This window comes from Podarcis vaucheri (assembly GCF_965113315.1).
Source record: "Podarcis vaucheri genome assembly, chromosome: 7".
Lineage (NCBI taxonomy): Eukaryota > Metazoa > Chordata > Lepidosauria > Squamata > Lacertidae > Podarcis > Podarcis vaucheri.
This window is the reverse complement of record NC_138765.1, coordinates 893,306-1,028,593: the sequence shown is the minus strand read 5'-3', so window position 1 is coordinate 1,028,593 and position 135,288 is coordinate 893,306. Positions and strand designations below refer to the sequence as shown.

Here is a 135,288-nt window from a genome sequence, read left to right as displayed (position 1 = left end):
GAAGCTGTACGCCGGCTCCCTCGGCCAATAAAGCGAGATGAGCGCCGCAACCCCAGAGTTGGCCATGACTGGACCTAACGGTCAGGGGTCCCTTTACCTAAGGGGAGTGGAAGGTGGGCTACCAAGTCCAAACTCTTCTTCTTCTGGAATGACTTTCTCTGCCTTCCCTCCCTGACAGCTGCCTCCAGATCCGGCCACCGCCATCTGCCAGGAGACGACCGAAAGGGCTTCCAAGGTAACCGGGTGGGGCGGGGGTGGCAGCTGAAGGGGGAGAGGGGGCTCCAGCCCCCCACCACTTCTGGCTTCTCTCCAAGGGCACCTCTGAGTCTCATTTTCTCTCCCCCCTCCAGAGTTTTGCGCTGCCCCCCCAGAGGTTGGGCGCTGCCGCGGAGCCTTCCCTCGCTGGCACTTTGACCTGGAGACCCGGACCTGCAAGATGTTCATCTTTGGCGGCTGCGGGGGCAACAAGAACAACTATGACTACGAGGAGCACTGTCTCCAGTGCGCCAGAGACGGGGGTAAGAAGGGGCAGGCTGGGTGCCCAGGCCAGACCCCCCCCCCAAGGGCTCGCATCCTTGCCCAGGGTGGGAGGGCAGGTTCCCCCCTCCCCCAAATCCAAGGAGATTTGGAAAAGTTCCAGAGACTCCTCACTCCCTTCTCTTTAAGACTTTTATTGATTTGTTAGCCAAGGGGAAAAGGGCAAACTTAACTAAAAGAGAAAAGGGAATCAAAAATTTAAACCACGGAAGCATCACACAAGGGCACAGATCCAGCGCTGCTCCAGAGTATGTTCCCTTAGCAAAGAATAAAGATTTATAGAAATAAGAGTGTTCTCCGCCTGGGAGTCTCATCCTAAAGGAGATTAGAGATTCTCCACTGTCTCAGGTGAGCCAGGTGTTTGTCCTGGTGGCTCTGAATGCGCCTCCGTGTTTGTCGAAGGCGTATCTTGTCCTGCCTTGTCACAGAGCAAGAAAACCGGTCGTTCGGGCTCTGCCCTTTCAATCCTATTAGTTCCAGGAGGGCCATTTGCCAATGCCTTGAATGTGGGCCGGCCGGTTTATTAAGACTCACGGTTTCCTGGATTTGGCAATGGGGGCCCCGGCTGCTGCTTCGAGGCGTTTTAGAAGTCAGCTCCTACATTTGCCTCTCCCCTCCAGAGACCTGCCAGGAAGGCCCCGATCCTGTCCTCACCAGGCCTCTATTTGGGCTGGGCTCTGAGGACTCACAACTCCCCGTGGCTTCTCCTGCTGGAGCATGGGGTGGTGGGTTGAATTTATATGCCGCTCTGTACCCGGAGGGCTCAGGGCAGCTCACGGAAAAGATCACAATATATAAAATCAAAATAAGAACAGTAACCCAATGATACCCCCCTCCAAAAGAGCCACATTTTAAAAGGATATCGGATGTCGATCAGGTCAACCAAAGGACTGGTTGAAAAGGAACATTTCTGCCGGGCCCCTAAAGGTGTATGATGAAGGCGCCAGGCGAACTTCCCTGGGGAGAGCATTCCACAGACGGGGAGCCACCTCAGAGAAGGCCCTGTTCTTGTGTTGCCACCCTCCACACCTCTCAAGGAGGAGGCACGCGAAGAAGGACCTCAGAAAATGTTCTCAGGGTCCGGGTGGGTCCATATGGAAAGAGGCGGTCCTGGAGGTATTGCGGTCCTGAGCCATTTAAGGCTTTAGAGGTCCAAACCAGCCCAGGACAGGGAGGCAGTGGGTGCTGCCCAGCCCCTTCTCACCCGCTGCCCTTTGTCCTGGAGGAGAGGGCTCTGGGGGGCTCCTGGGCACGAGGACCCTGCTCTGCCCCACAGCCAGAGGAAGGGATGCTTCTGAATGCTGGTCACGAGAAACCTCAGAAGGGGAGAGTGTTGCTCTGGTGCCCGGATCCTGCTTTGGGGTTCCCTATTGGAGCACCCAGGGCCTGATCCAGCCTCAGGGCTCCCCTTGCATTCTGACACGTCTCCCCACTTTTCAGAGTTAACGGAAGAGCCGCTGGAACCCAAACAGCACAGCCACCTCTTCCCGGACCCCATGATCCACTCCACCAGAGGTAGGTGCCTGGAGGGGGGAGTTGTGGGGGGCAGGGGGGGTCACAGCGCCAGGCCTCTGACTCTCCTGGAGGAGGCATGGGACTGGAGTGCTTGCCATTTAAACTCTACTCAGTATTGATCCAGAGCAGAACTCTGACATATAGTTAGCATATTAAAAACTTAAACACATTGCAAGATTCCAGAGGCAATTATATTTCAGCCAGCAGAGCTTTGCTGCTACTGAAGGCAAAGGAGCATAATGGTCACATATCCGATACATTCAAGATTTGCCCTGTCCAATTGCAGCAGACTTAACTTAAACTTACCATAACTTATAAGGGACGTGGGTGGTGCTGTGGTCTAAACCACAGAGCCTAGGGCTTGCCGATCAGAAGGTTGGCGGTTCGAATCCCCGCGACGGGGTGAGCTCCCGTTGCTCGGTCCCTGCTCCTGCCAACCTAGCAGTTCCAAAACACGTCAAAGTGCAAGTAGATAAATAGGTATCACTCTAGCAGGAAGGTACCGCTCTGGTGGGAAGGTAAACGGCGTTTCCGTGCGCTGCTCTGGTTCGCCAGAAGCGGCTTAGTCCTGCTGGCCACATGACCCGGAAGCTGTACGCCGGCTCCCTCAGCCAGTAAAGCGAGATGAGCACCACAACCCCAGAGTCAGCCACGACTGGACCTAATGGTCAGGGGTCCCTTTACCTTTACCATAACTTATGATAAGACTAAACCTTAAGCATACTATGTACAGAACCCCAGAAGGAAAAGAGATAGAATGAGAAAGTGAAATCCGGGCTCCTCCTGGCCTTACCATCATGGTTTGCATGCCCTTGACTGAAAGAGATAACAGGACCAGTTTAAACCGGCTGTATTCCTTTTCTGAAGGAATAGCCCAAACATCAGGAACCTTCTGCTTGCTTCTTTCAAACAGAGAAGCTTCCTGAACCCTCTTGAATTAATGAGAATAGGAAAGACCTCGACACATCAAGACTTTCTGTTCTAAGAAATGCAGAGGGACGGTGTTTGGGGGAGGCTCTGAAGTCCAGAGGAGATTTGCCAGGGGGGCTGGCGAAGCCTTTCCCCCCAGGGGTCTGTCGCTTGGGGGCATCTGCTCCTAGGCCGCCCCCCCCAGCTGGCAGGTTTCCTGGCTCCGCCTCCAGCCTCTCCCTGGGGCTTCCCATTTGGGGAAGGGGCCTCAAGAGCGGCAGTCAGAAGGGCCCCCCCAAAGGCAGAAATCGCCATGGAAGAGGCGACATCTCTTGGTTTCTCCTCCTGGGGGCCAAGAAGTCTCGGCTGCCACCAGTCATAGGTGTGTTCTCAGATCTCTTCAAATTCCTCGAGCTTTAATTTCCCTTCTGTTTCTGTTAATAGATCTCTTTATGTAGGCCATTTTCCTTCCCTATTTATTTGTTTCGTGGGGTTGCTTCTATTGGAGACAACCGCCATGGGTTTTTTTTGCTCTAATGAATCTTTATGTTTCTCCCACGCTTTGAAGAGTGATATCCTGATTATATGGTTATGAAATCCTTTGTGTTTTTTCCCTTTGTTATACCACAAATAAGCATGTCCTTCCAGATCTAACAGATCTGCATTTTCTAACTTAATCCAATCTCGGATCCGGGTAACGCAGGCAGCTTCATAATAACTTCCCCTGACGCTTTAACCCTTTCCCCTCCGCAGCGGTGGTGCTGGCGGTGCTTCTGGCCCTGATGGCGGCTGCCCTGCTGGGCTCCATGGTGCTCTTCCTGGTCAAGATCTGCCGGAGGAGCCCGCAGCTCAGCTTGGGGCCGGTCTGGAGCACCCTGGACGACAAGGAGTACCTGATGAGCAACGCCTACACCCTCTGAGCCCCAGGGGCAGGCAGGCTCCCTCTGGCCGGCTGGGGCTCCAGCTGCATGTAAATAATGGAGGCGAGGGGCTCTCCCCCCCCGCCCTACCCGCCCCCTCTCTGGGGCCAGCTTTGTAGAACACGCTTGGATCATAAATCTCTCCCAGGGAGAGGGCTCCTTTCTCATGATGTTGGTTGTCTCTCCAAGTTTGCTCGCCCCTTCTCTTCTAAGCACAGCCGCCGGGAGCAGGAACACGGTCGGGGGGCGGGGGGGGGCTCTATCTGGGAACCCACCTCCCCGGAAAGGTTACTTGGAGCATGGGGGAGGCCTGTGCCCCAAACATGGAAGGGAAGGGCGCCTGGCCAAATGCAAGAACCTAAGATACACGGCCTGCCCCTCTCCCCCCATTTATCACAGCCACCCTCCTCAATGCCAGTGCAAGTTGGGGGGGGCACCTCCCCACCCTTGGGATCCGCTGCTGTTCCCAGATTCCTGTGGGTCTGGTCTGTGGGAGATGCACAATGCAGGCGGTGAAGCCCATTCGTTACAGCGGGTGGTGGTTTTTTTTTGGGGGGGGGCACAACGCTGGAGTCCCTTACTCCATGAAGCTGTGACTCCTCACTGCAGGGTAGAGATGTGAAGGTAGAGAGGGAGAAATTGGCCAGGCGGGGGCCCTCTTCTCCCCCCCCCAGTGGTACGAAATTTTGCTTTGTAGGGCAGGGAGCGAAGCGTCTCCCCCTGAATATTCATTCCCCTGCCCCAGTCTTCACAGCACTGCTCCTGAGAGTTGGGGGGGGGCAGGTCAAAGTCTCTGTGGGGCCAGGAATGCCCTGCTTCTACCTGGGCGCAGTCTTTGCTGCAGGGAGCGGGCTGCGTTTTTGCGGACTTTGCCCTCTGTTTTATGGCCTCTTGCTGTGAGGGGGTGGGAAGGGACAGCGGCTGCTGTTTCTGCTTCCAGGGAGACTCCAGCCATTTCTCACACCCCAGACAGACCCCCCCCCGGGTGTCCCTGAGCCCCACAAGCCAAGTTTGGCCACAGGTGCTGTGCTCTGCCCAGAAGGGGTCTGGCCCTGGCCCTGCTCTCTGCAGAAAGACACTCCCCAGGCAGGCAGCATGACCCCCCCTTCAAGGCCTGCTTTGCTTTGGCCCCTTCCGCTCCCCCCTGAGCTGCTCCTGCCTTCTTCAAGGTTTCTGCTTTCTGTGTGTGTCCAACTCTGCTGGCTACGCCCTTTTGTTTTGGATCAGTTGAAGTGCGTTCTAGTTCCACATTTGCCGGAGAGGCCTTTCCTCTCTTTCTGAGCTGCTGCTGCTGCGGTCTTCCCCTCTTTCCACCTGCAGCTTTCCCATCCCTCCCTCCACCCTGGCCCCTTTCCTGGCCTTCACAGGTGTGCTTTCCAGGTGTCCCTGCCAGAGTCATTGCAGCAGGAGAAGCTTCAGGAGGGGGAAAAAATGGGAGGCAGCTTTTCAGTTTGGTCCCAAGTCCTCCTCTGTGGCCTTGAAATCCCCTTGTGCTTCTGGAAGTGGCTGCCCTGAACATGTCTGCATCTTCCAGATCTTTGGGGGACCATCAGGCTCCGGCGGGAGGAGCAGGCAGGCCACTTCCCTGAGAATGGTGGCTCCTCCCTGGGAGCTGAGGCTGCTGGCTCTCCTCCTTTGGAGAAAACGAGGAACGACTCCCCCTTATTCCCCCCCTCCCCTTGATGGGCAACCAGGGCGCCTCCCTCTGAGCAAAATCCGACTTGTGTGTAGCATTCAGTGGGTTTTTATACTTTTTTAAAAAATTGAAACTTGATTGCATCGAATCTTTTGGAATTGTTCTTTTAATTGCCTTTTTAAATCTGGAAGGTCTTTGAATAAAACAGATCAAACTCTTGCGGTGGTTGGAGTCGTCTTGTGCTGGACAGCCGGGGGGGGGGGGAGGTGTGTGTGCAGCTTTTTTTGGGGGGGGGAACCCCTGGCTCTTGAGAGGGAAGGGAAGGCAGAGAGGCGGCAACCCCTGCGCCCCACCTGGGGGAAAGCCTGAAAGCCTCGTCTCTCTCTCTGCATCCCCCCTAAGGACAAAGCCATTGGGGGGGGCAGCTGCCTGGGTGGCATTCCTGCTCCAGGCCTGTTCTGCGTGTTCCCCTGGGGTGACTCCTGTCGTGGAGAGGGGAGTCTAGCCCAGTAGACCTGAAGGAGCGTCTCCACCCCCATCGTTCAGCCCGGACACGGAGGTCCAGCTCCAAGGGCCTTCTGGCGGTTCCCTCCCTGCGGGAAGTGAGGTTACAGGGAATCAGGCAGAGGGCCTTCTCAGTGGTGGCACCCGCCCTGTGGAACACCCATCAGATGTCAATCAAACACACAACTATCTGACTTTTAGAAGACATCTGAAGGCAGCCCTGTTTAGGGAAGCTTTTAAGGTTTTACGTATTTATCGTGTTTTTAATATTCTATTCGGAGCCGCCCAGAGTGGCTGGGGAAACCTGGCCAGATGGGCGGGGAATAAAATTATTAATTAATTAATTAATTAATTAATTATTGCCAGGACAAGCCTCTCTGGCCTCTGACACATTACTCTGCCCAAAGGAGGGACTTGTGGGAACGCTAGCCTTCCCCTGCCCCACACCCACCAAAAGCCCCACTTTCTGGGAAGGCCACAATTCTGCCACATCCAAATCCAAGCTTCGCCCTGCAGCTGCTGCAAGGGAACATTTCCTGCTTGGAACAGAAAAGGACTGGCAGGTGCCCAGACCCACAGCTTAGGGGCGGTGGCTGTGTGTGTGTGTGTGTGTGTGTGTGTGTGTGTGTGTGTGTGTGTTGTGTTTAGCAAGCAGAGGGATCAACTATCTCCCTCTCTCCTCTGTATCAGAAAACACCCCCCAAAAGCAGCGCAGAGAACAAAGAGGGCCGGCATGCTTTCCTCCTGTGTCATGAATTAACCCCCTCCTGCCTAAGGCTGGGCCAAGCAGGAAGCAGCTGCTCTGCAAGTCAACCAGCTGGCCTGTTGCACCACTGGGGGGGCAGCCCTTAAAGATACAGGCACCCCAACCCCCCAATTAGCAGAGCACGGTAGCACGCAGGGCTGTGGCTGCCCCACTGCACGGAGCGAGACCGGTTTCTGCTGCACAGAGGGCAGGACCCTAAGCAAAGGATTCACCTCACAAGGAAAGATACTGCCTCACAACACAAGGAAGAACTTTCTGATGGTAAGAGCTGCTGGACAGGGCAGTGGGTTTTTAAACAGGTTGAATGGCCCTATGCCAGGGGTTCTTGGTTCCTGGGGTTAGACTAGATGACCCTGGGGTCTCTTCCAGTTCTCTAGTGCTGTCAGAGCATCCTATTGTCATAGAAATTCTAAGGTCTCATATATATATAGAATAAATGTTCATAAATGTACAAGGTAAACCACGTGTCTGTAATAGTACAGGAAAATAGTCCTGAAACCATTTTGACTCCCAAATGGACCTCAAATGTTTCTCTGCAAGGAGGGAGGAAATGGGAAAAACCTCCCCATTGTCTCTTTGCTCAGAAATCCTGTCTTAAGGGCCTATCTGTGTATGAATAGGGTGAGCCTGTGACCTGGATTCAGGAACTGAGTATTTACCATCACAAAAGAATGGCCAGGATGCCCAGGTAAAAGCCATCAGTGACCATTATCAGGTATCCTGGCAGACAGGTTTTCTGTTGTAGAGCGCCCATTCAGTGATGTATGTATGATGTTTTGGGGGGTGGTCTTGAGCTACAGGGGAGGCAATTTTCAAATGTCTATATAAGGCCTTGCACACCAATGTCCAATCCGTGCAACTGGGTGAGCTCCCGTTGCTCGGTCCCAGCTCCTGCCAACCGAGCCGTTTGAAAGCACATCAAAGTGCAAGTAGATAAATAGGTAGTGCTCTGGTGGGAAGGTAAACGGCATTTCCGTGCGCTCCTCTGGTTTGCCAGAAGCGGCTTAGTCCTGCTGGCCACGTGATACGGAACGGGGGGGGGGGGCAATGTCTTCTTCACTACAATATATTTGCTCAATTTCTCTAGGACTCCATCACCCCTCCCCTGTCCTCCATAATCTCTCAAGTAATACTGTCAAAATCCTGTTACAATGTATCCACTCTGTTTCTGCTTTTGCTCTATAGTACAGAGTGGCTTAGAAATCACTGAAATCTTCAAAAATTGATATAAAATCAACCGTAACTCCGATTTCTTCACTTTTGGTGTCATTCAACTCAGCTCCCCCTGGACTCCATAATGCTACCCCTACCTCCATAATCCCCGAAGCGGCAGGTCACGTACACAGGAATTTCTTAATCCTGTCAGATAGTCTTGCAAAATCCTTCCTTCGGGCAATATTAGGTGGCAGACGATGCATATCTCTGACCCATTGTCTTGCCACCACCGGTACTCAATAAATGTGTATCTATGTATATTTCCCGCTCCGCATATCCCCCCTCCCTCATCCGAAAATGCTAATTAATGTAATCCCACCTTTTCATAATGTATTCATGACGTGTAAAGTATATTCATGATGTAACTTGTGAAACCCAACCTTCCCATAATGTATTCGTGACGTTTCATGCACTGTATTCTGGGACATGGAGGGAAAACTCAAAAGTTCATGTCACCCCTTTCTCACTGTTCAATCTCGCCTTGAACCTGTTGCGCAATAAACTTGGATCTTCTGCAGTTTGCTCCTGCGTCCGGCTGAGCTCATTTTCTTCCGCAGGGACCCACGGACTTAGTCCGATGAGCTGGGTGGCAGAGTAACCCCGCACCCAGAATTTTTCCGTAACAGTTGGCTGCCCAACGTGGGGCTTGTGGTTCTCCCAAGCTGCTGACTGGGGGCCCCGAAATCTTCAGCCGGCTCCAGGCCATTTTGCCTGGGAAGATCCTTTTGGACCCCCAGCCATCTTCTGGGCGGTAATCGAAAGCCCTAGGAGTTCAGCCGGGGAGCAAAAGAGGGATCCAGCCGGCTTATTCATCGATCCCGGGATCATCATAGAAGACGCGTGAGTATAAGGAAAAAGGAAAATCCAGTGCACTGGTGGGAAGGGGGTGGAAGTCTCCTGGCAACTGAATTCTCTGCCCTCCTCTCTATCGCTCCTTCTTGCCTTTCTCTTGGTCCGGTTAGTGAGAGAGACCGTGGACCGCTGCTCAACCCGAAAGGGGGGTTCTGAGCTCTATCCCTTTTCCTTAAAATCTCCAGCCAGCCGCACCAATTGGGAGCCTGAAAGTAAGACGGAGAGACCCGACTTGAAAGATAGCCGACTCTCTGCAACGGGCATCCCAGTTGAAAGCAAGGGGTTGGAGCTCTCTTTCCGATCTTCCCGAGCGTCCTTTCTAGGGGGCAGGAAGTGGTCTTGCTTTCTATCCCAATCCCAGCCGCACCGGTCGAGCTACATACCACGTGTACTGTAAGCTCGCTTCCGAAAGCAAGGGGGATTTTCGACCCGAAATTCTATCCAGGGACCACCCGATCTGGCACTGCATGGCGCGGGCGTCCAGTAGGGCCCCTTTTCCTGAGATGTGACGATAGGTAGGAGGTTGCCAGGAGGGATAGCCCATGAGGAATTGGGCAGGACCGGCAGAGTGGAAAGAGACCCCAGGTTATAGGAAATAAGGAAATAAGGAAATAGGAAATGGAACGCAAGGAACCGGATAGCTAGAGCTCTCTAAAACCCACTAAGGAAGTTGCCAGGCAACTAGAAGCCCCTTCTCCTCTTTACTATACGTCCCTGTACTAAGCGTACCAAACCCCTAGACATACCAATCCTAATCAACCCCTCTTTTTTCCCCTTCTCTATCCCAGACACACCCCCCCCCAAAAAAAAGGAAAAAGCAAAAAAGCAACAACAGCAACGCATGCATCTATAAAGGGGTACCCAGTCAACCAAGTGTTGTGAGCCCTACCAGTCTGATTACCTGGTGGTGTGTTTGAAGAGGCAAGGAGGCTCATAAAACCATGTGGGACCTTCCTACTAATTTCACTTAATGAAGCCAAAGGTAGTGGCCCATCTCCTTGCAATAACCAACTAAAGGATGAGAATATATATGTTTACATGTTGTCTGTTATGTGTGTTGTCTGTTAATACATATATGAGAATATATATGTTTACATGTTGTCCGTTATGTGTGTTGTCTGTTCCTTCTGTCTCTGGCAGACTGCCTTTCTTAAGTGTGCATAGTTTAAACTGCAAGCTTGCTTCAAAATTTAAATCTAAGGAAGTCATGCTGGATCTTAGCAGTCCTAAATAAGACAAAAAAATGAGAATGAAGTGTGCAAATGTTTACCCCACCTCTTGCTTTGCCCCAACTTTTGAGATTGCGAGTCTACAGTCTTATTTTGGAAGGTGCTGATAACCTAATGTTTCTGCTGCAAAAGCCTAGTTGAGCCAACTGCTCTCAAGCTAAAATGCAGTGTATGTATTTCATTAAGCATATGCCTATGAAAGTATGGTGTTCCTTCTAAGAAAATATCTGAGTCCAGTTTTAACTTTGATTTGGTTGGACAGAAGAGTTATTGTAAGGCTCCTGATATCAGTCTCTATAAGACTTCCTGGCCTCTTTTCTTAGAAAATGCCCCCCCCCCCCGTTTCATTCTGTCTCTTTCAGGGTTTTTTTTCCCCCTCCTTCTTCTTATTCTGTGCCAGGTAAATTTACTCCTGAGTAAGCTTCCTTTAAAGGAAACTGCAAGGGGGGGCATAGATTAGGCTTACTATTGCTCTGCAAGTTCAACAAAATTGTCAAATCTCTGGCTGTTGTAATTATTTGTGAGTGGTTATATCAATTGAATTAACTTTGCTTTATAAAAGATCCTCTCCCTATCTTAGGAAAATGTTAACTTCAATCTTCCTTTAAAGATAATTTCTATAGGTATGTGTGTGTTTCTGGTAGTACAAATCTTGCTATGAACCCTGTATTTTAGGGTTGGACTAGATGACCCCAGGTCCCTTTCAACTTTCCCAATTTGTGGCTGATGAGTTGAAATTCAGCCCAGGTTGGCTCTTTGTTTTTTAAAAGGTGTGATGAGAGGTGAAAGCCATGATGTTTGAAGCAGAACTGGTGATATCAAGCATTTAAGTGATTACAGTGTTTATCATTTTGTCTATTATTTACAAAAATCAGACTTAAAAGTCTACTCAAAGTTTAAGCACATACAAATGGATAATCAAGTAGAATTAGCCTTGACCAATCCATTTGTCTGCAAATGGTAAGGCCGAAATGACTGAGAATGTTTAAAAAAAAAATAAAAAATTCCTATGAATTCTAACTCTCTGGCCATTTTTACTCATAAATAAGAGAGCGGTTGATTGTTCCGCGAATGGCCAGAGGGATATTAGCCCTTTCCTGTACATAAAGGAAGCAGTCTCGTTTGCTTGGGCCGAAATCGCTAGCTTTGGTAAATACTTAAATTGCTGAGTTTCTCTTTTTTGTTTAAAATCAAACCCTGTTTTCAAAATCTACTCCATACCCTTCCCTTCCCTTATTCAAATGTTAATTTAGCCAAAGGATGCAACATTTTCAATAGTACAAAAGGTTTGCTGAGACATGAACTCTGCACATGCACAGAGGCTAGATCAGCTAAAGAAGAGAGAGAGAGAGGACGGGGGGGGGGGGGACTGTAAGGAGGGAGAGGAGGTTTCTTCCAAATGTAAAAGAAAAGTCAGAACCATTGAGGGAAATCACCCTTAATCTGTCTTTGCCCCAGGGGCTACTTAAGACAAAAGGCTACCAAAAAAAAAAAAAAAAATAGCCCATCAAAAGTCAAGAGCTTTCCAGGTTCCAAATCTTAACATGCAAAATTCTTTTCACAGGTAAATATCAAAGCATTCCCCCCTGATTGGGAATTTTAGGAACAGCATTTCCTGACAGGCTTTTCACATGAAATAATTTTCCCTTTTAACAGGATATGTGAACCCTGATAACAAAGTGTTTGTCCCTTTTCCTCCCACAGCAACTTTCTTTCTGTTCTGTGAAACAAGTCTGAATCCCTGCTGTATTAGTGACCTCTATCTCTTTGTGCCTTTGACATTTTTTTAAGTTACAAATAATCTGTTTTCATTTATTTAATAAGTTTCTCCATGATGTCTATGAAGTTAATTGAAGCACAACCAAACATTGTTTGTGGAATGGTACTTGTTTACCTTTGGCCTGAGCATTTCTTACTAATTCTGTCATTTTGGCTAGTGCAAGGTACCTGCACAACTTTAAATTGCCATTCATTTTATTGGTATTAACTCATTTCCCAGTATTCCGCTATTAACATTACAGCTGATGTCACATCAAGAAACACTTTTATTTTCATTTGGGATGTTAGAATGCCAAAACAGATTACTTCAGGTTACTTATTAATTGTGTGTCTTAGCATTTATTTATTTTTGGTTCCTCATAGCTCATTTTTGTGTGTTTGTGTTTTACTTTGGGGGACATGTTCATCACATGTTGAAAGTCAGTCTCACGAAGTTCTTTTATTGAATAGCACATGGTGAATTTTAAGTTTTCCTCATTGTTTTTCCATTTTTTCCAGTCCAGTAGTAATATGTGTGGTTTTGATAATATCTTTGTACTATTTAATAATAGTTATTTTCTGAATCTGATGTCTTTGTGTCAAGTCCATTTTCATCTAACTGGTAATCTAATTTTTTGCTTTCTTTTTTATTTTTTAACCTTTGTATTTTTTACAGTTCTCTTTCTATACATGTGGAGTAATTTTTTATTTTATAATATGAAAAGAACAACAACAACAAAAATTAAGTGAAGGAAAGCAAACAAACTTAGCAGATAATCACAGTAATTATATGGAAATGTGATAATGAATAAAATGTTTAATCCACTAAGATTTTATTATTTGCAACTTCCAACAGAAACCGAAGGACATCCTTTTCGCCTTTTGCCCCCTCCCTTTTCTAACTGTCTTTAAGCCCCAAAACCCTGCCCCTTACAGGATATCACTTCTACAGATGTGCAAGGATGAAAAGCAGCAACAACCCCTCATGGCTAAGGGGAGGAGTTGAATTGCAAGGACATTTTCTCACTTTTGAACCTTAAGACTGTGCTCCAGGATTCAAAAGATACATGCATAAAAGATCACAATTGTGTCAAGATATGTAACTGATATTTAATTAGTTTGTTTTGTATTATGTGTTATTATGTGAGAATGTTGAAATGTGTCTGACAGTGTGATTTCCACAAAGGGGGGCAATTTTTGTGTGTAATTGTTTTTATGTTAATGTCTTATTGCTTACACACCAATGGAGAATTCTCATGCATTTTATACTTTCTAATAGCTCACACTATTCTGGAGTCCAATGTTTAGATCAATTTATAACCACATTTAATTGTTCCACCTGGCACCCTGCCAACTTTCCATATCCATTTTAAAATGTGTTAAACCTCGTTTTTCCAAGGACAAGCTTCTGGATCCATAAAACACCAGGTACATGAAGGTGCATATGCTTTGGTTTAGCAGGAATGATCCCTTATAGAGTTAAATTGACTTATTTGGACAACTGCCCTTGTTAAGAATGGTTTTCATTTAACAGATTGGTTTGAAGAGTTGAGAACCATGGGGCAAGATAAATTCAAATTGGACTCAGTTTGAATTGGGCAAGTGTATCCAGGCTGCAATTAGCTTTTTGGTCCTTTAAGTGCAAGTGAGCAACTCTCCATGCGTGCAAAACCACAGCCTATAATGGAATCCCATAGCTAAAGGCCAAGGCCAAGGCATCTCCCTCACGAGATGCCCAACCTATGTGCCAGCTATGGTGAATGCCAGGCAACATGGTTAAATGAAAGCCCCGAGGGGATTCAACAGACAGGATGTGTTGCTGTAGCACTATGTCAGTGTGAGACCACAGAAGAGCTAGCTTCACACCTGAGAAACACACAAAAATGGCAAAGGACAAAACACCAACTGCATTTTTCAGTCAATTAGACCTTCCTGCTAGGTGTAAAGCATAAAACACTATTGAGAATGCCACAAGTAATTTAGCAACAAAATACAAGACGTGTTCTTTATATAATACCCTATATGCAGCTACCTGCACTGATATACTTGCAAATGACCGTAAGAGGCATGGCTTGCAAGTCCCTTTCAGGTTTGCATAAAGCCACACATCCCATTCACCGAGATTTAGGGTGCGGAGAAAAGATTTGCAAGTTCTTACAGAACTTTAATGCAAATCTATCTCCGAATGGGGGACTGATACGGAACGGGGGGGGGGCAATGTCTTCTTCACTACAATATATTTGCTCAATTTCTCTAGGACTCCATCACCCCTCCCCTGTCCTCCATAATCTCTCAAGTAATACTGTCAAAATCCTGTTACAATGTATCCACTCTGTTTCTGCTTTTGCTCTATAGTACAGAGTGGCTTAGAAATCACTGAAATCTTCAAAAATTGATATAAAATCAACCGTAACTCCGATTTCACCACTTTTGGTGTCATTCAACTCAGCTCCCCCTGGACTCCATAATGCTACCCCTACCTCCATAATCCCCGAAGCGGCAGGTCACGTACACAGGAATTTCTTAATCCTGTCAGATAGTCTTGCAAAATCCTTCCTTCGGGCAATATTAGGTGGCAGACGATGCATATCTCTGACCCATTGTCTTGCCACCACCGGTACTCAATAAATGTGTATCTATGTATATTTCCCGCTCCGCATATCCCCCCTCCCTCATCCGAAAATGCTAATTAATGTAATCCCACCTTTTCATAATGTATTCATGACGTGTAAAGTATATTCATGATGTAACTTGTGAAACCCAACCTTCCCATAATGTATTCGTGACGTTTCATGCACTGTATTCTGGGACATGGAGGGAAAACTCAAAAGTTCATGTCACCCCTTTCTCACTGTTCAATCTCGCCTTGAACCTGTTGCGCAATAAACTTGGATCTTCTGCAGTTTGCTCCTGCGTCCGGCTGAGCTCATTTTCTTCCGCAGGGACCCACGGACTTAGTCCGATGAGCTGGGTGGCAGAGTAACCCCGCACCCAGAATTTTTCCGTAACACCACGTGACCCAGATGCTGTACGCCGGCTCCCTCGGCCAATAAAGCGAGATGAGCGCTGCAACCCCAGAGTGGGGTCCCTTGACCTTTTTTATACCAATGTTATGGGTGTTACTGGAAAAATCCGAGGGCTCCCTTGGACAAAATAAAGACACCAACCAGGATAACTTGGAGCAAAACAGCAGCCTGTAGGCTTGGCCTTTATTGAACTGTTGCAACAGGGTGTTCCCCTCACTTGCAGGAGAGAGGAAAGACCCAGGAAAATGGTGTGCCAGACCTTATAAAAACTTTTGAAATTGCCACCCTGCAGATCAAGACCACCCCCAGAAACATCACACATACATCACAGAAAGGAGGGGTTGAGGGAGGAGTTGTGGTGGTAACCTGTGTGTCCTGTCCCCTGGCTGGTTCCCCCTTGAGTACTTTTCAGGTGACAGAGGGGAGCTTGCAGTTTCCTGCCCCCAGAGGGAAGATCTGATCATTGTCCTTTGTTTCAGTCCGTGCTGAATCCACTCCCATATGCAAGTTCTCTGTGATCTTGATGGTCTTCTGTCTGGGACCATCAGGGTTGGCATAGCAACTGGGCAGGGCTCCTGTGGATGTGCTGGGATGGTGAAGGGATTATGTCTGGCCTGTATCAAACCTTCCCCATTTTGTAGTCCTTCCTTCATGGAGTAAAATAAAAGTGGAACAGTGCAAATCCGATGTATGGTTGATTTTTCTATGAATTTATAACAGAAGTGTGGCGTATGTAGTGTGTGAGTGTGAGTGTGTGAAGTCTTTACAAACTGAATGATTGGCGGGGGGGAGGTTCCTGCTACATGGGTTCCCGTCCTCCCTCCTGCCTGGGCTGAGTGAGGACCCTGCTGCAACAGTTCAATAAAGATCAAGCTTACGAGCTGCTTTGCTTCTCAATATACTCCATCTGCCCTCTGTTATTTTCTCCTCCCGATAGAGAGCCTACATAAGGACTCTAGGGGGGGCTCTTGCGTCTCCCATAAGGGGAAAAGGAGGTGTTTTTTTCTTCTAACACTGTCTAAGCTCGGGACCTCTGGCCAGGCGGGCAGGGGGTGTGCGCGCCCTCTGCCCCCCAAGCTCCGGCCTCCAGAGACCCCCCTCCCCGTCTCTTGGCCCCTTCGGTGCTTCTGCGCCCGGAGGAGCCCCTGGCGCCCCCGACGGGGCGGACGCAGCTCCGCCCGCCCAGGATGACGCTCCGGGGCGGCTCCCTCCCGATCCAGCGCGCCGGATCCCTCCTCTCCGGGCGGCGCCTCGCCTCGCCTCGCCTCTCCGCGGAAGCGCCCCGCCGTCGCAAGGGCGCACCTGGCGCGATGGACTTCGACCTGGCGGCAGGTGAGTCGGGGCGCTGGGTTCTCCCCCTTTTTTGTCGGGGGGGGGGCGGGGTGTCCCCAAGGCCAGGACGCCTGGGTCCCCCCCAGGTGAGGCCCCCTGCCACGCCTCTTTCCCTCTCTCATCCGCCTGCAGCGCTGGGGCCCGACCCCCCGAAGCCCGACCCCGTCGCGGAGATGAAGCCGGGCCCGCGCAGCGGCGGCGCGCCTGCCCAGCCGTCGGGGGCGCCTCCTGCGGCCGAGGGCGCAGCAAGGAGCCTCGCGGTGAGTTGGGGGGTCCCTCCTCTCCCCTTCCCCGCTCCCAAGGGCCGCCGTCTCGCTGGAGCAACTGGCGGAGACCCCCTTCTCACTCCCGCTTCCCCCTTGCAGGAAGGCGGGCCCCGATCCGCGTCCGACTCCAGCAGCAGCAGCTCCTCCTCCTCCAGCGACAGCGACCAGGAGCGCAAGGCAAGAGGCGGGGGCGCGCAGAGGGACCCCCATCCAGGAGAAAGAGGCCTGACCCCTCCTCTCGCAGACCTTGGTTGCCTTTGTCCCCCCCCCCCTCCTTCCCAGGAGCCGAGAAGTGCAGCTGGAGACCAGACTGGGAGAGGGGCTCCAGCCCCGGGTCTCCCATCATGGCCACCTGGCTGGCCTTCTAAGGAGGGGGGCGGGATGGACGAGGCGGCCACGGGTCTCTTCTTGACTTCCAGCCCAGGTTAAGAGGTGCCTCTTTGGCCAGGTTTTGAGTGTTTGTGAGGGTCAGGCTTCCAGCTACTTCTGCCTGCCTTTGGGAGTGGAGATGCTTGGTTGCAAGTCATTCGGTCTTTGGTGACAAGCAATAGCTTCCTCCATGTTAGGACTGTGGGCAATGCCTGGCTCCACCCCCCAAGCTGGGTGCTTTGACCCCTTCCCAAAGCTCACGTGGGGCAAAAGATTCCTGCCGCCAGGACCCCTTCCAACTCTACCCTTCTAGGGCTCCACTCTCTGGGCAATGTAGAAACCTCCTGCCTGGATGCCCACTGGCCTTTGACAGTCAGTGGCCGAGTCTCCACAGGCTCTCTTCTCTTCCGTGTCCCCCTCCCCATTTCCTGGCCAGCCCTATCCATTCCCCCCCCCCACTGCACCAGGCCTGGGAGGGGACACAGCCTGCCTCCACACACCCGGCCCTGGATTGAGGGCTGGCTCCTGGTCGAAAGGCAAACTTCCCTTGCCTGCTGCTGCAGCTGGTGGGAAATGTAAGTTCTTCTGCCCCCCCCCCGCAGGAACCTGGCACTGGCCGCCCGAAGAAGCCCAAGAAAGAAAAAAAGCCCCATAAGGAGAAGAAGAAGAAGAAGGAGCGACGCCACTGAGTCTGCACACCTGCCTGAGCCCCACCGGAGCCCAGCACACGCTGCTCCTCCCAGTCCTTTGGCTCAGGACTAACGAAAGGCGCTGCTTTCAGATTGTCAAGCATGTTCTGCTCCCTGGCGACGGTTCAGCAGGGGAAGGGCTTTGCCTGTTGAAGGTTGGAGCATCAGGCCTTGCATTGTATGTGGATATGCTTTGCTTTCTTCTGCCAGCAGCAAGAGCACCAACTTGGGGAGGGGGCTTCCAAAGACTGGACCAATTCACAGAGGAGGAGGAGGGGAGGGCCAGCGAGGGCTCCTGGCCACAGAGGCCGTCAATGCGTCTGAATGGCAGGCGCTGGAAACCGCAGGAAGGGCAAAGGCGCTTGCGCTCACATCCTGCTTGCTGGCTTCTCAAAAGAGGCACCTGAGAACAGGATGCTGCACTCAGATGGACCCCCTCTGGTCTGATCCAGCGAGCTCGGCTTGTGTTTTTCCTTGCTTTTTGCACTATTGGGACAAATAAAGGGAGCTGTCTTTTCTGTTACACTGGAATGTCTATGGAAGAAAATGGGAGGTGAAACTTCAGCGGAGTAAAAGAATTCAGTCCTTTTGGAGGCAAGAAGCTGTGAGGGTGTGTTAGTTGGCGGACCTGGAGGGCATCCATCCGGGCCCCAGGAGAGGCGTGAGGCTGGAGGGGGTGGCTGAGCTGGAGGGGGCCACAGGGGGGCAAATGCCGTGGGCAAAGGAGGATGTTGCTCTGAGCAGATTCAGCCTCGCCTTCTCTCCATGCCAGAGGAGCCACACTTCAGCCCCAGGCCCCACTGGTAGACCAGGGGCTGTGGGGCAGGGGGGGAGGAGTTAGTTACAAGGAAGAGGGCGGAAAGGACTGCCGTTCTTCTGCCAGGGCCAAGCCCCAGTGCTGCGCCCCCCATGCCCCCCAACCTCTCCTCCCCACTTTGCACCCAGTAAGCAGTGGCACGGTGTTGCAGGCTGAGCGAGCGACGTGAGCTGCATGCTCTGCCGAGAGGAACCACCGCAGCCTGCAAGAGCCTTCTTGCTCCAGAAAGAAAGCCCCACTTTCTCCCCCCCCCCACGCAGCAGAGAGCGACCCCCGGTGCAGGTTTCATTCTTTATTGGGCTGGTGTTGTGTGCACAGCACCAAAGGCTGTGAAGTTGAACAGAGAAGCAAGCAGCTTGTGGCTGGGGGGGGGGGCAGGCGGGTGTCAGGCAGCTGCTCCATGACCCCCCCCGGCAGCCTCCCCCTGCCCCCCCCCCGTAGTAATACTGAGTTGCTCGCAAGCAGCAAAACCTGGCGCACGGGTGGAGAACGCCATGCGCTCTCCAGTGGTGTGCAGTGATCACAAGGGCTATGGCATGCAAAGGGGGGTGGGAAAAGGATGCTGCCCCCCCAGGCAGAGGGAACTGAGCGGAAGCCTGCCTGGGACCCCTGCCGGAGCCTCCCCCCCCCATCTATAAACAGGCTCCTGCTGCCCACCCCGAGGTCACTGAAGCCAGAGCCACAGTGGTCTGTGTCCAGCCTGCCACACAGACCCCCCACCAGGAGTGAGGACCCCTGCCCTGCCCCTTTGGCCGACCCGCCCGTCAGTAGATGAGGTGAAAGGTGAGCCAGTACATGATGAGCGGCTGCAGGCCGGCCACAGCCATGGTCAGGTACATGCGCAGCTGGTTCTTGGCTCCCCGCACCAGCACCCCCTCGGCCGCTGCCTCCGACAGGATCTTCAGGCGCAGGGTCCTGATCTGGAAAAGACAGAGGAAAAGGCGAATCAGGGGCGGGGTGCAGGGAGGGACACGGAGGCGCGGCCTGCCTGGGGCTTCGCCAAGCAGGAGGGAGGGTTCTTGCAACAGGCGCCGTTTTCTTTAAAGGCCATCTGCATTCTGCTTTTTCACCTCGGAGGGGTTTGCAGCAATAAAGCCATGCAGTAAAACCCACCCAAAAAGTTACAAACTGACAGAATTTTGTTATTCTGGAAGGAAGTATTCTTAGTTGCTGGCATACGACTGGCGGAACAGAAAAGGTTTCTGCGGGTGTTTAAAAGCTGGCACAGAAGGTGCCTCTTGCCTCTCCAGTGGCAGAGCGTTCCACAGGACCAGACGCTAAAGGCCCAGCTCCTTGTTGTCAAGTGAGGATCTCCTACTTGGGGAATGGCCAGCGACACTCCTGCAGGTGGTCTCAGTGGCTGAGCTGGGCCCGAAGGCTTCAGGGCTCTGCTCAGTGTGTGGCAGAACCAGCCTCCCTGCCCTAAACCCTTCAAGCAAGCTGGTAAAAGGCTGCTGTTACTGGCAGTGGCGTAGCGTGGGGGGGTACAGGGGGGGCCGGCCGCAACATCTGGGGGTTAGGGGGCGCAAATTACTTGCCTTGCCCCGGGTGCTGACAACCCACGCTACGCCACTGGTTACTGGAGGCCAACACAGAGCCCGAGACCAGCCCTGCTCCTGCTGTGCAAAATGCTCAAGAAGCGCAGAAGAATTTGGGAAACGACCCCCCACCACACACTTCCTGGGAGTTCTTACCATGAAGACAAAGATTGTGACGCAGCACCAGCTCAGCAGCAGGTAATAACCCGTCTTCCCAAAGAGCAGCCCGGCCAGAAGGCCGACAATCATCCTGTCACAGGAGGGGAGACGCGTCAGGCCAAGAGCCCGGCTCTTCCCCAGCCCAGAGGGAACGAATGAATAAATAATAATAATAATAATAATAATACCCCCCCCCCCCATTGAGCCTCCCCAGCCACTCTGGCCGGCTTCCAACAGGATGTTAAAAACAATAAAACACCAAACATGAAGAGGGGCTCAGTCTCGCCCCCCCCCCGGCTGGATCAGTCTGCCCTCGCCTCCTGGTTACTCACCCCACGTACTTGTACCCTGAGAAGGCCACCAGGTCAATGGTGGAGAGGTCTGTGTTGACGGTGACCAGGTAGAGGCTGAGGAGAATGGCCAGCACCTCGACAATGAGCCAGGCCAGGGCTGAGCTCGCCTGCAAGCCCAGCAGGTCGGGGGAGAATCTGCAAGGGGGGGGTGAGGGACAGTATTGAGCGGGGGGGGGGGCTCCCTGGCCACCCAAAACTGCCCAGGCCTCCTGGGCCACAGGAGGGCGCTCACAGCCCCACACCCTCTCACGCCTCTTCCGTGATTCCAACTGCACTTTCGGAAAATATTCCTGACAGTAAGAGCCTGTCCACAGCGGAAGGGATTCCTTCAGAAGGTGGCAGGCTCTCCTTCCTTAGAGGTTTTTAAGCAGAGGTTGGGGGGCCACCTGTCAGGGACTCTGTGATTCCTGGACTGCAGGGGGCTGGACTAGATAGAGGACTATTGTAAGGGAGCTGTTAGGAGACCCCTGATCCCCTCCCAGAGCTACGGGGTTCCTAACAACTCTCTTTTTAGATATTTATATATACATATACATATACATATATATATTATCGGTTTTTTCCACACAACAACACAAAAAATAACAAAAAATAACGATACACAAAACATAAAAACCAACATTCAAAACAAGAACAAAACCCAAATCCATATCTTACAAGTTAATAATATAAACACTAAAAAGAAAAACAAACGTTGACAACACTCAGCATGCTTCACAAGCTACACATCCTGGGATTTTTTGCAGGATGCTATGCCTGTTTGGGCTGAACCGGCCAGGAAATGAGGATGGGGTCCAGGTCTTCCTGGGAAGTTCAGCAGCGTTTGGGGGAGCTGCCTTGCCCCGCCTTCCCTAGGAATGCCAGCAGAAAGGTGATCCCTAAAACCTCTCACCTGTTCTGGGTCCCCAGCGCCAGCCCTGCCACCAGGATGTAGGTGATGAACGCCATGACTGCGGAGGGAAAGGGCTCCTTAGCCACAGGAGAGACCGGCGCTCAGCCCTGTCACCATTTCCCTCCCCGGGGCATCTCCCCCCCCCCAGCCACCTCAGGGCTGGTGCCACCCCAGGGACCCCCAGAGACCAGCCGTACCTGGAATGTAGAGGTCAGGAGCGTTGACGTCAAAGCGGGGGGCCACGGGGGTGTCCTGCTGGTACTGCACCTGCCAGTCCTGCCAAAGACAGCCAAGAACCCCCACAGGCTACCAACGGGCTCCCTGCCCCCAAGGGACCAGGGTGGGCAAAGGGGCCGGGGTGGCACAGGGAAAGGCACCCCGGCCATAGCAGGGGGCAGCTTGGAGCAGGGCGATGCCCCGCAGTTCCCGGCGGCCCCCCATCCCGCCAAAGCCGGGGCCCTTGGCAGCTCACCTGGTGCAGGAAGGGGAAGAGGAGCAGCCCCAGCTTCTTGCCCACATAGACGGTGTCCACAGCAAAGTAGTACTTCAGCTTGGTCACGGGGACAAAGCGGTCGATCTGGGAGGGCGGCAGAAGCGGCAGAAGCAGAGCGTGAGCAGAGAGGAAAGAGGAGCCGCTGATGGAGCGTCTCCACCCCCATCGTTCTGCCAGGACACTGAGGTCCAGCTCCGAGGGCCTTCTGGCGGTTCCCTCACTGCGAGAAGCCAAGTTACAGGGAACCAGGCAGAGGGCCTTCTCGGTGGTGGCGCCCGCCCTGTGGAACACCCTCCCACCAGATGTCAAAGAGAACAACAACTCCCAGACTTTTAGAAGACATCTGAAGGCAGCCAAGTTTAGGGAAGCTTTTAATATTTCACGCACTATTGCATTTTAATATTCTGTTGGGAGCCGCCCAGAGTGGCTGGGGAAACCCAGCCAGATGGGCGGGGTATGAATAATATATTATTATTATTATTATTATTATTATTATTATTACTACTTCCTCAAGTGTCCCAAGGGGATTTCCTTTGCTGTATACCACTGCCTCTCTCTGCCCAGCGAGGATTTAAGTGAGGAGGCCGGCAGAACCACAGTTGCCCCCCTGCGCTCCTCAGAGTAAATGCCATGCAATCAATAATATGGATGCATTGAACTGGGATTCCTGCCTGGCAGGGGGCTGGACTAGATGGCCCCCGGGGGCCCCTTCCGACTGTATGATTCTTGGGTTTTAAGAAAAGGGGCCAAGCTTGTTTCCTGCCACTTCAGAGGGGGAGGACCTGAACCGGTTATGATCTGGGGTTATTTATGGGAGCAGGGCCAGATGGAGGTTTGATGCGGCCCTCAGCTCCTGAAGGGAATGGGGCCCTTGATATGTCCAGCTGTCCTTTGTCCACAACAAATGGTTGCTGTTTTTGGTGTTGAATATATGCTAGATGAAATAAAAAAAATTCCTTCCAGTAGCACCTTAAAGACCAACTAAGTTAGTTCTTGGTATGAGCTTTCGTGTTGTAGCAGGAACCCCCCCCCCACCCCAATCATTCTGTTTGCACAAACTTCACACACACTCACACTCACACACTACATACGCCACATTTCTCTTCTGAATTCATAGAAAATCAACCATACATCGGATTTGCACTGTTCCATTTTTATTTTACTATCAAAGGGGTGTGTGGCTTGGTTTCTGGTCAGCCATAATCCCTTCACCATCCCAGCACATCCACAGGAGCCCTGCCCAGTTGCTATGTCAACCCTGATAATCCCAGACAGAAGACAATCAAAATCACAAAGAACTTGCATATGGGAGTGGATTCAGAACAGACTGAAACAAAGGACAATGATCAGATCTTCCCTCTGGGGGCAGGAAACTGGAAACTCCCCTTTGTCTCCTGGAAGTGACTCATGGGCAGGGGGAAAGGAGGAACCAGCCGGGTGACAGGACACTCAGGTTACCACCACAACTCCTCCCTCAACCCCTCCTTTCTGTAATGTATGCATGATGTCAACCCCTCCTTTCTGTAATGTATGCATGATGTTTCTGGGGGTGGGCTTGACCTGGAGGATGGGAATTTCAAAAGTTTTTATAAGGTCTTGCAGCCCATTGTTCTGGGTCTTTTCCTCTCTCCTGCAAGTGAAGGGAATACCCTGTTGCAACAGTTCAATCAAGGCCAAGCCTACAGGCTGCTGTTTTGCTCCAAGCTATCCTGGTTGGTGTCTTTGTTTTGTCCAAGGGAGCCCTCGGATTTTTCCGTTAACAGTGTGCATGCACACTTCTTCAGATACCTGCACACGAAAGCTCATACCAAGAACTAACTTAGTTGGTCTTTAAGGTGCTACTGGAAGGAATTTTTTTATTTTGACTATGGCAGACCAACACGGCTACCTATCTGTATATGCTAGATGGTCATTGATGGACCTCATAGGTATCTCAAGCCCTTTGCACATCACAAATAGGAGCCTACACCACACTGTTGCTGCAGGATGCAGGCTTTATCTTATTGGTTTTTTCTCTTATATTTTGGAAATGTAGGTTTTTCCCCTTGAGGGGCTGCCTCTTGGGGCCCTAAGATGTAGCTTGTTGAGCAAATCCGGCTTGTACGTGAACCCATGATGGGAGGCTTTTCAGGAGAGCTCCGGGGCTGGACTCGAGGGCCCCTGGGGGTCCCCTCCCGCCCCCCCCCGTGTCCCCGGGGTCCCCGCTCTGCTTCCGCCCGGAGCGCCACTCACGTTCCTGCCCACGATCTCCTTGCCCTGGCTGGCCAGGCTGCTCCCGTAGGCGGCGGCGAAGCTGGAGACGGGCTGGGCCAGGAGGGCGCCGGCGCTGGTGTCCTCGAAGAGCCGCGTCCGGAGGGCCGGGCTGGAGGCCGAGGGGCCGGGCGGCGGGGCGGGCGAGGCGGGCGGGCGGCGCTTGGGGGCTGCCGGGGGGAGAGAGAGAGAGAGACAGGGGGGGCGTCAGGGGGGGGCGGGGGCGGCCCACCTGGCGGGGCTGTTGTGTCTCCCGGGGGGGGGCGCCCCCTCCCCTCCCCCCACGTGACACCCACGCAGCAGGCGGCCGGGCGGGGCTCCTCCTCCCGGCGCGGCGCCGGCGCGCTCCATGTCGGCGAGGGAAGGAGGAAGAGAAGGCGGGCCGCGCGGCGCAGGCGCACTCCCGGACCGACCCGAGGCCAATCAGCGTGCCCCGCCGCCGCCGGCAAGAGCCAATCGCCGGACGCGTCGCCGAGGCGCCTCTCCGTCGGAACCGCGGGAGGGAGGGAGGAGAGCGCGCCGTTGCCATGGGGACGAGAGGAAGAGCCAGCGGCTCACATGACCCGAAAACAAGCCGTTTCCGTGAGGGGGAAGCGCATGCGCGGAGGGGGGGGGCAAGGCGCGGAAAGAGGGCCTGGCGATCCCAGCAGCCTTTGCGTCTTCCGTCCCAGAAGCCTTTGCTGCGACTGTGGAGTCCTGAGGGGAGTTGGAGGGAGGGAGGCTCTGCCGAGGCAGGCGAGGCCCGCGCGGGCCCGGGACCCCCCTGGCGGGAGAAGGAAGGCCCCGACCCCGGGGCTCCAGGGCAGGAGCGCCACGGCATCCCCCGGCCCGCTTCAGGCGAGGGGGAGCGCCAGGCCGCGTCAGGCGGAAGAGCGTGGTGTGAAGGGGGAAATCCCGGCGGGGGGGGGGGAGAACCTGCTCCAGAGCCCAGCTCGTCGGGGTGCGAGTCCCCCGAGGGTCCATGAGGTCAGTAAAGGAAGGAAGTTTGGAGCAAAAGAGCAGTCAGTAGACCAGGATCTTGATTGCTGCGCAACAGATTCCCACACGGAGTAAGAACCCCCAGCATGGGGTGACCTCCTCTTTAAACCTTCCCTCTTTCCCCCAGAACACACTTCGAGGGGCATCACTGATACAGCATCACTTGCATGTCACAAAGGGCGAGGGGTACACAAGGGTTAGGGACGCGGGTGGCGCTGTGGTCTAAACCACTGAGCCTCTTGGGCTTGCCAATCAGAAGGTCGGCGGTTCGAATCCCCGTGACGGGGTGAGCTCCCGTTGCTCGGTCCCAGCTCCTGCCAACCTAGCAGTTCGAAAGCATGTCAAAGTGCAAGTAGATAAATAGGTACCACTCCGGCGGGAAGGTAAACGGCGTTTCCGTACGCTGCTCTGGTTCTCCAGAAGCGGCTTAGTCATGCTGGCCACATGACTCGTAAGGAAGCTGTACGCCGGCTCCCTCGGCCAGTAAAGCGAGATGAGCGCCACAACTCCAGAGTCGGCCACGACTGGACTTAACAGTCAGGGGTCCTTTACCTTTTTACACAAGGGTTACACAAGTTCAACACTAGGTTACTTTATCAGACACCTTTCCCAACACCTCTTAAGTCCCCATCACAGAAGTAACAATGAAACTCTTGACATCTCCTTGCCCTCAGGACTTGTCTGGAGATGGGTTTTCAGAACACCTGAGTTACTCAACTGTCTAGTGTTGCCCCCTTGGTCACTCCCTGGGTGGGGGGCCCTGTCTGTGCTCTCACGCTTGCGGAATAATGACGGGATGCCGTGCTCCTGCTGCCCATGTGACTTCCTGCTTCTTGGCTCATGGAGGGAGGTGGAGCCCAAATTCACCTTTCAGGGTTCAAATGGCATTGGAATGGAGGAAATTGGCAAAGGGGCTGATTTTATATAATTTATAAAGCTAGGTATCTTCCCTGAGCTGTCAAGTCAAAAGGATACATTTGGGCATAATATTTGTAGCATTGTAACAACTTGAGAGTCCCATGGACTGCAAGAAGATCAAACGTATCCATTCTTGAGGAAATCAGCCCAGAGTGCTCACGGAAGGACAGATCGTGAAGCTGAGGCTCCAATACTTTGGCCACCTCATGAGAAGAGAAGACTCCCTGGAAAAGACCCTGATGTTGGGAAAGATGGAGGGCACAAGGAGAAGGGGAAGACGGAGGACAAGATGGTGGGACAGTGTTCTCGAAGCTACCAGCATGAGTTTGACCAAACTGCGGGAGGCAGTGGAAGACAGGAGTGCCTGGCATGCTCCGGTCCACGGGGTCACAAAGACATAACTGAATGACTAAACAACAACAAAAACAACTTTAAAGATGTGCCCCCCCATGTCATTTCTGTAACAATGGGAATTCGCAGGCACAGAAGTGTCCCCTGGCTGGATGAAGAGGCTATCGCATGCAGCAGTGGGCATTGTGCAGGGCGCGGTGTGCCTTTCAGAGGAAGTCTTTGACACAGGCGAGACACGCCTTTCCAGAAGAAGAGGCCTGACCGGACCTACGTGGCCAGAGCACAGGAAGCAGCCCCTGGATTCAGAGCAGTGAAGGATCGGGTGACTGCTGCTCTGTGGCAAGGCGGCTGGGCACTTGATCAAGCTGTGCTTGCAGCATAGGTCTGAAAACCGCCATGCCCTCAAAGGCAAGAAGAAGGATGAGAGAGCTGAAAACAATGCCAATATATTTCACATCTGGCAAACCAATAGGCCCCTTTGGTTTCAGATAGTACGTGGGTAAAGGTACCCCGACCGTTAGGTCCAGTTGTGGACGACTCTGGTTGTGGCGCTCATGTTGCTTTACTGGCCGAGGGAGCCGGAGTACAGTTTCCGGGTCATGTGGCCAGCATGACTAAGCCGCTTCTGGCAAACCAGAGTAGCGCACGGAAACACTGTTTACCTTCCCGCCGGAGCGGTACCTATTTACCTACTTGCACTTTGACGTGCTTTCAAACTGCTAGGTTGGCAGGCGCTGGGACCGAGCAACGGGAGCTCACCCTGTCACGGGGATTCGAACTGCCGACCTTCTGATCGGCAAGTCCTAGGCTCTGTGGTTTAACCCACAGCGCCACCCATGTCCTTCTGGTGGGTAGACGAGTCTAAAAAGCCCAGGACACCAATTTCCATGGCCCTCTAGTGCCTATGGTGGCTAAGTTACCAGAAGTAATGTATTTAGTGTTAACTCTGGAAGTGTATACTCAATTCTGATCCAACTAAGCCTCCTGATGTATATTGTGCTCTAGGAAGACAACAAGCTTCCCATGCTCTGCAGAAAGGAGGCTCTGGCTGGGGCCAGCTAGAAGTGGACTTGTTTGCAGGCAAAGCCACTCATCAGTTACCACGTTACTTCAAGATTTCAAGACCCTCAAGCAGAGGCATGACATGCCCTTGTGCCCCCGTGGCCTCAAGGCCTCCTCTACGCATTCCCACCTCAATCCATCCTTCCATGGTCCTTCACAAGATCAGAGAGGAAAAGACAGAGGTGGTTCTGCGGGCTTCTTTTTGGCCCTGCCGACTGTGGATGCCAGAGCTTCAGGCCCTCTCAGCTTCTCCTGTCCGGCTGACCGCCTGAAAAAGGTTCAGCGGAAAGGTTTACTTTAGAGGCAGCATCAGCGTTCCAGGGCTTTAGCCACAGGGTGTGCCTAGCAGCTACCTAGGATGCCATTGCTCTAGCTGCAAACAGCATGGAGTCCATGGAGGCATCTGCCATAAAAGCTCGAGCTTTAAGGAGTTTGGTCAGAATCTGGTGCTGTCGAGTTGGATCTTGGAGAGGAGATTGCAACAAATCCTCAAGCTTGAGCACGTGAGGATGCTACGCAGGCAGCTCTCCTAGAGAGGGCCGTTGCATCATAGGTGTTACGTAAGGCAAATTCAATTCTCCTATCAGTAGTGTCCAGAAGTTGAGCATTTCCTTCCTTGGGGACCAGATGTCACAATGACAGATTTAAAATTGGTCTGTCTATAGTAGGAGTCTTAATATATGCCATGATTCAGGATCCAAGTCATATAATTTGTTAGCTAAGGCAGGTGTTTTTTTAGAGTGCATAGGCACATCAAGCTCAGATTTAACGACTGCTTTAAGCACTGAGGGAACCAACATGAAGTTGGCTGGGGTACGGCTATTAGTTAACAAATACAGATCCTTGGATAAGAGCTAGCACAGTGTTTCCCAACCTTTTTTGGGCAAAGGCACACTTGTTTGATGAAAAAAATCTCGAGGCACACCACCATTACAGCCCCGTGACGTCAGCGCGCAGCGTCGCGCCGGGAGGGACGCACGAAAGTGCAAGTTTCAATTTTTTCCCCTCCCCTCCTGTGTAAAGGGGAATGCACTCTGCTAAGTAAAGGCACTTGCCACAGCAGCGTCAACGTCACAGCACCCACCGGCACCCAAGAGAGAAGGGGTCTCAGCAGCCCTTTTGCCAGGAAGAGGAGCAAGAACGAGAGGAGGAGGAGGAAGAGAGTCCCCCCCAAAAAAACATTCTCCTTTTGATCTTCCTTATTTGCAATTCCTCATTGCAAAACAGCGGTTGATATACAGCTGATTTTTTTGTTATTACAGTCCCCACCTCCTCACCTAGAAAAACACCACCTGTCAATTTTATTATTATTATTATTATTATTATTATTATTATTATTATTATTATTATTATTATTCCCCGCCACTCTGGGAGGCTGAAGCCCTTTAAGGCTTCCTTCTGTCCACTCTCTGTGAATTACCTGCCCAGAGCGGGTTTCTGGGGGGGGGGGGCGCTGCTGCCGGTGTCCTCCCCGTCGAGTCTCGCCTTTCCCGGTGCATGGCGGCCGCCCTTTCCCACACTCTGCCGGCTGCGCTGCCAAGCCCCGCGGCTCGGCCTGTCAGCGTTACCGGGCTCGGCGGGCGGTAATTCCCAAAGAAAGCCGGCGGCGCTTGAAGAGCTGGCAAGCCCCCATTTGCATGTCTGTTTTCCGCAGCCCTTGGAGAGGATTAAGTTCCCTCCTTCCTGCCGGGGAACCTCCAAGCTTTGGGGGTGGGGGGGAGGAGGCAGCAAAGCGAGGCAGGAAGGAGAGCGCGGCTTGGCTGGGTGAGCTTTGGCAGGGGCAATGAGAGCCGCAAGGCGGGCGCTGCGGACGGAAGCGCTGCCCGCCGAGCTCACAGGCAGCCAGGCAGGCAGACAGCAAGAGCCCCGCGCTGGGCGGCCTCTCCTCGCCGCTGCCACCCCGCCTCTCGCCGCCCGACTCACCCGCCTCCCTCCCACGGAGGTAGGCTGGTGTGCCGTGGGAGGGAGGCGGGCGAGTCGGGCGGCGAGCACACGCGGGGCGGCGAGCGAGCTCCCTCCCACATCCCATCGCCGCTCGCTTCGGCCGGCCTACTGGGCTGTCGCAGGCGGAAGGCCTGCGCATGCGCGAGGTTTTTGCGCCTTCCTCCAGTAGGCCGGCCGAAGCGAGCGGCGATGGGATGTGGGAGGGAGCTCGCTCGCCGCCCCGCGTGTGCTCGCCGCTGCCGCCCCGCCTCTCGCCGCCCGACTCGCCCGCCTCCCTCCCACGGAACACAAGGCAACGTTCCACGGCACACTAGTGTGCCGCGGAACACCGGTTGGGAAACACTGAGCTAGCACACCATTGTTCTAGGTTCTTCTCCCGGGTGAGTGGGGGACCCTGTTGCAACAGTTTAGAAAGATCAAGCTTACTAGCTGCTTTGCTTCTCAGTATTCTCTGGTTGGCCTCTGTTATTTTCTCCTACTGATAGGGAACCCAATAAAGGACTCTATACGGGCTCTTGGATACCCCATAAGGGAAAAGGAACAGTTTTTTTCTTATAGCAGTTAATTTATGTAAAGTTTCTGTTTGAGGTTGCCCCTCCAGCAGACATCATACACCCCCCCGACTACCAAACTCAACACAATCACTCCTGCAAATGTCCCCACAAAACACTTCATCACACAATTTTTTCCTATCTCTATTCAAAGGGCCTCTGCTGCACATTAACAAATGCAACAATTCACTGATAAATGTATCTATGTACTGGCTCAATTGGAAAACTTTAGAAAGTCATATAAAATTGCTCCAGTGTCGTATTTGCACCTTTCCAACTTCGTTCTGTTCAGGAAAGGAATGTCTCCCAAGAGGGGGGGGGGGAGCCTGGGATGTGAGCAGCCATAGTCCCCCAAGCCTGAGACCAGGTACTCAGCAGCCTCCTTGCCTGGGTGATAACCGCTGGCATCCTGGCCCCTGAGTGCCAGACAGGTAGCCATTCCAGAAACAATAATAAACCCAGCCTAAGTTTATTAGGATCTTGGTCAAGACAAAGGGGTATGATTAACTTGACCAGGAGAACAGGAACATGTACATACCTTTCCTTTTACTTAAAGGGTATGAGGTGGAGGTCAAGGGAAGGATGGGGGAAACCCTGATACTCATGTCTTCCAGGAGACTCCTCCCAGATTATGACATGGCTGTGATGTATATATGATGTCTGTATGATTCTTCACTAAGGGTGTGATGGGTAAAAGGGGAAACTTATAGAAAAGGGAGCCATCCTTTCTTTGGAGCTTCTTTCTGCTTCTTCAGTGCAGTAGTTGGAAGTCCTGTTGCAGCAGTTCCTTGAATAAAGACCAGGCCTACAGGCTGCTGTTTTGCTCCAATATTCTTGGCTGATATCTTTGTTTGGCAAATCCAAGTGAGCCAGGAATTTTCCTTTAACAATACCAGTGGCCATGGTATCCTTCTGGAGCGGCTGTCTGAGCTAGGGGTGGGTGGCCCTGCTTTGTGGTGGCTCCAGTCCTACTTGGATGGGCGTTTTTAAGGAAGGTGTTTCAGTCCTGTGGAGCAACCCCCAATCAGGGTTTGATTTTATCCCCTGTCTACACAAACTCGCTGTGTGGGGTCATCTGGAGTTTGCTGTCAGCAATTTGCTGACAACTCACAACTCTCCTTCTCCCTTACACTTGCAGGTCGGACCAGTGTCTTGCCTCAGTAACGGCCTGGATGAGAGACAACAAACTGAAACTCAATCCAGATAAGATAGAGGCAGTTAGTTATACGTAGGGCTGCTTCTGAAGGTGGTGCAGAAACTTCAGCTGGTGCAGAATTTGGTGGCCAGGTTGCTCACTGGGGCAAGATGGTTGGAAGATATTTCACCATTCATGGCCCAACTTCCCTGGCTGCCAATTAGTCTCCAGGCCCAATTCAAAGTGCTGTTTTTGGCCTATAAAGCCTTAAATGGCTCAAGACCTCAAGGGCCACTTCTCCCCATAGGAAGAGACAGGGTTCTGTCTTGGGCCTGGTCTTATTCAACATCTTTATCAACGACTTGGATGATGGACTCAAGGGCATCCTGATCAAATTTGCAGATGACACCAAACTGGGAGGGGTGGCTAACACCCCAGAGGACAGGATCACACTTCAAAACGACCTTGACAGATTAAAGAACTGGGCCAAAACAAACAAGATGAATTTTAACAGGGAGAAATGTAAAGTATTGCACTTGGGCAAAAAAAATGAGAGGCACAAATACAAGATGGGTGACACCTGGCTTGAGAGCAGTACATGTGAAAAGGATCTAGGAGTCTTGGTTGACCACAAACTTGACATGAGCCAACAGTGTGACGCGGCAGCTAAAAAAGCCAATGCAATTCTGGGCTGCATCAGTAGGAGTATAGCATCTAGATCAAGGGAAGTAATAGTGCCACTGTATTCTGCTCTGGTCAGACCTCACCTGGAGTACTGTGTCCAGTTCTGGGCACCACAGTTCAAGAAGGACACTGACAAACTGGAACGTGTCCAGAGGAGGGCAACCAAAATGGTCAAAGGCCTGGAAACGATGCCTTATGAGGAACGGCTAAGGGAGCTGGGCATGTTTAGCCTGGAGAAGAGGAGGTTAAGGGGTGATATGATAGCCATGTTCAAATATAGAAAAGGATGTCACATAGAGGAGGGAGAAAGGTTGTTTTCTGCTGCTCCAGAGAAGCGGACACGGAGCAATGGATCCAAACTACAAGAAAGAAGATTCCACCTAAACATTAGGAAGAACTTCCTGACAGTAAGAGCTGTTCGACAGTGGAATTTGCTGCCCAGGAGTGTGGTGGAGTCTCCTACTTTGGAGGTCTTTAAGCAGAGGCTTGACAACCATATGTCAGGAGTGCTCTGATGGTGTTTCCTGCTTGGCAGGGGGTTGGACTCGATGGCCCTTGTGGTCTCTTCCAACTCTATGATTCTATGAATTGACCCAGATCCTCCAATTATCACCTGTGCCTCCTCCACGAGAGGTCTGGAGGGTGGCAACACGAGAATGGGCCTTTTCTGCAGTGACTCTCCATTTATAGGATGTTCTCCCCAGGAAGGTTCAACTGGCACCTTCAGGCAGAGGGCCTTCTTGGTGGTGGTGCCCGCCCTGTGGAACGCCCTCCCATCAGATGTCAAGGAAATAAACAACTATCTGACTTTTAGAAGACATCTGAAGGCAGCCCTGTTTAGGGAAGTTTTTAATGTTTGATCTTTTATCGCTATTATTGTTGTTGTTAATAATAATAATAATAATAATAATAATAATAATAATAATAATAATAGACACCATTAGGAGCCAGGCGAAAATGTTCTTCAACAGGCCTTTGTCTGATTTACATCTTACACCCCTTTTAAATGTGTTTGGGGGAGGTGGGAGAGCCAGTGTGGTGTAGTAGTTAAGAGTGGTAGTCTTGTAATCTGGGGAACCGGGTTCGCGTCTCCGCTCCTCCACCTGCAGCTGCTGGGTGACCTTGGGCCAGTCACACTTCTCTGAAGTCTCTCAGCCCCACTCACCTCACAGAGTGTTTGTTGTGGGGGAGGAAGGGAAAGGAGAATGTTAGCCGCTTTGAGACTCCTTAAAAGGGAGTGAAAGGCGGGATATCAAATCCAAACTCTTTTTTATATGTGTGTGTTCTTGTTTATATTATTTATTTTGTTTTATTATGTATTTATGTTTTTATCTTGTATTTTTATGTGGTGCCCTGCCCCGAGATCTACAGATGAAGTTTGGTATATGTCGCCGGAAACCCCCCCCCCCAACTCACTGACACGTGTTACACAAGCACCACACTCACACACGCACGCAACTCCCCTCCCTGACCCTGGGGATGTCTCTTCTAGAGGGCCATCCCCTAAAGCCTTCCGTAAATAAGGAAGCGCTGGCTTGACAGCTTCCCACCATAGCGCTCCACATAGCCCTATTTTTATTACGAGTAGACCGGCCGACCGAGCTCTGCTGTCAATCGGCGGCCGCCTCAGCCAATCAGTGCTACCGAACAGCGCCCCTTGCGGCGGCCACGCAGGTACTGCAGGCTACTGCCGCTCTCTTCCCTACCTTTGACAGCTCTTGATACAAAGTTTCCGGGTTCAATTGACCGTGACTGATTTAATCAAAATGTAGCAAGCCACTTCCTGGAGGCGAAAGTGCTTTGAACTTCAAGGACAATATTCTTTATAAATCCACAAAAAATCAACCGTACTTCGGATTTTCACCGGACCACTTTTATTCTACTACATACTACAAGGACTATCAAAGGGGGGTGGCCTGATATCAAGCGGCCATAATCCCTTCACCGAGCAGTCACGTACTCTGTGTTCTTTCCTAGTGTACGTGACAACCTTGATAGCCATCGGTGATGGGCTCAGACAGAAGGCCATCAGGGACATAATGAACTGCATATCATAGTGTATTCCGCGCGGACTCTTACAAAGGACTGTGACCGGATTCCCCTCAGGGGGCAGGAAACTTCGCCCTTTCCCTTTGTTCTTGAATATGACTCATGTAGGGAGGGGGAAGGAGGCTCCGGCCAGGTGTCAGGACACTCGAGTTACCTGTGCAGCTCCTCCCCAACTCCTCCTATTTTTAATATAATCATGATGTAAATATGATGTAATTCTGAGGGTGTAGCTAAGGGGATTAGCAACTAATAAAAGTTAGGGTCTCCCTTTGTTCGGGGCTTCCATCTTGCTTCACATCGTGGGCGGTGGGAGTCCTGTCGCGACAGTCTTTCTTGAATAAAGACCGAGCCTACTGGCTGCTGTTTTGCTCTGACTTGCTCTGGTCGGTGTCTTCATTTGCCCAAGAGGACCCTTGATTTTCCGATAACAGTTGGCGACCACGAAGGGACACTTGGTTCTCCTGTAAAGGTGAGAGGGGAGATAGAGGGGATCGGGCGCCACCGGCTACTTTAGCCCGGGGATCCTTTTCTTCCTCTCCCTGCCTCCTCTTTGCGGGCGGTAATCAACCGTCACCAGAAGCCCAACCAGAGAGAGCAAAGGCGAGGTAAAGCCGGCTAAGGAAAGATCCCGGGATCTGCGAGGGACATCAACGGACGTGAGTATGGTTCTGAAGAAAGTACATTGGGAGGAGGGTGGAAAATAACGTCTCCACAACAGCCAAATCTTTCTCCTTTATTTCCAACGTTGCATCTGCAAAATCTTGAACCTCCTTTCCCTTTTCTCCCCGTTTTCCCTTTCGGAAGTATGGCCAGGAAAACGTGGTGCTTATTGTTTCTCTGACGTCCTTTTTCGGAGTCGGCCAAAGGCGTCCCTTACAAATCTCTCTCTCTCCTTTTCTCCCCCGTTTTCCCTTTCGGAAGTGTGGCCAGGGAAGCGCGGTGCCTGTTATTTCTCTGACACCCCTTTCGGAGTCGTCCAGGGGTGTCCTTACAAATCTCTCTCCACCTTATCTGCCTGTGCAAATGAAGCCGCCCCTCCTGCCCGGCGACCTTTGTTAGGGATGACCCGGGTACGTGAGAACGCAAGGTCATTTGCTTCCTTTCAAACCTTTGTTTTTCTCGGAACCCGATCTGGCACTGCACTGCGCAGGCGTCCAGTAGGGAAGCCGAATTTAGTTTAAAGGCTAGGCAGGGGGCTGTTGTGGAGGATAGAGGGGAGGTTCACAACTGGGGCCCCACACTAGGATTAGCATTGAAGCAGTACTGTGGTTTAGGTTTCCGGGCAGAGACCCGTGGTTTAGGTTTCCGGGCAGAGACCCGTGGTTTAGGTTTCCGGGCAGAGACCCGTGGTTTAGGTTTCCGGGCAGAGACCCGTGGTTTAGGTTTCCGGGCAGAGACCCGTGGTTTAGGTTTCCGGGCAGAGACCCGTGGTTTAGGTTTCCGGGCAGAGACCCGTGGTTTAGGTTTCCAGGCAGCGACCCGTGGTTTAGATTTCCGTTCAGGCTCAAGGTTTTAAGCAAATAGTTCGTGGCTCAGAAATAAGTAGAGATTCCACTAAGATAAGGACATTCCAAAATACTGAAAGGATCTCTTTCTACCCCTTTCTTCCCAAACCCTCTTCCCTCTTCCCTTGTGTGTGTACGTTCATCCCTTTCTGCCTTTAGCATTCTTCGCTAGCGAAACAACAACCTGATAGAGAAGAGAGGATGGGAGCCCAAGCTTCCAAACACTCAGACTGGACTCCTCCCGGCGACAAGGCTTCCGCGGAGCCTTTCCGCCACAGGGAGGACTCTGATACCCCTCTTCAATTCGTCCTCTTAAACTGGAAGGAACTGAAAGGGAGAAAGGGGCTCTCAAAGTCCAAGCTGAGGGACCTTTGTAACATCTCGTGGGTTGCCTTTACCCACCACCTAGAGCCAGCTTCTAGATGGCCATGCCACGGCTCTTTCAATCTTCAAAAAATGCAAGCACTTAAAACTTACCTGGCTGACGAGAGGCCCCGACAATTGTACTACCTAAACGCCTTTGCCGAAGCCCGCGAATTATTTCAACGGCAGCAAGCCCAAATTGTCCGCCAAATGGCTGTTTTAAAAACAAATGGACCCCCCCCATACGATGAGATTAGAGCTCAGGAGGAACAATTGGATCGAACCCTCGTCCCCTTCTACTACCCTGAACCCGAAGCACCCCGACAGCCAGGGCCCGGTGTAGGAGGCAGGACAGGAGCCGGAGGGGGAGGCGCAGCAAACCCACCAGGCGCAGGACCAAGGGGAGGCGCAGCAAACCCACCAGGCGCAGGACCAATGGAGAATGTAACGAACCCACCAGCCACAGCCACTGCCCCTCCCCAAAGCACACCTAATACACTGCCGTCCGATCCTTCCTCAAGCGCATCGAACTCGGCAGAGAACCAGGCAAACTTGGACCTTGGGCCTTTGCTCAGTGGGCAGCTCCTAACTGAAGGAAGAGAGGGACCTGTTTCCAGTAGGACCAGAAACAGGGACAATCTGCTAAACGGAGAAATAGAAGGTGCCTTTCCACTGCGTGCATTACCTATACCTCCCGTCAGAGCAGGAGACCCTCCCCGTATGGTTTTTACCCACCAGCCCTTCCTTACCTCTGACCTAATGAACTGGTCCGATAAGATGCCCTCTCTACGAGACGACCCAGACAAATGCCACCGCCAAGTGGCTACCATCTTCTCCACTCACAACCCCACATGGGCGGATGTGCACATGTTGTTGGGAGCCCTCTTTAATGAGGCAGAGAAGAGGGAGATCCTAGCAAAGGCGGGAGAAGCCCTTAGCCGGGAAGGATACCAGCCAAACTGTCCCACCTCAATGACCCCACTGACCACTCAGACGTTACTTAACGACCCTGACTGGAACTATAACACTACCGATGGCCAATGGGGTCTAAAAATTTTCAAGAAGGCCATCCTAGATGGCATTAAAGCTGCAGGACAGCGAACTGTAAACTGGACCAAAGTCCAAGCGGTCCTTCAGGGACCTGACGAACATCCCTCTGACTACTATTCACGGCTAGTCTCCGCTATTAAGACCTGGGGTGGAATAGACCCGGAGAGCCCACAGCACGAAGTGATAGTCAAAGGTTTTTTCAAAGATCAAGCCACCGCCGACATCCGAAAGGCACTAAATTCACATCTCGGATACGATGGTAAAACCATAAACGAAATTCTTTCCATCGCAAAGTCCGTTTTTAACTCGAGGGATGAGAGGAAGAAGAAAGACCAGAAACCAGACACTCCCCGAGTATTAGCTTATGCGGCCGCCGTTCCCACCTTGAAAGAAAAATTTAAATCAGGCGTACCGGAATTACAGGACGAACGCGTCTGTTTCCACTGCGAGGAAGTTGGACACATAAAAAGATACTGTCCCCTTCTGACCAAGAGGTCTGAATATAAAAATACTAAACCATACAGGCCAGAATACAAAGAAGGTGCATATCCTAGGAGTAGGGAACCTATCTCTTCCTACGATGCGAACCGACCCCCAACCCAAATGCAACCCCGTGCGGTACCTCCGCAACCGCGGCCCCGAAACCTACCCTACGGCGCCACCAACCCCTTTAGCCAAGGGAACCATCCTACAAACCCAACCCACGAAATGGTGATGGAAGAATATCAAGAACATTGACAATTAAAAGCAGATCCCGCCTCTTTCTCATTTCTCTGCCCAGTTTTGCAATTATCCTCAACAGACCCCATATGCACTATGCAAATCGATGGACAGTCCTATGACTGTCTCTTGGACACTGGGGCCACTTACTCCACCCTCACTAACAGCCATTTAACCCCAGGAGAGGAAACCAATACCGTAATGGGGCTCGATGGGATCCCCCGAAATTGCCCTTTATCCAAACCTGCAAAGGTCTCCGTCGGACCGTTATCAGTTAAACATACTTTCCTATTGACCTCCAGCCCGGTCAACCTTCTCGGTAGGGATCTGCTATGTAAACTAAATGCTACTATTCAATGCGGCCAGGAAGGAATTTACTTACATATGCCAAATGATTCCATATTCAACTTCCAAGGAGTCCTGCAAGAAGCTAACAACACACCCATTGATCTTCCTCCTGAACTTCTGAATAGTGTTCCTTCTTGGCTATGGGGAACTGAATCGACCTCCGTTGGACTTCTAAAGTCTGCAACCCCAGTAAAAGTAAACTATAGGAAAGACCTGCCCTTTCCCTGTACTAAACAATATCCCCTACCTCCCGAAGCAATCGACGGTCTCACTCCGATGATCGATGAATTTCTAAAAATGGGAGTTCTAGTTCCCTGTGCCTCACCATGTAATACCCCCCTACTTCCAGTCAAGAAGCCGAATACCAATCCCGTAAAATGGCGCTTGGTGCAAGACCTTCGATTGATTAATTCCTTCGTTATTCCCAGGCACGCCGTGGTGGCGAACCCACACCACCTTTTAAGCACCATCCCGGAGGGAACTGTAGTTTATTCCGTAATAGACCTGTGCTCCGCTTTCTTCAGTATCCCCGTGGATCCAGAAAGTCAGTTTCTCTTCGCTTTTACCTGGCAAACAGGCCAATTAACGTGGACCCGGTTACCCCAAGGATATGTAGAGTCCCCAGCGATTTTCTCCTCCATATTACACCAAGATCTCCTTGATGTGAACCTTCCGGGTGGCTCCGCCATCAGACTTTACGTAGATGATATCTTACTCTGCGGGCGAGATTTGGAATCCTGTAAATCAGATACTATAACTCTCCTGACAATATTAGCACATAAAGGCCACAAAGTATCCCCGAAGAAGATACAATACTGCCAAAAGGAGGTAAAATATCTTGGTCACATCCTCGGACAAGGTACCCGTGCCCTCACCACCGATAGGATCGAGGCCATAACAAGATTGCCACTTCCAAAAACCAAGAGACAACTCAGGGGTTTCATTGGAATGAGTGGATTTTGCCGAGCATGGATCCCCCGTTATGGCGAGTTCACTCGGCCCCTCACTGCAATGACGCATGATAGCGCCCCAGATCAATTGCAATGGACTGCAGAGGCACTCGAAGCCTTTGAATGCATCAAACGGGAATTAAGGTCTTCGCCCGCTCTTGGACTCCCAGACTATAGGCTGCCCTTCTCTTTATTTGTCCACGAAAATAAAGGGGTAGCCTCAGGCGTCCTTACACAACCTTTTCAGGGAAGGAATAGACCCGTGGCGTACTACAGCCTTCAACTAGACACCACCATCATGGGGACTGTTGGATGCCTTAGAGCAGTAGCAGCTGCAGCACTCCTCCTAGAAAAGGCTCAAGAAACTGTACTTGGACATGAGCTAACCTTAAACGTCCCCCACGCTGTCGCTACCCTTCTCAGCTTGCAAGGGTGCCAACGCTTCACGATACAAAGACTCAACAAATACGAAGCCATCCTCCTCAGTCCGTCTAATGTTACCATAAAGAGGGTGAATTCCTTAAATCCCGCAACCCTCCTTCCCCTCCCTGATGACGGCACCCCACACCATGACTGTAGCCAAGTAGTACGACATGCAGAGAAACCACGAGAAGACCTCGACTATGTCCCTTTAGATAACCCCCACTTAGTACTGTACACGGACGGAAGTTCAAAAATAGTAGGAGGAGAGCGAAAGAGCGGATATGCAGTTGTTAGTGACACAGATATCTTGGAAGCGCGTCCTGTTCACGCCAAGTATAGTGCACAAGCAGCCGAACTCATCGCTTTAATTCGAGCATGCGAGTTAGCGGCAGGAAAAAGAGTCACAATCTACACAGACTCCAAATACTGCTTCGGTTTAGTTCATGCCACGGGACAAATCTGGCTGCAGAGAGGCTTTCTAACTGCTGCGGGCACTAAGATCGCCCATGCACCCCTAGTACAGCGCCTAATGGACTCCATACACCTCCCTGAGGAAATAGCGGTAGTCCACTGTAAAGCTCACACCAAGGGGAAAGACCCAATATCCACAGGGAACCGATGCGCAGATCGCATGGCACAGGAAGCAGCCCTCCAACCACTGTCTTCAGATAATGAATTCCAGGGGCCCCAAGTTCCATCTGACGTAGATTTTGACCTGATGTATAAAACCGCCACCCCTGAAGAAAGGAAAGGGTGGGAAGAGCACGGAGCCGTCCTTGAGAATGGCATCTGGTACCTTCCCGACAAGAGACTTATAATGCCCAGATTATGGGTGCCCAAACACGTAAGAATTTTGCACCGGTGTACCCACTGGGGAAGGGACAAGCTTATAGACTCAGTACAGCGCTGCTGGTATGCCCCTGGACTAGCCCTTGCCGCGAAGACGGCAGTTAAGAACTGTCACACTTGTCAAACATTTAATCCCAAGCATACTGCCAGAAGCCCACCCGGGGCCAGACCATGGGCTTTTGTACCTTTTGAAAGTCTTCAAGTGGATTTCATAGACTTGCCCCCCTGTCAAGGTTACAAGTATGCCCTTGTCATCATTGATCAATTGACCGGATGGGTAGAATGCCTCCCAGCTCGCCGAGCTAATGCCCAAACAGTTGCAAAGACTCTATTGCACGAAATAATACCACGCTTCGGGGTACCGAGACATATAGACAGCGACAGGGGCTCCCACTTCACCTCAGAGATAGTTCAGCAAGTCGCCAAAGCCCTAGGGATCAAATGGAAACTGCACACCCCATACCACCCCCCATCCTCAGGCCAGGTTGAAAGAATGAATCAACAGCTGAAGTCACAACTAGGGAAGCTCTGTAAAGACACCGGAATCAAGTGGATTAACGCTCTCCCCTTAGTTCTACATAATCTCAGGGCTTGTCCCCGGGGAAACTTAAACCTATCCCCCTATGAAATACTCTTTGGTAGACCCTCCCCGGTATATAATACCCAATTTCCAACTTCCGAGTTAGAGGTAGGCGAATCAGAATTGACACAATATGTGATACACCTACAGAGGCAACTCATTCATCTCCACAGATATGCTGCCTCAAGCCAAAACATCCCTCTAGATGAAAACATTCACTCGTACCAACCAGGGGACTGGATATTAGCAAAAACTTATCACAAGGTACCCCTGCAGCCCACCTGGGAGGGCCCCTACCAAGTACTTTTAACCACTCCAACTTCTGTTAAGGTAGCGGAAAAGACTGCCTGGTTGCATCATACCCGCTGCAAGCCGGCTTTACCACCCGAACCCACACCAGACGAGTCACCCTACCACGTCCCACGCCAACCAGCAGACGACGACAGCTACGACGACCAGAAACAACAGACCGGACCAGATCGGGGCACGAATCGAGCCCAACAGACCGGACCAGATCGGGGCACGAATCGAGCCCAACAGACCGGACCAGATCGGGGCACGAATCGGGCCCAACAGACCGGACCAGATCGGGGCACGAATCGAGCCCAACAGACCGGACCAGATCGGGGCACGAATCGGGCCCAACAGACCGGACCGGACTCACCTCACACGTCAACGCTTTGGTCCTCCGAACTCATCACTGCAACAAATCCAAAAGGTCAACCCCCCATCCGTCTGAAACTCCGGAAAGCAACACCATCTCATCGCTCCCCATCTGACAGCTCTGCGACTTGACAGCTCCACACCATCTCATCGCTCCCCATCTGACAGCTCTGCAGTTTGACAGCTCCACACCATCTCATCGCTCCCCATTTGACAGCTCTGCAGTTTGACAGCTCCACACCACCTCATCACTCCCCATTGAACGATGGCCACCGCCGTACCGACCCTGCTCCTCCTTCAACTCACCGCCGTATTTTCCCAGAACGCTACGATCACACATTCCTATTGCCCTGGATTACAAACTGAATACAAACACCTAGACTATGGGATTGTCGACATGGTGAAACAAGGAACATTAGACCGCCTTGGAGATTTTGAATTCTGCCTGCCAGAGACCCGCGTGCTCCTTCGACACTCCATCTCGCCTATCCTCGCCACACACCAAACCTGGGAACTTTTTGTTCGCTCACCATCTTTCACACCTCTAGGGAAACTCGTCCTCACCAGAGACGGCCCCTGGAACCGTGCTCATTGCCTCAATGGCTCTTACGTGCTTTTTTCTGACGGTACACCTCAACAAGCACTGAACTGGACTGTCCTCGACAACGGTGGCGGAGAGTCAGTTTATACTGACCAGAACCACCCCACGGATCGGTTGATCCACGGATTTTACTGCCAAAGGGTAGATTCCACCCCCCGCCAAACCATTTTACAAGGCATCTGCCTCCGAAGGTACTGCTGCGTCTGGGATATTGGATTAGCCTCCAATTGGGACGGCAAGGCATACCTAGAAGGATGGCATTATTCCGTACCTCCAACAACAAAATGGGACACCACCGGCCCCCAGAGATGTGGAGGCCTTGCCACAAACTTAACCTACCTGTTGCGCCAAGACCCCCTTCATCCGGCGGGCACTGCACCTAGACAAAGGGGGGAACTGTCAACGTCCCAAGACCCCAACAACAACTACCTCTTGTCCACCTGGCATTCCAACACCTATGTAAAACTGATCTCCCAAATTGCAAAACGAACAACCGCCAACGAATGCTGGATCTGCGCCAACGCTCCTTCACACCTCCACAGTGGCATACCATTCCTTGGAGTGCCCCTCACTTTAGAACAACACCTTTCCGCTGATGTACGGTCCTGGAACCTGACCGCTGTGAACTTAACCCACCAGTACATCTACCTGACCGGACCCACAACAGGCGACCTCTGCCGGAAATTCAGTGGCAACGACAAAGTTATCGGCGAGAGCACCTGTAAGTACACCCTTGATATTACCTTAAGCGGCAGGATTACCCTATGGCACCAAGGCAAACCCTCCACCCACCCTACCCTATTGTCCGCATGGAAACGTGTGATGAACTTGCCTGACCCCTGGGACCCTTCCCCGATTTCCCAGTGTTTCTTCCGCACCTTCCATACTGGGCGCATAGACTCGTGCCTGCAGGGGCTGTTCTGGATTTGCGGCCACCGCGGCTATACATGGGCCAGCCCCCACTCCCGTGGCACCTGTTACCTTGGACTAATTTTACCTGGGGTCCGCGTTACCCAAGAACTCCCCCCCGGAAAGAGGCGCAACAAGAGAGCGAAAAGTTTGGCAGAACTCTCCGATGTTGCAGCCAACGGGGAAACCTACGGCCGGGCCCTCTTTCCCGCATATGGGGCCGGCTCCAACCACGTCGATATCCTCAAGCTGACCGACATACTGCTAAACTTTATGGAAGAATCCAACGCAGCTACCCAATCCATCTTAACTGAATTAACGGAGGTCAGGCAGAATTCGATCCAGAACCGCCTTGCTTTGGACTACGTACTCGCCTCAACTGGAGGGGTTTGTGCCCTCATAGGAACCGAATGCTGCACGCACGTCACTGACCAGACCTTGAACATCACAGGACACCTTAATAACATCTACAAACTGACCGATAAACTTAGGGATATCCAACATGAAGGTCTGTCGGACACTCAATTCTGGAACTGGCTGCCTGGATCGACTTGGATAAAACAACTTCTGGGGAACGGCCTCTTAATATTGATCACTGTTGCCATCTGCGTTGTTTTCTTCTGCTGCATGATCCACTGTTTCCCGATGTGCTGTCAAACCTGCGGCTCTTGTCTCCCTATCCTACGTCCGCGATCGACCACCATCTACCGACCACCGACATCAGAAATCCAGTCAACCCCCATCGAGATGGGACCCTTGCACCACCTCCGGACCCTGGACTCTAGGTATGACATGTCAAGCCTCTATTGATTATGCGGAGAAAAGGATTGCGCGGTTTCCCTACCTTCGCAATCTTATCTCCGAAGGGGGGAACTGTCGCCGGAAAACCCCCCCCCAACTCACTGACACGTGTTACACAAGCACCACACTCACACACGCACGCAACTCCCCTCCCTGACCCTGGGGATGTCTCTTCTAGAGGGCCATCCCCTAAAGCCTTCAGTAAATAAGGAAGCGCTGGCTTGACAGCTTCCCACCATAGCGCTCCACATAGCCCTATTTTTATTACGAGTAGACCGGCCGACCGAGCTCTGCTGTCAATCGGCGGCCGCCTCAGCCAATCAGTGCTACCGAACAGCGCCCCTTGCGGCGGCCACGCAGGTACTGCAGGCTACTGCCGCTCTCTTCCCTACCTTTGACAGCTCTTGATACAAAGTTTCCGGGTTCAATTGACCGTGACTGATTTAATCAAAATGTAGCAAGCCACTTCCTGGAGGCGAAAGTGCTTTGAACTTCAAGGACAATATTCTTTATAAATCCACAAAAAATCAACCGTACTTCGGATTTTCACCGGACCACTTTTATTCTACTACATACTACAAGGACTATCAAAGGGGGGTGGCCTGATATCAAGCGGCCATAATCCCTTCACCGAGCAGTCACGTACTCTGTGTTCTTTCCTAGTGTACGTGACAACCTTGATAGCCATCGGTGATGGGCTCAGACAGAAGGCCATCAGGGACATAATGAACTGCATATCATAGTGTATTCCGCGCGGACTCTTACAAAGGACTGTGACCGGATTCCCCTCAGGGGGCAGGAAACTTCGCCCTTTCCCTTTGTTCTTGAATATGACTCATGTAGGGAGGGGGAAGGAGGCTCCGGCCAGGTGTCAGGACACTCGAGTTACCTGTGCAGCTCCTCCCCAACTCCTCCTATTTTTAATATAATCATGATGTAAATATGATGTAATTCTGAGGGTGTAGCTAAGGGGATTAGCAACTAATAAAAGTTAGGGTCTCCCTTTGTTCGGGGCTTCCATCTTGCTTCACATCGTGGGCGGTGGGAGTCCTGTCGCGACAGTCTTTCTTGAATAAAGACCGAGCCTACTGGCTGCTGTTTTGCTCTGACTTGCTCTGGTCGGTGTCTTCATTTGCCCAAGAGGACCCTTGATTTTTCGATAACATATACAAATGAAATGTATGTATGTATGTACGTTTATAAGCAAACTGCAAAATATCAAAACTCATTTATTTCTAGACGAGAGTCGATGTGAGGACGGACCCCTCTCAGAAAGTGTTGGGCCTAGTTATTATTATTATTTATTGAATTTATATACCACCCTATACCCAGGGGTCTATATATTTACCGGTATATACTGCCCTATACCCTGCCTGCCCAGGGCAAGTGTGATGCTTTTAAGCCAAAGTGCATGACTTGGTCAGAAATCCGGACGCAACTGCTCCCTGAGCCGCCCGCCAGCAGCCTTTGGCCGCCCTTGAGTTCTGCCTGGCTTTGCTGAGCCCTCCCCACCAAGCCTTTCCCCGAGAGCAAGGCTGCTGGAACAAGCCACTCACCTCTTCCCCACTTCCCCCTCTTGTTTACCCAGAAGCTGTTTCCTACCAGGAAAGGCAGGACGGGAAACCCACTTGCTCCGAGAGCCATGAAGAGGCGGGGATTTGGGAGCAGCAGGCAGTTCTCTGTGTCAAGCAAGAGACACTCGTGACATCCCATCATCGCAGGTGAAATCCAGTTCACGTGCCAGAGGGGAGAGAGGAGGAGACGGGATACCAGGTCCTTCCAGGGGGGGCACGGAGCGTGTCTCATCTGTTGCTCTCTGGGCCTGAGTGACATGCCCAAGGCAGCCTCCCGCTCCTGCTGCTGTCACCTGCGGGTGCCTCCTCCTCAGTCCGCCGCCAGAATGGGGTGCAAGCCTTTTGCCAGCTCCAGCTGGTGCCCCTGCGGCACTCTTCCCCAGGGAGAGGTTGGCCCCAGCTACAACCGTCCAGGTTTTCATACCCTCCAGACTTGACTACCGTGACGCACTCAGTGTGGGGCTGCCCTTGAAAAGGGTTCAGGAACTAAAACGCTCCTTCAGCTATACAGGACCAAGGCCGTTTATGTATGTCTCCCTCCCGCCCCAGCTCGCCTGTGCAGTCTGTTCAATATCTGAAGTCTTGCCACAGTGCCCTGATGATTGGATGGTGCATCAGAGACATCCCCGTTGTTGAGCAACTCCCCTGCCACCCAGATGCCCACCCAATGCCCAGCAGATGCCATGCTGCCCTACAGCTCCCTCCCCCGCCCCTGCCTAGTTACACTACTGGATGGGCATCTCCTAAGGAGGGGGGGGTCTTCTCTGTTGTGGCACCAGCCTTACGCAGTGGAGCCTGGCAGGCAGCCCCCAAACATTTGGGTTTTCAGGTGCCAGGTCCAGCCCAGCTCTTCAGAAAGGTTTGTTAGGGTTGACTGCTGAGGCTTCCATATGATGATGATGATGGCGATGATTTGGGGTTTTGCATTATTTGTTTTTCTTCCCTTGCTTGGTTTTATGAGTTCCTGCTGGGATCGAAGCCGATATAATTTTTGCTTTATTTTGATGTTTTCTATAATCCACCTTGGATATGGCAGAGGTTGCCAGGGGTATGGAGACTGTGGATGGAGGGAAGTGTTTCTCCCTCATTCAGAATACATCATTAAGATGTGCCGAGCACACATTTTAAAAGGAAAATAAAAATATTCTCCTTGGCTGCCCTTCCTCAGAAAGCCAAGCAGCTCAAGCATCTCTGGAAAGCGACCAAAGAGCCGTGTATCGAAGCTGAATCTTGTAGCACCATCAAAGACAGGTAACTAATTGATTATGGTATGAGCTTTCATGGACTGGAGCATGCCATAGAAGGTTGGTTAGCGCTGAAGGCGTCACAAGGCTCATTTTTGCCGCGACAGATGTAAAACAGCTCCCCTTTTGAAAGGTGAAGTGGTTAAGCGGGTCTTTCACAACAGTGTTCATTTATTAGATTTTTATTCTACCATCTTCCACTGAACTGTACATGCTTCTCCCCTTCTTAACTTCTACCTCTCCACAACAGCCCTGTGAGGAGGGTTAGGCAGAAAGATGGTGACGCTCTCAAGGTCTCAGCTTCCTGGCTGAGTGGCAGTTTGAACCCAGGCCTCTTAGGAGGAACATTTTACCCCTGCACCTTCCTGTCTCTCCACCCCAATGCCAGAATTGGGGCCAGCCTGTTTTAATCTGGCCAGCCTGTTTCTAAACAAGCTCCCTCTTGCTTCCACCCAGCAACAGATTCACAGACAGAGTGCAAATGCCCCCGCAGCCCCGATCCCTTTATTCTGGCCCCAGCCTCTGGCCAAAGGCAGAGGGCCCAGACTGGCCCCGATCTGCGTGACTTGCAGGACGGTGCCAGAGCTGGCTGTGACCCAGTTCAGGGCCCAGAGAAGAACAGGCTGTGCTTGCGTTCCTCCGTCAGCTGCCCTCTGTGCCCCCTTGTTGAGCAGTCAGGCTAAGTCCTCTCTGTCAATAGACCATGGACTGTCGGACTCATTTCGACCAGAATGGGCTTTGTGCGCTGGAAACGGTTCTTGCCCTGCTGTCCCAGCAAAAGAGGACCCTGGCCCTGTCTGGCGGCTGAATTATCTGTTCTGGCCTCTCCTGCGTGGCCAAGGGGCCAGTCACCCCACTCTGCAGGGCCGGCTTATCTCCTGGCTCCCAGGTCCAGTGCTGCTACCCCCCCCCCCACCTCCCTGCTCTGTGCTGCAGTTCAAATGGGACTTTTCCTTCTTGCAGGGTGGGGCTCCTGAGCTCAGCAATGTTATAAGGAAAATACTGCTCCCTTTCCCTTATGGGGCATCTAAGAGCCCATACAGAGTCCTTTTGTAGGTTCTCTATGGGCAGGAGAAAAGTAGCAGAGGCCAACCAGAGAATATTGAGAAGCAAAGCAGCTACAGTGAGGGGGGAAAGTATTTGATCCCCTGCTAAATTTGCCCGTTTGCCCTCTGACAAAGAAATGACCAGTCCATCATTTTAATGGTAGGTTTATTGTAGCTGCGAGAGACAGAATAACAACAGGGAAACCCCCAGAAACCCAGAAGACAAAAGTCAGAGATTGATGTGCATTATAATGGGTGAAATAAGTATTTGATCCCCTGTCAACCAGCCAGGTGTCAGGCTACCTGGTATCTTCACTGTATGTAATGAGCTGAAATTAGAAGCACCAGCAGTAAGACAGAGGTCTTACCTGTAATCCCAGCTCCTTACAGTACCTGTACAAAAGACACCTGTCAACAGAAGCAATCAATCCAGCAGATTCCAAAGTAGCCACCATGACCAAGACCAAAGAGCTGCCCAAGGATGTCAGGGACAAGATTGTAGACCTGGACAAGGCTGGACTGGGCTACAAGACTATTGCCAAGCAGCTTGGTGAGAAGGTGACGACAGCTGGTGCAATAATTCGCAAATGGAAGAAACACAAAATAACTGTCAACCTCTGGGGCTGCATGCAAGATCTCATCTCATGGAGTTGCAGTGACCAGGAGAATGGTGATGAAGCAGCCCAGAACTACAACGGGGGCGGGGGGTGGTGGTCTTGTCAATGATCTCAGGGCAGCTGGGGCCACAGTCACCATGAAAAGAGTTGGTAACACACTACGCCATGAAGGACTGAGATCTTGCAGAACCTGAAAGGTCCCCTTGCTCAAGACAGGCATGTACAGGCCCATCTGCAGTTTGCCAATGCACATCTGAATGACCCAGAGGAGAACTGGGTGAAAGTGTTGTGGTCAGATGAGACCAAAATCGAGCTCTTTGGCATTGACTCAACTCACCATGTTTGGAGGATGAGGAATGCTGCCTCCAACCCCAAGAACACCATCCCCACCGTCAAACATGGAGGGGGACAGGACACCTTCACCGCATCGAAGGGACGATGGACAGGACCATGTATCGTCAAATCTTGGGTGAGCACCTCCTTCCCTCAGCCAGGGCAGTGAAAATGGGTCGAGGATGGGTATTTCAGCATGACAATGACCCAAAACACATGGCCAAGGCAACAAAGGAGTGGCTCAAGAAGAAGCACATTCAGGTCCTGGAGTGGCCTAGCCAGTCTCCAGACCTTAATCCCATAGAAAATCTGTGCAGGGAGCTGAAGGTTCGAGTAGCTACACATCAGCCTCGAAATCGTACTGACTTGGAGAGGATCTGCAAAGAGGAGTGGGACAAAGTACCTCCTGAGATGTGTGCAAACCTGGTGGCCACCGACAAGATACAGACGTGTTAGATCTTGAAGGTACGGATGGCACACCTATTTAATATACAAAAAAGTGAAGGCCCACAAGGGGTTTTTGAGCCATGTAATAAGAAGATCACTTTATAAGATTTGGATTAAATATAAAGGACTACAGGAGCCAAAAATACCATTGTGGACTTCACCTGCAGAAGCAATAGCAGTTAAAAGGAGGAATATGAAGAGACTGATGTGCCACTCCACTTTCAAATGTTTAGGGCAGGCACTTGACCTGTTTCCCTATCAGTGCTACTTCTGCAGCCCTGTAACCTTCTGTACCACAAATGTGGGTCTGGTATATATCTGACACTAAGGCCCCATTAGGGCATCAGTGACATGCCTCAGAAGACACCCCATTCCCCAAGTCTGGAGGGGCCACCAGTGTTACCAGGAAATTGAAAGGAGGGTGAGAGACCTCCCCCCCCCCCAGCCTTGCCTCTCCACACGGCCAGGCAAAGACATTACCAAATGTAGCAGTTCACTGATAAATGTATCTCTGTACTGGCTCAGTGGGAAAACTTTAGAAATTCATAAGAAATCACATCATTGTACACGTGGTACCTTGGATTAAGAACAGCTTAGTTTATGAACAACTTGGATTAAGAATGCTGCAAACCTGGAAGTAGGTGTTTTGGTTTGTGATCTTTGCCTTGGAAGCAGAACAGGTTCTGCTTCCCGTTGAGTGTATTCCATTTGTAAACTGAGTCCCCCACTGCTATGGAAAGCATGCCTTGGTTTAAGAACGCTTTGGTTTAAGAATGCACTTCCGGAACGGATTAAGTTCATAAACCACTGTATCAATCTTTTCAGTTCCAATGGCATTTAGGACCCAGGGAAGTCAGATACAGTGGTACAGTACCTTGGTTGTCAAACTTAATCTGTTCCAGGAGTCTGTTCGACTGCCGGAACTGTTCGAAAACCAAGGTGCGGTTTCTGATTGATCAATCAGAAGCTGCACTCAATCAGAAGCTGCATCGGACGTTTGGCTTCCAAAAAATGTTTGCAAACTGCAACACTCACTTCCGGGTTTGTGGCGTTTGGGAGCTGATTTGTTTGGGAGCCAAGCCATTTGACAACCAAGGTATAAGGTGAGGGATGAGTGAGCCCTCCATCACCCCTGAGATGTACAGTCACTTCTGTCTGCAGGGCCTTCCCAAGGAGTCATTATATCCTGCCCCAAGAGCAACATTTTTCAGCCATGGGCCGGTCCACCATCCCTGGCTGGACTATATTTTGGGGGGGAAATATGAACGAATTCCTATGCCCCACAAATAACCCAGAGTTCCGTTTTAAATAAAAGCACACATTCTACTCATGTAAAAGCACGCTGATTCCCCAACTGTCGGCTGGCTGGATTGAGAAGGCGACTGGGCCGCATCTGGCCCATGGGCCTTCGGTTTCCTACCCCTGCCCAAGAGTGTCAGACAGATAACCATCTCAATCACAATGCCTATCCACCCCATAGTGGGATGAAGCCTGGACAAGACAAAGGAGTGTATTTGACTTGACTCGGGTACAGTGGTACCTCAGGTTACAGACGCTTCAGGTTACAGAACTTTGCTTCAGGATGAGAACAGAAATCGTGCTCTGGCGGCGCGACAGCAGCAGGAGGCCCCATTAGCTAAAGTGGTGCTTCAGGTTAAGAACAGTTTCAGGTTAAGTACGGACCTCCAGAACGAATAAAGTACTTAACCCGAGGTACCACTGTACCAGGGAACTGTAAATACTTTTCTTTGTACTGTGATGGAGTATGCATGAAAGACTATATTTGAGTGACGGGCATGCCTGGATCTCAGGTTCTACCTGTGACCACACCTTTTCTGTGATGCTTCTGGAAATGTATTATGGGAAACTCTTAAAAACTGATGTAACTGGGCTTTTGCCTGCTTCGTCTTTGGTAGTGGGAAGTCTTGTTGCAGCAATAAAGATCAGGCCTACGGGCCGCTGTTTTGCTTCTGTCTCCTGGCTCAAGTCTCCAAGGTTAGGCAATTGTGGGGGGCTCCAATGACTCCAGGGAGAGGCAGTAGCCCCAAGGGGAAAATCCCTCCCCACACCAGTGAAAGACACCAGAAAAACCCTCCCTGCAGGAATATCAGCCCTGCTGGGAAGACCGGCCTGCTGCCCACGCCAAGCCTCCTATTGAGCTCATTCTTCTCCTGAAAAGGCGCTTCATTTGGGGTGGGATGTGAAAAAGGAAACTGCACGCCAGAATCTCAAGGCGATCTCTCAACGCCATTCGCTGCTGTACTTGCGCGCGGGGGACGCCGTCGCTGGGGACGGAGCAGCTGTTTGGAAGCAGAAGGCGGGTAGGGCTGAGAAAGGCGCTGTCCCCCCTGGGTGCTCCGGGGCAAAGAAGCAGCGTCCCTGAGCATGGGCAGAGCGCCTCCCGACTCGGCTTGGGCTGGCAGGGGCGCTTCCGCGTGGCGATCCGGGGCGCTCGCTCGCTCCCTCCCCTGGGCGGCGCCGGCTGCCAGGTGCGACGGGAGGCGGGCGCGGCTCCGCCCGACGGGAGGGGCCTGGCCGGGCCGCCTAAGAGGCTGGCTCGCCGCGTCGCCGGGACAGGCGAGGCGGAGTGGGGCGCGTGGCGGCCTCCCCCCGCTCCCAGAGCCGCTCGTCGGGGCGGCCATGCGCCGCTGCGCCCTGCTGGCCGCCTTCGCGCTGGGCTACGTGGGCTACCTGCTGCTGGGCGCGCTGATCATCTCGGCGGTGGAGCGGCCCTACGAGAGCCGGCTGCGCGCCGAGCTGCGCGCCCTCAAGGCCGCCTTCCTGCGCGAGAGCCCCTGCCTGCCCGAGCCCGCCCTCGAAAGCTTCCTGGCCGCCGTCCTGAGGGCCAACCGCCACGGCGCGGCTCTGCTCCGCAACGGCTCGGCCGCCCCGTCCAACTGGGACTTCGCCTCCGCCTTCTTCTTCTCCAGCACCTTGATCACCACCGTCGGTGAGTCGCCGGGCGAGACGGGGTGGAGGCGCCTCCTGCGGAGCCGTCCCTTTGCGCCCCGGGGACTCCAGCCCTCCCCGCGGGGCCCCGACGCCAGTCCCCGCTAGGGCGGCCGGTGCGCAGAGCCGCTTTCCCTGCTCTCTTCCAAGGGGAAAGTTCTCTCTACGCTTATCGCGCCGCGCAGCCGTCGGCTTGTTTGCTCAGCTTGCGCAGAGTTCAGTGTGACTTACTCCCGAGTAAGCACGCGCTGGACTAATGCATCCTGAAGTGAGTCCTCCTTCCAGCTCAAGGAACCTGACAGTTTGGGGAGTGGGCGTCCATGCAAGTGCGAGGGCCAGCAGGGGGCGGCAGGATAAGGCAGGCTGTGGTCCTGGGCACAGAGTTGTAAAGTTGGAAGGGGCTCCAAAGAGGCATCTAGTCGAACCCTCTGCACTCCAGGAATCGCAGCTAAAGGAGGGGGGACCGGGGGAGGGCTGAGAGGTTTGGGACGGGTCACCTTTAGGATGGTGATGTGGCTTCCTGGTTTCCAGGCGGAAGTTTGTATGCGGGGTTTCTGACATGAAATAGAGGAACTGCAGCCCTGCGGGGGTGGGGAACCCCCCCCCCAGCACCTTGACACCCAGACCCACATCCTGCTCCTAGGAACTCGGTCCCAGGAGTAGCACCAGCTGTTCCTCCAAGATGTGGCATCTTGGTAGCCCTTACAACAGCCCTGTGGTGCTGGTCTTACCAAGCCAGCCAATGCCAGGATTATAGCCATGCTGGGGCAGTTGTGGGGCTCAACGTGTGGCTTAAGACATGACCCCCCCCCGCCGCCAGCCTCTGCAGCTCAGCTTCCTTGTTCCTGCTTCCTCCCAGAGGCTCTGGTGGCCAGCCTTGGTGGCTCGCTGGTTTCTTCTTTTCCAGTGTTTCCTGCAAGCGAGCAACGGAGGAGGGTGGGGGTTGCAGAGGTTAACTGCAGCCAGCTGTGAGTGTTTGCCTGGCTGCGCTCTGCCCAGGACTCGCCTGCCAGCGCAGCTTTCTGATCCAAGTTCCCTACATCCTGTTTTTATCCTGGTGGGTGTGGACACAACAAGGACTGAGTCACTCCCCAGCTGTACAGAAGTCCTGGACTGCAGAGTTTCTAGAGGGAGGGGGCTGGGGTGACATTTGGGAGGAGAAGCGCCCATCTCTTCCAGCACTCTGGGGAAGAAGCCCGCAATCACACTTCAAAACGACCTTGACAGATTAGAGAACTGGGCAAAAACAAACAGGATGAATTTTAACAGGGAGAAATGTAAAGTATTGCACTTGGGCAAAAAAAATGAGAGGCACAAATACAAGATGGGTGACACCTGGCTTGAGAGCAGTACATGTGAAAAGGATCTAGGAGTCTTGGTTGACCACAAACTTGACATGAGCCAACACTGTGACGCGGCAGCTAAAAAAGCCAATGCAATTCTGGGCTGCATCAATAGGAGTATAGCATCTAGATCAAGGGAAGTAATAGTGCCACTGTATTCTGCTCTGGTCAGACCACACCTGGAGTACTGTGTCCAGTTCTGGGCACCACAATTCAAGAAGGACACTGACAAACTGGAACGTGTCCAGAAGAGGGCAACCAAAATGGTCAAAGGCCTGGAAACGATGCCTTATGAGGAACGGCTAAGGGAGCTGGGCATGTTTAGCCTGGAGAAGAGGAGGTTAAGGGGTGATATGATAGCCATGTTCAAATATATAAAAGGATGTCACATAGAGGAGGGAGAAAGGTTGTTTTCTACTGCTCCAGAGAAGCGGACACGGAGCAATGGATCCAAACTACAAGAAAGAAGATTCCACCTAAACATTAGGAAGAACTTCCTGACAGTAAGAGCTGTTCGACAGTGGAATTTGCTGCCAAGGAGTGTGGTGGAGTTTCCTACTTTGGAGGTCTTTAAGCAGAGGCTTGACAACCATATGTCAGGAGTGCTCTGATGGTGTTTCCTGCTTGGCAGGGGGTTGGACTCGATGGCCCTTGTGGTCTCTTCCAACTCTATGATTCTATGATTCTATGATTCTAAGCTGGACCTCGCAGAGCGCAGCGGAACTGGGGAACTCCCTCCTGCAGGCCCTTCACTTGGATGACCTTAAAAGAGACAAAAGAGGCCTCTTGATGGCTCCACAGCTGGAGGCACGGATAATGCCTCAGAATCCTAGTTGCTGGAAGCCACAGGAGGGGGGAGAGAGGGCTGCTCTCGCACTCGGATCTCATAACCGGCCTCCATCTGCTCAGCCACTGCCAGAGCTGGAGGCTGGACTAGATGGGGACCCCTTTGGCCGGACCCAGCAGGCTCTCCTTGCCTCCTTCTGACCAGCAGTGGCCCCACCTGGTTCCCCCAGGCAGCTGGCACTGGGGGCCCTTTCCTGCCTCTGACTGCGGAGGGAGAGGAGCCATCGGTGTCGCCTCTCACTTGGGGCAGTTGAGTTGGAATCCCTGCCTTGCAGGGGATGAGACTAGATGACCCAGTGGCGTAGCGTGGGTTGTCAGCACCCGGGGCAAGGCAAGTAATTTGTGCCCCTAACCCGTGGATTTGCGCCCCCTAACCCTAACCCCCAGATGTTGCGCCCGGTGCGGCCGGCCCCCCTGCCCCCCACGCTACGCCACTGAGATGACCCTCGACAGCCTTCAGCATCTCAGAGGCCAGGGGGGAAGCTGCGGCCTGCCCTTGGTTCCTGGAGGAGGAAACGCTGCGCATCATGGAAAGTGGCAGGCAGCATGTGCTCTGCAGGAAGTTGGGCTCCCTCCCCACTCTCAGCACATGTGGTGGCCTCCCTTTGCTCTGCTCAACCGCAACCCTCCGGAGACGTTGCCCCATCTCTGTGGGGATGCTGTAGAGCTGGGAAATGGGGAACCTCTCCCGGGCCTTGAGCAACTCCCCTGGGAGAGAACTGGCCTCATTTTGGCCCCCAAGTGGCTTTAAAAGGTAAAGGTAAAGGGACCCCTGACCATTAGGTCCAGTCGTGACCAACTCTGGGGTTGCGGTGCTCATCTTGCTTTATTGGCTGAGGGAACTGGCGTACAGCTTCCGGGTCATGTGGCCAGCAGGACTAAGCCGCCTCTGGCAAACCAGAGCAGTGCACGGAAACGCCGTTTACCTTCCCGCCGGAGCGGGACCTATTGATCTACTTGCACTTTGAGGTGCTTTTGAACTGCTAGGTTGGCAGGAGCAGGGACTGAGCAACGGGAGCTCACCCCGTCACGGGGATTCGAACCGCCAACCTTTTGAATGGCAAGCCCTAGGCTCTGTGGTTTAACCCACAGTGCCACCCGCGTCCCATTGGCTTTAAAAGAGGATCAGACAAATTCATGGAGGAGGAGGAGGAGGACTGTCAATGGCCAAGATGGCCATTGTCTCTTGGTCTCCCTTGCTGGAAAGCGCTGGAGGGGAAAGGGCTTCTCTTGTGCTCAAATTCTGCTTTGCGGCTTCCCATGAGGGGCATCTGGTCAGCCTCTGGGAGAGCAGGACGGGCCCTGGGTCTGATCCAGCAGCCAGGCTCTTCTTATAGTCTTACACAACCTCCAGGTCCAGAGGCAGTCTACAGTGGCACCTCAGTTACAGACGCTTCAGGTTACATACGCTTCAGGTTACAGACTCCGCTAACCCAGAAATAGTGCTTCAGGTTAAGAACTTTGCTTCAGGATGAGAACAGAAATCGTGCTCCGGCGGCACAGCAGCAGCAGGAGGCCCCATTAGCTAAAGTGGTGCTTCAGGTTAAGAGCAGTTTCAGGTTAAGAGTGGACCTACGGAACGAATTAAGTCCTTAACCCGAGGTACCACTGTATCTGGATTCCTGGGTTCTTCAAGGTATTTGGCCTCTGCGAAAAGATGGGCCATGGGTCTGATCCAGCAGCCAGCCTGCCTCTCCTTAGCTTCTTATTTTTTTGGATCCCTTTAATTTAGGGGGAAAGGCAAGGAAGGGGAGCAGACATGACAGAAATGATGCCTGAAGTGGAGAATGTGGGTCATCCTCCAACCCCACATGGGGTTCCCAAAGTCCAACCCTCTGTGGTGCAGGAATTACAGTTAGAGAATATCTGACAGGTGGCCATCCACCCTCTGCTTTGAAACCTCCAGAGAAGGAGAGCCACCGCTTTCCCCAGAAAACGGCCCTTTTTGTGCCTTGTCAGGGTGAGAAAATTCCTGGCCTTGAAATCCCTGCCATTGAGCTTCTCTTAAGGGCCCCTTGCGATGGGAGTCTCCTTGGAGAAACTCTTCCAGGGGAAGAGGGAGCTGGACAAGGAGGCCGGCCAGATGTGCTGGTGCAGCTGCTGCCCCTGCTTAGCCCACGGAAGTAGACTGGCACCCTGCCAGCCCTGTCTGGGCTCATGGCTCTCCTCTCTCCCCATCTCTCTCTCTCTCCCCATGGCTGACTGACCGAACCCAAAGGGTGCTCATCAATGGTTCCTCTTCATTCTGGAGAAGAGTGACTAGTGGGGTGCCACAGGGTTCTGTCTTGGGCCCGGTCTTATTCAACATCTTTATCAACGACTTGGATGATGGACTCAAGGGCATCCTGATCAAATTTGCAGATGACACCAAACTGGGAGGGGTGGCTAACACCCCAGAGGACAGGATCACACTTCAAAACGACCTTGACAGATTAGAGAACTGGGCCAAAACAAACAAGATGAACTTTAACAGGGAGAAATGTAAAGTATTGCACTTGGGCAAAAAAAATGAGAGGCACAAATACATGATGGGGGACACCTGGCTTGAGAGCAGTACATGTGAAAAAGATCTAGGAGTCTTGGTTGACCACAAACTTGACATGAGCCAACAGTGTGACGCGGCAGCTAAAAAAGCCAATGCAATTCTGGGCTGCATCAATAGGAGTATAGCATCTAGATCAAGGGAAGTAATAGTGCCACTGTATTCTGCTCTGGTCAGACCACACCTGGAGTACTGTGTCCAGTTCTGGGCACCACAATTCAAGAAGGACACTGACAAACTGGAACGTGTCCAGAAGAGGGCAACCAAAATGGTCAAAGGCCTGGAAACGATGCCTTATGAGGAACGGCTAAGGGAGCTGGGCATGTTTAGCCTGGAGAAGAGGAGGTTAAGGGGTGATATGATAGCCATGTTCAAATATATAAAAGGATGTCACATAGAGGAGGGAGAAAGGTTGTTTTCTGCTGCTCCGGAGAAGCGGACACGGAGCAATGGATCCAAACTACAAGAAAGAAGATTCCACCTAAACATTAGGAAGAACTTCCTGACAGTAAGAGCTGTTCGACAGTGGAATTTGCTGCCGAGGAGTGTGGTGGAGTCTCCTCCTTTGGAGGTCTTTAAGCAGAGGCTTGACAACCATATGTCAGGAGTGCTCTGATGGTGTTTCCTGCTTGGCAGGGGGTTGGACTCGATGGCCCTTGGGGTCTCTTCCAACTCTAGGATTCTAGGATTCATCTGAGGTGAGGCTGCACCACGTCTTGCCTTGAAGAGGTGGGGCATTAAAGGAGGGCCATTGCCCAGCCAGGGCATCTCCCCAGTGCGGCTCATCAGGTGGAACTGGCTGCCCATTCACAGGGCAGGGGCTTCCCAGTTGGCACAATGTGTGAATTGCTGTGATTGTGCTGTTCTAATAACTGGGTTTCCCCAGCCACTCTGGGCAGCACCCAACAGAATAAAACATCAAACATTAAAAACTTTCCTAAACAGGGCTGCCTTCAGATGTCTTCTAAAAGTCAGATAGTTCTTTATCTCCTTGACATCTGGTGGGAGGGCATTCCATAGGGCAGGCGCCACCACCGAGAAGGCCCTCTGCCTGGTTCCCTGTAACCTCACTTCTCACAATGAGGGAACTGCTAGAAGGCACTTGGAGCTGGACCTCAGGGTCCGGGCTGGACAATGGGGGTGGAGATGCTCCTTCAGGTATACTGAGGCCGTTTAGGGCTTTCAAGGTCAGCACCAACACTTTGAATTGTGCTCAGAGACGTACTGGGGGTGTTATGTGGTCTCTGCAGCCGCTCCCAGTCACCAGTCTGGCTGCTGCATTCTGGATTAGTTGTAGTTTCCGAGTCACCTTCAAAGGGAGCCCCACGTAGAGCGCATTGCAGTAGTCCAAGCGGGAGATAACCAGAGCATGCATCACTCTGGCCAGACAGTCCGCTGGCAGGGAGGGTCTCATCCTGTGTACCAGATGGAGCTGGGAGACAGCTGCCCTGGACACAGAATTAACCTGCACCTCCACGTACAGCTGTGTGTCCAAAATGTCTCCGCGCACCTGCTCCTTCAGGGGCACAGTTGCCCCATTCAGGACCAGGGAACCCCCCACACCTGTTGCTGGAAGCTGCCTGTCTTCATCATCCTTGGTCAGAAGGATGGGTCACAGGTTTGACTTAAAAGCTAATAAATTAAGGTGTAGCCCCATTGCAGGTATTTCTTGTGTGATGTGTGTGTTTGTGTGCATTTCAGTGAACTGAACAGAATGAAAGTTTATGAGTCATTTGGGGCAGGGAGGCAAGAGAGAGAGAGAGAGAGAGAGTGTATGAACTTTTAAAAGTTGTTGTTTTCACATTATGGTTTTATAGATTATAAATGCCTTATTGATTTAATCGTGTAATATGACTTATGCGGTCATTGTGACATTTAGCTTGCTTTTTTTAATTGGTTAGTTAAACAGTGTTTCGTTTATTCATTGATTCCATTTGCATGCTGCCCTTCACCCATGGATCTCGGTGGTTCACAACAGAACAGTACAAGATAAAAAAATACACCATAAAAACAAGAGCCCAAAATCCTGCCACAAGCCCCCTCCTAAAAAGACAGAAGTGGAGTCTAGGCAAGTTCATATGGGAAGAGGCGGTGCTTTACGTTTTCTGGTTTTGTAGATTGTAAGTGTTTTACTGATGATTTGCTAATTATAGGATTTATGCTGTAGTTTGAATCATATAATTGTAGAAGTGGAAGGGAACCTCAGGGTCATCTAGTCCAACCCCCTTTCAATGCAGGAACCTCAGTTTTTCTCTGCTTGAAAAACCTCCAAGGAAGGAGAGTCGGCCACCTTCCCAGTCCAACGGCTCTTTCTGTCAGTTGCCTAGAGCCTGGTGCTGAGAATGCCTTGTTTGCAGGTTCAATCCCCCTCTGGGACAGCTGCATATTCCTGCGTTGCTGCGGGTTGGGCTGGATGACCGCTGGGGGTCCCCCTTCCAACTCTACAAATTCTGTGATTCTAACCGGTTTCTTTTTGAGGGCCTCCTGGATGCCAGCAAACCTTTGGCTCTTCTCCCCCTGGCAGCCTTGGCTCTATTTTCTTTGGCTAAAAATAGCCTCCTGCTTCAGCCGTTTGTTCCTCATTTGTTCCTCATATGATCGGCCTTTATCTTGCACATGTCAGCATCCTTTGTGCGCTGCTGGGAGGGGCAGCGCTTTGCCAAAGCCCCCGAGCTTTTCCCCTGCTTGTTGCTCTGAGAAGAAGCCTCCTCTGGAGGAGAAACAGGATCATGTGGCCGACCCAAGTCTGGAGGGCAGCTCAGCCTCCCTTGCCCCAAAGTTCTTGTTTATTGCATTTCTAGCTCCCAGTGACATACATGTGTCTCCCCCCATCTCATTTAAACTGCACCACGGCCCTGTGAGTTGGTCACGCTAAGAGGCAGGGACTGGCCCCCAGGGTCACCCAGTGAGCTTCAGGGCTGAGGGCGGCGGGATTTGAACCCAGGTCTTTCCAAGGTCCTAGCTTGGCAGACACTCGATAATTACTGCCCCATACTGGGAGGACCCATCGTTCTCTGGCTGCCTTCCTTCCTTCCTCCATTCATATTTAACAACAACAACCTAGTTTTGCAAGTCAAAGGGGCAGCAGATGCTTTTGCTGAGGTGACTACACTGAGGTCCAGCTCCGAGGGCCTTCTGGCGGTTCCCTGCCTGCGAGAAGCCAAGTTACAGGGAACCAGGCAGAGGGCCTTCTCGGTGGTGGCACCTGCCCTGTGGAACGCCCTCCCACCAGATGTCAAAGAGAAAAACAACTACCAATCTTTTAGAAGAAATCTGAAGGCAGCCCTGTTTAGGGAAGCTTTTAATGTTTAATGTTTAATAGGTTATTGTATTTTAGTGTTTTGCTGGAAGCCGCCCAGAGTGGCTGGGGAGACCCAGCCAGATGGGCGGGGTATAAATAATAAATTATTTATTTATTTATTTATTTATTTATTTATTTATTTATTATGCATGCCTAATGCCTATCTGCCTTCTGTGGGGTGGCAAAGATCTGATCTGCCCAGGTCCTCCCCCAGGACCCCTGGAAGCCGCCCTCAGCCCCGCTCTGCCCTTTGGACGATCCTGTTCAAGGTCAGATATCCAAAGCGCCCTGTTCCCTTTAAATCAGGTCTTCCCGAAGTGGGCAGTGGGGTGACCTGGAGGTGGGGTTGCGAAGAGACAAGGGGGCGGCTGAAAGCTGTTTGTTGAATTAATTCAACCGAAGAATGTCAGTTTTCCCTTGCCTGGGTTGGAAGTCTTTAAGCAGAGGCTGGAGGGCTTCTTTTGAGCTGGGACTCCTGCCTTGCAGGGGGGCTGGACTAGAAGGCCTTTGGGGGTCCCTGTGCCCCTCCTTGCCCCCTCTGGGACTCCTCCTGCCAGCCCTTGCCCTTCTCCTCCCTCCCTCCCTGCAGGCTATGGCTACACCACGCCTCTCTCGGACGCGGGCAAGGCCTTCTGCATCTTCTACGCGCTGCTGGGCGTCCCCTTCACCATGCTGGTGCTCACGGCCACCGCCCAGCGCCTGCTGGGCACCTTCACCTCCGGCCCCCTGGAGTACCTGGCGCTGCGCTGGGGCCACAGCGGGCGGGCGCTCTCCTGCGGGCACCTCGTCTTCCTGGCGCTGGCGGTGCTGGTGGCCTTCTTCCTGATCCCGGCCACCATCTTCAGTGCCCTGGAGGAGTCCTGGAGCTTCCTGGACGCCTTCTACTTCTGCTTCATCTCCCTCTGCACCATCGGCCTGGGCGACTACGTCCCTGGGGAGAAGCCCGGCCAGCGCCTCCGCTCCCTCTACAAGGTCTCCATCACTGGTGAGCATCTCTGCGCCAGCCGAGGGAGGGCAAGGCGGGCAGCGGGGGTGAGCAGGGCCGGGTTGAGGTTTGATGAGGCCCTCAGCTCCTGAAGGGAATGGGGCCCTTTCTATGTCCAGCTGTCCTTTGCCAGCAACAAATCATCACTGGGTTTTATTGGTGTTGAATACAGTCATACCTCGGGTTACAGACGCTTCTGGTTGTGTGTTTTTGGGTTGGGCACCGCTCCGAACCTGGAAGTATCAGAACGGGTTACTTCTAGGCTTCAGCGCTCACGCATGCACATGCGCAAAAACACTAAATAATGCTTTGTGCATGCACAGAAGCACCTAATTGCGACCAGCCCGTGTGCAGACCCGGCGCTGCGGGTCACAAACGTGCCTCCCGCATGGATCACGTTTGCAAACCGAGCATCCACTGTATATGGTAATTTATGGACCTCATAGGTATCTCAAGCCATTTGCCCATGTTGCCCTGCAAGCAGTCCATGCAGAATATCGGCACCCTATATATAGAAAGGAGCAAACCAGGGATATTTGAGGGGGCAGACGAGAAGGCGGGGGCCATGACTTGCATCATAGGAGCCGACACAACACAAAACACAGTTGCTGTACGTAGGTTTTATTTTACAGTGGTTCTGATCCAGTGATCCTGGTTGCGAACAGGATCCGTTCCGGAGGCCCGTTCGCAACGTGAAAAGAGTGCAACCTGCAGTGGCGTGTCTGCTCATGCGCATGACGTTATTTTGTGCTTCTGTGCATGCGTGAGCATTGAAACCCGGAAGTAACCCTTTCTGGTACTTCCGGCTCGCTGTGGGACGTAACCTGAAAGAACGTACAGTGGTGCCTCGCAAGACGAAAAGAATCCGTTCTGTGATTCTCTTCGTCTAGCGGTTTTTTCGTCTTGCGAAGCAAGCCCATTGAAGGATTAGCGGATTAGCGCTATTAGCGGCTTTTAGCGGCTTATCTGCTGATCGGATCAGCTGATAAGCGGCTTAGCGGCTTAGAAAAAGGGGGGGGAGGAAAAAACCCCCGCAGGAACTCGCAAGACATTGTCGTCTTGCGAAGCAAGCCCATAGGAGATTTGTTTTGCGAAGCACCTCCAAAACGGAAAACTCTTTCGTCTAGCAAGTTTTCTGTCTTGCAAGGCATTCGTCTTGTGGGGCAACACTGTAACATGAAGCGGACATAACCAGAGATATGACTGTATTTGTTTTTTCTCTTATATTTTGGAAATGTACGTCCAGTTGTTTTTTCCCTTTAAATTTTTTTGAGGCCCCCAAGAGAGCAGAGCCCTAAGCTAGAGCTTGTTGAGCTTATACATAAATCCGGCACTGGGGGGGAGGATAGTTATAACTGCGGGCCTCCCTGCTGCCGATCCATGGGGCAGAGCTGGCTCCCAGTCAGGATGGCTTTGCTCTGCCCTCCACCATTGGAGACAGCCGTGCTTTTGAATATCAGGCGCTGGAAACGGCAGGAGGGGAGAGGGGCTCACGTTCTGCTTTCCCCACGGAGGCACCTGGATTCTGGGACAGGTGGGTCCTTGGGCCTGATCAGGCAGCTTCTTCTTGCGGAGCCTCCATGCCCAGGGACAGTCTACCTGCAGGGGCAGAGTCCTCTTGCGCTTCCCTCCGGGGCAAGTGATTTGCCGCAGCATCCAGAAGCTGGCAGTGGTCTTTTTGGGGGAAGGCGAGGGTCCTCTGTGCCGCAGCCTTGGCTGGAGGAAGCCCCAAAGCGGTGGGTGGGCCGACGGGCGCTTCTGCCTTGCGCCAGCCCTTGTGAGGAGGTGGGGGTCTGGTTCCGCCTGCCCCGCCCTGCTACCCCCTCTTTCTTCCCCCCCAGTTTACCTCCTGCTGGGGCTGATGGCCATGCTGCTCCTCCTGCAGACCTTCCACCGGCTGGCTGAGCTGCACGGCCTCTCCGACCTGCTCTTGCCCCCCCGGGAGCAGCCCTGCCAGGAAGACCACCAGCGCATCCTGGACGAGCCCCCGCCTCCCCCGGAGCCCCGCCAGGCGGAGAAGACCCCTGTGCAGCCCAGCCCGGGGGGGCAGGCCAACTACTCCTCCATCAACAGATGATCAAGCTGCGGGGATTCCCCGCAGTGCCCCCTTTCCTGGGGGGTGTGTGTGCCTGTTTTACTCCCCTGCCACCCTGTATGCTGAGCCTCTGCCCATGTACAAACCTTCCTTCTCCTTGGCCCTGTGCTCTTGGTGGGGGGGGGGGAGAGAAAGCCCCTCTCTGTGGGCAGGGCCTGAGCAAGACCCCAGCTGCTTCTTTTGGGCTTCCAGATTCACATTTCTCGGGTAGTGGTTTTATTTGAAAAAGAACAAAGAATGACGTTGGAACTCACGGACACTTGATTCCACACAGGGATATGAGATTCTGCTGTTGGGGGTGGGCTTCTCTCACGTCCCCCACCCAAATGGCACAGGCTTTATTGCTGCCCCTCCCCCCGCTGAGGCTGCCTAGATTTGCCCCTGAGCAGATTTAACAAGGCAATGGGTGACCCCTCGCCCTGTTCCCCTCTCTATGGGCGGGGCGGGTTTGCTTTCCACCCTTGCCCCCCACAACTTGCAGAGAGCAGCTGCTGGGTTTTAATTTGAACTACAAAACGGGGGCTTCCACCTTGCAGAACCTCATTTTCAGCCAGGACCAGCTTTGCAAGAGCTGAGCTGCTGCAGCCACAGCCCTGCTGCTGTCGGAGGGGAAATTGGCCACAAACAAGCGGGGGGGGGGGAGCAAGTTTTGGGGTGGGAGGGAGATGGGAGTCGACTCACCAATATGAAGTGCCTTTTTGTCCTTTTGCTTCTAATGTACACTTTAATACTTTGTGGAATGAATGGAGAATATTTAAACGGATGGGTCTGGCTTCTGTGCCCTTCAGGGCAGTTTGTGGACGGAGGGGGGGGGGCAGGTTGGTGTCACACACACAAGTCCCCAAAGCACACACAAACACAACCCCCCTGGCTGATTTGAGAGCAGGAGACCTCGCAGGTGGCGAAGGGAGAAAGGGCACCCCACAAGTTCACAAGTTGCTCCGCAGGCCCTCGTCGCCCCCCAGCCCGGGAATGTGGCTCTTTTCTGCCCCCCAACCCTGCCCCACCTCCCTTCCCAAGAGACGCCCACTCCATCGCCTTTTGTAGAAAACCTTTATTGTTCTAGTAACAGCAGTGAGGGGGTGGCGATGCCCCGGGAGCCCCCATCTTGGGGCGGGCGAGGGGGGCGGCCTAAGCCAGGCAAGCGGGGGACTGGCCCTTGTTGCCTCGGGGGGGGGATGTCTTAATCTCCTAGGAAGGATGTGGGGCTGGGGGGGGGGTCTGCTGGAGCCAAGGGAGGGGGTTGAAACCATTCTCTGCCAGTTCTGGAAGACCAGAGGGGCATTCACCCAGTTGGGAATGTATTTTTCCAAAACCAACCCTGGGGGGGGTTTCTTCTCCCCACCCTCATTACAGCTTTGGGATAGGGTGGGGGGGCACTTACCCCACATCGCAGCGGGGGTGGCGGCCCCCCCAGCAAGGCATCCTGGTTTTCTTTGGCAAACAGACTGCGTTGCCCGGGGGGCACCAGAGAATTTGGCCCAGGCGGACTCTGGGGCGAGAGGCACGAGGCTTCAGCATCTAAAGGCCCAGGAGGCGGGGGATGTGTGCGGAAAAGAGGGCGCAGGGCCTCGTGCAGAGTGCCTCTCCCTCCCTGAGGCGGTGCAGAAATAGCCTCTGTGCCCCCCCCCCCCAGCTGGCGAGGAAAGTGGCCTGGCCTTTACAAAAGCATCTTCCAAAGGGATAAAAGCAATGGGGCAAATCCAGTGGGGCAGAGTGGAGGCTGTTTAAATGGGGGGGGGGGAACGACAAGCTCAGTTTGCTGAATGCCACCCCCCCTTCCCAAGGCAGGTTCTTTTTTGATACAAGTATTTCCTCAACGATGGGTGATTAAATCCTATTTTGCGACTTCTGCGCTGATGCAGCAGGCCAGGTTGGGAGTGGACAAGAGCTGCTTCCGCCCCCCCCCCCAAAAAAAATATATAAGTGCATTTCCAGGCCGCCTCCTCTGGGTCTCCCTGGGTGAGGAGCCTCCATTTGCTGGTGGGGGGGAGAGAGGAATTTAGTCCCGGGCCGCCCCTCCCCTCCCAGTCTATACAGGTAAATAAATACTTTCCCCCAGCCTCTTCCTCCCCGCTTGCTCAGGCTCGACTGCGGGGGGCAGGGACGCAGCGGGGGGGCTGCCCAGCGGGCACGGTGCCGCGGGGGCACAGGCAGCGGTAGGAGCCCTCCATGTTGAGGCAGCGCCCCCCCGGGCAGAGGTGCTCCGACTCGCCACACTCGTCGACATCTGCGGAAGAGGGAGAGAGAGACGAAACCTTGGCATGGGCAAAGGGGCAGAGGCAGGTGGGGAGGAGCAATAGGGGGTTGGCCTGGGTGGCACTTGGGGGTCCCGCCCCCAGGCGTGCCAGGATGGCGGGGCAGGGGGCAGACTCACCCAGGCAGGCCATGCGGGCAGGGTCCAGGCGGTAGCCCTCGTGGCAGTCGCAGGTGAATCCGTCGCCAACGCGGACGCAGCGCCCGTTCTCGCAGCCGCTCAGGATCCCACACTCCTCGGCCAGGAGACCCCCAAATCCCTCAAAGGGGCCTGGGAGGAGGGCAAGAGAGATGGGCAAGCGGAAGAGGAAACGTGGCCAGTTCTGGTCTCCTCCCCGCAGGAAGGATTTTGTAGAGTTAGGAAAGGGCCGCGCAAAGGATCCAGGGGGAAAGAGCGACGCCCCTGCGAGGAAGGGGGCAGCCCATGGCGCTTTCCAGCTTAGGAAAAAGCAGTGCTTTTTTCTGGGGGTACGCAGACCCCAAAACATTTTGTGAATCTTTGTACTTTTGTCCATTTACTGTACAGTGGTACCTCTGGATACGAACGGGATCCGTTCCGGAGCCCTGTTCGCATCCAGAAGCAAACGTAACTAACGATGGCACGTCTGCGCACACGCACGTCGCTTTTCGCCACTTCTGCGCATGTGCGTGACGTCATTTTGAGCATTGCGCGTGCACGAGCGGGAAAACCTGGAGGTAACACACTCCGTTACTTCCGGGTTGCTGCGGAGCGCAATCTGAACGTGCTCAAGATGAAGCATATTCAACCCGAGGTATGACTGTACAGTCACACCTCATGTTACATTTGCTTCAGGTTGAGCGTTTTCAGGTTGCGTCCCGTGGCAACCCGGAAGTACCGGAAAGGGTTACTTCCGGGTTTCGCCGCTCGTGCATGCGCAGACGCGCAAAATGACGTCACATGCATGTGCAGAAGCAGCAAATCGTTGAATGTGCAGACACGGGTTGCGTTCTGCTCATGTTGCGAACGGGCCTCTGGAATGGATCCTGTTCGCAATCGGAGGTACCACTGTATTTATTTATTTTTCCTGATTTGGACTATAAAACGGTGGTTTTCTCGAGTCAAAATGAGAGTGCCCCTGAGCATTTTTTAAGCAAAAAAAAAAAAAAAAAAAGCACTGGAAAAAGCCAAGGGAGTCGTAGATGAACTTAACGCCCAGCCTGGAGAAAGATTTCCTCTCTCCTAACACTAGAACTTGCGGATGTCCAATGGACAGTTCCAGGGCAGATTTAGAAAAAAGGGCCGATTCCTTTGGCACAAAGTTAAACTGTGGAACTCCCTCCCACCGGAGGCAGCTGCGGCCACAGGTCTGGATGGCTTTCAGATAGGGTTAGACCACATCCACGGTGACAGCTGGCTCTTAGCCATGAGGGCTCTGCTCTGCCTCCATGGGTCAGAAACCACAGGAGGGAAGAGGGATCTTGGGTGCAGATCCTGATTGCGGAGGCTTCCCACTGGGACATCCGGTTGCCTGCGGTGTGAAGAGGACCCTGGACTATACGAGCCCCAGACCTGATCTACTAGCCAGGCCCTTTTGATGGAACCTCCAGGTGCAGAGGTAGTCTACCTGGGTTCTGTGGGGTACCTGGCCCCTGTGAGAACAGGAGGTTGGACTAGATGGGCCAATGGTCTCATCCACAGCAGGGTCACCCCCACTTCCCACCAGAGCCCCCCCATCAGTCACTGACAGTTGGCCCCATATGCCAGCTTGGGGGAGACCCCTCCACTCACCATAGTCCTCGCTGGCCCTTCCTGGCCGTTCCAGGTAGGAGCTGGAGCCGCTGCGGGGCGGGGGGAGGTGCCATTCGGGCTCGGGGGGGCTGCGGGGCCGGTACACCCCCCGGGGGGTCTCTCCGGGGCCCTCCCGCCGGGCCTCGCCATAGGGCAGGTCCTCAAAGTCGGTGGCCTCGTAGGGCGAGGGGCCGTACAGGGAGTCGCGGGGGAAGAGGTCGTAGTCCGGCAGGCGGGGGGGTCCGGGGCGCGGCGGGGGGGCAAAGATCTCTGGGCCGTAGGGCAGGCCGCCGTACTCAAAGGGCGGCCCCACACCTCCCGGGCGTGGCCCCGCTCCGTAGCCAGTGGGGGGGCGGAGGACGTTGCAGAGGGTCTCAAAGTCATCTGGTTGGGGGGAGAAGGACATTGTTGGTCAGGGAGGAGGGTCACAAGGCCTCTTCTCTCCCCCCTTCCCAAGGGTCGGGGGGGCATCTTCAAGTGGGCCTGGGAGTGCCGTTACATGGGATTGGGTCCCAGGCAGGGCCGGGTTGAGGTTTGATGCGGCCCTCAGCTCCTGAAGGCAATGGGGCCCTTTCTATGTCCAGCTGTCCTTTGTCAGCAACAAATTGTCACTGTTTTTGGTGTTGAATATATGCTAGATGGACCTCATAGGTATCTCAAGCCCTTTGCACATGTTTCCCTGCAAGCAGTCCATGCAGAATGCAGGCACCCTATATATAGAAAGGAGCAAACCAGGGATATTTGGGGGAGCAGGCTAGCAGGCAGGGCCCATGACTTACACCATATGAGCCGACACAACACTAAACACGGATGCTGGATGTAGGTTTTATTTGATTAGTTTTTTATCTTATATTTTGGAACTGCACATCCAGGTTTTCTCCCCATAATTTCTTGGGGGGCCCCAAGAGAGTGGGGCCCTAAGCTGGAGCTTGTTTTGCTTCTATGTAAATCTGGCCCTGGTCTCAGCCCCCCCCCTTGTAGCGCAAGGGACTCAAAGGCGGAAAGAGGAAGCCCAAGACTCGGCAAGGTTGGAACTGCAACTAAATCAGCATTCAAACTCATGACTTTGGACTAAACATTAGGGGTGCAGTGGTACCTTGGTTGTCAAACGGCTTGGCTCCCGAACAAATTGGCTCCTGAACGCCGCAAACCCAGAAGTGAGTGTTGCGGTTTGTGAACGCTTCTCGAAGCTGAACGTCTGAGCCGCCTTGGTTTTCAAATGGATTAAGTTTGACAGCCAAGGTACCCCTGCCTTTGGCCCCTGGGAGGCCAGGACGCTGGGCTCGATGGGCCTGATCCAGCAGGACCTCAGCTGCAGCGCCTTCCCTGCAGCCCAGCGTGGGTCTTACCTGAGTCCGGGGCGGGGCACAGCGCGCAGTCCATGCTCCAGGCCTCGCCATAGAGGCAGCAGCACTCGGTGTAGGTGACCTGGCGGTCCAGGAGGGGGCGGCTGCAGACCAAGTCGGGCCCCACCTCTTGCCAGCACACGGCCAGGTTGTCGTCTGGAAGGCGGGGAGAGCAGGAGAAATGGAGAAACCGCCCCAAGGCGCATCTAGGGGGGCCAGGTTTCTTCCTGCCCCCTCCCCCCAGGGCCCAAACCTGCACGGATCCTGTTCACACGGATCCGGCAGAGTGGTGGAGAAGTAAACACGGAGAGCCCAAATGACCAGATCTGGATCTGGGGCTGAGTTTACGGAACCAAGGAGGCAGATCCTGGAAAAAGTTTGGGATCCGCTGAGCAGGAGCATCAGCCCTCCGTAGGAATCTCACACGGAGCGATCCCTTCCAAAATCCTGAGGGATCAAACCGCAAAAGAACTGGTGAGGCTGAAGATGGCCAAAAAAAATTAGCCTCTGGAACCTACCGCCACAAGATTTTGCAACTGCTGGCTCATAGCTTTGGGGAAAGAGGTGAGCCCAGAAGGGTTCAGAACTGCTTCCCCCAGGTCCACGGACTTAGCACCCAGAGTTAAGTATGAGAAAGGGGGGCGCAGCACACTCTGCCCACCCCCCCAGGTGCCCCCCACCCATGAATGGGATGCCGAGGGCCCCCAGGGCCTTGACTGCCTTAGCCACAAAGTGGGGAGGGAAGGGGGGGTTCTGTGTTGCATTAAGGACACCCCTAAATTGCCCCCCACACTTGATCCCTGGGTTTCTCCAAAAACCAGGATGAGGAGCTGGGTTGGGCCAAATGCTCCGGATGAAGGAATCTGGGATCTCGGGAGAAGGATCACAGAAGAGCAGATTTGGAAGCATATCTGAGGCGGGCAGCGGCTGGAGGGCGGCTCCTCCGGCGGGGAAGAGGCGGGGGCTGGATGTGGCGCCTCCTGGCTCAGCGGGCCGCTTTGTGCCGGGGGGCCACGGCAGGCAGCCCGAGCGAGTGAGGGCGCATGTGCTGCTCCTGCCCAAGCCGAGGTGCGGTGGCCTGGACTTTGGACTCTGATGCTGAACCTGAGGGATCCCAGCCTGCGCAGGAGTCCCCGCCTCCCGAACCAGCTGGGTCCGCTCTGGCTCCGGAGGTGAGGGAGGACCCATTGCCTGCAGGTGCCCCACTCTCAGCCCCGTCAGGGGATGCTGAGGTTGCCTCTGGGTCCGGGAACCCTCCAGCCTCTCCGGAGCTGCAGAGGCTCAGGGCAGAGAGGCGGAGGGAACTGAGTTCCCGCAGGAGGAGGACTTGCCTCCAGGCCAGGAGAGGCGAGTCACCAGAAGATTGGGGCCGCCCTATGCCTCGGGGCAGATAAAAGCCGGCCAGCCCCAGTCCCAAGTTGTGGGAGCAATATTGTTGGTTGCTAGTTCCTGCCTGAACCCTGTCCTGCTCTCCTGCCTGAGCTCCTGACCCGCCCTGGCTCCCCGCTTGCAAGCCTGTCCCTGACTTCACCCGACTCCCTGCCCTGCACCCACGGACTGCCTCCACGTTGCACCTTTGACCACGGACCGGACGTGGACCACGCCTCTCGGGTAACGCATGGGACCCACACACGAGCCCACACTCTGCAGGAGTGGCACACGCACCCTCCCTCCCTCACTCAGAGCGCTCGTTCGGTGTTCCCTGGACTCTCGCCTGGTGCCCTCCAGAACTTGCCGCCCTGTGCCACTGGTCTCTGTGGGTAAGAGGGGCCTGGTTGGCAGGGAGCCCATGCAGGAATCGGAGGGAGGAAGGGAGTCAGAGGGAGGGCAGGAGGGGTCAAGGAGAGGGAAACTGGGAAGTGGGTGGGTGTGGGGAGGGGAGGGGTCTGCCCCATACCTGCGCTTTGACTGTCGTTGGTCACACAGCGGCGATGCGAAGCGTCCAGCACCAGAGGGGCGGCGCAGGAGCAGTAGTAGGAGCCAATGGTGTTGATGCAGCGCCCCCCCACGCAAGGCTCCGCCTCCTCGTCAAGGCACTCGTCGTTATCTGGGGAGGGACAAGGGGGGTCAGAGGAGCGGGGGGGCCTTCGTTTTGCAAAATCAGAGAATTGCAGAGTTGGGAAAAGACGCCAAGGATCACGCAACCCTCTGCAATTTAGCTGGTTCCTAAAGTTTGTACGCCGCTTGATTGCAAAAACAACAGCTAAGCTTCTTCCAGAAAAATATAATATAGCTATCAATAATAGTTTAAGACGTTCAGAAATTTAATAGGCTTAAAACAGATTGAAACCTATCTGGGTTAGGCTCAGTGCTTTTTTTTTCTGGGGGAGATGCGTACCCCTAAACGTTTGGCGAATCTTTCTACTTTTGTCCATTTACTGTCAAAATGAGAGTACCCCTAAACAGTTATTTTTAAGGGGGAAAGCACTGGTTCGGCTTCTCTCAATGGGAACGTTTCAAGCACAGCGAAGGTGGTGCGGCCTGATTTCAAGAGGCAGGGAGTTCCAAAGGGTCCGGGTTAATTGATTTCTTGCCCATGTGGGCAGCCTGCGGCACCTGCAGGAGTGCCCGGTCTGCTGATGCAGCTGGTCAAGTGGGCACGTTTGGGTGCGAGGAGGGACCTGTTTACCTGTGGGGTCCCTCAGGGGCATAATTGGGGCAACGGGGTTTGGAGGCGGACAGAAGCTCTCACCAATGCACTCCAAGTGCTGCGTCTCGTAGTAGTAGCCGTTGGGGCAGTAGCAGGCGTAGCCGGGGATCTTGTTGACGCAGACGCCCCCCTTGCACACCTGGGCGTTGAAGAGGGCGCACTCGTCCACATCTGCCCAGGACAAGAAGAGGGTCAGCGAGAGAGAGCCCCCCAGGACCAAGAAACCCCACTGCTTCCCGGGCGCCAAGGACAGACCCGGGAGGGTGGGCAGGGCACAGGTTCCCCCCGACAAAAGCCCCCCAAGAGACCAAATCTCACCTGCGAGGGCAGAGAGGCTTCCGGTGGTGGGGGCAGCGAAGCCGTTGCCGTGAGGACACAGGGCCTGGTACTCAGCTAGGGGGCGGAAGGAGGAGAGGACCCGTCAGCAGCGCCCAAGGGCCCCCCCGCTCCTGCCCTGCTTGCAGAACCCTGCAGAAGCTCACCCCCCCCCAGCATAACAGGCAGTGTGGCCTAGTGGTTGGAGTGTCAGACTAGGACATGGGTGGGCAAACTAAGGCCTGTGGGCCGGATCAGGCCCATTTGCCTTCTAAATCCACTGCTACTCCTCCGGTCAAGCCTTTGGAATCTCCGAAGATGATTAACGACCTAAGCCTTTGATGAGGCTTCAGGCACGTTCACGCATTACACAGAGTATCCAAGCAGCAGCAGGACGAGAAATATGAGCTACATTGCTAGGAGTTTTATTTCTAACTACACAGACAGAAAAGAATATACAGCCTCTCTCTGTGAAAGGCAGAGAACAACTGGTACAAAGAAAGGGGAAACCAGTAACATCAACACCCGTCTCCCGTGAGACTTCCAACAGTCTGGAATATAAACAGAGTCTTGTGACTCCAAGCGCTGCGCAGGGCGGACGGTCCAGGAATCGCCGCCCGGATTGCCAGCACACGTGTTCTTTCCCTCTCCCTCCCAGGGTGGCGGCGCTGGTGCCTCCTCCCTCCCTCCCTCCTCCTGGCTTCTCCCCGCCCTGCCTAGAGGAGGAAGGGGGCTGGGCTTGGCTGGTGCCAGCCCCTCTCCGGAGCCCTTTTGTGTGCCGCTCATCGTCCCTCCGCCACCACTGCCATCAGCCCTGACCACTTGCAAGACACAGGAGCCGTGGTTGGCTGAGCGCCCCCTTGAGCGGCCGCCATTTAAAGCAGCCCCCATGTGGAGCCCTTTCGCGCGCTGCTCATCGTCCCTCCATCGCCATTCATGCCCCCCCAAAATAGTCCAGCCCCCGACAAAGTCAGCCTAGCCTACCTCACAAGGTGGTTGTTGCGGGAATGAAATGATACGAGGGCTCGAATCCCCCCTCAGGCTCTGGGCTCAGTGGACCCTTCCTGGCCTGAGTGGGGTCCTTACCTGTCCCTGGGGCGGGGCAGGCCTGGATGTGGCAGTCGACCCCCCAGCCGTGGCCCAGGCTGCAGCAGCACTCCTGGCGCGTGGCGTTCCAGGCCAAGACGTTCTCGCAAGCCTGCGCTGCGTTGGGGTCATAGTAGCATTCCCGCCGGACGCCCTCGCTGGTCCCAGAGGGCCAGGTCTCGGGGCGCGGAGCCTCGGGGCGCCGAGGGAAGGCAGGAGGCCGCGCTGGAAAAGGCGGAAGGGGGGAGAGTTGGAGGAGGTCCGGGAAAGAGCAGCCGGGATGTCCAGGGGTGAAGCGACTCCCCAATGGTGAAAGGACCCCCCCCCCAGCCCCAGCTCCAAGCCTCTCACCGGCTCCTGGCACAGCCACACAGTGCCCGATCATGGGGTCAAATTCTTCGCCCGCCCGGGGGCAGATGCAGAGGAAGGAGCCCTCCACATTCTCACAGGGAGCAGTGCCACACACCCCTTGCAGCATCTCACACTCGTTCATGTCTGTGGGGGGCAGCAAAGGCGGGGGTGATGGCGGAGGGGCTCACCAGGGACCTGCCCCCACCTGCCCCGTCCCCTCTGCACCCACCAACCTCCCTCGCTCGCCCCGGCCACGTACCCAGGCAATGGCGCCCGTCCCTGGCGCTCTCATAGCCCTGGTCACAGATGCACTGGAAGGAGCCGGGCAGGTTGTGGCACACAGCGTGGGCACCACAGAGGGAGCTGTTCTGGCACTCATCCACATCTGGAAGACACCAGGGCAACCCACTCAGCACTCGCTCTCTCCCTCCACCCACCGCAGGCTTGTGTGGGATGTGTTATGTAAGTAGCAGTCAAGTACAACATTCCTTGTTTTCCTAGAGTGGACATGCAGGAATGTTTGGACCAGCCAGTCGAAAACTTCTTGTTTCCTCCTGGCCTGGAGCATCCTTCCTCTTGCATGTGACTAGAGGCGGCCGTGACCTTACCTGTCCAGGTAACAAAAGGACAAGGCACACAGCACACTCTCTCTCTTTGACTTCCTCCCTCATTGGAGCAGCTTTTTAGCTAGAGATGCTCTGCTGGCTTTCAGACAACAAAGTACATTGGGATTAACTCCATATGGGATAGATCCACATGAATATCCTTTGTAACTAAGTCTGCCTTCAGGGATCCAACTGTGAACTGATGATGTGAGTAAACTTGTTTTATATACTTTACACAAGACTGCCGTGTGTTTATTCTTTTAAGAGGGATAAAAGGGAACTTACCAGGAATATACAATTCAATAGTGAATTGTATATAATAGTGAGAGGCTCACACAAGCCTGCAACCAACTATCTGCTGTGCATTTAAAAGGGGAATGTGAAACTCTGCTAAGTTAAGGATCTTGCTAGCACAAATTAGGAAGGATATGAATAAACAATATATCCTCTCCTGCCTCCCTGAACATTCCCACAGCTTGCACCCCTTTGCCAGCCTGGCCCGGGGGCAGGAGGCGCCCCCTCCCACCTGATGGGTTTGCCCCTTTGTCCCCCTCCGCCCCATGACTCACCCACACAGTCCCCGGTGGCTGTGGCCTGGTAACCCGTCTGGCAGCTGGCGACGCAGTGGTAGGACCCCGGGGTGTTTTCGCAGCGCTTCTCCCCACAGAGGCTCACGCCGTACTCCTGGCATTCGTTGATGTCTGAAGGAAGGCCCCATAAGTACATGTTGTGGGGCAGGGGAGGAAAGAGAGGAAGGACCACGAGACGTGATGTCAAACATAAGAGCGTCCACAGAGCTTGCTGCATCAGGACAGCAGAGCAGAGCGTCCAGCGTCCGGATCTCAAGGGGTCACACGACTTGAGAGCAATGGGGACTCTCCCCTCTTGCGGTTTGCAGCAACCGGGACTCAGAAAAAATGGGAGGCAGAGCCATTGCGGCTGAGAGCCATCCATAGCCGTCTCTCCTCCTCCATGGATTGGACTAATCCTTTCTAAAAGCCATCCAGGGCGGTGGCCGACACTGTGGGAGGGAGTTCCACAGTTCAACTTGGCGAAGAAGGACTTTCTTTCACCTGCCCTGAACCTTCCAGCATTCAGCTTCATCAGAGTCAAGAGCCTCTCAAGTCTGGAGGGATCTCTTGAGGAAAGAGCTTTTGCTCCAATGATGATGATGATGATGATGATGATGATGATGATGATGAATATAATGCCCTATACCCGGAGGTCTCAGGGTGGTTCACTTATTATTATTATTATTATTATTATTATTATTATTATTATTATTATTATTATACCGCCCTATACCCAGAGGTCTCAGCACGGTTTAATAATAATAATAATAATAATAATAATAATAATAATAATAATTTATACCTTGCCCTCCCAGGCCAGAGCAGGGCTCAGGGTGGCTAACACCAGTAAAATTACAATAAAAACATAATAGGAAAAAAACCAATTTAAAATACAGGTTAAAATTCAATTTAAAATGCAGCCTCATTTTAAAGTAGCCGATAAATCAAGACCATAAGGGGAGGGAAACATAAGGGTCAGACTGAGTCCGAACCGAAGGCCAGGCGGAACAGCTCCGTCTTGCAGGCCCTGCGGAAAAATGTCAAGTCCCGCAGGGTCCTGGTCTCTTGGGACAGAGCGCTCCACCACGTCGGGGCCAGTACTGAAAAGGCCCTGGCCCTGGCTGAGACCAACCTAACCACCTTGTGACTTGGGACCTCCAAAATGTTGTCATTTGTGGACCTTAAGCTCCTCCACGGGGCAGACCAGAGGAGGCGGTCCTGTAGGGACATGGGTCCTAGATCACAATATATAAAATCAAAATAAAAACAGTGACCCAAAAATACCGCCCCCCCAGGCAATAAAGGAGGTGGGGACTCCTTGGCAGCCTCAGAAATCACAGAATCATAGTTGGAGGGGACCCCAAAGGTCCTGTAGTCCACCCCCGGCATCCCAGACAGATGTCCACCCAGTGAAGCCCCAGAGCAAAACAGAGGCTTCCAGACCCCCCCAGACCCTCCGCTTGGGCCCTGCAGCAACACTCACCAACGCAGTCTCCCGTGGTGCCTGCCTGGTAGCCAGCCTGGCAATCTGCCACGCAGCGGTAGGAGCCGGGCGTGTTCTCACAGCGCTGCGTCCCACAGAGGGCCGCCCCATACTCCTGGCACTCGTCGATATCTAGGGGAGCGGGAGGTCAGGCCCAGGCCAGGGGTTCCTTGGTCCCCCCCCGTCTACCTCTTTCCGCCCCCCCGGTGCCCCTCACCTTCGCAGGAGGCCTTGTTGGCGCTGCTGCGGGTGCCCGGCGGGCAGTAGCAGTCGAAAGAGCCCTCGGTGTTGGCGCAGTGGCCTCCAGCACACGCCGTGCCCGGCTGGCATTCGTCAATATCTGTGGGGAGGGATGGAAGGAGGGGGTCAGTGTGGCAGGGAGATGCCCAGCCCCCCTGCCCAGCCCCCCAGGAAGAGATCCAAGACATGAAATTAGCTAAAATTCATAAAATAAGTAATAAATGTTGGAAATGTAAAGGAAAAGGAAGGAACACGTTATCACATGTGGTGGGAATGTAAAAAAGTGAAAAACATCTGGGAAATGATCTATAATGAGATAATAAATGTTATTAAGAAACCAGAAGCATTTTTACTTGGCACTGTAGGAGGTGATATAAATAGACAGGACTGTAAGTTGTTTTTGTACGCCGTGACGGCAGCAAGACTATTATGGGCACAAAATTGGAAACAGGAAGAATTACCGACGAAAGAAGAATGGAGGATGAAATCGATGGACTATGCAGAATTAAAGAAATTAACAGGAAGGATTCGAAACCTGCGGGACCAGAGATTCTCAGAAGAACTATTTGAAAAGTAATTGTACTGAACAGATTACGCTAGTAGGATTGCAAGAAGTTTTGTTAAGGAGGATTATTTGAAATCTTGCAAAAAACACTATGAGGGATATGACTAGTTAATGATCATTAAGGGTAATAGAAAAATTAGGAAATGCAGAATAAGTGATAAAAACGGAAAATCACCAGAGGAGCTGACGGAAGTCAAAAATATTGTATAAGATAAGAAATTATGTTATATGAATGTTGTAAATGATATGTTATAAAAGCTAATATATATATATAAAAGGAAGAGATCCAAGATGGCCGCCTCCCTCCGTCTGCCAGGCTGCATCCCGCGCCAGGCGGCCCTCGTGTGGCCCTCGGGGTCCGGGGCCCCTTACCGATGCAGGAGGCCCCGCTGGGGGCGATGGTGAAGCCCTGGGCACACAGGCAAGTGTAGGATCCCTCGGTGTTGAGGCACTCGCCCCGCGGGAAGCAGAAGTCGCCCTCCAGGCACTCGTTGACGTCTGGGGGGCAGAGAAAGAGGCGGGGAGAGTTGGGGGTGCTCAGCCGGGGGATGGAGGCTCAGAGGGGGCCAGGGGGCCACCTTCAAACTCCAGAAGGGCTGCCCCACTGAAGTTTGTTTTTGAAAGGGCCCCCTAAGGGTCATCCAGCCCAACCCTGTGCCCTGGCAGAGCACACCAGAACACGCTGCCAAGGGAATCAGCGGAGGTGGGCAGGGTCTGCCCCCAGGGGTGCCCAGTGCCAAATCCCCCGCCCCACCCCAGTCGCCCGCCCCCTGCCCCCCTCACCCACGCAGGACGTCCCCGTGCCCTCTGCGCGGTACCCTCGTCCACACTGGCAGCGGAAGGAGCCCTCCGTGTTGATGCAGTGCCCTTGAGGCCCGCAGGGCGTTCCCGTGGCGCACTCGTCCATGTCTGGAAAGGGGCAGACGGGGAGAGTCAGGGGGGCTGAGCCCAACCCCAAAGCCGCCCCCCAAGCAAGGCGCCTCCACTCTCCGCCTCTCACCCAGGCACTGGTTTTCCGTCAGGCTGGCGCGGAATCCCGCAGGGCAGAGGCAGCGGTACCCGCCGGGCACGTTCTCACAGCGCCCAGACCCACAGGGCGGGGGGCTCTGCTGGCATTCATCCACATCTGTTTGGGGGGGGGAGGAGAGAGAAGAGACACACACCAGAATTTCACCATGACCAATTTTTTCCCTTTATATCTCACTTACCCACCCAGGTGCTCAGTGTGAGTTCTCCCAGGCCCTTCCTTATTCTCCCAACCCCCCTGTGAGGTGGGCCACGCTGAGCGGCAGCAAGTGGCCTGAGACCCCCCCCCAGCGGGCTTTGTGGCCGAGTGGGAGGATTCGAACCCTGGTCTCCCAGGTCCCGAGCCAACGCTCAAACCGCTGCCTGCGCCGCACCAAACACCTCCAGATTCGCGTTTTGAAATCGAGAGCTCTGCGCATGGTCAGGGGCGCTCTCGTCTTCCCGTCCCCCTGCCCAGCCCTGGAAGCAGTCACCTGGGAAGTGGGGGGGGACGTGAACCCCCAAGGCAGCAGTAGTGTCTCTGCGCTCTCCTTGGCCCTCTTACCTACGCACTGGGTGCCCAGCGGGTGGGGCTGGTAGCCGATGGGGCAGCTGCAGCGGTAGCCCCCAGGGACGTTTTCGCAGCGGCCGGGTTGGCAGATGGTGGGGGTCTCCCGGCACTCGTCCACGTCTGCAAAAGAACAGCAATGGAGGTCACTCCCTCCCTCCCAAGGGATTGGGGCCAGGGTGGCCTGGAAGCCCCACACTGGGCATGTGGAGAGGGGGCGGGCTGGCTGGGACCAGGGTGGATAAAAATCAATGATTTTTTTTAAAAAATAAAAATCGGATTCTTTTTATTTAAATCAGATTTTTAAAAAATTAAATCAGATTTTTAAAAAATTTAATCAAATTTTTTAAAATAAACTCCTTTTGGAGGGAAAATCTTTCTAAAGATAGTTTTCTATTTAAGTGACATTATAGTCCAAAGGCTATTCATCGGGAAATAAGGATTTGTTTTAAGTTTTTCATGTGTGCTAGAACTCAGTCTTAATTTGTTGTTGTTTTTTAAAAAACTGCTTAACCACATCAGTTAACAAACAGGGATACATATGCTATAATGTTATTGTTTTAGTTAAATAAATGGTTGAAATGGTTATTAAGGAAATGATTATCTTTCTCCTTCCAATCAAGTACAGCAGAAAAGTTGTCCAGATATAAACAGTTAACTTATGACACCTCACCAGAATTTCATAATTACCTGTCTAGGTATTTCTAATAGTTTAACCAAATCAGGAATTGTTGATATAACTGTAAAAAATTACTCTGGAAATTTATGATTCCAAAAAGGAAACCTTCCTCTGGTTGTAAATATTAAGATGATACCAGCAAGAATGAGTCTTTCTGTATATATATATATATAAATGATTTAAATCAAGCCTTATTGACTAGTGATTTAAATTGTGATTTAAATCAAACCCACCCTGTCTGGGACCCCCGACTTGCTCTGCTCTGGGTCCCAGGAGGAGGCAGGTTGGGGGAACGTTCTGCAAAAGGGCTCTGTGTCGAGAGCAGTTGCTTGGCATGTAGAAGGCGCCTGGGCTCCCTCTCTTGTGGCAGCATCTACAGGGAGGGCTGGGAGGGCGGCTGCTGCTGCTGCCAGCCTGTGTAAGCAGTACTGAGGCAGGTGGGCCCAGTGGTCTGAGCCAGGGCAAGGCAGCTTCCCCCGGGAGGTGGTCTTCGGGGGCCGAGGGCGTGGCCCCCAAGCTGGCAGCCGCGGGAAGGGGGGCAAGGGGGTGCCCTCTCTCACCCAGGCATTCGGTGCCCGTGGGGCTGGGCTGGAAGCCGGAGGGGCAGCTGCACTGGTAGGAACCGGGCATGTTCTGGCAGCGGCCGCGGGCGCAGGGTGGGGGGCTCTGGGAGCATTCGTCGACGTCTGGGGGGAGAGAAAGGGGTCACATTCAACTTTTGGCTTGGGAAAGGCTGCGGGAAACTGATTTGAATTTTTCTTTCTTTTTTCTTTTTAACTTCCATGCAAAACAATTGACATAGAACAACACAGAAAGACAAAGACCTTGAGGACAACTAAACATTAACTAACGACACATCGCCTAACACAGGTTTACCAGACGTCCCCGTTTCCTGGGGACAGTCCCCGGATTTGCGAATAAGTCCCTGGACAAATTCCATCCTCGGAATGTCCCCGGATTTCATCTAATGTCTCCGGGAAACGCAGCAGCGGCAGCCGTCTCAGCAGCCCGGAGCAGGTGGCTCTGGCTGGCTGCAGGAGCTGCTCGGAGGTCCCCGTATGATGGGGGTGCAGGGGCTCCAAGACGCAGCTTCCGGGCTGCCTCCCCCTTCCCTGACCCCAGCAACTCAGCTGTGGAGGGAGGCTTCATGCTGCCTATTGGAGCAGCCTCCCAACTCCTACTTGGGTGCAAGCAGGAGCAGGGCAGGGGTCTCTCAGTTAGGCAATGGGAAGCCTCACTTCCCAGCTGAGAGATCCCTGCGCCCTCCTGCTTGCACGCAAGTAGGAATGGGATTGGGGCTGCTCCGATGGGAAGGGAGGCATCGCGCTGCCCAAGCCTCTCTGCTGCCGCTGCTCTCGGCCCTCCTTCTCCACCTTCCATGCCTGACCCACTGCGCACTGTTTCCCCACCACAAGCACCACTGAAGAACCAACAACTCAGGGGCTGGCCAGGCTCATGGAGAAAGGAGATAGAAGCCTCAGAGGAAAGGGAAACAGGGTGATTGAGTTCAAGGCGGCAGCTGTCCTTCTGCCACCGCCATCGCTGCTGCATCAACATCCCGAACGTGTAGTAATTAATTAAATAAAGTTAAATTAATTAAACCCGGATTCATTGAAAATGATCTGGTAACCTTAGCCTAACATCACACACACTTTCAACTTCCGAGTCCCCTCATTATGCTTTCTACATATTCTTAACCTTGAAGTATTTCCTATTAAATCTGTTACATATCCAGAAATTTTCCTACATTGATAGTTTCCCTTAATAGTCAAGATTCAGTCTTGACCTGTCAGGAGATTTTCATTTTCACAATACTGTTTTAGATATACTTTGTGGGGATTACAGCACCTTCCTAATTTTTTGGCTATTAAAATCCTCACCGCTGTGGTTGCGTACATGAAAAGGGTTCTGTGGGGGTTTTTTGTATATCAATGCACTAACAAAAATACTTCATCAACAGATAGAGTTGGGTGTCATCGGCATACTGATGGCAACCCAGCCCAAAACTCCGGACAAGCTGGGCGAGGGGGCGCATAAAGATGTTGAAAAGCATCGGGGAGAGTATCAGGACCCCCAAAAGCTGCCCCCTCCACCTGTCCCCCCACCCTCCCTTGCTCGGAGGGGCCTCAGTTCCCCCTCCAGCCTCTCCCTTCCTCCCCCCCTCCCAGTTACCTCTGCATTCGAAGCCGGTGGGGCTGGGAACGTAGCCAGGGGGGCAGGAGCAGCGGAAGGAGCCGGGGGTGTTTTGGCAGCGCCCGTTGGCACACGGCGGGGGGGTCTTGGCACATTCGTCAATGTCTGGGGAGGAGGAGGAGGAAGAGAGTGTTGCTTTGAGTCTGAGGGGGGGGGGAGCAGTCCATCCCAGCCCCCTCCCCCCTTTGCCCCACACCCACCCTGGCACTCGGAGCCAGAGGGGTCCGCCTGGTAGCCGGCCCGGCACCTGCAGCTGAAGCTGCCCACTGAGTTCTCGCAGCGCCCGTTGGCACAGGGGCGGGGGCTCCTTCGGCACTCGTCCACGTCTGGGGAGGGGAGGGAGAGAAGGGGGGGTCAGGGGGAAGGAAAGAAGTTGTGCCAGGAGACACCCACCCCAAACCCCACCCCACATTGTCACTGCCCCCAGTGCCGGATTTATGTATAAGTTCAACAAGCTCTACCTCAGGGCCCCACTCTCTTGGGGGCCCCCAAAAAAATTAAAGGAAAAAAACACCTGGATGTACATTTCCAAAATACAAGGTAAAAAACCCAATCAAATAAAACCTACATCCAGCAACCGTGTTTTGTGCTGTGTAGGCTCCTAGGATCTAAGTCACGGACCCCAAATCATTTTAAGTTAGAACTTAATAATTATTTCACTATTACTATACTTCTTCTTAATTGTATTTCACCATTAATGTACTTCTGCTTCATTGTATTTCAGTTCAACAATTACTTTGATAAAATACACATTTTGTGATGTGCAAATGACCTGAGATACTTATGAGGTCCATAAATTACCATCTAGCATCTATTCAACACAAAAAACCAGTGACCATTTGTTGTGGACAAAGGACAGCTGGATACAGAAAGGGCCCCATGACCTTCAGGAGCCGAGGGCCACATCAAACCTCAGTCCAGCCCTGGCTGCCCCCCTTGGCCAAAGCCACCTGCAAAAGCTGAGCTCTGCGAAACACTCCAGGAGAGGCTACCTCTGAGCATGTACAGACTGCTTTCCTAAGCTGAGCTTACGGGCCACAGGTTTCCCCAAGTGCCACAAGAGTGAGCTCCACCTCTGAGTGCCAGTCGCCATGGCTGCTGTGGGGCTCAGGCGGGGCTTGTGGGCCCCTCTGGCGCCCAGTTCCTTGGGGCCCCTGGCTGGGGGAGGCAGGCACCTCTGGCTCTCCTGAGGCCGCCTTCTGATGCCACGCGCACCCTCAAAGCTTCCTCAGAACACAAGAGGATCCAGCAGGATCAGGCCCACGGCCTGCCAGCCTCCTGTTCTCGCAGTGGCCAACCAGTTGCCTGTTCTGAGAAACCTGCAATCAGGATTTGAACTCAGGAGCCCCTCTCCCCTGCTCTGACTTCCGGCAACTGGGATCCAGAAGCATTTCTGCCTGCAACTGTGGAGGAGCCATCGGAAGCCCTCTCCTCCTTCGTGAATTTCAAAGCCATCCAGGTTGCTGGTCCTGTGGAAGGGAGTTCCACAGATGAACAATACACTGCGTGAAGAAGTCCTTCCTTTTATGCATCCCAAATCTCCCTAAGCTCAGCTTCAGAAGTTGAACTCTGGGCAAGCGCCTCTGCGTCCCCCAAGGGTTGCCTTCTCCCTGCGCCCCCTCAAATCCCCCTGCTTCTCTTGCCCCCCCGCGCCCCTCACCAATGCAGTGGGTGCCCTGAGGACTCAGCCAGAAGCCGCGGTCGCACACACAGGTGTAGCCACCCTGCCGGGGGATGCAGCGCCCGGGACCACACACCTGGGGGCGCCGTTCACACACGCCCTGCCCAGCGTCTGGTGGGGAGAAATAATAATAATAATAATAATAATAATAATAATAATAATAAGAAGAAGAAGAAGAAGAAGAAGAAGAAGAAGTGGTGTCCCTTCCCATCTGACTGGGTTGCCGAAGCCACTCTGGGCAGCTTCCAGAAATTAATAAATATTACTATTAAATATCATTACAGTGGTACCTCGGGTTACATAGGCTTCAGGCTACAGACTCTGCTAACTCAGAAATAGTGCTTCAGGTTAAGAACTTTGCTTCAGGTTGAGAACAGAAATCCTGCTCCGGTGGCACGGCAGCAACGGGAGGCCCCATTAGCTAAAGTGGTGCTTCAGGTTAAGAACAGTTTCAGGTTAAGTACGGACCTCCGGAACGAATTAAGTTCTTAACCCGAGGTAAAAGGTAAAGGTACCCCTGCCCGTTCGGGCCAGTCGTGTCCAATTCTAGGGTTGTGCGCTCATCTCGCTTAAGAGGCCGGGGGCCAGCGCTGTCCGGAGACACTTCCGGGTCATGTGGCCAGTGTGATGAGCCGGCACCAGCGCAGCGCACGGAAACGCCGTTTACCTTCCCACCGGAGTGGTACCTATTTATCTACTTGCACTTTGACGTGCTTTTGAACTGCTAGGTGGGCAGGAGCAGGGACCGAGCAACGGGAGCTCACCCCGCTGCAGGGATTCGAACCGCCGACCATGCGATCAGCAAGCCCTAGGCGCTGAGGTTTTACCCACAGCGCCACCCGCGAGGTACCACTGTATTAAGTAACATTTAAAAAATTATACCCGCACATATTTATACACACACATATAATTTATTAAATGATAATATTTAATAATAATATTTAATATGTTTTCTTTATTACCACCCAATAAAAACCACATTAAAACATTCCAAATTATAATACAATCAAAAAAGCCAAATATTCAGTGCCATATTAAATATCTTTTGGGCGACTTCCCATGCTCTGAAGTTCAGGGAGGGGTGATCTAATATCATACTGCATTTCTTCATTAGTCCAGCTTACAGATAATATATAAAAACAATTGCGGAAAGGTAAAATAACTGTGAGACCGGAATAAGGACTAATCTATACTGGTGAGTTATAATGTTTAAATGGGTTGTAAAAATGTGTCACCAGGGGGCGCTGCACAGCAGTCAATGGGAAACTGCACTGAGAGCTAAATCACGTCCTTAAAAACCACTGTAAAGAGTTAAAATTGTTAGTAGGAGCCTCACACTCGACCGAATGAGCTATCCCAGAGTCTATGAGACGACTGAGTTTTGCTTCCACCTTGAGGCACAATGCCCCCCTCCCCCCCGACTTGCCCGTTTTTCCTACCTGGCACAGGTGGGGCCGGAGACTGGGTTGGCACACGCCGGGGGGGCTGGCGCTCCGGCAGAGAGGTGGGCGGGGGGCTCCATCGCACTGCAAGGCGGGGAGAGAGCTGGCGTGAGGAGGGGAGGGGGCAAGGACCCACCAATGCCCAGCCCTGCAAGGTGAGAAATGGCACCAGCCCACCTCACCCACACGGGCACAGACTCTGCCAGCCTTAGAAAGAAAGAGCTGTACAATTGGAAGGGGCGCCAAGGGTCCTTGCGGGAGTCGCAGCCTCCGGGGGCCGATGCAGTGCCAGGCAGCATGGGTAGAACTGCCCACCCTCTGCCCCCCAGTTCCACAACTGGGCCTACCAAGGCTCCCCTTTCCCCCCAACATCCAGATCAGAGAAGCCACCCTCCCTCTGCCCCGAGAGGCAGGGTCTGCCGTGGGGAGAGGGACAGAGCAGGAAGGGGGGCTCTGGCCTCCCCCCAGGGAACATACGGACGGATGGCGCTGTGGTTGTTGCCAGGGGGGGTCTGGCGGCCGGATCCCGGCCCCCTTGCTGGCGGCCGACGGGCACCCGGGGCAGGTCCTGGCCAAGGAAGCGGGTGTCGTAGCGCAGGTCAGAGGCCGAGTAGTGGTAGCCAGGCCCCGCCGGGCAGATCTCCTTGAACCCGTCTGCCAGAGAGAAGGAGATCAGTGTGAAGAGAGGGGTTTATTTGGGGGGGAAACCTCAGCACCCCCCACTTCACTGCCCTCACAGCCCTGCTCCACTTAATCCCAGGCTGCGGCTGGTTGCCCTGGGCAAAAGGTCCTCTGCACTCATGAGCAGAGAGAAAGCTTATGGAACGATGGAATTGGAACGGGGCCCCCAAAGGTCATCTAGCCCAACCCGCCACCACACAGCATTCTTTTGCTGTTCCAGCCCAGTCAAAGCTGGCTCCCCTTCCAGCCTTTGGTCCCGCCATCCGGATGTCTCCCCATCGCCCCCTCACCTGAGCCAAAGGGTGGGCATCGCTCGCAGGCGTGGCCCCAGGCCTTGCCCACGCGGCTGCAGCAGCAGATCTGCTTGGTGATGTTGCGCAGGATGGGGAGGGAGCAGCCGCCCTCCCTCAGGACACGGAAGCAGGGGCCCTTGGCCTCCGAGATCACGTGGTGGGCTGCGGGGGGAGAGGGGGGGCGTCAAAATCTGCACATATGTGGTGGACGTGCAAGAAAGTTAAAGCCTGCTGGGATTAATATACAACAGGGGTCTGCAAACGTTTTCATCAGGGGGCCGGTCCACCGTCCCTCAGACCTTGTGGGGGGCCGGACTATATTTTTTTTTGGGGGGGGGGATATGAACAAATTCCTATGCCCCACAAATAACCCAGAGATGCATCCTACCATATTTTTTGCTCCATAAGACGCACCTGACTATAAGACGCACCTAGTTTTTAAAGGAGGACAACAAGAAAAATATATATTCTGAACAAAACAGTGGATGTATTTGTGGTTCATGCTGTGGCCACAGACATGTGAATTGACGGTGAGTTTGGGGTAAGGTAAAGGTAAAGGTACCCCTGCCCGTACGGGCCAGTCTTGACAGACTCTGGGGTTTGTGCGCCCATCTCACATCTATTGGCCGGGGGCCAGCGCTGTCCGGAGACACTTCCGGGTCACGTGGCCAGCGTGACAAAGCTGCATCTGGCGAGCCAGCGCAGCACACGGAACGCCGTTTACCTTCCCGCTGGTAAGCGGTACCTATTTATCTACTTGCCCCCGGGGGTGCTTTCGAACTGCTAGGTTGGCAGGCGCTGGGACCGAGCAGCGGGAGCGCACCCCGCCGCGGGGATTCGAACCGCCGACCTTTCGATCGGCAAGCCCTAGGCGCTGAGGCTTTAGCCCACAGCGCCACCCGCGTCCCCGTGAGTTTGGGGTAGCCCCATGCAAAAATCCTGAGGACCCATGGGCTTTTACCTCCCCATCCCAGGCAGCCTCCTTTATCTCTAGCGTCCCTTATCTCCCTCCCGATCCCTTGCCGATCAGCTGCTCAGCGGCTTTGTTTCAACACCCCCTTCCCTCTTGTTTGCCTTAGTGTCTTTTCCTTAGCTGGAGCAGTTTTTTGCTCCTCCTAATTTCTTTCCTCATTGCTTCTTTTAGTCTTCCTGTCTGCTCTCCTTGCAAGTTTACCTCCCCCCTCCCAGGCAGCCACCTTTATCTCTAGCGTCCCTTATCTCCCTCCCAATCGCTTGCCGATCAGCGGCTTCGTTTCAACACCCCCTTCCCTCTTTCAAAAAACCCAAAACCATGACCTGCTTTTTGCCCCTGGGCAATTCGGCTCCAGGGACCGCGCATTCGCTCCATAAGATGCACAGACATTTCCCCTTACTTTTTAGGAGGAAAAAAGTGTCTTATGGAGCGAAGAATACGGTAAATAAAAGGACACATTCTACTCATGTAAAAAACATGCTGATTCCCAGACTGTTCCCGGGCCGGATTTAGAAGGTGATTGGGCTGGATCCGGCCCCTGGGCCTTAGTTTGCCTCCCCATGATATACAATGAATTGAAAAAAGATCTTCAAATATACTTTTATTAAAAAGAACCCGGAAGCTTTTCTATTGGGTATTGTGGGAGATGAAATGCCACCACGGCTGCAAGGACACTTTTAGCCCCGAAATGGAAGCAGCAGAAACTTCCAACTTTGGAAGAACGGCAGACAAAAACGATTGAATGTGCAAAACTGGCAAAGCTGAACTGTTTGAAAAGGACTGGTGTAAATTTGTACAACATACTGTATGAAAGAACATTGTAATTTGAGAACGTTTGTCGTTTTGATTTAAAATATTTTGTAATGAAATTTTTCGAAACTGATTTACAGATACTAAAGTAAATTTTTTAAAGTATAGTAAGAAGGTAAATAGGATGCTATAGCAATGCTAAGAGGGTTGCGATTGCTTAAGAAAGCCGGGGGGGAGGGGGGAAGTTGACGCTCGATATGAGCAAAGTTGTATATGATGATATGATTTAATATGAATGTGACAAAGGAAAAATATGAAAACTTGTACGGACACTAGAACTGCTGGACATTCAATGAAGCTGGACGTTGGGAGATGCTGTGGAAATTTGCAGGCAAACATAAGTGCTAGTTGGTGCATGAAGGGGTTAAGACCACAGAGTTAGATTCCTAGATTCAGCTAGGCCACGCCCCTTCTTATCCAATGAGGGAGGAAGTGAAGCCTTCTCTTCCTGTTCTCTCTCTCTGAGCCATGTAATGGACCAAGGACGCTCTGTCCAAGCAAACTCCAAGCTCAGAGCATGTGTGTGGAGCTACCTTTCTGTATTTCCTACCCAAGAGTTTTCTGCCTGTGTTTTCCTTGCTGCTGCTTGGATAAATGCATGAATCTGACCTTTGGAACATTTTGTAAGTAAAGCATTTTAAACTTGGCCGGACTAGGTGAGCCATTGGCCGGATCCAGCAGGCTCTGCTCATGCAACCAGGAACAGAAGGCGGGCTTGGAGGCCTGCCACCCCCCAGCTCCCCACGCCGGTGCCAGGGGTGCCCAACTTACAGATGCAGCTGCTTCGAGACGAGTCGAGGATGTACCCCTCGTGGCAGACGCAGGCAAAGCTGCCGCGGGTGTTGGTGCAGTCGCCGTTGTGGCAGAAGCTGCCCTCTGTGCATTCGTCCACATCTGGCCATGGGGGGGGGGAGAAAGAGGGTGTCAGAAAAGGCCGGTGGGGGGGGGGAGAGATCCAGGCCTGTCCTGGCAGGATGGGTGGGCAGCAAAGGCCCCTCCTGGGAAGAAGCCATGGGGTGGACTTTGTGGGGGTTCTGCCTTCACCCCTAGAAGGATCTGGGGGTGGAAAAGCCCCCCCCCCCACAAACCAAGGGGTCCTTGGCCAGGCCAGCCCCACTCACCAATGCAGGATCCGTTCTGCCGGCGGAAGCCTTTGGGGCAGGCCACTTCGTTCCTCCCCACAGGGCTGGCGTCCCCTTTGAGGAGAGAGCAGGTGGTTGGAGGAGCCCTTTGCTATATCCCTGCCCCCCTACCAAGACCCCCCCCCCACGGACACTTCCAGGGCTGCACCAAAAGCCACATCAAGTGGGTGCCCCATGCCCCCAAAGGGCAGGAGTTTGGGGCACCCCTCCCCAACCGGCCCAGGAGGGTGCGAGCCACGTCCTCCTTCCCAGTCCCCCCCCAAGCCACTACCCCTTCTTCGGAGAGGGTGGGGGCCAAGTCGGCAACCTTACCCACGTCGCCGTTGGCGCAAGGCAGGCACTCGTGGACCCCCCAGGCCAGGCCGGCCCCCCGGCAGCAGATCTCTCGAGTGCGCAAGCCGGGCAGGGGGGCACTGCACTGAAAGAGGAGGGAGAGAGTCAGTTGGGGGGGTCCTAGCCCAGGAACACCCCCTCCCAGCATCGCCCAGACCTTGGCTGTTCCAGAGAAGCCCTAAAAGCCCAGCTTTCGGTCCCCACCTGTAGGATAAGGCAGGGTTTGGCCCACGATAATCCCTCCATAGGGCAGCCCCCCCCCCAGAGCAGAGGGACTCCCTCCCCCACAAAGCCATGGCTACCCCCAGGGCGTACACAGTGCCCTCTGCTCACAAGTGTGCAAAAACTTCACGCAGTGGCGTAGCGTGGGGGGTGCCAGGGGTGCCGGCCGCACCGGGCGCAACATCTGGGGGGGTGCGAGTCCAGAGGGAAGGGACAAATTCCTTCCTCCGCCGGGCTCCCCGCCGCCATCGCCAGCCTTTCGCCCTAGTGCGCGCGCCCCCCGCCGCCGCCACTGCGGCTGCGCTCCACTCACTGCTCGCAGGAGGAGCAGCCGCTGCAGCAGCGCCAACGCCTCCACCAACGCCTGGCCAGGCACGGGCAGCCTCCGCACCCCGCCGCCGCCATCCCCTCGGCCCAGCCACAGGCGGCGGTTGCTTCTGCCGACTGGGAGGGAGGAGAGCTCCAAGGGGCCTCCCGTGCCCTGCGCTCCCCAAAACCCTCCGAGAGGAAGACGGCGGGCGGGCAAGGGTCTCCCGGCAGAAGGGGGCGCCGCTGGCTCCGGCTCTCAGCGCAAGTCTCAGCCGCGGGGGGGGGGCGCGAGGACGGAGCACGGCTGGAAGCCCCCTGACCCGGCCGGGAGGAGGGGAGGCGCTCGCCAAGCCCGGATCTGGAGCTCCACCTAAAGCCCAAGGAGAGGAGGGGGCGGGGATGTGCCCGAGGGGAGGGGGCTTCGGCTGCCTCGGCCCGCGGGGGCTCCACAAATAATAAATTTAATAAATTCCTGCTGAGCCTTTGGGGGGGTCCTTGGCTCCTTCGCTCGCCCCCAGCCCCAGTGGCGTAGCGTGGGGGGTGCAGGGGGGCCGGGCGCAACATCTGGGGGGCGCGCGCTCGCACTCGAGTGCTAAAATCCACGGGTTAGGGGGCGCAAATTACTTGCCTTGCCCCGGGTGCTGACAACCCACGCTACGCCACTGCCTTCACGCATAGGAGCCCGTGTGGCGTTGTGGTGAGAATGTCAGACTAGGAGAGACCTGGGTTCGAATCCCCCCACTGGTTGGGTGAGCTTGGGGTCAGTTTCCCTCTCAGCCTAGCTTACCTCACAGGGCGGTTGTGGGGAATACATGCGGAGGGAGGACCATGAATTTGAGCTCCTTGGTGAGGAAAAAGGCAGGCTGTGATAATGCAATAAAATAAGACAGACCCCCTCCTTTTTCCTTCCTTGTTCAAGTCCTAAAGGGGGGGGGGACTACCAAGTGCACCCCTGCCTTGACAGAAGACAAGAGGGGTCCCGTCTTCCTCTCCAGGACGTAACAAAAGAAAATCCTTATTAACGGCACCACAGAGTTAAACTGTGTTCCTGGAATCGGCATAGAGAAGACGACTACGATCTCTGTCTCTCTCTCCTTCTGTCTCTCTGTCTCGCTCTCGTCTTTCTTTCTTCTTTCGTTCTTCTCTCTGTGCCCCTCAGACACCCCCCTCCAGCCAGTCCAGCTGCTGCCATTTCACAATCGCCTCTTTTGGCACAGATGGCAGCCCCCTCCCTCCCGACACAATCATCTGCGAGTCTGTTGGCCTCCGGTCAACCCAAAGTGCTGAAATCCAGCCATTTCGCTAAAGAGAAACCCACCAGGGCTTGCCGGGGCCCCCAACCTTGCCCTGCTGGGGCCGAGGCCTCCAGGCCCCCCTTGCTTTGCTCCCAGCGGCAAGGGGGGGGGAGAGACCCCCATCAAAAGGGCCCCATAAACTCCTGTTTCTCCCGGCTTTGGAACGGCACCTGCTGCCTCCAGCCAAGGCAGATGAGTCAACCGGACCCTCTTGCCAAAGAGGCAGCGGGGGGCTCAGCCACTCTCTGCCCCCCTCCCCCCCAGTCTCCACTTCACATGAATTCACAGCTGTGCTTCCCTTCTGGCAGCGCAGAGCTGGACTGCGGAACTCCCTCCCACAGGAAATAGCCACGGCCACTAACTTGGATGGCTTTGAAAGCAGATTCTAGACTAGGGGTCAGCAACCCTTTTTAGCTGGGGGCCGGTCCACCGTCCCTCAGACCATGTGGGGGGCCGGTCTAGATTTTTTTGGGGGGAAATGAACAAATTCCTATGCCCCACAAATAACCCAGAGATGCATTTTAAATAAAAGGACACATTCTACTCATGTAAAAACACGCTGATTCCCGGACCGTCAGCAGGCAGGATTGAGAAGGGGATTGGGCCGCATCCGGCCCACGGGCCTAAGGTTGCCCACCCCTGTTCTAGGGAAACCCACGGAGGAGGGGGGCACGACCCACAGTGTTCTTCCCTTCGAATACAGCTTTGAATCCCAGCCTGCTCTTCCTACAGAGGCCGATGTTGACCGCAGAACCTCCCTGCCCAGGGACAGTCTACCTCTGAATGCCAGATAACGGGAGAAAGCTCTCGCACTCAGGTCCTGCCTGTGGGCTTCCTATGGTTGGCCCCTGTCAGAAGAGGAAGGTGCACCAGATGGGCCAATTTCTAGGCTCTCCTTCTGCCAATTTGGGCCCCGGGTTCTGGGTGCCCAGTGCGTGTGACGCAATGCCACGGGCTCACGCACCCAGCGCCCTCAGAACCTGAATTCCAGTGGCGCCGGAAGTCCGGTTCTGAGTTGTCACAGTTCTCGCCAGGCCTCCGACCGCAACTCCGAGGTCTCAGTTGGCCTCGGATGTGACTTCCAGGTCTTTGCAAGGCGCCGGAAGTCACGTGGGGGTCCCTGCGGATTGGGTGCTGAGCAGCCACAGCCAAACATTTTCAGGGTGCTCAGACCCCCTATAGTTGATGCCCCTGCTTCTTCCGGTCTTATCTTATGGAAGCTCCAGGTCCAGAGGCAGTCTATCTGGATCCCTAAGTTCTTTTTTATGCTTTAATGGTTTTGAAAACCGTACAACAGAAATGACCAAGAAAAGTTGTTATCAAAATAAAAACTCATTGGTTGATACTTGTTTTGGATATCATTCTGGAATTCAATTTGACATGACCTGGATTCCTAAGTTCTTGGGGGTATTTGGCCACTGTGAGAATAGAAAGCTGGACTCGGGGGGGGGGGGCACTGGCCTGATCCTGAAGTCTCCTCTTATGTCTTTAAGAACGGAGAGCTGCTGGCTTTTTTAAGGAACAGTGGGAGACCCCTAGATGGCCCCCATTTACAGAGGGTTCTCTAAGCAGACCCCCTTTTTTGCCCTAGAGGGCTGAGTTGCAAGTGAGCTGATGGGGGGGGCTTGGTCCTCTCCATTCTGCATGAGCCACAGCCGCCCCCCGCCCTCCCCTTTCCCTCCATGCCCCCCACCCCAAGTAGTACCTCTCCTCCGCGGAGCTGCCGGAAGCAGTATCCGAACCCGGCGCCCTCTCCATAGCCCCCGCTGGGGGTGTCTCGGGGGCTGCTCTGCGCCAGGACACTGTAGAGGGCCGGGCGGGAGAGGGGCAGGGCGTTGGCGTCCCCCGCCGGCTCCTCACTCACGCGCTCCACCTGGTGGATGGTGACCGAGGCCTCGGGAGGGTGCTCCACGTGGACACTGGCCAGGGAGGCCACACCTGGGGGGGGGAGAGGGAGGCTGAAGGGGCCATTGAGAAGAGGGGACTGAGAGGGATCCCCAAAGACCTGGGAGGCAGGCAAGACCCAAACCGAGAAATCTGGGGAATCGTAGAATTGTGGAGCTGGAAGGGAGCCCTGGGGGTCATCCAGCCCACCCACCCCCACCCAGTGTTGTGCCCTGTGACTTGCTGTTGTTTTATTGACCGGAGTTGAGAAATTACTTATTCTAACTGTTAAGTGTGGATTTCTGTTTAATCTTGAAGTGCTGATATTTAATAGTATTCTATATTATTTTAATGAAGGGTGAATGTTATTTTATTTGCATATTGTATATTGCATTATGCATATTGTCTTTTTTATATGATGCCAGCCACTCTGAACCCGGCTTTGGCTGGGGAGGGCGGGATATAAATAAAATTGATTATTAATTGATTATTATGATTATGATTATTACGATTCTCCCCTCGCCAACTCCCAGCCAAGGAAGCAAGGGGGAGCCCCACCTGCTGCTGCTTCTCCCCCTCCCTCCCTCCCTCCAGCGCCTCTAAGGTAGGCTGCTCCTGCCCACGGAGGCTCCGCTGAGCCCCTGGCCCTCGAGTGGCCTCTCCCCTGCCAAATTCCTCCTCCTCCTGCGTCATCTGAGGCTCCAGCTGCGTCTCAGCGTCTCTGGCTGGGCGGGGAGGAGGAGAGACACCGCGTCCCATTCCTGCCGATATCTCCTCAAATATTTGCAGGCAGGCCGCCTGTCCCTCTGCCTCCCTCCAAAAGGAAGAATTCCAGGCGTCCCTCCAGCAAACATTTATCTCCTCGGTCGCTGGATGTCTGCTCCGTCCCTTCCTGGCTGGCACAGATCCCTTTTCCAGGAGCTGGGCCCCAAAAGGAGCCCACCACCCGAAAGGGATCTCCTGCCAGCGCCAAGCGAGGGACCCTCTGGCCCCCAGTCGCTGGGAACCGCAAGTCGGTCTCGTGTTCGAATCCTGATTGCTGGTTTCCCTTGGGGAAACCTGGCTGGCCACTGGGAGAGCAGGTGGCTGGACTGGAGGGCCTGATCCTTCTGAGGCTCAAATGGAGCCTCCAGGTCCAGGCGCAGTCTATCTCGAGTGCCAGGGTCTTTGGGGTATTTGGCGACTGTGAGAACAGGAGGCTGGACTGGATGGGATCTTCTAGTTAAATTAAATTAAAATTTCAACATTTTAATGTTGTATTTTAATCATGTTTTTATGTTGTATTCATTCAACTTGTTTTTATTATTGCTTGTTCGCTGCCCTGAGCGGCTCTAATAGAGCCTCCAGGTCCAGGCATAGTCTACCTCGAATGCTAAGCTCTTTGGGGGTATTTGGCGACTGTGAGAACAGGAGGCTGGACTGGATGGGATCTTCTAGTTAAATTAAATTAAAATTTCAACATTTTAATGTTGTATTTTAATCATGTTTTTATGTTGTATTCATTCAACTTGTTTTTATTATTGCTTGTTCGCCGCCCTGAGCGGCTCTAATAGAGCCTCCAGGTCCAGGCATAGTCTACCTCGAATGCTAAGCTCTTTGGGGGTATTTGGCGACTGCGAGAACAGGAGGCTGGACTGGGTGGGATCTTCTGGGGTTCTTCCCCCCGAGCTGTAAGGAGTGGGGGTGTCTCTCCTGCCAACTCAAACCAGAATGGTTTTGGCTGTGCTTGACGCAGCATGGCCCCGTGGGCACCCAAGGGTCCTCACAGCAGGGGAAGCCGCGCAGCGCAGGATCCGGCCTCGCACTGGCTTCCCAGCTGGGCATGTCCCCCCTCCCCAACAACCACGCCATTTAACTCCGAGATTCCCAAAGGGGGTGGTGCAACCCCGGAGGGATACAGTGGTGTAGCAAGGTCAGGTGGTACCCAGTGCAGAAAATTTCTTGTCACCACATTGGAATTATTAAAAGAAGGAAAAATAAGACACTTATGACCTGGGGGAGGGCGCTAAGAGGCAGGAGGGCAGCAGGGGGGGGGCGTCCTCTCAGACACCTAAAACTCCCTGCTTTTAATTAGATCTCGCCAAAATATGCAACAGATTGTTACTGCTTAGAATTTCACAGTGTTCTTTCCTTGGCGGGTCGTGCAACGTGCTCTTCTGAATAACGGCTGGAGAAACTCAGCCAGATTGGCGGGGGTAGAAATAATAAAAATTATTATTCATTCTTACTCTATTGATGCTTTTTTGGGGGGTGGGATTTCGAATCCAAGGCGGGCAGCGTGCCCAAAATGACTTAACTGCGTCCTGGAACCTCCAACCTCCTCAGCTCCATCCTGTCTCCCCCCTTCCCTTACTCCTCTTAGAATCCCATGAGGGGAGAGCGGGAAGGGACCCCCCAAGGCCATCTAGCCCAACCCGCCGCCCCTCTCCCGGCCCCCGTCTTACCGTCACGGTCCTCGCGGTGGTTGGCGATGGGGAGGGTGTAGGTGGACTTGGCCATCGACTGGCCTCCCCCCTCGGCCTGGGCGCTGGTCTCGCGGCGGGAGGGCGCCTGCTGTCCGTGGGGCCGAGGGAGGGCTGGGATGTGGCAGAACTTCCCCGTCCAGCTGGGGGGGCAGAGGCACTTGTCCTTCTTGAGGCAGACCCCCCCATTTTGGCAGATGAGGGGGCAGAGGACTGGGGGGGCAGAGAGAGAGAGAGAGAGATCAGCTCAGCAGCCACACCTGCAGACAGGAGTCAGAATCCAGGGGGGTGTTTTCCTTTTTCGCCTAGTTGGAAGAGAGTGTGGCCTAGTGAAATTCTGCCCTCAGTCCTCGGGTGTCCTGGGGGGCCAGCCGCTGCCTCCCAGCCTGGCCTCCCACACAGGGTTGTCGTGGGGGTCCAAGGAGGAGGGGAAAAGACAGGGCTATAAATGCAATAAAGTAAATGCAGCAATAAAATAAATCCCTCCTCCTTCCCCATCTCTCTCATCCCTCCCCCTTGAGAGGTCCGGAGGAGGTCAACACAAGAGCGGGGCCTTCTCTGCAGTGGCTCCCCGTCTGTGGAATGCTCTCCCCAGGGAAGTTTGCCTGGCGCCTTCATTATACACCTTGAGGCGCCAGGCAAAAACGTTTCTTTTACGCAGGCCTTTGGTTGAACATCCAACACCCTTTTAGAATGTGTGGTTTTTTGTTTGATTTTATATGTTGTGGTCTTGTTTGTGAACTGCCCTGAGACCTCCAGGTATAGGGCAGTGTCTAAGTTGAATAACTAAATAACTAAATAACTAAATAACTAAATAATAATTGCAGCTGCTTCCCAGGACAGAGGCCCCCTCCCTTGGCTCTCTGGACCCCCAGGTGCACAAAGGCCGACTCTCCCTCCAGGGTGCAGACTCTCCCCTGGGGGAAGAAAACTCTCTGGGGACACACGACTGGGGAGGGGGAAGGAAGAGAGAGCCCCAGAGTCCCTGACCGCTCTCAGCCCCGCAGCTCAGGGGAGGGGGCAGCTGATGACTTTGCACCCCCCCCCCGGGTCCAGAGGTTGCAGATGCAAAAGAGGAGCTGCTCCGTCCCCAGTCCAGGGTTCCCCCCCGGGGGGGTGGAGGGTGCCAAGGAAATCGTGTTGGGAGTTTAACAAAGGTGCCTTTGCAGCGGTTCTCACCCTACCACAAAATGCTTTCGGGGTAAGAAAATTTTCCGAGGCTTTCTGCAAATAACCGTCTCCTTTCCCTAGCCCCCCCTCACCCTCCCCAGCAGGGAGGCGGCAAAATACCTGGAGGGGGGGCTTCCAGGAAGGTTCCGTATCCCAGTGGAGGCACCTCAACATTGACCAGCCCCCCCAACCCAAAGCCTGTACGTGAGGTGGCACAAAGGCGTAGGAAGGTCAGATGGTACACAGTGTGGAAAATTTATTGCCCCCCCACATTGATTCCCCCCCCCTGCAAAAATGGTTTTATGTTATTTCACATTTTCTTACAAAGGAATAATAATAAGTAATAATAATAAAATTTTATTTATATCCCGACCGAATTCTGGTTCAGGGCGGCTAAGATCAGATACATAACATTGGTATAAAATCAAACAGTAATTAAATCACCTCCTAAAAACATGTCAAAATCAAATCAAAGTCGAATTAGATGGCTTTCTGAAGGGTTAGGGTTGGGAACCGTAAGTGCTCCACTGAATTGAAATTTCAGCCTTCGCGACATAGGAAAACGTAAACAGCTATTTTTGTGGAGGAGGGTCAGGATATTAACTGATATGCATGAAATTTCAGATATAGCTATGTAAAGTTTAGCAAGATAAGACCTTTGGAGCAGGCTTTTTTTAAAAAAAGTTTTTTATGAACCACCCTAGTAGGGCAGAAATTGTTCCTTGATAATTTGTCACCCCCCTCCATGATGGCACCTGGGGCGGCCCCCCCTTCCTACGCCCCTGTTGCCCTGAAAAATATTTCCAAAGAGCACCTTTGGGGGGGGGGTTGCAGGTCCATTCCCGGAGCCCCCTTTCCCTAAATTTATAGTATCACCTCTGGGTATCGTGCCTAACAAGGTACTGGGTGAGTTGCACACAATTCATAACTTATCATACCCAAAAAGCAGATCAGTAAATGACGCAATGCTCAGTAAAATATGCGTTGCCGGATTATGCAGTCAAGCTTATGAAGGAACGCGGCAGGCCTGCTGCTCTTATGGCAAAGTGTGATGCTGAATTGGCCGTTCACGGGCTTCCAGTCCACCCTCACGACTTCTGGCTGCTGGGTTTAAAGTTTCAGGACCAATGGTACTTTTACCGTGCTATGCCCATGGCCGCTCCATTGCATGCGCCCCTTTTCAGACTTAAAGCACATTTCTGGAGTGGGCCATGAAAATAAGGTCAGGATCCCATTACGTCATGCACTATTTGGATGACTATTTGATAGCCGGGCGGCAGGAGAACCCGGGTTTTTAACACTTCCCATCCGCGCTGCTGCCTCTGCCATCAGAAATCCCTTTTTATTTATGGCGTGCTAATTTTATGGCCACCTTGCAGGAGGCCACAGATGTTTCCGAGTGGCAGCTGCTGCAAACTGCAGAGGGGAGAGGTGTTTTTGCTCTCAGCTCCGGCTTGTGGACATCCACTCGGCTGCCGTGAGGACAGGCTGCCCTTTGGCCTGATCCAGCAGCCGGGCTCTTCTGGTGGAGCCTCCAGCTCCAGAGGCAGTCTATCTGGATTCCTGGGTTCTTTGGGAAATTTGGCCGCTGGGAGATGAGGATGCTGGACTAGGTGGTCCATTGGCCTCATCCAGGACTCTTCTTAGGTTCTTAAAGTGGGATGTAATTAAAAATAAAATAAACAATGACTTCGATCCTAGACACGCCCAACTGGGAAATGGCCCCAGCAGGACGAGACCTCCTTACCCAAAAGGCCCCCACCTGACTGCTTTGATTTGTGCTTTTAAGAACTCGGTCATTTAGTGGCAGAACCGAGCCTTTGGCACTCCCCGCCACTTGAGGCGCCTTCGCTGGACTCTTTTTGGCACCTGCTAAAAGCACCCTAACCCAGATGCTTAGAAAACTGAGGCAACTTTAATCGGCTTTTCATATTTTAAGTTGTGTACACTTTAAAGCGAACCATGCTTGATTTTTCTCGTTTGATCTTCCTGCAAACTGCTTTGAGGCTTTTAATGTTCTTGTCTTACAGTCAATTTTTACGAAATAAATAACAAGGACATTCCCTCCCCGCTGCAACGCAAGAGAGATTCCTGCAGCTCCTTGGGGGCCGAGATGCCCCTTTGCCCCCATTCTTGTGCGAGTCTCAGAGGGGAGACTCTGGGGAAACTTCCTGGCACTCGCTACACGTGGGACCAGCACGGCCACTCCAGTGTCCCGATCCGGTTGCCAAAACTGAGCCTCATCCCGCATGTCTTCTGCTCAGCTGGCTTTGGGGGTTTGGGAGCTGTGTGTTTGTGTTAGGAAAAGTCTCTGGCTCCCCCCCCCCCCGGTGGGGTCTGGGCTGCCAAGTCAGCAGGAAGTCTCTGCTCTCAGGACACCCCACCTTCCCCTGGGGGGACGGGGTAGGGGGCGCGTGGCCTCCGTCCAGAGCGTGCGGCTTGGCTCGCTTGCCAGAGTCACGGCGAGGTATGTGCTTTTCTAAACACTCGGGGGGTGGGAGGCATCTGCCCAGCAAGATCTGAACTGGGCTGATCTGGGGGGTGGAGAATATTCAGGAAAAGAAGGTTGCCCATTAACACACAGCGCTGCCTGGCACTGCGGGGTCCTGAGCGAGCGAGCTCCCTCCTTGGAGCAACGGGACCCCATGCCCACTCGGCCTGCAATGCAGAGCCCCCCCAATCCCTGGGGCTGGGCGGGAGCCAGATCTCTTGGAGGGGGCCCCACTTGCCCCACATTCCCAGGCGCAGTCGAGCCCGGCCAGACAGTCTTGGTTGTTCTTGGCCGCCCTGTGCCCGTCTGGGCAGTGCTGAGAAGGGACAGATCCTGCCAGGCCTTTGAGAGGGCACGTCTGCAGGCCAGCCAGCTGGGCCGCGGTCAGAGGGAGGACAGATTAGGCAGAGGGCGAAGATTAGGAGAGGGCCAGCCGGGCACCAGCGACGGAGCAGATTGAGAAAGCAGCGCGGGGGCTTCTCTTGCCAACCGATCCAGAGCAGGCACAGCACAGTCCAGCCCCAAGCTCCCCCTCTTTTGAAAGTCAGAAATGTGCAGGCTTCTGGGCCCCACAGAGTCCTTCAGCGGCAGAACACCACCCTACACTCCTTGTCCTCTCTGGAAAAGTTGTCATGGCAGGAAGCAGCCTGCAAGAGGGGTCCTTGGAGACCCCACACGGACACCTTGTCCGACCCCCTCCTGCAAGGCAGGACACTCATCCTCCCCCCCCGCCAGGGTCAACCTGAGCTGAGGGTAGAGGAAGGGACAGGTGTGGTCCCCTCCCCATCCTGCCCCAACCATGGAAAAGACTCCCGCAAGGACTGGGGCTGCTGGTCTTGCCTCCAAGCTCTCTGGAACCAAAACTGTCCAAGTCGACTGGTTCAGCAAAGTCCAGGGGGCAGGATCCGAATCGATGGATTCAAACAGCAAGAAAGGAGATTTTACCTAAGCAATAGGAAGAGCTTTCTGACAGCAAGAGCCGTGAGACGGAGGAATGGGCTCCTTCGGAAGGGACTCTCTTTCATCGGACGATTTTAAGCAGAGGTTGGGTGGCCCTCAGTCAGGAATCTTCTTCTCTGGCGATCCCTCCTAGCTAAGTAAGATTGTCTTCCACGAACAGGGTCTTCACAGTGAGTCCGTAAGTGACTGTGGAGGCCAGTTCTGGATCCACACATCCTTCCTCAGTGGGGTTTCCGGGCGGGAGTTGATTCTGGTGAGGATTTGCCAAGCGTGCCTTCCTCTTGGCACATTTCTTCCTTGTGTCCTGAGTTCGAGTGTCTTCAAAGCCCACGACACCTTTGGTAAAGGCTGTTCTCCAACTGGAGCGCTCACAGGCCGGTGTTTCCCAGTTGTCGGTGTTTATACTACATTTTTAAAGATTTGGAGAGTCTTTGAACCTCTTTTGTTGATCACCGGCATTATGCTTTCCATTTCTAAGTACGGATGCCAGGGATTCTCCAGCTGCGATTCCTGCCTTGCAGGGGGTTGGAGCAGATGATCTCTGGGTGTCCCCTTCCAACTCTACAATTCTAAAATCCTGAGATTCTATGAAAACTTCCCCTCCTGCTCCACCAGAGGGGGGGGGTGCGCTTGGACTCTACACAGCCTGATCCCCTGCAGTGCAGGAGCCACAGATGGACCCCCCGGGGCAGACGACCCCCCCAACCTCCGCTTAGCAACCTTCCCAGGGGGTCTGCCCCCCGTCCAACGGCTCTTGATCTCAGAAAGTTCTTCGGCTGCTTCTCTCCCTCCTTCTCCTGCCTCGCTGGACATATGGAAGCTGTAATTGCAGCCTCGCGCCCAGTTTATATTATCTCCGTGTTTATTTCTCCTTACGTAAAGAAGAAACTGTGTCTATTTACGCTACGTTCTGCAGGATTATTTTGGCATATTTTCCTCGTCATTTTCGTCCTGACCTCCTCCCAGGTCCTGCCTCCGTTATCGGCCTGTCGGTTTTCTCGCTCTCGGCTCGTTTCGTTAGCTACCCCACCTTTGCACCGCGACACTCGAAACCTTAATCAATGCTATCTTTGGGGGGGGGGGTGGCCCAGGCAACCTTGACAAAACAGGGGCCTTGCGGATAGAGCCTCCCACCAGCCAGCTCTAAGTTGCAAGGGCTGGTGGGAGTTGTAGTTCAAAACAGTGGGGGTGGGGTTTCCAGGTTGGTGGGGGCCACTTGCAGGGGCAGAGGAGCCTCCTGGAATCGGGCCCAAAGGGGACCCATCTAGTCCTGTTCTCACAGCAGCTAAATACCCCTAAGAACACAGGAATCCAGGTAGACTGCTCCTGGAGCTGGAGGTTCCACCAGAAGAGCCTGGCTGCTGGATCAGGCCAGGGGGGGGGGCATGCAGTCCAGCAGCCGCTTCCTACAGTGGCCAACCAGATTCCATTGTGGGGAACTTGCAAGCAGAATTCGAACCCAAGAGCGCTCTCCTCTCCTGTGGTTCCCGGAGACTGGCATTCAGACGCACTGTTTCCTCCGACCATGGAGGGCAGAGCAGAGCCATCGTGGCCATCAATAGCCCAGTTAGTGGCCACCTTTGTGGCAGGGAGTTCCGTAAGTTAACTGTGCCGAGTGAAGAAGGATTCCTGCCCTGGACTGGACTCCCGGCGGCCAAAGGGGGCTGTCCTCTGGCTACTTCTGACAGTCAAAATTTAGACCTGGGGGGGGGCATAAAACTCTCAGGACGCCCATGGCTTACTCCTTCTCAGGCCTGACCCCATGGAGACGCGAGGAAGGAGAGAGGCAGGGGGCAGCTGGCTCAGTCCCTGAGGCCCCCCAGAAGGCGGGGGTCAGCTGCCAGCCCCTCCCCACCCCTTTGGGAAACTCAGGGCCACAGGAAGAGGAGGATCGGGGCCAGAACTTGGCCTTCTTGCTCACCAGGAAAGGGCCTCAGCTGCACGTCCCCCTGGCCAAGAAAGGGTGCGGTTGGGGGGGTGAGGAGGAGACTCCCTTGGGCAGCTGTCATTCAGGGATTCTTCAGCTGTGATTCCTGCAGTGCGGGGGTCAGACTAGAGGACCCTTGGCTTCCCCCACAACCCTGTAATTCCACGATGCCAAAGGGGGGTTCTGTGCCAGGGACCCCATACTCCCTCTGCTGGGCTCAAGCAGAATGGCAGACCCCACATGTCGTGCACCCGGGATCAGTGCTGCAATGGTGATCTGACCAAGGGGGGTTTTGTCACTCCCCTCAGGGATGACACCTGAGGCAGTCCGCCCCCACTGCCCCCCTTCCCACCCCCCCTGGCTGGGGCTGCAGAGCAAGGCTGGCATACCTGCCCTGTGTACCCGAGGGAGCGTCTCCACCCCCATTGTTCAGAGGTCCCCCTCCAAGGGTCTTCTGCTGGTTCCCTCACTGTGAGAAACAAAGTTACAGGGACCCGGGCAGAGGGCCTTCTCGGTGGTGGCACCCTCCCTTCAGATGCCAAGGAGATAAATTACTCTCCGACTTTTAGAAGACATCTGAAGGCAGCCCTGTTTAGGGAAGTTTTTAATGTTTGATGTATTTATCATGTTTTTAATATTCTGTTGGGAGCTACCCAGAGTGGCAGAGGCAACCCAGATGAGTGAGCCATTATTATTATTATTATTATTATTATTATTATTATTATTATTATTATCATCAGCATCATTGGGAGCCCCCACCGTAGAAACAACATGGTAGCAGCAAAACTGCTGCAAGGCTGCGAACTGCAAGTGCCTTCAGTAGCAGAATTTTTTGGGGGGTGGGCAGGCAGGTCAGGCCTGACCCTCCACAGGCCATAGGGAGGAGCCATACCTATGGGGCAGAAGGTCCTGGGTCCCATCTCCCAGAGAAACTCCTCTGGCTGCAACCCTGGCGAGCCCTTTCTGCCAGCCAGCGTCTTCGGAGCTAATGGAGGCGCTGGCCGGATTCCTCTGTTCCTGGGAGTGGCGGGGGCAGGAACGCCAGAGCCCCCCCACCCCCGTGGGCTGTGGACTACGTCAATGAGCATGTGGTGCTGTGTCCCATCCTGGGGGACCGCTGCCTCCCCCTGCGCAAGGACCAGGCGCTGCTCCGAGGCACGGCACGCGGGGAAAGGCCCGCCAGGACACGCCTCGCTTTGCACACCCACCCACGCGCAGCCCGGGGAGCATCACCAAGCACAACAGGGAGGGGAGGACGGGGAGATGCCCCCCAACAGCCCCCGCCCCTCTCTAAGCCCCCAGGGAAACTGAGGCACAGGGTGGCCCTGAGGACGCCAAGACCCCCTGCCTGCCTGCCTGCCTCCTCTGGGGCTGGAGCTCAGCCCCCCCCGGCCCCCCGCCAGAGGCAGCTGGGCCCATCTGGCGGGGGGAGGGCTCTGCGCCAGCTGGCTGCCTGCTCTCCCTCCAGCCCCCGAAGGAGCCTCTGCCGGCATCCAGGGGCCGAGAGAAGACCCTCGTGGGGCGCCAGGAAGAGATGGCGCTCGCAGGGTTAACGTGGGTGGGGAAGCAGGCAGGCCCCCCCCCAACCCTCAGCGCCTTCTGGAGGCGGGGGGGGGGGTCCCCGTCCTGCAAGTTGTCGCTCAGCAGCCGCTCATATAATTCCCAGGAACATCATTTTTCCTGGGGGGTGGGATGTGCACCCCCAGATGGCCCCCTCCCACATGCCGGCCCCCCCTGAAAAGTTTGACCGTGGGAGTGGCAGCAGGAGAATCCCATCTGCCCGCCTGACCCCAGAGGCCGTGACCCCCAGACCCATTTGCTGCCTTCCACACACCAACTTCCAGCTGCAGACAGAGAAGGGGGCGAGGGGAGAGTCCCTGTGCCAGGGCAGCAGCTGGCAGGTGGGTGGGAGGGAGAGGAGCCATGCACTGGGGGGGGCAGCTGGGGGGACATCTGGTCAAGTGGCAGGAGGGGGGGGGAGAAGTGCTGCCTGTCTCTGTTCCTGGGAAACAGAAACCACATTCCAGGAAAGGGAGGGGGAAAATGCCCATCGAAAGGACCAGATGATGCGAGGGCACCAGGAAGCCCCCCCACCCATTTCTCTTAGCCCAAACGGGGGGGTGGGGTAGCCACAAACCTCAGCAACCAGACACAGAACCAGGGGAGGGCAAAGGTGTGCCTGGCACAGCAGAGAGGACCACGCAGGAGACTGTGACCTGGGCAGGAGCAGGCACTAAGCTCCCACCCTGGGATCCAGGAAGGGCACTTGATGGAAGAGGCTGCCCGCTTTTCCATGCTGCCCGCTGCCCAGGGCAGAGTGCTGCACCCCTGCCCTGTGCCAGCCCCCCACCAAGCCCCCCCTGCTGCCATACTCACAGACACGGAAGCCGGGTCCCCCTTCGGCCGGGCCGGCATCCGCCCCACTGTACAGGGTGGTGGCATTGCCCCTCTCGCAGTGGTTGGTGCAGCGGCCCTCGCTGCTGCAGTGCACCCGGCAGACCATGGGGGTGAAGAGGACCTTGACCCTCTGGGCACCGGCAGGCAGGGGGTCCCGGCAGAGCAGGAGCAGCAGCAGCAGCAGCAGGGAGACGGCCGGGAGGAAGGAGTGGCGGCCGTGGATCATGGCCCCGCGCGGAAGAGGGCGCCACGGGCGGAGGAGCAGGCAGGGGAGCCGGCGACCCACCGCAGAAGCTGACGGACCCACCAGCTAATTGGAAGCAGTCGGGTGGGCGGTGGGTGGGGGGGTCTCGGGCGCCCGGCCAAACACAATGTTTACGAGGGGCGGCTGGGAGCGTTAACTCTTCGCCTGCTCTGCGCAGCCCAGATGGAGCGGCGCTGCCTGGGCTTGGCACCCACCCGGGGGCCGCCCTCCTTGCCTCCGCCCCCCCGAGCCGGGTGCCAGCAGGAAAGCAGCCTCCGCCGAAGTTCCCAGAGCAGCCACATCCCAGCCCCCCCCAGCCCCGCAAAAAGGCAGCCGGCAGCCCTGTCCCTTTCGCAACCCGAACGGCAGCGCCCCCCCTGCCAGGGAGAACTGGCCAGCTCTTGCTCAGCGCTGCACTTGTCAGCTCAGAAGGAGACCCCCCCCCCAAGAGTCCTGCTCCAACCCACCTCCTGGGGCGAGAGACCACTTCCCCCTCCCCAAGAGAGGAGGCTCTCTCCTCCTCCTCTCCCCCCCCCTCGCCGAGGATATGAAAACAGCCCCCCCGACTTCAAATGTGCAGAGAGTGCCCCCCCCGCATCCTCCTCCAGCTGCTGGATCTACTCAAGCTTTGCCTTGGAGTCTCCCCCCCCCCCCGCTGGCTCCAGCTGTTCAACACCCCCCCCCCAATAAAAAGCCTCCCAGCAAACGCAGGTGGGTGGGGGCAAAGGAGGCAAACATCTGCGCCAAAGGAGCCACGGTGCCCCTAGCTCCCCCCCACCCCAAATTCTCCAGCTTCCCAAGTCTTGAGTTGTTGTCTCCCCCCCCCATGATGGGGCTGCTTGCTTCACAGTTGAAGGAGAAGGAGCTCATTCTCCCCCCCCCAAGGAAAAAAACACGAGGTTGTCCAGAGGGTGACAAGGTGGGTGTTCTCCTTCTGGAGGGAGGGGGGGTGCGTAAAAGGCCTTGCAACCCGCCCCCCCCCAAAGTGGCTGAGCAGAGCACTCCTAGGAAGCAACAGGGGGTGGGGCTTCCGAACAGGCTCCCCAGGGAGGAAGCTGGCTGGGGGGGGGGAGAGAGAAGAAAGCAGAGCTGTCCCGCTCCCCCCCCCAGCCAGCCGGGCCTCACCCTCCCATCGCAGGCCAGGCTGACGTCATCTGGAAAAACTCAGGCAGAAGGGGGGGGGCAGAACAATTGCCGGATCCGGAGGGGTGGGGACTGCGCTGCACATGGGAACCCGTCTGAAACGGCCTGGGGCAACGGGGGGGGGGGGAGGTACCCAGAATAACGTCAGGGCTCTGGCCCTCCCCCCCCCCCCGCAATTGGAAGAGGCTCCTTGAAGAAGCGAAGGAGAGCCTCTGGGTCAGGCCAAAGGCAATCCTGAAGTCAGGATTCGAACGCAAGAGCAACGCTTCCGGCAAGAGGGATTCAGAAGTGTTGCTGCTCCCCAGTGGGGGGGGGGCAGAGCAGAGCCGTCCTGGCTAGGAGCCCCAAAATCCCTCCCTCCCTTCCTCCTCCTTCTCGCTCTTTCAAAGCCATCCAAGCAGCTCCCTGTGGCAGGGAGTTCCATGGATTAATCCTGCACAGCACAAAGGATTTTGCTTTGAGCTCCAGGAGAAAGTGGCTCTCTACTGGCCAGGAAACGGCAGGGAGAGACCACCAGCTCCCACGCTCCCCTCTTCCCCAGCAGAGGAGGCACCACGCTCTTCCAGGCCCCGATCCTTGCACAGAACAGATCGCCTCCCCCCCCCCCGTGCCCAGTACCTTGGGGCCTTGGCGTTGCTGGGGGGCCGTGTCCAGGAGGGCCATTGTTGTCCCTGCTCGGCCGGGAGGCAGCCAGATGCTGCGCCAGGATCGTGGCCATCTTCTCAGAGGGGTCCAACGTCTTCCGGCGCCGGAGAACCACCTGGAGCTCGGCCAGCCTGAGGGGAACGATCCTGGGGTCAGGGGCAGACAGGCAGCAAATCCCCACAGAAGCCAGAACCATGACCCCTCCCTCCAAGCCCAGCCCCACAGAAGAAGCAGCCGCTGGATCAGGCCGAGGGCCCGTCAGGTCCAGCCTCCAGTCCCCCCCCCGGGCTGAACAGATGCCCCAAAGGGAAAGCAGAAAGCAGGATTCGAACACAGAGCCCGTGGTTGCCGGCGTCTGGCATTCAGCAGCATCGCTGCCTCCGACTGGGGAGGGCAGAGCAGAGTCGTTGTGGACAGGCGGCCTTAGAGAAGTTTGCAAAAAGAGGCCTTGCCTGGAAAAAAATAACGGAGAGACATTTCCTCCCTCTCTCACAAAGCCAGAACCTGTGGGAGCTGAGATTCGGGGAGACAGAAGAAAGTTAAACTGTGGAACTCCCTCCCACAGGGACGGCCACGCTCCTCGAGGGCTTCCAAAGAGGCCGTGACAAATCTCTGCCCGGCCTCAACCATCGGAAGCGAAGGAGCAGAGAGCGCTCCTGGGTTGGAATCCTGACTCCAAACTTTCCGCCAGGGGCCTCTGGCTGACCAGGGTGAGAAGAAGAGTCTGAACTAAACTCTCTCTCTCTTTCTGTTAAATAATTTTTATTAGTTTTCAATTATAAAAACCCAATATATGTATGATGGCCTGGGAATCCGATTCAGAGGCTGAACCAGAGGAATCCCAGCCTGTGCAGGAGTCCCCGCCTCCAGGGCTGGCTGAGCTGGGGCAGGGAGCAGCACGTGGCTTGAGATCAGTACATGCGAAAAGGATCTAGGAGTCTTGGTTGACCACAAACTTGACATGAGCCAACAGTGTGACGCGGCAGCTAAAAAAGCCAATGCAATTCTGGGCTGCATCAATAGGAGTATAGCATCTAGATCAAGGGAAGTAATAGTGCCACTGTATTCTGCTCTGGTCAGACCACACCTGGAGTACTGTGTCCAGTTCTGGGCACCACAATTCAAGAGGGACACTGACAAACTGGAACGTGTCCAGAGGAGGGCAACCAAAATGGTCAAAGGCCTGGAAACGATGCCTTATGAGGAACGGTTAAGGGAGCTGGGCATGTTTAGCCTGGAGAAGAGGAGGTTAAGGGGTGATATGATAGCCATGTTCAAATATATAAAAGGATGTCACATAGAGGAGGGAGAAAGGTTGTTTTCTGCTGCTCCAGAGAAGCGGACACGGAGCAATGGATCCAAACTACAAGAAAGAAGATTCCACCTAAACATTAGGAAGAACTTCCTGACAGTAAGAGCTGTTGGACAGTGGAATTTGCTGCCAAGGAGTGTGGTGGAGTCTCCTACTTTGGAGGTCTTTAAGCAGAGGCTTGACAACCATATGTCAGGAGTGCTCTGATGGTGTTTCCTGCTTGGCAGGGGGTTGGACTCGATGGCCCTTGTGGTCTCTTCCAACTCTAGGATTCTATGATTCTAGGGCCTTGGATCTGAAGTGCCTGCACCTGTGCCGGATCCTCAGGAGCGGGCACCAGGTGAATCCTCTCTGGCTCCGGAGGTGATTGAGGACGCATTGCCTGCAGGTGCGCCTCTCTCAGCCCTGTCAGGGGAAGGTGAGTCTCTCCCTGGGTCCGGTCACCCTCCAGCCTCTCCTGGGCTGCAGAGGCTCAGGGCAGAGAGGCGAAGGGAACTGGTTTCTCCCAGGAGGAGTGCTCGCCTTAAGGCCAGGAGAGGCGGGTCTCCTGGGGGCCGGGACCGCCCCTGGCCTCAGAGAAGATAAAGGCCAGTCAGCCCGGTCCCAGGTGGCGGGAGCAACGTCGCTGAAGAGCTGTTTTGGCCAGCACCCAGTCCTGTTCCTCCAGAGTTCCTGTCCTTGCCCGGCTCCTCGCTTTGGACCCCGCTCCGCCCTTGGAGGACAGACTACAGACCCTCGTCCTGGACGTCACCCCACGGGAACCTCCCCCCGGGACCGGCACAATGAGCCACATTGGATCAAGACCATATTACGCCGCACATTTCTCATTAACATTAAAAAATAACCAAAAAGAAAACATACCGTATTTTTTGCTCTATAAGATACACCAGACTACAAGACGCACCTAGTTTTGGGAGGAGGAAAACAATAAAAAAAATTCTGAATCCCAGAAGCCAGAACAGCAAGAGGGATAAGCGATCCCTCTTGCTGTTCTGGCTTCTGGGATAGCTGTGCCGCCTGAATTCACTCCATAAGACGCACACACATTTCCCCTTACTTTTTAGGAGGGAAAATGAGTCTTATACGGCAAAAAATACGGTATTTTCCCACCTGCAAATCCTCGGACTTCTCTCCACTCCTTCTTCTGGTTCTTTAAATAATCCAAATAATTTTACATTCCAGATCCCTTTACCCAATTTCCCAACTACTAAACAATTAAACCTGTGATATACTGCACAGATATTTTAAACATTCAAACCACTTTCTACATTGCAAATTTCTGCTTACAAACTATTTCCCCTTTCAAAATGTTCCTTATTGTTGCTTTTTGCAAGCGTTTAATCCATGTCTGCTGACGTCCCAATTTATTTACAACCGCTGCCCCCTAGACTAGACTCTCTTGACCTTCGCACCTCTGGCCCCCCATTTCCATAAAGAGCCCCCAATCTCCCATCCCTGCCCTTTTCCGACTCTGCAATATCCCTTTTGAGACGAGGCAACCAGAACCGTGTGCAGGATTCGATTGTGGCGCCCTGCAGCACGTGTGAGGGGAGGGGGCTGAAAGGGAGGCCCCCCGCCCTCTCCAACTCACGTCAGAGGCTGCCAGCGGATGGCCATGGAGCGCAGGGGTGCCCGGGGGGGCTGCGGCGTCATCGTGGGGCCGGGGGGCGTGGCCTGCTCACAGCGGGGGCCGGAGAAGCCTGAGCGGCAGGCGCAGCGCTGGGGGGCCCTGCACTGGCCCCCGTTCCGACATCGAGGGAGGCAGACGGCTGGGGAAGACGAGAGAGAGGTCAGAGCAGGTCCACCAGGAGCCCCCTTCTGCCCCCCCAGCCACCCTATGGCTCCCCACAGTTCCTGGGGGCAGGGGGGCTGCTGGGCACGCAGAGCACCCCACTTTCCACACAAACCCCAAATCTCTCCTGGAGAAGCCAACATGGGGGTGTCTAGATTTTTCTGCAAAACCCAAAACCTTCAGGGACGGTGGGAGTTCTAGTCCAACAACATGAGACCTGGGGGGTGGGGGTGGGGTGGAGTGGTTAGGGTCAGACCAGGACCGGGAGCCCAGAGTTCGAATCCCCACTCACTGGGTGGCTTTGGGCTCGCCTCTCCCAACCTAATCTGGGTGGGTGGGCGTCTGTTATAATAATAATAATAATAATTTATTATTTATACCCCACCCATCTGGCTGGGCCTCCCCAGCCACTCTGGGCGGCTTCCACAGAGACCAAAAATACACTAAAATGTCACCCATTAAAAACGTCCCTGAACAGGGCTGCCTTCAGATGTCTTCTGAATGTCAGGTAGTTGTTTATCTCTTTGACATCTAAAGGGAGGGCGTTCCACAGGGTGGGAGCCACTACCCAGAAGGCCCTGTTTTTGCATTGTTTTTATTCTGATTACTGTATTTTTCTGTGTATAAGATGACACTTTTGGCCAAAGAAAATTAGGCAGAAATTGGGTGTCGTCTATACACGGATAGTGAATGCGGGGGGGGGGGGATGTGATTAATGGCAGCAGCAACCAGGAGATTGGCAGCGGTGATTGGGCGGGTGATTGGCGGCTGGGACAAGTGGGTGGGGGCGAGCGGGCAGACAATTGTTGGCAGTGGCTGTGGCAAGCGATTGGCAGTGGTGGGCAGGCAGGTGAGTGATCGGCAGAAGTCACATCCCCCACCACCAAAAAAAGCTAAACAGCTTGATTTCTTGTTTGTTTGTTTTTAAAAAATAGGGGTCGTCTTATACATGGAAAAATACGGTATATGTTTTCTGATCTTTCCTGTGAACCACCCTGGGACCTCCGGGCAGTATATAAACTCAATCAATCAATCAATCAATCAATCAGTTGCAAGCTACCTCACAGGGTTATTGTGGGCTTTAAATGAGGAGGGGGGGAACCTGGCACGCTCCTTTGAGCTCTTGGGGGGGGGGGAGGTGAGCCAGAAATGCAATGCAATAAAATAAAACTAAATAATGGGGAGGGCATCCTTGGGGCAGACAGCACTGCGTGGCATTGTAGAGGGGCGCTGCAGCGAAACCCCCTGGTCCCGTCCCCCAGGGCTCAAAGCCTCACCTGGCGAAGGGCCATTGCAACTGGCAGAGCAGCTGTCCTGTATGCATGGCAGCGTCTCCTGGGAAAAGCCTGAAGGCCCACTGCTGCCAGCCAGTGCTGGAGATACAGTGGTACCTTGGTTCCCAAACCCCAAAAAACCCAAAGTGAGTGTTCCAGTTTTCGAACATTTCGGAAGCCAAACGTCCGATGTGGCGGCTGGCTATTGTTTCTGGGGCGCCTGGACCAATCAGTTTTCGAACATTTTGGAAGTCAAATGGACTTCAGGAATGGATTAAGTTTGGGGCTCTTGTTTTTGCTATTTATTTTGTGTTTTTGTTTTTGTTTTTTGTTTTTAAATGATATTTATTGAAAGTTTGAAATTACAGAAAAAAGTATAAAAAAGAGAAAAGGAGATTAAACAATACAAGTCAATACATATAAAAAAGAAAAGAAAGAAAAGAAAAAGAAAAAAGAACAAAACACACAATACATCAAGACCAAAAACAAAAGCAAAAAAGTTAAAAATAGATCCAATATTTCCATATCTTTGTGTTTCATTAACTTGTTTCATCAACCTCCTCACACCTCCCTTTTTTGTATTCTAGTTGTTCATTATTTCAGCAAATCCTTTCCATCTTTCACTATTTTCTGTCATTTAATTGTATTAATTTATTTTAACCTTATCTTACCATAAAAAACCCTAAAACTTAAAACTTATTTGTACATAACTTCTTATAACATTTCTACTAAAGCCATATAGTTTCATTGCAACATTTTTCTAACACTCATAAATTTTTCAATATTTCTCTAAATAATTTTTTTAAACTTTCTTTCAGTCTTCATCCACCGTCTCTTCTCCCTGGTCTCGGGTTCTGTCAGTCTTTTCTATCCATTCCATCTAGTCCATCAACCTGGTGATCTCCTGTCCGAGGCTCTTAACTCTTTTCCATGTCCCTTCTGCAGATCTTATTCATATTTATACCTACACTTTACTTTGTCTTCTTCTGATCTTGTTCTTAATTTCCTTCCTTTGTCACTGAGGAGTAGCTCTCGGGAAAACTCCAACCTAACAATGTCTTTATCTCTTCTCGACAGGTCAGCCCATTCTCCATAGACAGGGCCAAAATCCAAAAAATAATTCAAAGCATGTTTCAAAGTCCCTCCAAAGTTAAAGGCCCTCGCCACTCCAATCTCCCCCTGGCCCAAAACCAGATCCCAAAGGCCAGAGCATCCCTGCATAAGGGGATCTTTCCAACTTTCCTTCTCCAATCCAAGCGGGACTCCATCTCTCCAAAGCTGGCTTTCTCCAGATTCGGTCTTCAAAAGCAACAGCTTATACTCATACAAGGCCCGAGGCTCTCTCCACTTGTATTGCTTGAGGTTCAACAACAACCTCCTCCTTTGTCTTCTCCACAGCTTGCCATGTCAAAGCAGATTCCTGGGTCGGTTCCTGAGTAGTTTCTTTATAAGTATTCACTTTTTGTCCCAAATCAATCCTTTTTTGTCCAAAATTGTCAATGCTAGTAGTCATCGCATCCATCTTCTCATGAAGCTGTTCCAATAAAGCACTTGTTTTGCAAAAAGCAATCACTAAGGCTTCTTCTGTCCACATTCTTGTCCAAGGTCAATGTCTAATTCTCACGGTCTTTAATCTCTACAGCTGGAGAATTCCCCAGATCCACTCCTGCAACAGTTTCAAGAGCTCCCTCTAAGGGAAACAGTTTCTATTTGTATCCGTCTTTTTAAAAAGCAGGTCCAGCAACAAAGTTAACAAAGTTAATTTCGATTTTCAGATATTTTGCTCCTTTCAAGTGCAAAAGGAAACATTGGAATCAATATGTTTCTCTTGTTTAACTATCTGTCAACATACGTTTTATTCACAGTCAATGAACTTTCCCAATACGTCGCTCCCTGGCAGCCCGTTCCCAGGTTCAAAACGGTGGTAATTTATCTTTCTTCACTCTCTCTCCTGCAGGCTTAAACAATCTAAACTTTCCCCCTCTTCTCCTGCTTCCAAGGGGGGTTTAGTAATTTTAGCCGATGGAGATTTAATCCTTTACAAAAGACTTTCCAGACTTTAGCTTGCAATGTCTTTGCTTCAATCTATTTACAAAAGCAGAAGGCGGACTTCCTGTTTGGAACCTTCCCGCTTCGGTGCCAAATTAAAGATGTTTAGTAATCCAATTTTCCGTTCTAGTCATGGGTAGTTGTTTAAAGTCCAATTGTCCACAGGAAAAAGTCAGCGCTCTCCGGCAACAGCAATGCGGCTTCACTTCGTGAAAAAAGCAATCGATTCAAAGCACCGCGCCGCTCACCCCACGTCGCTCCGGATCCCCGAAACTGGGTTTCCCCGCGAGTAGGGGAGGCGCAAAAGGTGCCAGCTGAATCCCACGTCCACAGGCTTCTCCCACCTGTGGTTTTTAATGGGTCTCCGCCTCGCCGTGGCGGTCCAGACCCTGATTTCCATGAAGCGGATTCCTCCCGGTCAAAGGAAATCCGCCATTGCCGGAGGCGCTAACCCAGAAGTCTCTATTTTGTGTTTTTGTTTTTGAGGCTTTTTCGGTTCATTTGATTTTATAACTGTGTGGAACCCAGGTCAGCTACTGATTGATGGATTGTGTGACTGCGGAAAGGGATAAAAGACCCCCAGCCATACAAGGACTATCATCAGCGCAGGTAAGAAAATCATAATAATTTTAATTTTTATCATCTACAATGCTGTCTTATTTATTTTATAATACAGTGGATTATTGCTTTCATTTTATGAATCAGTGGTCTCGTTAGATAGTAAAATGCATGTTAAATTGCTGTTTTAGGGGTTGTTTTTAAAAGTCTGGAATGGATTAATCCCTTTTGCATGACTTTCTATGGGAAAGCGCTCCTCGGTTTTGGAATGGATGAAGTTTGAGAACTAAGGTACCACTTACCCACCTTGGAAGAATGGCAGATGAAGGTGATTGACTACATGGGATTGGCAGAAATGACTGGCAGAATCCGAGACCAGGGAAGAGAGACGGCGGAAGAAGATTGGAAGAAATTTAAGAACTATCTTAAGAAACATTGTAAAATCAATGTGTTAGAATGAGGCGGCTTTAAAAATCAGATGGAGTACAGCTGTAAAGATTAAGTTAAAAGAAAAGAAAGGTTGACAATTAGATAAAATTAAGGGTGAGGATTTGCTGAACTAAATATTTAAAATGGGAATGCAGAAAGGGGAGGTATGAGGAGGTCGGTGAAGTAAGTTTTAAGAAAATAAGGTTCTGAAATTATACTTGTTCTTTTTTTGTGTGTTTGTGTATTGTTTTGTGTGATATAATTTGTAAAACTTCAATAAATATCTTTTTTTTAAAAAAAGAGAACTAAGGCGCCACTGTCCTGAGCTAGCCGGTTTCCCAGGGAACTCTGGCGCAAAGGCAGCTGCTGCCACCTGCTGGCCAAGCGTGGATCTGCAAGATGCTTTGAAGCCTGGGGAGCAGCGAAGGGAAGAGAAAGGGAGACCTCTGAAGACCCTTCCTGGGAATGGCAAGGGAACCCTCTCCTCCTCCTCCCTCAACTGGTCCCAGGCTTCCCACGGGGGCACCTGGGCAGCCACTGTGAGAAGAGGGTGCTGGGCTGCACCCAGCGGGTGCTATAATAATAATAATAATAATAATAATAATAATAATAATAATAATAATAATAATAATTTATTTATACCCCGCCTTCCCTGGCCAGAGCCGGGCTCAGGGCGGCTAACACCAATAAAAACATAATAGGGGGGAAGAGAGGGGGGGACCCAATTTAAAATACAGGTTAAAATTCAATTTAAAATGCAGCCTCATTTTAAAGTAGCCGATAAATCAAGACCATAAGGGGAGGGAAACATAAGAGTCAGACTGAGTCCAAACCAAAGGCCAGGCGGAAGAGCTCTGTCTTGCAGGCCCTGCGGAAAGATGTCACGTCCCGCAGGGTCCTGGTCTCTTGTGAGAGAGCGTTCCACCAAGTCGGGGCCAGTACTGAAAAGGCCCTGGCCCTAGTTGAAACCCATCTAACCTCCTTGAGGCTTGGGACCTCCAAAGTGTTGTTATTTGTGGACCTGAAGGTCCTCCGTGGGGCAGACCAGGAGAGGCGGTCCCGTAGGTACGTGGGTCAAAACCAGCACCTTAAACCTGACCCTGTACTCCACTGGTGTCTAATGCAACTGGTATAGCACTGGATGAACGTGATCCCGCAGCGAGGACCCCGTGAGGAGTCTCGCTGTGGCATTCTGCACCCGCTGGAGTTTCTGGTCAGCTTCAAGGGCAGCCCCGCGTAGAGCGAGTTACAATAATCAAGCCTGGAGGTGACCGTCGCATGGATCACTGTGGCCAGATCAGGGCGAGAAAGGTAAGGGACCAACTGCTTAATATGGCGGGGATGGAAAAACACCACCTTTGCTGTGGCTGCAACCTGCGCCTCCATAGAGAGGGAGGCGTTGAAGGTAACACCCAAGCTCTTGACTGAGGGCACTGGCACTACTTGTGCCCCCGCAGGAGATGAGAGATGGGACGGATGTTCTTAACGAAGTACAGGTTGTCTGTTCCCGGGAGGCGATTTGCATCTGGGAGAGGGCCCAATCTCCGCTCTGCTGCCCAGCTCTGCTTCCCCAGAGCATCCTGGCCGGGGGCTGGACTAGATGAGTCCTGGGGTCCCTTCTGACTCCACTGTGCTGTGGTTCTATGACCAGGAGAGCCCTCCTGCCCAACCAGCGCCCCTTGTGGGCAGCCAGAGACTGCAATTGCATGGAAACAGAAATGTAGAATTGGAAGAGACCCCAGGGTCATCTGCCCCAACTCCCTGCTAGGCAGGAATCTATTTATTCATTCCATTTCTAGATTGCCCTTCATCTGAGCATCACAGGGCAGTTTGCAATATGAGGAAACTCCGTCAGGACAGCTCCAATCACCTGTGTCTGAAATTTACCAAAGCCCAATGATGCGCCGTGTAAGGAAACAGCAAGCTCCAAAGAAACTGCCCCCCTGAGATGCCCCCCCCCCGAATCTCTGGCTGGGAGTTGGACCAGACGACCCCGTGGGGCCCCTTCCAGTTCTATGATTCTGTGAATGCGGCTGAGATGCAAGTCCCAAGTCAAGGCGGTGGAGAGATGGTGAAGCAGCACACAGTGGATGCAGGATGCAGGATGAGGCCTGCCTTTCGGGAGGGGGGGGATCCTTGTCCTTGAAAATCTGCCTCCCCCAACTCCTCTCCCTCCCCCCCCCCCACATACCTTTGGTGCACTTCCCAGTTTTGGGTGCCAGGGCCCATCCGGGGCAGCAGACCTCCCCACAGAGGTTGGGCCTGGAGAAAGAGAGAGAGAGAGAGGCTGTGAAGGAGGAGCCAGGATTGGGTCATGAGAGGAAGGGGGCGGGGGGGGATGATAGCCAGTCCAAAAAGCAGAGGGATTAGCTGGGGGTGCAGGAAGAAGGGGGAGGCGGGGGGCCAGGGTCTCCCAACACTTCCACATGTGATTCAGAATGACTTTAGCAGACAGTACATGGATGCAGGTGGCGCTGTGGGTTAAACCACAGAGCCTAGGACTTGCTGATCAGAAGGTCGGCGGTTCGAATCCCCGTGACGGGGTGAGCTCCCGTTGCTCAGTCCCAGCTCCTGCCAACCTAGCAGTTCAAAAGCACGTCAAAGTGCAAGTAGATCAATAGGTACCGCTCCGGCGGGAAGGTAAACGGCGTTTCCATGCGCTGCTCTGGTTCGCCAGAAGCGGCTTAGTCATGCTGGCCACGTGACCCAGAAGCTGTACGCCGGCTCCCTTGGCCTATAAAGCGAGATGAGCGCTGCAACCTCAGAGTCGGCCATGACTGGACCTAAGGGTCAGGGGTCCCTTTACCTTTACTACCTCTCAATTAAAAATAAATACATTTAGGCCCAGCACCCACTGACCACCACAAGCTGGAATGTCCTGGGAGGACGCACTGGCAGTGCCCCCACCTGAGTGTGACTTCCTGGGATCCCCGCACCCCCACCCCCACGGGGCCAAACATTCCCTTCCCTCCCCCCTTGAGGAAGAGACAACCCCCCACGGCCTCTCCAAATGGGGCTGGAGGTGAGCCCTGACTGCCGCCTGGAGGAGCGGCTGCCAGCCAGTGCAGAGCTCAATGGACCCAGCAGCCTGACTCAGTCGAAAGCAGCTCCCCCTGCCCGCTTCCCACAAGGGAAGGCTAATCCCGGCCGGCTGCGCATGTGACCGGCAGCTGGGTCCACTTCCACAAAGCTTCAGAAGAAGGACGGGGGCTCCTCTGCGGCCGCCCAGGGGTTGCTGAACCCCGGCTCCCAGCCTCCTGCTGCTGCCTGCCTGCCTGTGCTTGCTGGGGCTGAGGGGAGCTGCAGTTCCCCTCAGCCCCAGAGTGGGCAGGATCAGGCCAGTGGCCCTTCTGGCCAGCATCCTCTCCCTCCTGTGGCCTGGCAGCCTCCAGCCCTGGAAGCAGAGCATCCTGGCTGGGAGCCCTCGGGAGCCCTTTCCTCCTCCTGGCAGTCCTCCTTGCCTCCAGTGGGAGGGAGTTCCACAGTTTAACCCTGTGCTGTGTGAAGAAGGACTTTCTTTATCTCTCCCGAATCTCCCAGCCGTCAGCTTCCCTGGATGAGGCTCATCTCGCCCCCCACAACATTTCCCTCTTCTGCCTGCTGGGTGCCCCATAGGCAAGGCAGGGGGGTCCCCAAAAGGACCCCACTTCCACAGTTCCTGGAGGGTAGCAGCAGCCATCCTGCCTTGGCCAGACGACCCTTGGGGGCCCTTCCGATTCTGCCAGGAGCAGCCATTCATGGTCTCATCCTTTCCTTGCCCTCCAAGCTGCTGGGCGTCTCAACGGTTTAAGGATGCTCTGTGAAGAAGACAGGTTCTGTCTGCTCTGAAACATCCCACGTCCCGTTTCCGTGGGAGACCCTGCGTGAGAGGGAGGGAGGGAACACGCTCTCTCTCTCCATGCACTCTGCACATGTTCAGCAGCACTCTCTCTTCCCCAGGCTGGTCCTCCAGCAAGGCTGCAAAGGCTGCTGCCCCCTCCCCAATTCTCATCCGGACACCCACCTCTGTGTCATCCAGACTCCTCTTTCTTCTTCTTCTTCTTCTTCTCTCTCTCTCCCCCCCTCTAATTCCTGACATTCTTGTCCTGACGGGACTCAAGTTACTAAGTGGATTTGCAGGAGATGGAGATTGTTTCTCTGGAGCTCCATGAGGCAAAGGAAGAGGGAGAGAGGGGGGGGACCACAAGGCCCCTTCCTCACTGACTGCTTGGCCTGGGCTTGGCCTGGGGGAGCAGGGTGCCCCCACCTCACTCTCAGGGGCTATGGGGGGGCAGGCACATCCAGGCGCACCCTCCCTCCACAAAGGGGGTCTCCTGCCTGGCCTGGCCCACACTGTCTCCAAAGAGCCAAAAAGGAAGGAGGGCACCTCTGAGCGCGTGCAGAGAGCCTCTCCCTCTCGGCTCGGCCTTCTGGGTCTCCCCCTCCCCGCAGCTTGAGAGGCCCTGCCTGCCTGCCTGCGAAGAGGAGTGTCTGCCACCGGAGCCTCAGGCACAGGGTGCCAGCCCTGGGCAGAGCTCATGGAAAGAGCTGGTGCCAGCCTCGGAGGAGGAGGAGGGGTCTTTGCTGGGAGAAGCAGAACTGGGGGGGGGGAGAAGGGGGTCAGGCCGGCAGCCCCAGAGGGAGGGGGCGCTGGCAAGAGGGGCTGCCCAGGTTGCTCCTGCCCAGCTGAGCTCCGCCCTGCTTCCAGGGAGGGGGAGGAGCAGCGACCCACCTGGCAGGGCCGTTGTGGCGCCGGCACGTGAGCCTGGCTGGCTGGGCGGCTGGTGCTCCAGGCCAGCGCTGACATTTCCAGATGGGGCCTCCAGCCGCCGCCCCCCCCCCCCCGCCCTGATGAGAAGACCAGGCGCCGGAGGCTGGCCCGAAGGGGCGGGGGGCCGAGCGCGCGGCGAGGGCGCTGCCAGCGCCACGGGGCAGCCCGCTCGGCCTCTCCGGGCGGCCCCTGCGCCGGGCACCGCCGGGACGCCCCTCGGGGCTCCCGGGAGAGCCCCTCCAAGCCCCCGGGGGTCCTGGGCGGCGCGCGCCCCGTCGGGGAAGGACAGGTCCGGGGCGCGGGGTCCCCGACTCACCTGGCCGCCTTGGGGGCCCGGCCGGCGGAGCTCTTCCTGCGCTTCTCCAGGGGGGGCGGCCCGACGGCGGGGGTGGGAGCGGCCCGACGGCGCGGCCCGCGGGCTGCGCCCAGCGCCGGCGGGAGGAGCGCGGCGGCGGCGGCGAGGAGGCAGAGCGCGGCCAGTGCCGGCGGCCGCATCCTGCCCTCGACGGCGCGGCGAAGAGGCAGCGGCGGCGCTGGGCTCGGCTCGGCGGCCGCCAATGGGCGCCCAGCCCGGCCCGCCTGCCCCTCCGGCCCCGCAGCCAATAGCCAGCCAACCGGCCGCCGGACGGGGAGGGGCTCCGGCCGCAGCGCAGGTGCCGTCCGTCGGGGTGGGCTCGCCGCGGGGAGGGGGCGGGACTGGGCGCCCCCACAGGGCGGCCGCCCCGTCCCTCGCGCCTGGCCGGCTGGACCGGACCTTGGCTGGGCGCAGGGAGCCGGAGATGGGCTCTGCCCGGACGGGGGGGGGGTCCCTCTCTCCCTCCCTCGGCCGCCGTCTGCTATGGGGGCTGCAGGATGAGGCCAAAGAGAGGCCCTCCGGCCCAGCATCCTCTTCTCGCAGTGGCCGAGCAGGATCCGAGCATCCCCGAGCCGTCTCCCCTCCTGGGGATTCAAGAGCACTGCCTGCCTCCCACTGTGGAAGCAGAGCCCCCCCCCCCGAAGCCCTCTCCTCCTCTGGGAATGTGCCCCGTCCCCTTGGGAATCCCCCCCCCCAGGTGGGTGGCCCTCCTTGCCTCCAGTGGCAGGGAGTTCCGTAGCTTCGCTCATTTGGACAATGAAACGCGGCCGCTTTGCTGCAAGCATCGCTGGAGCAGGAGGCGGCGCGTAAAAGCCAAGCAGGACCCGGGAAGCAAAGGCGGGTCCTGCAGAGGCTGGATCGGGCCCAGGGGGACCCGTCTCCTCCCGTATCCCGTCCTCGCAGGGGCCAAAATGTGCCCCGGGGGGAGAAGCCGCCAAGGAGGCGCCGAGCAGCGCAGCCGGGGTCTCCCCACACTCACCACGGCGAGGAGCGCGGGATCCCTCGCCGCCTCTCTTTCCTTGCCCTTGGCCGGATCCTCTTCCAGAGTCTCCTGCTGGGGGGAGTTCCCGGGTTTAGGAGCATTGACAGAGAGACCGCCAACCCCTGAAAGCGCAGCGCTTCTCCCGAAGAACTCTGGGACCTGTAGTTTCAGCATCCTCAAGCACGACTTCCCAGGATCCTCGTGGGCTTTCAGGGGGGCTGCGGCTCCGCCCCCCAACTCTGCCTGGGGAGAAGAAGCCCCTCCTTTGTCTGCCCCGAGGCTGCGAACCTTCCGCTTCTCTCCGCCTTCTCCGTGCCATGCATGGGGGGGGGGGCGCATGGTGAGAACCAGATGGCAGGCTAGATGCGCCCCTGTGGCCTGATCCAGAATGCTCTCTTTCAAATCAGAACCAGTGAAGGTCCTGTGTGAGTGCCTGGAGGCGGTTGGAGGATGGATGGCGGCTAACAGATTGAGGCTGAATCCTGACAAGACAGAAGGACTGTTTTGGGGGGACAGGGGGCGGGCAAGTGGGGGGACGCCCTGGTCCTGAATGGGGTAGCTGTGCCCCTGAAGGACCAGGTGCGCAGCCTGGGAGTCAATTTGGACTCACAGCTGTCCATGGAGGTGCAGGTCAATTCTGTATCCAGGGCAGCTGTCTACCAGCTCCATCTGTTACGCAGGATGAGACCCTACCTGCCCGCGAACTGTCTGGCCAAAGTGGTGCATGCTCTGGTTATCTCCCGCTTGGACTACTGCAATGCGCTCTACGTGGGGCTCCCTTTGAAGGTGACCCGGAAACTACAACTAATCCAGAATGCGGCAGCTAGACTGGTGACTGGGAGCGGCCGCCGGGACCACATAACACTGGTCCTGAGAGATCTGCATTGGCTCCCAGGACATTTCTGGGCACAATTCAAAGTGTTGGTGTTGACCTTGAAAGCCCTAAATGGCCTCAAAGGCCCAGTAGACCTGATGGAGTGTCTCCACCCCCATCGTTCTTCCTGGACACCAGGGTCCACTTCCGATGGCCTTCTGGCGGTTCCCTCACTACAATAAGTGAGGTTACAGGGAACCAGGCAGAGGGCCTTCTCAGTAGTGGCACCTGCCCTGTAGAACGCCCTTCCATCAGATGCCAAAGAAATAAACAACTATCTGATGTTTAGAAGTCATCTAAAGGCAGTCCTGTTTAGGGAAGTTTTTAAGGACTGATGTTTTAATTTATTTTTAATGACTGATGTTTTAATGTATTTTTAATCTTTTGTTGGAAGCCAGCCAGATGGGTGGGGTATAAGTAATAAATTATTATTATTATGGTCTTCTGTTCTGAAGCTTGCAAGGACCCCCCCTGGACACCAGCTGGGCATTGCAGAGGATTCTTGGGTGTGTTGGAGGTCCTTTCCAGAGGGATCCAGGGCTGGCCTGCCTTGAACTTGGCATGTGGCTGCCTTCCTTTCGACTCGTCTTCCTTTTGATACACTTCATCCTCTAAATCTGGGTTGCAGGCGCAGAATCCCTCATTTCATGACGCCACTGCAGTTCCGTGACCCTGAGCTCCCTGCCCGCCCCCTTGCTGAGGAGTATCTGAAAGGTCCCTGGTGCAGGATCAGGTCTTTCCACAAGGGCCAAGACTGATGCTGAAATCCAGTATGGCGTGAGCTCTGCGAGTGCGGCTTTCTCCCGACTGAAGTGCAGAGTGTTTGAGGACCGGGACGTTCTCAGGGAAACCAAAATGCCTGTTTACAAAGCTATTGCACTACCAACCTTGCTGTATGCTTGTGAAACACGGGCCACTTATGAATGCCATCTCCAACTCCTCAAAAGATTTCATCAGTGGTGTGTCTGAAAATTTTTACACCTCGCTTGGGAAGACAGGGGAACTAATGCCAGTATACTGGAAGAAGCAAAGATCACCAGTGTCAAAGCAATGATTCTTCAACATCAACTTTGTTGGACTGGTCATGTTGTGCGGATGCCTGATGATCGTCTTCCAAAGCAACTCCTCTACCCCGAACTTAAAAAGGGAAAGCATAATGCTGGTGGTCAACAAAAGAGGTTTAAAGACTCTCTCAAGGCAAATCTTTTAAAATGTAGTATAAACACTGACAACTGGGAAACACTGGCCTGTGAGCGCTCCAGTTGGAGAACAGCCTTGACCAAAGGTGTCCTGGGCTTTGAAGACACTTGAACTCAGGACACAAGGGAGAAATGGGCGAAGAGGAAGGCACACTTGGCAAACCCTCACCGGGGTCAACTCCCACCTGGAAACCAATGTCCCCACTGTGGAAGGATGTGTGGATCCAAAACTGGCCTCCACAGTCACTTACGGACTCATGGTTAAAACCGTGTTCATGGAAGACAATCTTACTTGGCTACGAGGGATCGCCAAAGAAGAAGAGAAGAAGCAGTCATGGCTTGTGACAAGAAAGGCCCAGAAAGGAAGCACGGTCCTGCCAGGGAAATTTCCAAGAATCTGCCTTGGGAGCCAGAGGAGAGGAGGGAGAGAGCTCAGCCACTCCTTGGAGTAGGAAGCTCATTCTGCGAAGGTCAAGGCTGCAGAAGCTGACCTGCCTGCGCCCTCTTGGGAAGGCAGTTGTGGGGAAGGTGGTGGCAAGAGCCCCAGACCCGCCTGGCTTCCTCTCCCATTTTTTGCAAGCCAGAGAGCAAGTGCCCAGGAGCTGGAGGCGCTGGTCACCCAGGAAGACACGCACAGGCCTAACCCAAGGACACAAACGCACACAAACACACACTCCTTGCGATGGCATCCTTGCGATGCGAGAGCTGCAGGCAAACACATGGGCAGACCCCGTCTTTTACGTCCATAAATATTTCCTTGTGATTATTTCAAACTCGGTTGCATATAAAATTTCACAATTACAACATGGTTGTTAGAAAAGCACAACCCCTCCCTCCCTGCTTGGCAAGGTGCTGGAGTCAAGAGCGGCCACCTCTCGCCCCCCCCCATCACCACCCCCGTAGTGTTGCTCTGGCACAAAGGTGAAGACCCCAGAAGTTGGTCCCAGCAGGAGAATCGCTTGGGAAGAGGAAGAAGACGATTAAGGGGTTTCGAGGGGGGGCTGTTTTGTTTTTCTAAAGAAAAGATTCCTGGGTTTGGGCCCCTTCCAAAAAGTCTAGGCTACACTGCAGCCCCCCCCCAGCCCCAGGGCCCCTCTTCAGGGAGTGTGGAAGCGCCAAGGAGGCTGCCCCTCCCAGGGTGACGCAAAGGTCCCTGTAGGGTCTTGTACGGAGGGGGACAATTCCTGTACCAGCCCCCTCCCTGGAGAATCCTGGTGGCCGGGGGGTGCTATGGCCGAGTTCCCTGCGACACCCACCTCCTACAAATCTCTCCATCTTGCCAGAAATGGGGGAGAAACCTGGCAAGGAAACCAACCCCAGAACAGGGCCCTCTGCCCCCCTGCCAGCTGCTGGGCATTTCCCCTCATCCCTGGGGCGCCTGCTCTGCCCTTGGAGGGAGTGCCAGGCCTCCTCCGGGCTCCATCCTGCACAGGTCTCCACCTGCCCCATAGGGGGCACTGTTCCAGGGGCGAAATTTCCTACCAGGAAGTTTAAGAAAGCACTTTGGAGTTAGGGGGTCTGGCTGAGCCCTCCCTGCCCCCAAAGCCTCCCCATATCCTGCTCCAGAATGGACTTTGAACGGAGCCTCCGGGTGGAGGGAGCTGTGTGTTAAGGCTGGGGGTGCACAAGGAAGACCATTCCAAAATAAGCCCCGCCCCCGTGCACTGAGGGTCTTTCAGGCAGGAGGGGAAGGGTTCCTAGGAAGCTCTGAGGGGGTCTGGTGGGGGTGGGCAGCTGGCCTGGCAAGGGGGCACACTCGGCGCCAGGCTACAGGACCCCAGCCTCAGAAGGGGTGCCGGTGGCTGCAGAAGCTGCCCTCCCTGGCTGCAGGTGGGGGAGGCTCAGGGAAGCTGGTGTCAAATTTGCAGGGGGCAGGGAGGAAGAACCCTGGGCAGGAGGGGCTTCTCTCAGCCCCCTCCCCCAAGGCTCCCCTCCCCCAACCTTCCTCGCCCTCTGTGGCAGTGGGCAGCTTGCAAGGGCAGGTGTTGCGGGGGGGGGAGGGATAATGCCTTGTGCTTCTTGGTGTTCGAGGTGACAGGCATGGGGCACCAAGGCCAGGCAGTCAAGGCCCCCCACCCCAACTCAGCGTCTGCGGCAAGGGGTGGGGGCAGCAGGGTAGAAGAGGCCTCTGGCAGGCGCTGGCATCGGTGGGCCAAGTGCCCTGGAAAGGGTCACCCTGCATCGCCCCCAGATGTGCCACAGCTGGCAGCCTGGCACGCGTCCAAGGGGGCGTCACGCAGAGCTGGCATCACCCAGCCCCACTGGGCGGTCACAATCCCAGCAGCTTCGGGCAGCTGCAAAGCCAAGTCTCGTCGGCAACTTCCTGAAGGCGGCAAAGGCAGGCGGGCAAAGTCCCTCCTGGGCCGGGCTGGCACAGGTCGGCACCAGCCCTGGCGCTTCTGCCCTCTGGCTGCGCCAAAGTTCCCATCTCTCTGTGCCCGGGTGGCAGTAGAGGAGGCACTGGGGCTCAGATAGTGGTGTAAATGTAGACAAAGATGATCACGAGGAGGTTCAGGATGGTGCCCACAATGCCCAGCATGGCCAGGACCTTCTCCTCCCGGTCTTCCTTGGACTCTCGCGGGAGCCGGGGGCTGGGGCCGTCACCCGGCCCAGCGGCGCCAGGCACCATCCTCACGTTCAGCTTCTCCACCCGCAACTTCAGGTCAACCTGCTGGTGAGAGAGAAGGTTAGTCCAGCATCCTGTTTCCCCAGTGCCCCAGAGATTGGAACCCAGGAATCAAGATAGACTGCCTCTGGACTGGGAGGCTCCCCAAGATCAGGCCAAGGGGCCATCTAGTCCACCATCCTCACAGGACCCCACCAGATGGCCCAAAGGGAATTAAGGCCTTAATGCTTTGGCGGGCATTTTGCTTTGATGTATTTGCTGCCTGCATTGAAATGTAAGTAAACCTTTTAGTTTATCTTACTAAAACGTGTGGTTCATTCTTAGCAACGGGGACAAAGAGGGCAAGGTGAGGAAACCACAAATAAACAGGGACGAACAGGTGTCATTTACTAATTCTTTGCTTCTAGTAAGCTGCAAAAGCACACCTGTTTTTACTCTGCTAAAAGGTCTTCACAGCCTGTTTACTCTCATATTTCTCTCTCACACACAGAACAGGTGGTCTACATTTTAATTTCCAAATTTAATCCTCATTCCATCTCCATCACATCTCATCTCCTCTTGCTTGCCTTCTCTTTAGAAGGGTCTCCGGGTCTTAGTAGACCACAAGCTTCACATGAGTCAACAGTGTGATGCAGCAGCAAAAAAGGCTAATGTTATTCTAGGCTGCATCCACAGAAATCGAGTGTCCAGATCAAGGGAAGTAAGAGCCCCACTCTATCCTGCCTTGGTCAGACCAGACCTGGAATACTGTGTCCAGAGCTGGGCACCGCAATTTAAGAAGGATGTTGACAATTTATCCTTATGAAGAGCGGTTGAAGGAGTTGGGTGTGCTTAGCTTGGAGAAGAGGACACTGAGAGGAGATATGAGAGCCATCTTCAAATATCTGAAGGGCTGTCACATAGAAGAGGGAACATGCTTGTTTTCTCCTGCTGTGGAGGGCAGGACTCGAACCCGTGGCTTCAAGTTACAAGGAAGGAGATTCCAGCTAAACAGCAGGAAGAACTTCCTGCAGTGAGAGCTGCTTGGCAGCAAAATGGGCTCTTTTGGGAGGGGCTGGACTCTCCCCCCTTGCAGAGGTTGGATAGCCATCTCCTGACCTCCATCTCAGCCTGCCAGACCCAGAAAGAGGGTCATTATTTTACTAAAAAAAGCAAAACCACCCCCATAGTGCCCCCTCTTCAGAATCCCATTCCAGCTTCTGGGCCGGGGGTCAGGCGAGACTTACCACGCACTGCATCAGGACCGGCAGGAGGGGAGTCCCATGGGTGCCTCATGCAGGGCCTCTGTTCTCCTCTGGCTCAGTCCAGGCTGGACACAGCTTCTGCTGGAGGCTGGCAAGGCAAGACAGTCCTCCGTTAGGGTCCCCCTGGCACCAGGACCTCCTCTGAACCCTCAGCCTTTGCATCTGCCGCCCATTTGGGAAGGAGGCTGGAGGCAAGAAGGTCAAACGAGGATGGGTGGGGCATAGGCCAGGGGCCTACCAGGTCCAGCGTCCTGATCTCACAGTGGCCAACCATCTGGTATGCAGGATGAGACCCTCCCTGCCCATGGACTGTCTCGCCAGAGTGGTGCATGCTGTGATTATCTCCCGCTTGGACTACTGCCATGTGCTCTATGTGGGGCTCCCTTGGAAGGTGACTCGGAAACTACAACTAATCCAGAATGTGGCAGCTAGACTGGTGACTGGGAATGGCCAGCCGCCAAGACCACATAACACCGGTCTTGAAAGACCTACATTGGCTCCCAGTTTCCGAGCACAATTCAAAGTGTTGGCGCTGACCTTGAAAGCTCTAAACGGCCTCAAAGGCCCAGTAGACCTGAAGGAGCGTCTCCACCCCCATCGTCCAGCCTGGACACTGAAGTCCAGCGCCGAGGGCCTTCTGGCGGTTCCCTCACTGCGAGAAGTGAGGCTACAGGGAACCAGACAGAGGGCCTTCTCGGTGGTGGCGCCCGCCCTGTGGAACGCCCTCCCATGTCAAAGAGAAGAACAACTACCAGACTTTTAGAAGACATCTGAAGGCAGCCCTGTTTAGGGAAGTTTTTGATGTCTGATGTTTTAATGTATTTTTAACCTTCTGTTGGAAGCCACCCAGAGTGGCTGGGGAAAATATTTAATAATAATAATAATAATAATAATAATAATAATAATAATAATAATAATATAGCATTAGCCTATTTTGGGAAACCCACAAGCTGCAGGATCTCCCTTCCTGTGGTTCCCAGCAGCTGGGGCTCAGCAGCACCTCTGCCTCCACCTGCGGAGTCACAGCAGAGCCTTCATCCTGGCTAGCGGCCGTCCACAGCCCTCTCCTCCTCCCTGAAGAACAACAACAGTGAGGGAACCAGTAGAAGATCCTCAGAGCTGGAGCTCAGTGTCCGGGCTGAACGATGGGAGTGGAGATGCTCCTTCAGGCCTACTGGGCCTTTGAAGCTGTTTAGAATGTGCCTCTCCTAAAGCCATCCAGGTTGGTGGCCATTCCTGCCTCCAGTGGCAGGGAGTTCCAGAGTTTGGCTCTGCGCTGAGTAAAGAAGGATGTTCTTTTCTCTGTCCCGAAACTGCCAACATTCAGCTTCATTGGATGCTGGCAAATCCCAGAGTCAGGAGAGAGGAAGGAAAACGTTTCCTCTGCACTTTCTTCACACCACGCACAGCTTTTGAAACGCCTACCGTGTGGCCCCTTTCTCATCCTTCCTGTAAACTACAAAGTCCCAAATGCTGCCGCCTTGGCTGCTCTTGCCCTGCTCAGCAAAACTAAGCCTAAGAGGCTGTAACTCAGTGTTTCCCCGAGTGGGAATTACCCAGGGGGCACTCAGGGACCCTTAAGGGGGAAAGCGGGGTGGGGTGGGGGGTGGGATGGAGGTGCCCATGACTACCAGAAATAGCCTGAGTTGGATTTTGAATAAATGTCCAATTAGTTTGTTACTATTTGGGATTTTATGGTGTTATCATCTTCTTTAGTGGGTTATGCAAACCACTATTTTGAATAATGCTTTTTTTTTAAGAGGGTAGGAGGCAATGAGGATGACCTTTTGGAACTGAAGGGGCAACAGCCCCCCCCCCTCCGAGTTTGGGAACTGCTTGTGTGGCTGTCCAAAACAACACCCCCACCCTGTGCCCCCCTTTCCCCATCCATCCACCCCCACTTTCTGTTTCCTCCCCTACTTAGGTTCAGATGCCCCACCCACTAGCACTGCCTGCATTGATGGGACATCTTAAACACCCCCCCCTCCAAAACCGCTTTCCAGGGGGTAAATGTACTGTGGGCAACTCACAATTAAAATGAAATTGAAAACACCCCTGCCAAGTTCAGTCAAACGCAGAGGCCCTAAAGCTCCCTTCACAGGCAGCTACACGCAGAAAGGGAAGCGGCGGCCCTGGGGCAGGTTGCCTCCTTAGGAGAGGCTACGTTCAAGACCTTGAGGAGCCACCACAGAAAAGGCCCCGTTTCTCAGGCCCCGTGTGCCCTACTTCAAACACCGGGACAAGGTGGAGCAGGCTCCCCGGGGGTCTTCTCTAGGGCTGGGCAGTCTCCCTTGAAGCTTCCAGCAGGGGGTTACTGGGGGAAGGGGTTGTGGGGGCTGTTAAATCAGTGCGTCAGCGAGATAATAATAGCAGAGGTGTGTTTGTGCACAGGGATGGGAGGCGTAAACACCCACACCCACATTTGGCATTTCACAAGCACAATCAAGCAGCGTTTAAGTGCCATGAAATAAAATTAATCAACAGAATAAATTTGTGTCTGCTCTTCGCTGCGATTCCTGCAGTGCAGGGGGCTGGAACGGGTGACTGCTGGGGGATGATGCCTTCTAACTCTGCAATTCTAGGGGTCCATTCTCTGCCTTTAGTGCTGCTGCTGCTGCTGCTGCTGCTGCGCGTTGCTCAGCCTCGCTCCGTGTGGCGCTGGAGGCACCTGCACACAACTAGGACTCAGCCCCGCAGCCTGTTTGGGTGCCCCAGCTGCAGCCGCGGCCTCTCCCCCCTTTCTGCCCCCAACCCACCCTGAGCCTGCCCGTTGTCCTGCCCCTGTGACCGCTGCGAATCCGGCCTGCCGGCGGGTGCGGGGTCCGCTGCCCTCCACGCACCCGTTGTTGCGGCTGTGCCAAGGCTGCCCTCCCGTTGGGCGCGGGTGTGCCCTCCCCTGGCAAGAAGAAGGACGCGCAACGGGGAGGCCTTCTGCTGCCCACTCGAGGGCTCCTCCGTCTCCAGTGACACCCACCTGTTTTGTGCGCACACGCGCCTTCCTTCCCTCTGCGGGGCGGAGAAAGCACCCCACACGCACCCCCTTGGTGGGGCTCCAAGGCAGGGGCCCTGCTGCCCTGTGGGTGGCGCGTGGGTGCCCCTGAGGCGCGCGCACCCCTCCTGCCCGTGGCGCCCGGAGCTGCCCGTGGCCCTTTTCCCTGCATGGCGTGGGCTGGGTGCCGCGGCAGGGCCACGTGAAAACGCGCTGTGGCGTCTGCTGGCTCCGCCGGCCATGCTCGGCTCTCCCCCCACAGCGCCCGTCCCCACGGCTGGCGGGCGGGCGGGCGGTCAGGCAGGCAGGCAGGCAGGCAGGCAGGCTCTCGCGCGCTCCCGCCGCCGCCTCCCTACCTGCGTGGCGGCGATGGTGGTGGCAATGGTGGCCTCTCCCGACACGTCGCTCCCGGCTTGCCCACAGCCGCCCATGGCACCGGGGACCGGGCTGGTGCCCTCGCCTCCTCCTCGCCGAATCTTCGCCTGGAGGGGGAGGACAGGCGGGGGCTGGCACGGTGCATGGGGCGGGGAGCGGGGCAGGCAGTCTCTCCCCATGCCAGCCCCCCAGGCGCTCGCCCTAGCCAGCCCCTGGCACCCCCTAGCTGGAAGCTGCTCTCATAGCCCCCCACCGCACCCCAGATGGCAGCCCTCCCCCTGACAGAAAGCACACTGTAGAAGCACCTAGAATGGCAGCCGCGACGCCTTCGCTTCTCCTCCTCCATCCTTGAATGCCAGCCCCTGCCCTATCCACGCCTGGCAGCCGGAGGGGGGGGGGAGCCCAGCTGTGCCCCCTCCAGGCTGCTCACTTACCCCAGCCCCAGCAGGTGGCTCCCGCCAGCCCCTCACCGCCTCCTCCGCCTCCTGGTGATGCTGCTTCGGTGCGAACCGGGGGCTCCCCTGCTCCCCCCCCCAACCCGCCACGATCGCTCCTCGCCAGCTGAGCGCCTCTGCATCGGCCGGAGACAGTTGCTAGGCAACCGCCTCCAGGAGTTACATATTGCATCTCGAGCAGGGCCCTCGAGATGCCTCCTGATGGGGGCTGGGGAGTGGGGAGACCCCTCTCTTAGACCTCTGGGGGGATCTGAGGGGGGGGGAACACCCTCGCATCTAGTATGGGGGGAATCCCTTGCCCCCCAATTGGGCAGGCGCATCCCTGTCTCACAGACGCACAGCGCATCTCCTGGAAGCGGGCGTTGGGGCTGCAACAGGAGAGGGGGCTCCCTCTGTCTTTGCCCCTGCCGAAAAAGCACCCAGGCTCCAGGTGGGGCTGGGAGAAGGGCAGGGCTTGCAGTGCCGACCTTGCCCACTTGCAAGAGAAAGCATCTCCGGCTCAGGCGCTGCGCATTTCCCTTCCCTCCCCCTGGATCTCCCCACTGCTTTGGGGTTATAGCGGCACGGAAAAGGGTCTCTCTCCCTGCAGCGGCCTGGCCTGATCCTGGCTGGCCAGCACCACCCAGCGAGTCCATTTCCATCTCTAGCCACCAGGTGGTTCCAGCTCTGAATCTGGAGGCAGCCTCAGGTGGAAGAGAGTCCCCATCCTATGCTGTCGCTTAGGCGCAGATCCGAGGAGGCGCTTTCTAATGCCCCCGTTTGCGCCAGAAAGCAGGTCCGCCCTCACTGGGAGAGATCGGGGCTGCTGCTGAGCAACAGGTAACGTGGCCCTTTCGGCTCTGGCGGCAACAAAATATGAGGGCGAAGGAGCGGGATAGAAGGGCCATAAATTGTCCGGGAGAGGAGGCGGGGTGAGCGGGAACGCGGCGAGCGCAGCGGCGTGTTATTCCTGCTGTCGGTTATCTTGCAATCTATGGCCACTGTTTTTATTTGCAGCCGCTCGAGTTATATTTTAAACGGATTGCATGGCTTTGTCATGGCCTTCGGCCAATGCAATAAAATTTACTGGAGGAGCGGGAGCCCTGGCTGTCTCTCCTCGGCCTCCGCGCTCCGTGGCAGCCGCGCTCGGGAATGCCACCTGCTGTGAGGACGGAGGTTTATTTGCCTTTATTTCATTAAATACATACACCGCTTGATTGCAAAAAAAAAAAAGGAAAGGAAAAAAGCTCAAAGCGGTTTACAAAAAGATTAAAAAACGAAATCCAGAAAATCTTACAGCGTTACTTTAAAGCATAAGAAGAGGTTTAAACCGCAGCAACTCTCGAAGCCTCTGGGTTCGGCTGCTCTAAACAAGGATGCTCTGAGCAGGTGCGGAGCGGAGTCCAGGGAAGGCGCCTGCCTGTGTCCAGAGGCGGGGAGTTCCGAAGGCTTGGTGCTGCCACACTAAACGACGGAGTTCTCACATGGACCCCCGAGGGTCTTCTAGTCCAACCCCTGGCAGCGCAGGCATCTAACTCTCCGCTCAGTGCGGACGTGGCGAGGCGTGGCAGCCGGTGTCCCGATTCCGCTGACTGGGCGCGCTGGAGCCACTGGCCTCATCCGTCCGACTCCTGCTCTCTCCTGTGGCTGGATCACACCCCGGGAAGGAGGGCGCTGGCCCCCTCTTGCCCAGCAGATGGGAAGGGCGAGGGGGCCGCTGTTCCCTCCCGACACGTCACCGGCCGCCAGGCTCTGGCAGGCAGAGGTAGACTTCCTCTGGTGCTGGAAGCTCTATCTTGTCAACGTTCCTCCTCCGTCTCCACAGGCGTCCAAGGGAGGTGCTGGGGCTTCTGGCGTGCCTTGAAGACACCCCCCCCAGGGGTCGTCTCTCCCCCCCCCCCCGCATGGCGCTTTGTGTCCCAATCAGTGCCGGATTTACGTATAAGCTCAACAAGCTCTAGCAGAGAGTCCCACTCTCTTGGGGGGCCCAAAAATGTAAAGGAGAAAAAAAAAAATTCCAAAATTTTAAGTTAGAGCTTCATAAATTATTTCACTATTAATATACTTCTTCGTAATTGCATTTCAGTTCAACAATTACTTTGATAAAAACATATTTTGTGACGTGCAAATGGCTTGAGATGCCTATTAAGACCAGAAATTGCCATCTAGCATCTATTCAACGCCAAAAACAGCGACCATTTGTTGTTGGACAGAGAAAGGGCCCCATTGCCTTCAGGAGATTAGGGCTTCATCAAACCTCAATCTGGCCCTGCTCAGGCACTCTGCACATGGTCAGGGACTCTGCTGTTTACTACTGTGCTGCTGAGCTGAGGCAGTACTGTATTGGATAGGTCCGAGAGAGAGAGAGAGAGAGAGAGAGAGGAGGGAGGAGGATTTCAGGCAGCCCAGTTAACCCTGCAGATGCCATTCATGCCCCTCCCTCTCTTACACACGCGCGGCGGGGGGGGGGGGAGGAATCGCAGAAATTCTGCGAGGAGGGAGCCCGGCATGTCGGGGTCCGGGGGGGGGTGGGCTGCCCTGGAGGCCAGCGGGCCAGAGGCAGAGCCGGAGGCGGCGAGCTCTCTCCCTGCAGCTGCCCCCACTGGACCTCGCTGCCCCCAGGCCAGCCGCGGCCATGCTGCCGGAATTACATAAGCCTCCGAGGTGGGGAGGGAGCGGCGCCTAGGGGGTGCAGCGGGGGGGGGGGACAGGAGCAGCGGCGGCGGCGGCGGCGAGGCTGACTCACAGGCAGGCGCTTACATAAGCCAGTCGGTCTTCTTGGTCGGGGGGGGGGGCTGGGAGAAGGGGTCCCCCGCCCGCCCCGGCTCCAAGGCAGGCGCCCCTCTCGCACGGAAGCGGGGCCGGGGGGGGGGAATATACCGGTCTCTTCGCATGCCCCCCCCCATCCTCCAGGGCTCAGCATCCCGCAAAGCGGGCAGGATGGGCAAGAAAGGTCTGGGCTTACACTGAAATGTGATGGGGGAAGGAAACCCCCCTCCGAAGACCGTGAGGGGCTCATCTACCCCGGAGCCCACCAGGCAGCCCCCATGGGAACCCCCCCCAGGGCCAAGCGCCCCCTCCTCCTCTTGCAGACTCCAGCAACTGGCCTGATTGGGAAGCATCGCTGTGGAGGCAGAGGCTGCCAGGGACCGGCTCCTCCTCCAGGATTTGATCTCATCCTCTTTCAAAGCCACCCAGGCTGACAGACCTCGCTGCCTCCAGTGGGAGAGAGTTCCACAGTTGAACCATGCAAGAGCGCCTGGACTAAAATTGTCTATCAAAAACTTCACTCTTGTGGTTTATCACCACAACAGCTACTCACTTTGGGTTTGAGTAAAGCAAACAGTCGAATTTGTCAGCGCCTAAATGATACCGAAAGCGCAAGTAGATAAATAGGTACCGCTCTGGCGGGAAGGTAAACGGCTTTTCCGTGCACTGCTCTGGTTTGCCAGAAGTGGCTTAGTTATGCTGGCCACATGACCCGGAAGCCGTACGCCGGCTCCCTCGGCCAGTAAAGCGAGATGAGCGCCGCAACCCCAGAGTCGTCCTCGACTGGACCTAATGGTCAGGGGCACTTTTACCTTTAAATATTGAACATCAGAACAGCTTGGCCACAATCTGGAAATTTTGTCCATGGTGTGGCTATTTTCCACCTTCCCATTTCGACTCTCTGGCACCCAGTCTGCATAACCGAGCAATTCCAAAATATAGACATGCTTTTACTCTCGCAAGATTGAATGTCTTGCCCTCAACTGTACTGGAGGGACGATTCCAACAGATTCCACAAGAAAAATGCTTATGTCCCTGTCCAAATCGGTGGCGCATGCCCTTCTGGCTTGCACTCTGGATAAAGACTTGAGGAATGAGATTATCACCCCTCTTTTATTGTCCATTCCGGGTCTCCCAGCCCCTGCCCCAGGGTCCTTTCTCTTGGCAGATCCAGATGAGCAGGTGACAGCAAAGGCTGCCAGGTTTTTAGCTGGGGCAAAAAGAATAAGAGCCACTATTTGACTGCTGATTCAAAACCCCCAAATGTATTTTATATTACTGACTTTCTATTTCTATTCTTTGTATATCATATTGTTTTATTGCTATGGCTGACACCCCATTCAGCTCCGAGTGTCCTTCTGCCCCTCTCATCCCGCCCCACATATCTAGGACTCGCACATGCCCGTCTCAACATGCCAAGGACTCTGTGCTTCTGTGACATCACAGCATCTCCACAGGGCTTGTTCCTCCATCCCCACCGCTCAGGCTGTGTGGTGTAGCAGTTAGTGTGCCAGGCTGGGCCCTTGGGGGACCAGGGTTCAAATCTAGCCCTTCAGCCAAACACCTGGGGGACCTTGGGGGGGGGCAGCTGGGTCTGTCTCAGCCTGGCGTGCCTCGCAGGGCTGAAGGAGGGGGAGAGAACCACGTGGGCCCCCTTGGAGGAAAAGGGGGGGTATAATAAAATAAGGATTATAATTTATTTAGAATGTTTAGAATGTTGTACTATTTTATTGTTGTTAGCCACCCTGAGCCCGGCTTCGGCTGGGGAGGGCGGGATATAAATAAAGTTTTTTATTTTATTATTTATTATTTATTAATTTATTATTATTATTATTATTATTATTATTATTATTATTATTATTATTATTATTATTACCCCACCCATCTGGCTGGGCCTCCCCAGCCACTCTGGGCGGCTCCCAACAGAATACTAAAAACATGATAAAACATCCAACATAAGAACTTCCCTAAACAGGGCTGTCTTCCGAGGTCTTCTAAAAGTCAGATAGTTGTTTATTTCCTTGACATCTGGTGGGCGGGTGCCACCACCGAGAAGGCCCTCTGCCTGCTATGAATGTAACAATAAACAAGGAGGTATTCTGAAGCTGGAATTCCTTCTTTTTCTTTTATTTCTTCTTCCTTTCTCCAGCCCCCCCCCAACACATTTTATTGCATGGCCAGTCTCAGACTGATACAAAAAAGAGAGGCATTATTGAGCTTTGGCTTGTCAATGGGGGGCGGGGGGGGGAGGGAGACAACAGCCACCCCCCACCCCCTGGGCCTTCCCCATGGAGGAGGAGAAGGGTCCTCCAATGGATGCTGCTGCAGACCTGTGCAAAATCCCTGGCTGGGGAGAAAAGCAGCCAGCGCCGGGGGAGAAGGGGGCAAGGAGACCCTGAGAGGACTGGAAGTCACTTGGGGAGGGAGGTGCAAGCGTTTTTTGGGGGGGGGCAGGAGGAAGAGGAGGGCTCAGAGGCCAGCCCTGCGCTCCTCCCCATGGCGGTGCAGGAGGCCGGAAGCAATGGCTGCCCCCCCCGGCTGCACGGGGGTCTTTGGTCGAAGAGACGCCTCCTTTGGGGGAGGGTCAGAAGGAGGTCTCGCTGAGCCGCACTTTGGACGGGGCCAGCGGGAGGGGGGGCTCGCCGGGCTTGGGGCTTGGGCTGGGGGGTCTCGGGGCCGCTGTGGCCCCCCCGCCAGCAGGGCCCCCGCTGCCACGCCTGGCCTTGGCCCCCTGCTGCTCCCTGGGGATCCACCGGGGGTCCGGCTGGGCCAGTCCAGAGGAGCGGGCAAGTTCCTGGCAGCGCTCCACAAAGTTCCCGCTCAGGCGCCGGCGGTCCGGGTCTCCGCGCTGCAGGTGGGGGGAGTCCAGGGGGGGAGGGTTCTCGCGGCCGAAGCGGCAGGCGGGGGCCGGGGAGCCCCTGGCCGCCTTGTCCCGGGGGCCGCCCGAGTCTTGGCACTGGAGGCTGCTGGGGAGGAAGAAGCAGGAAAGGCAGGTTATGAGGAATGCTCTGGAATGAAAGGAAGAAGGTGTTAAAATGGGTCGCTCCCCAAAGACCAGAAGCTCCAAAGAAGAGGACGAAGCTATTTATGTGACCGTATTTTTCGCTCCATAAGACGCACCTGACCATAAGACACACCTAGTTTTTAGAGGAGGAAGACAAGAAAAAAAATGTTCTGAACGAAACAGTGGATGTATGATTTTTGTGGTTCAAGCTGTGGCCACAGACATGATATGTGATTTGATGGTGAGTTTGGGGTAGCCCAATGCAAAAATCCTGAGGATCCATGTGGATCCGTGCTTTGTAACCACGTTTTTGCGCCATTTCGGCCACATGCAACATTGGTTGTGAGGTTTTTTTGGTGCAGGCTGTAGCCATGGACATGCTATGTGATCTGATGGTGAATTTGGGGCGACCCAATGCAAAAATCCTGAGGATCTATGTGCTTTTACCTCTCCCCTCCCAGGCAGCCTCCTTTATCTCTAGAGTCCCTTATCTCCCTTCTGATCGCTTGCTGATCAGCTGCTCAGCGGTTTTGTTTCAACACCCCTTCCCTCTTGTTTGCCTTAATGCCTTTTCCTTAGCTGGAGAAGTTTTTTGCTCCTCCTTTTCTAATTTCTCTCCTCATTGCTTTAGTCTTCCTGTCTCCTCTCCTTGCAAGTTTGCTGTCTTTACCTCCCCTCTCCCAGGCAGCCTCCTTTATCTCTAGCACCCCTTATTTCCCACCCGATCGCTTGCTGATCAGCAGCTTTGTTTCAACACTCACTTCCCTCTTTAAAAAAAAAAAAAGCATGATCTGTTTTTTGCCCCTGGGCAATTCGGCTCCAAGGACCACGCATTTGCTCCATAAGACGCACAGACAGGAGGAAAAAAGTGTGTCTTACGGAGCGAAAAATACGGTATGTGGCAACAGCAGCTGGAATATTGTATGTGCAGAAATGGAAAGAAGAAAAGGTTGCAACGAAGGAAAAGCGGCTTCTGAAAGTAACGGACTCTGCAGAAATGGCAAAGCTGACAGTGAAATGAAGAGAACTAAGTGAGGAACTTTTTATAGACGAATGGAGGCCTTTTGCGGACTATCTTGAAAAAATATTACTGCCAAATGAAATTGTGGGCAGGATTTGAGATAAAAGCAGCAGAAGAAAAATGACAAAATAAGTGTAATAAATAATGCAGTAAAAAAGATTTGAGTATAAACACGGTGGAAGTGAGGGTGGGAAGTCAACCTACGAAATGATATAACTATTTGATTTGAAGGTTATTGTGAAAATATTTGAGAAATTTAACGAACCTTATATAGATATAATCTGCGCCCATGAAGGCTACAGT

The 135,288-nt window shown here is 54.2% G+C and overlaps 6 protein-coding genes across 8 annotated transcripts in view; 3 read left to right on the top strand and 3 right to left on the bottom strand.

The window, feature by feature from the left end:
• Positions 1 to 5,303, top strand: part of SPINT2 (serine peptidase inhibitor, Kunitz type 2) — a 13,286-nt gene extending 7,983 nt beyond the window's left edge. Inside the window, exons 4-7 of the mRNA XM_082231345.1 lie at positions 179 to 235; positions 351 to 518; positions 1,978 to 2,052; positions 3,715 to 5,303. Of these exons, the coding sequence (XP_082087471.1) occupies positions 179 to 235; positions 351 to 518; positions 1,978 to 2,052; positions 3,715 to 3,881 (467 nt within the window). The 3' untranslated portion in view covers positions 3,882 to 5,303. The remainder of the gene's footprint in view (positions 1 to 178; positions 236 to 350; positions 519 to 1,977; positions 2,053 to 3,714) is intronic.
• A 10,582-nt stretch (positions 5,304 to 15,885) lies between these two features.
• Positions 15,886 to 18,048, top strand: LOC309536980 (uncharacterized protein). The gene is made up of 4 exons (XM_082231412.1): positions 15,886 to 16,199; positions 16,332 to 16,459; positions 16,565 to 16,642; positions 17,437 to 18,048. Exons 1-4 carry the CDS (start codon positions 16,055 to 16,057, stop codon positions 17,521 to 17,523), a joined length of 438 nt encoding a protein of 145 aa, XP_082087538.1. The 5' UTR covers positions 15,886 to 16,054; the 3' UTR covers positions 17,524 to 18,048.
• Positions 18,049 to 18,619: 571 nt separating this feature from the next.
• Positions 18,620 to 24,376, bottom strand: YIF1B (Yip1 interacting factor homolog B, membrane trafficking protein; the record flags this gene model as incomplete). The annotated part of the gene is made up of 8 exons (XM_082232462.1): positions 18,620 to 19,260; positions 20,035 to 20,128; positions 20,370 to 20,525; positions 21,283 to 21,340; positions 21,480 to 21,558; positions 21,755 to 21,859; positions 24,008 to 24,195; positions 24,322 to 24,376. 8 exons carry the CDS (start codon positions 24,374 to 24,376, stop codon positions 19,105 to 19,107), a joined length of 891 nt encoding a protein of 296 aa, XP_082088588.1. The 3' UTR covers positions 18,620 to 19,104.
• A 26,976-nt stretch (positions 24,377 to 51,352) lies between these two features.
• KCNK6 (potassium two pore domain channel subfamily K member 6) lies at positions 51,353 to 63,540 on the top strand. The gene is made up of 3 exons (XM_082231303.1): positions 51,353 to 51,670; positions 60,291 to 60,686; positions 62,528 to 63,540. The coding sequence occupies exons 1-3, from the start codon at positions 51,361 to 51,363 to the stop codon at positions 62,761 to 62,763; spliced, it is 942 nt and encodes a 313-aa protein (XP_082087429.1). The 5' UTR covers positions 51,353 to 51,360; the 3' UTR covers positions 62,764 to 63,540.
• Positions 63,541 to 63,820: 280 nt separating this feature from the next.
• Positions 63,821 to 117,608, bottom strand: LTBP4 (latent transforming growth factor beta binding protein 4; the record flags this gene model as incomplete). 2 transcript variants are annotated; one of them, XM_082230944.1, is made up of 33 exons in its annotated part: positions 63,821 to 65,011; positions 65,159 to 65,308; positions 66,788 to 67,171; positions 68,137 to 68,289; positions 70,031 to 70,180; positions 70,826 to 70,954; positions 71,102 to 71,176; positions 72,185 to 72,409; positions 72,536 to 72,679; positions 72,795 to 72,920; positions 73,710 to 73,841; positions 75,196 to 75,327; positions 75,413 to 75,535; positions 76,373 to 76,498; positions 76,784 to 76,909; positions 77,001 to 77,126; positions 77,571 to 77,696; positions 78,813 to 78,938; positions 80,425 to 80,550; positions 80,646 to 80,771; positions 82,106 to 82,237; positions 83,566 to 83,652; positions 84,046 to 84,222; positions 84,540 to 84,704; positions 87,097 to 87,219; positions 87,447 to 87,521; positions 87,780 to 87,885; positions 91,332 to 91,564; positions 93,955 to 94,185; positions 104,923 to 105,080; positions 107,853 to 108,030; positions 114,555 to 114,625; positions 117,430 to 117,608. In XM_082230944.1, 33 exons carry the CDS (start codon positions 117,606 to 117,608, stop codon positions 64,863 to 64,865), a joined length of 4,869 nt encoding a protein of 1,622 aa, XP_082087070.1. In that variant the 3' UTR covers positions 63,821 to 64,862. The 2 variants fall into 2 exon arrangements, with proteins under 2 accessions (XP_082087070.1, XP_082087071.1); XM_082230945.1 differs by lacking the exons at positions 104,923 to 105,080; positions 107,853 to 108,030; positions 114,555 to 114,625; positions 117,430 to 117,608 and adding an exon at positions 102,897 to 103,418.
• Positions 117,609 to 132,950: 15,342 nt separating this feature from the next.
• Positions 132,951 to 135,288, bottom strand: part of SHKBP1 (SH3KBP1 binding protein 1) — a 19,031-nt gene continuing 16,693 nt past the window's right edge. The window contains exon 18 of one of the 2 annotated variants that reach the window (XM_082231061.1): positions 132,951 to 133,926. In XM_082231061.1, coding sequence (XP_082087187.1) covers positions 133,545 to 133,926 — 382 coding nt within the window. In that variant the 3' untranslated portion in view covers positions 132,951 to 133,544. The remainder of the gene's footprint in view (positions 133,927 to 135,288) is intronic. The other variant, XM_082231062.1, reaches the window with a different exon arrangement.

Excerpts from the sequence above, each read along its gene's own strand:
- LOC309536980 (XM_082231412.1), top strand. The coding sequence starts at position 16,055 with ATGACGCTCCGGGGCGGCTCCCTCCCGATCCAGCGCGCCGGATCCCTC. Across the intron at positions 16,200-16,331 it reads GGACTTCGACCTGGCGGCAG|CGCTGGGGCCCGACCCCCCG; the intron begins GTGAGTCGGGGC and ends ATCCGCCTGCAG. Across the intron at positions 16,643-17,436 it reads ACAGCGACCAGGAGCGCAAG|GAACCTGGCACTGGCCGCCC; the intron begins GCAAGAGGCGGG and ends CCCCCCCCGCAG.
- KCNK6 (XM_082231303.1), top strand. The coding sequence starts at position 51,361 with ATGCGCCGCTGCGCCCTGCTGGCCGCCTTCGCGCTGGGCTACGTGGGC. Across the intron at positions 51,671-60,290 it reads CACCTTGATCACCACCGTCG|GCTATGGCTACACCACGCCT; the intron begins GTGAGTCGCCGG and ends CCCTCCCTGCAG. Across the intron at positions 60,687-62,527 it reads CTACAAGGTCTCCATCACTG|TTTACCTCCTGCTGGGGCTG; the intron begins GTGAGCATCTCT and ends CTTCCCCCCCAG.